The following is a 120000-nucleotide window of genomic DNA, read 5'->3' as shown; positions in this document are numbered from 1 at the left end:
TCTCCCTCCTGCTTTCCCTCTCTCCCTCCGCTCTCCCTCCCGCTCTCCCTCCTCCCTCCCGCTCTCCCTCCCTCCCCTCTCTCCTGCTCTCCCTCTCTCCCTCCCTCTCCCTCTCCCTCCCTCCCGCTCTCCTCCCCTCCTGCTCTCCCTCTCTCCCTCCCGCTCTCCCTCCCTCCTGCTCTCCCTCTCTCCCTCCCTCTCTCTCCCCTCCCTCCGCTCTCCCTCCCTCCCATTCTCCGTCTCTCTCTCCCTCTGCCACCCTCCGTCTCTCTCTCTCTCTCTCTCATTTTAACACAAGTCTTTACCAAAAAAACTTCCAAAGAACCAGCCTCCCTCCTGCTCTGTTTTGGTCGGCCATCAAGGGGTGTATCAGAAGGGAAGGATTTCTCACAACCTTTATTATCAGAAAAGGGTATTAGCAGGAGAGAGGTCGCTGACAGGCCCCTTTGTGGGGGGCACGAGAATGCCTGGAAGCTTATCCTGACGGTATGTATATCAACCTCGGCTCCTTTTGAAAGTACTTAATGAGAGAAGGACCTTGAGCATGGGGCTAGAGATGCCTGCATATCTTCCACCTTCCCTGCCTTCCCTTCTTCCTTCCTTCTACTTCCCCTCTTCCTGCCTTCCCTTCCCTTCCTTCCTTCTCTCCTTTTCCTAGCTTCACTCCCTCCTTCCCTCTCTCGCTTTTTTCTCCCTCCTTTTCTTCATTCCTTCTCCCTCGCTTCTTCCTCTTCTTCTGCCTTTGCTTCCATCCTTCCCCCTTTTCCTTTATTTTTCCCTTTCCTTTTTTCCTTCCTTCTTCCTCCTTCACTTCTTTCTCCCTCCCCTCCTCCTCCTCCTGCCCTTCCTTCCTTCTCCTTCTCCTTCTCCTTCCGTGCTTCATTCCCTGTCTCTGCCTTCCTTCCTTCCTTCCTTCCTTCCTTCCTTCCTTCCTTCCTTCCTTCCTTCCTTCCTTCTCCTTCTCTTTCCGTGCTTCATTCCCTGTCTCTGCCTTCCTTCCTTCCTTCCTTCCTTCCTTCCTTCCTTCCTTCCTTCCTTCCTTCCTACCTACCTACCTACCTACCTACCTACCTACCTACTTTCTTTATTCTCCTTTTCTTTCCTTCCTTCCTTCCCTATCCCATTTTCTTTCTTTCTTTCTTTCTTTCTTTCTTTCTTTCTTTCTTTCTTCCTTCTTTCTTTCTTTCTTTCTTTCTTTCTTTCTTTCTTCCTCTTCCTTCCTTCCTTCCTTCCTTCCTCCTTCCTTCCTTCTTCCTTCCTTCCTTCTCCTTTTCTTTCCCTTCCCTATCCCTTCTTCCTTCTTTCTTTCTTTCTTTCTTTCTTTCTTTCTTTCTTTCTTTCTTTCTTTCTTTCTTTCTTCCTTCCTTCCTTCCTTCCTTCCTTCCTTCCTTCCTTCCTTCCTTCCTTTCTTTTTCTCTCCCTGTCTTCCTCTTTTCCCTGAAACAGATTCCACTACTTTCCCACAACCAGTAAGTGAAGCTTCTTCAGGACTTCACATTTCAGGCGTTCCCCCTGAGAGCTTCCACAAGAGCAACGAAAGCAATCCTATCTACCATCCGTCCATCTTCAGTCCTTGCAGTTTTTTCCTCCTTCTGAAAATCGGGCGAGGCTAAGCAGCAGAGACTCTCCAAAAGAATCATCAGGATTTAGCCCACCTGCCCATCTTTCAGGTTTCAAGCCCAACCGAGTGGCACCTAACTAACGAACATTGTAATAACTCAGGCGTTCCCCAAACTCGGCCACTTGAAGACTTGTGGACTTCAACTCCCAGAACTGAAGAGAACTAAATTAAAATGGAGAGATTGCAGAGGAAGGGATCACAAGAGATAAAGCATAGCTGGCTGGAGAATTCTGGGAATTGAAGTCCACAAGTCTTCAAGTTGCCAAGTTTGGAGACCACTGTAATAACCCTTCATAAAATATATTCTCCGGAGAATGTTTGACGTTTGTGAATTGTCAAAAGTCCTTCCTTGGCCTTTTCCAAGGGTGGGTTGGTCCTGTCAGGAAACAGGGGGAGTCTTCCAACATGCACGATTCATCGTTTTTAATGCCTGAAAATCCGATTATTAATACGTCAAGCTCCCTTCTACCTGTCTGAGTTGCTAAATTCTGGACTAGCTTCATGGAATCTGTTTCCCTTCATACGAGGAGAAGCAACGGATGGAAAGTAATCGAGGAGAGAAGCAACTTGGAGAAGAAGGATAAATTTCCTTTCAATGAGAACAAAAACAAATGGAGGGGAGAATTTGGTATTTTCCTGCTTTTCTCCTCAAAACGTTCAGCCAGGGCCGGGCACCAAAAAGGCAAGAACCAAATCTCTAACTCAGGTGCCCATTTGCAATTAAATTCACCAGTATTGAATCCATAAAACCTCAGCGCTGAGCTAGCTCTGAAAAACGAGCCATTAGCAGCTTCCAGGAAATATAACAGATGAGGTTTTGGAGGGGGGTAGGTACCCATTTTTCTTTTCTTTTTCTTCCTTTTCCATTTGCACATGGAACTTTTTCGGGAGAGGTGGGGGAGAAATTCATTTGGAAGAAGGGAAGAAACAGCGATTTGTTGAAAGAAGACCAAACGCTGATGGGAATTGTTCCTAATTCTTCCTGGAAGCCATTAACACCTCGCGTGAAAAATTACAATGTTTGAAAGAAGTGTGTTGTGCAGCTGTGCTTTCTGCAGGAGGTTTTAGCAGTTCCACATCCATTTGCACTGCGCAGGTGACCCTGAGAACACAGGTATACCTCCATGTAGCCTCAAGGAGCCCCTAAAAGGATGCAAATGACCAGCTGTCTGCAAGGAGTATAAATCCTTCCATTCCCTATGGTCCAGTCATTGCTGAAGAAGCTTCTAGGATGAGAAGAGAAATGGCTTCAAAGAAAAACCAGAAAGTCCAGTTGCCTCTTGAAAAAGAAAAAAAAAACCTTGGTTAGAGGAACTAACAAAACAAAAGATCAAATTCAAACCAGACACTTTTCTGTTAGGCATGTTAGAACCTAACTTAAATAAAAATAATCAACATCTAATACTTCATATTATAACTGCTGCTAGAATTTTCTTCACCTAAAACTGGAAACAGGCTACGACCCCCCTCAGAAATCGCAGTAATTAATAAGATATTTGAATGTGCCTAAATGTGTTACTAAAAACTAAGGAAGAAGGAGAATATTATAAGATATGGGATGTTTGGTACAAAGGGCTAAGGAAAAGACGCAAAGACGTCAAATGATAATGAATGAGAAGTCACAAAATAATATTGTTTATGTGTAAATATATGTATAAGAATGCACAGAACAAGGAAAAATTTAATCTGGTTGTGGATAACAAAGTTGTGGATCTTATTAACCAATGTAAACACTGTTACAAATATCGTTGCAAAATGTGGAAATTTGTTTTTAATTGTTGAAACGTTGAATAAATAAATTTATTAAAAAAAGAAGAAAAAGAAAAAAAGCACCTTTGGGGCTACCTGTATGCCTTTTTTTCAGTGGTGGGATTCAGCCAGTTCGCACCAGTTCAGGAGAACCGGTTTGTTAACTTTCTGAGCAGTTTGGGGAACTGGTTGTTGGAAGAAATCATTAGGGCAGAGAACCGGTTGTTAAATTATTTGAATCCCACCACTGCCTTTTTTTAAAAAATTTATCACCGATAACTTCGGAAGGAATACCACTAGAAAAAGCTGAAAGGGTCACATACCTCGGTTCTAATTTTCACGAAAGCTGGGACACGACCCCTGAAGTAAAGACAAGGTTAGAGAAAACTCGGACAGCATTCTTCAAAATGAAAAAGGTCTTCTGCAGTCACGACATAAGCCTAAGATTGAAAACCAGGCTGGTCAGAAGTTGCACCGTTTCTCTCCTGCTCTATGGAGTAGAGAGTTGGTCTCGGACCGAAAGCCACTTCAAGAGACTAGAAGCATTTGAAATGTGGATTTACAGGCGGCTGTTAGCATAAGTTGGGTTGACAAAATCAGAAAGGAGGAGGTGAGAAGCCGCCTGAGAAAGACAAGGGGAATAATCAAACCATTAAAAAAAGCGAAAGTTAGAATATTTCGGAACTGTGATGCAACACCAGGAAAAATACGCCATATTTCGCTGAATCCTCCAGAGAAAAATTGAAGGCAAATGAGGTCCAGGTAAAACAAGAACATCAGGGCTTCAAAACCGAAGGGAGCATTTTGGACAAAATCCAGCGGCCTTTTTTTTTTTCTATGGCTATTGGTCAGAATGGGATCACCAACATGATCGCCAATGTCCAGTGATGGATATGGCAGAAGTAGGAGGAGGAGGGGGGGAGGGGGAGGAGAAAAAAGAAGGAGAAGAAGGAAAGGAGAAGGAGAAGGAGGAGGAGGAGGAGGAGGAGGAGGAGGAGGAGGAGGAAGGGGAGGAAAGGGACAAGGAAAAGAAGAAGGAGAAGAAGAAAAGAAGAAGGAAGAGGAGGAAGAGGAGGAAGAGGAGGAGGAGGAAGAAGAAGAAGAGAAGGAGGAGGAGGAGGAGGAGGAGGAGGAGGAGGAAAGGGGCAAGGAAAAGAAGAAGGAGAAGAAGAAAAGAAGAAGAAGAGGAAGAAAAGAAGAAGAAGAGGAAGAAGAAGAGGAGGAGGAGGAGAAGAAAAGGAAGAAGAGAAGGAGGAGGAGGAGAAGGAGAAGAAGAGGAGGAGGAGGAGGAGGGGAGGAGGGGGAGGAAAGGGACAAGGAAAAGAAGAAGGAGAAGAAGAAAAGAAGAAGGAAGAAAGAAGAAGAGGAGGAAGAAGAAGAGGAGGAGGAGAAGAAAAGAGAGAAAAGGAGCAGGAGGAGGAGGAGAGGAGGAGGGAGGAGGAGGAAAGGGGCAAGGAAAAGAAGAAGGAGAAGAAGAAAAGAAGAAGAGGAAGAAAAGAAAAAGAAGAGGAAGAAGAAGAGGAGGAGGAGGAGGAGAAAAGAGAGAAAAGGAGCAGGAGGAGGAGGAGAAGAAGAGGAGGAGGAGGAGGAGGAAGAGGAGGAGAAGAAGGAGAAGAGGGTGAAGGGAGAAGAAGAGGAGGAGGAGGAAGGAGAGGAAGAGGAAGAGGAAGGAGAAGGAGAAGGAGAAGGAGAAGGGGAGGAGTAGGAGTAGGAGGAAGAAGAGGAAGAGGAAGAGGAAGAGGAAGAGGAAGAGGAAGAGGAAGAAGAAGAAGAAGAAGAAGAAGAAGAAGAAGAAGAAGAAGAAGAAGAAGAAGAAGAAGAAGAACCCTGCCTTTTTTAAAAATGAAATGAAGAGGAAACAGGGTGGGGGAGAGAGAAGAATATACATTGAGAGGCACAGTAGAAGAAGCTATTTTTATTTCCGGAGAAATCAAACGTTCAGCTCCATCACATTTTTGCTGCTCAAGCTGGCGTCCAGATGCTGCAGCCCGACTCAAGATTCTGCCTTCTTGGGATGTTTTTATCAGAAGTGAAGCTGAGGGAAAAGTGGAATACAGGGCCACCCACGGAGAAAGCCGGACAGTGAAATCTTATTCATCTAGAGGCTAGTTCTTGACTTACGACCACAATGGTGTCCCAAAATTTCTATTGCTTAATGAGACAGTAATTAGGTGAGCTTGGGGCCCATCTTACGACCTTCATGGCCAGGTTCATTAAGTGAATCACCGCCGTGGTTAAGTTAGCAAGACGGTTGTTAAGCGAATCTGGATTTTCCCCATTGATGTCGCTTGTGCAACCCAGGGACACTGCGACCGTCATAAATATGAGTCAGTGGCTGCCATGCCCCTGTCGGAGTCTGAATCCGAGAAGACGAACAGCTGACAGGGAGTGGGAGTGTGGCTCCATTGGCTGTGGAGGAAACTGGGAAAGGGCAAAATCCGGCTGGGCAGAGCAGGGAAGGGGCAGAAGAAGGGAGAGTGTGTTCAGAGGAAGACCCAGGCCCACCCCCTCTTCATCCTAGGGCACGCAGGGAGGAATGGAGGAGAGAGCAATGTGGGTTGCATGGCTTACGGGGGAGGAAAGGGCCCTGATTCCCTTCATTAGGCACACCTGGGAAGACAGTTGATAAGAAAGGCAGGCTGCATGTGGCAGGCTGTTAGGAGCAAACGTGACTTTATCCTGTGTTGTCATGGCTTATCTGTGTTCCTGGCATCTTCCCAACCATGTGAGTTTTGCCCTGTTTTCAAGTCTGAAATTCCTGCTCTTGCCCTACCAAAATAGTTACTTCAGTTTGGCTTGTTTGGACATTAAGTTACAGTTTGTGTTGCTCATGTTTTGGACTTGATTCTCTGCAGCCCAAGGCTATTCCTGGGAGAGTTTTTCTCCAGCCCAGAAGGATATTGGGCTGATAATATGGGGACTCTTATTGCTTATCTGACTGTGTTGCCTTTGTGCCTTGCCCTGGGTCATCACAGCGGCCAAGCTTCTGAATTTTGATCAAGTGACCGTGTGGAGATGCAGCCACGGACATAAGAGTGAAAAACGATGTAAGATCTCATCCAACTCTGTTATGCTGTTATTTCAATAAGATCAGTGGTGGGATTCATTTTTTTTGCCACCGGTTCTGTGGGCGTGGCTTGGTGGGCGTGGCAGGGGAAGGATACTGCAAAATCCCCATTCCCTCCCCAACCCACTGACCTGCTTTCCAGCTCCGTTCTCCTGTGCAGGGCAACAAAAGGAGACCCAGTCAATCAGCTGGGACTCAATGGGAGGCAGAGGAGAGATGGGGTTGGCGGGGCCAGTCAGAGGTGGGATTTGCTGGTTCTCCGAACTACTTAACATTTCCGCTACTGGTTCTCCAGAACCAGTCAGAACCTGCTGAATATACCACCTCTGGATAAGATCTATGTTAAGGGAAGTTGTTTCTTTATTTTATTTTTAAACCAACTCATTCATATATAAAACCTGAACTCTCCTGCAATTTGCACAGATGTATTTGCCATCTGGTGCAAGACTAAAAGGCACGAGCGATGATTTAGAAATACGTTGCAGCCAAATTCCTTCTGTATTTTGTCCTTTCTCAGTTGCCTAACTGATAAGAGTCAGGCCTGAACTTCTGTTCAATCTTAAACCCCATTTTAAAAATCCTTAATACACAATCGGGACCCAACTCTCTCTCTCTCTCTCTCTCTCTCTCTCTCTATCTATCTATCTATCTATCTATCTATCTCTATCTATCTCTATCTCTATCTTTATCTCTATCTCTATCTCTATCTCTATCTCTTTTTAGATATATTTTGTGCTGTTTTTTATGATCATCACGACATATCCCATATCCCTTAAAACGGGCACAGGCTCCCTGACGGTCGTAGCTTGAGGACTAGCTGTACGTGGTTAAATCGGTGTAGAAACACCAACTCTGGGCATGGCCTCCATCAGGTCCTGAATGGTGGAGTGCCGACTAAGCAATTTGGCAGGATTCTCACCTGAAGCCTTTTGCGCCGAGGAGCAAAAGTAGAAAACAGGAGAGGCCTTAAAAATGGATGGAAGTTGCAGACTGCTTGGCCAGGGAGAGGAAAAAAAGATCGGAGAGAGAATTATTGCAAATAAATCCCCGAAGTTTTTCATCAGACAATGCAGGTGCATTAAAGGGGTATGCAGAGGGGAAGGGTCTATGCAGCCCCACTGGGTGTTATAAATCAGGGGCCATTTTATCAATGGTTAAATAATAAAAATGGAAGTTAGAAACAGGGAAACAAAATAAAGATGATGTGTTCAAGGAGATAAGTTAAGATGATAATTAATATGTTGAACATTACCGTCATGCCCGTTGGAGTCTGAATCCCAGGAGGAAGGCGAACAGCTGACAGGGAATGGGAGCGTGGCTCTGTTGGCTGTGGAGGAAACTGGACAAGGGCAAAGTCTGGCTGGGCGTAGCAGGAAAGAGGTAGAACAAGGGAGAGGGAGTTCAGAGGAAGACCCAGGCCCACTCCCTCTTCATCCTAGGGCACACAGGGAGGAACGGAGAAGAGAGCAATGTGGGTTGAGTGGCTTATGGGGGAGGAAAGGGCCCTGATTCCCTTTATTAGCCACACCTGGGAATGAGAGTTTAAAAGAGATGCAAGCTGAGTGCGACGTCTGCTGAGAACAAACGTGAGTTTTTCTTGTGTGTACTTTGGTTATCTGCATTCCTGGCATCTTCCCAACTGTGTTGAGTTATTGCCATGCCTTCATGCCTTGGAATTCCTTCTCCTGCCCTGCTGGACTAATTACCTCATTTTGCCTTGATTGGAGTTTAAGTTACAGTTTGTGTTGCTCATGTTTTGGACTTGATTCCCTGCAGCCTAAGGCTATTCCTGGGAGAGTTTTTCTCCAGCCAGAAGGTAACCAGGACATTGGGGCAAAGTTGGAGATAATAAAGGGACTCCTACTGATTATCTGACCGGGTTGCCTTTGTGCCACGCCCCTTTGGGTCATCAGAATTACTATGTTTTAATATTGTATAATCAATTAGTATAATTAATAGATGGACATGACTATGTTAAATACTGCAGAATTCAAACGTAATGAAGGATGTTGTCATTTTGAATATTGTTTAACAAAGACATTTGTACCCAGACAACACAGGGTTCAACTGAAGATGGAATGATTGTATTAAAAATTTTAAAAATGAACTTCTTTATATGAAATAATATAAAATATGATGCATCTATACCATACCCATGCAGCTCTTGCAACGTGGTAGAGAGAAGAAATAGCAAGTACAATCATTCTCAAGCAAAGACAAACAAAACTCTCTTATACACAGTGTCCTGGCTCCGACCATACACCCCCATTCAAATTATAAGTCTCTAGTCGCATCTCTCAGAGTAAAAAAAGATTTATTAGGAGTGACCATGTAGGCATATCCTGGGTGCAGCTGACTCTAAGACACGTCATCCATTTCACCCTTGACCCTGCTTGGTCTTTCCCCCACCTCCTGGATGTATATTCTCCAATGGGACACATCCATAGCCAAGAGTCACCAATCATGCTCTCCAGTAATAATCTTGCACGCCAACAGCTTCGGCTGCCTAGCAATTATCTGTGGCATTTAAGGAATGCACTACTTTCCCCCACTCCCTTTCTGCTGGCAACTAAAAAGAGCAAAGACGTATTTTTTTTCAGTTGAAAAAAACAAAACAGTTAAGCTAAGCCACACCCAGGCTCCAAGCTGTTTTACATGGCTCACCCAAGTTCTGTGTCTCAGTCACCAAACAGTCCCCCTTAGATGACTGGTTGCCATGGCTATTCCAGTTAATCAATCAATCAATCAGAATAGAGTTCATGAATTCTTGTACACTGACACTTTACACCAAAACTGTTCATTCTAACTTAATTCCTAACTTCACAATGCAGCAGGTCTCTTAACAAGAAAGGCCATAAAATGGAGGGGGGAGACTCAACAACTGTCTCGCTTAACAACAGTAATTTTGGGCTCAATTTGTGGTCATAAATCGAAGCATCTCTGTATATTTCAGGGCTGATTAAAAAAAAAAACCACAACGTGTAACAATACTTTGCAATGTGTTTTTAACCGGCTGGTTCTTTTGCAGCCAGACAGCTTTTCATCTGCTCTTTTCATAACGTGTGTCCCCTTCCGGTGACTTTTAACGGGATCCAGCTTTTGCCAAGTTTTGGGCCTATCTGAGCCAATCAAAAAGCGGGAACGGCTTTCTGGGCTGCAAATGGATTTGGCGTTGGAAAATCCCGAAAAGCCTGCTATTGCATTTAAAGCCACTAATAAAATAAGCACCTTTGATTTACGAGCGATTGCAGTCTTTGGGAAGATTTGAATGGCAGTGGGAATCCTTCAGCTGCCCTCGACCCTCCTTTTTTGCCTTTCTCCTCCGAGGAAGATATAGAAAGCTTTGAAAATGGGTGGAAACTCATCAAGGAGCGAACGAATCTGGAACTAAAGAAAAAAAATTCCTGTCAGGGAGAACAATTAACCACTGGAACTACTTGCCTCCAGAAGTTGTGGATGCTCCAACACTGGGAGTTTTTAAGAAGAGATTGGGCAACCATTTGTCTGAAGTGGTGTAGGGTTTCCTGCCTAAGTAAGGGGTTGGACTAGAAGACCTCCAAGGTCCCTTCCAATTCTGCTATGCTATGCAATTCTATTCTATTTATTCTGAATTCTATTCTATTCTATTCTATTCTATTCTATTCTTCTATTCTATTCTATTCATTCTGTATTCTATTCTATTTTCTTTTCATTCTGTATTCTGTATTCTGTATTCTGTATTCTGTATTCTGTATTCTGTATTCTATTCTATTCTATTCTATTCTATTCTATTCTATTCATTCTGTATTCTATTCTATTCTATCCTATTGTAACCCAATTTATTCTCATGTATGCTTTTCATTACAAAATCTTCTATTCGTTGGGCTTAGTTTTTGGGGAGGAAAATAAAGGGCTTAGTTTTGGGGGAGGAAAATAAGGGAGGGGGAAATTCTGCCTCTGCCTACCAGCATCCATCGGTATTCATCTGGGTAACGTCCTGTCAGTGTGTGAGAGAGTTGAGGGCTCTTTGGAAACTGAAACAATATTTGCTGTGTGAGCAAGGAGACAGCAAGGAGCCTGGGTGTGGCTTAGCTCAACTGTTCTGTACTAAAGCTGCTTGGTGCTCTGAAACTGAAATTGAAACTCCTCTCCTCTGCTTGTGTTTTGCATTAGGAGCAGATTTCTTCTCAGGTGAGGAGGGGGAGTAGAACTCCTTAGCATCAGAGCGTGTTAATAATAATAATATAGGAAATACTCTAAATGCTCTGATGGTCATTTTGAAAAATCCTTTCTTAGTGAGCCCCTAGAAGCCAAGAGGAACATACAGGCCAATTTTCAAGTGTGTAGGCTTTACGGTTCTGGAGATTTTGTGATGATGTGTGAGGGGTATTTCGCTTTTATATACTGAATATAGATGTATATAAGGAAGGGAGGGAGGAGAAATGGAAGGAAAATGTATGGAGTATGAGAGGAAGGGAAGGAAGGAGAAGGAAGGAAGGAGGGATGTACAGACAGAAGGAGAGAGAGGGAGGGAAGGAGAGAGGGAGGAGGGAGGGAGGGAGGAATTCTATATTCTATATTTCTATTCTATTCTATTCTATTCTATTCTATTCTATTCTATTCTATTCTATTCTATTCTATTCTATTCTATTCTATTCTATTCTATTCTATTCTCTATTCCTAATTCTCATTTCTATTCTATTCTCTATTCTTAATTCTTAATTCTCATTTCTATTCTATTCTATTCTCTATTCCTAATTCTTATTTCTATTCTATTCTATTCTATTCTATTCTATTCTATTCTATTCTATTCTATTCTATTCTATTCTATTCTATTCTATTCTATGAAAGGCCCGAGAAGAAGAAAACCAGCACTAGGATGGGCGGACTCAATTATAGCAACGATGGAGGCTGTCCGAAAAGAGCCTTTTCCAAGAGGCAACTGGACTTTCTGTTTTTTTTCCTTTGAAAACTTCCAGCGTTGGAGCAATTAGAGGAGGAAAGAAATAATCCATTCTTCTTTTAGAGAGTCGGGCTTTCCAGTGCAGGCTGGCACATCTCTTAAGGGAATCTCCTTTTTCGCTAATGAACGGCAGGCAGGGCCGTCTCCAACATCTGGCAAAAGAGGAATTGTTTCGGCTTATCAGCTCGGGGATCCGTGGAAGCCCAGATGTTACCAACCCACTCTGGCCAACTTGGAAAGAGATTCAAAGGCATTTCTTGGACAACGCTTGCTTAGGATCAGGGGTGGTCTTCAAAAATTTCAGCAACCAGGTCTATGCCTGGTTGCTGGGTGGCCATGATGGGCGTGGTCTAGTTGGCCTCCTGCACCACGGCGGTGGGGCGGGGGGGGGGGCTTTTCACTCTCCCCGTGATCCAGAGGCTTTCTTTGAGCCTCTGGGAGGCTGAGAAAATGGCCTCCCCGGAGGCCCTCCACACTTTTTGCCCTCCTCGAGACTTATCAAATGTTAGTAATAATTTTGTTTCTGGAACTCTGCACTTTGATGTGGCCCAAGGGCTAATCAATGAAATGAACGAACATGAATATGAAAGATATAGATAAGGACCCAAGGGAGAAGTATGGGAGGCAAGCTAAAAAGAGAATGGAATAGAGAATAGAATAGAGAATAGAATTCCATGGAATGGAATCGAATGGAATAGAGAATAGAATAGAATAGAATAGAATAGAATAGAATAGAATAGAATAGAATAGAATAGAATAGAAATGAGAATTAGGAATAGAGAATAGAATAGAATAGAATAGAATAATAGAATAGAATAGAATAGAATAGAAATAGAGAAATTAGGAATATAGAATAGAATAGAATAGAATAGAATAGAATAGAATAGAATAGAATAGAAATATAGAATATAGAATTCCTCCCTCCCTCCTCCCTCTCTCCTTCCCTCCCTCTCTCTCCTTCTGTCTGTACATCCCTCCTTCCTTCCTTCTCCTTCCTTCCCTTCCTCTCATACTCCATACATTTTCCTTCCATTTCTCCTCCCTCCCTTCCTTATATACATCTATATTCAGTATATAAAAGCGAAATACCCCTCATCAAATGTTAGTAATAATTTTGTTTCTGGAACTCTGCACTTTGATGTGGCCCAAGGGCTAATCAATGAAATGAACGAACATGAATATGAAAGATATAGATAAGGACCCAAGGGAGAAGTATGGGAGGCAAGCTAAAAAGAGAATGGAATAGAGAATAGAATTCCATGGAATGGAATCGAATGGAATAGAGAATAGAATAGAATAGAATAGAATAGAATAGAATAGAATAGAATAGAATAGAATAGAATAGAAATGAGAATTAGGAATAGAGAATAGAATAGAATAGAATAGAATAGAATAGAATAGAATAGAATAGAATAGAATAGAATAGAAATGAGAATTAGGAATATAGAATAGAATAGAATAGAATAGAATAGAATAGAATAGAATAGAATAGAATAGAAACGAGAATTAGGAATAGAGAATAGAATAGAATAGAATAGAATAGAATAGAATAGAATAGAATAGAATAGAATAGAAATGAGAATGTGCCCAAGGGCTAATCAATGAAATGAACGAACATGAATATGAAAGATATAGATAAGGACCCAAGGGAGAAGTATGGGAGGCAAGCTAAAAAGAGAATGGAATAGAGAATAGAATTCCATGGAATGGAATCGAATGGAATAGAGAATAGAATAGAATAGAATAGAATAGAATAGAATAGAATAGAATAGAATAGAATAGAATAGAAATGAGAATTAGGAATAGAGAATAGAATAGAATAGAATAGAATAGAATAGAATAGAATAGAATAGAATAGAATAGAATAGAATAGAAATGAGAATTAGGAATAGAATAGAATAGAATAGAATAGAATAGAATAGAATAGAATAGAATAGAAACGAGAATTAGGAATAGAGAATAGAATAGAATAGAATAGAATAGAATAGAATAGAATAGAATGAGAATTAGAATAGAGAATAGAATAGAATAGAATAGAATAGAATAGAATAGAATAGAATAGAATATAGAATTCCTCCCTCCCTCCCTCCTCCCTCTCTCCTTCCCTCCCTCTCTCTCCTTCTGTCTGTACATCCCTCCTTCCTTCCTTCTCCTTCCTTCCCTTCCTCTCATACTCCATACATTTTCCTTCCATTTCTCCTCCCTCCCTTCCTTATATACATCTATATTCAGTATATAAAAGCGAAATACCCCTCATCAAATGTTAGTAATAATTTTGTTTCTGGAACTCTGCACTTTGATGTGGCCCAAGGGCTAATCAATGAAATGAACGAACATGAATATGAAAGATATAGATAAGGACCCAAGGGAGAAGTATGGGAGGCAAGCTAAAAAGAGAAGAAGTGAAACTTCCAAGAGAATGAGAGATGATGGATAGAAAGGATCTTTCTTTTTAAAAAAAAGAGACAGTCTGGCCTAAAATTAGAATAGATAAAAAGTTTAGAAATAGGAGGAATATTGTATATATTATGCATATTATTTTACCTAACGCAACACTTAAAGTGACTGTTAGAAGTCAAGATTAGAGTTTGAAAAAGGACATTATTAGGTACGCTCAAAAATAACGTTATTACTATTAGAAGGATGTAGCAAATATTGAATAATAAAAAATGAAGGATCGTTTGCTGATATAATTATGTATAACAACAGTAGATTAATGTAGTCATTCTTAAGATTGGCCGTATTAAAACTTAGCACAGACAAAAAAAATTAGTAACGGGGGAATACTATTATACATACCTTTAGTTAATATATTTAAAGTGAATATCAGAAGTTAAGATGAGAGTTTGGAAAAGCATGTTATTAGGTACATTCAAAAATAATGTTAGAAGGATGTAGCAAAGATTAATAATTGAAAAAGGAAGGATTATGTGCTGATACAGTTATGTATCATAACATTAGATTACATAAATCAGACTAATTTAGTAATGCTCATTATATTATTATTGCTTTGGTATCAAAATGAATGACACTCAGACATCACCCTGTTCACGAAATGATATTGATTTATGCTTTAAAAATAAATAAAAAACTTTACCAAAAAAAGAGAAAGCCCAATAAAATTAATGAATGTATTTAAGGCAATCGTTTGGCTCAGGGTTTGTCTTCCCCAAAGCTCATTTTTCCCCAGAGTTTGTGGGGAAATGATTGAAGGACTTGTCAGCAAGCATGCACGAGACTTTCACATCCTGAAATTTTTCCAACTTGCAGACAAGTCGCTCGCCGAAGGGAAAACCGCTGTGAGGAGCATGGGAGAACGTGTGTTTATAATCATTAACGGCTTTGCCCTTTGCAAAGGACAAATGGAATATACATTGACATGCGTCCAGGGATCCCCGTGGCAGCTTTGCCGAGTTATTTATATGTGGCCTCACAGATGGCATTTCTTTCAACGGTCTCCCCACTCCACCGCCCCACCCGAGAAATTTTTATTTTACAAGGCTCGGCTGGTGCGGAGATGCCTCCAAAAATCTTTAGGTGATGTCTTCCAGGTGTCCCAGATGTTCTCACCTAGGCTTCCCAAAAGCATGAAGCCAACTCCTCGTCCCGATAAAAACCCTTTTTATTTAGGTTAAAGTGAATTCCTCTCCAGCGAAGTCCCGGCCAACAGTCTGTCAAGAGATTTCACAACTACAGATCTTCATCAGGTTTAGAGAGTTGCCAGGCCGACAGCTTCCAAACGCCACTCTGTAGCAGCAATTACTTGGCTAGGAGTCCGGAACAGATCTTCACCCTAATGAATTGAGCTAATTGTCTCCTGCAAACCCCACTCCCCTTTCGCTCCTCTTTATTCCTTCTGGGAGGGGCCATTCACCATCCACCTGAGCTTTTACTCCAAAGTCGACCCTTGTTCCTTAGCTGTTCCCTTCCTCTGGCAGCTCTGTGCACACGCACACTGGGAACAGGCTCCAGCCGTTCTTCTGCCCCACTGATCTCCGACTCCAAAGGCAGCTGATAACTGTCGGATGGCCCTTGCCCCATCTCTGCCTCCAACACAGAGCTCTCGTCCGAGCCTTCCCCAGACTCCAGGACTGGCCCATGTTCCTCCCCAACCTCCTCATTGTCTGAATCTGGTGGGCCACAACACCAGAGATGACTTTTAAAATTAAAAAAAAAATCTCTTCCGGGACCATCGAGGTGGTGAGGTGGACATTTTAAAGGGCCTCCAGGGTTTCGTCTTCTCTTTTAGAAAAGCTGGGAGTTTTTTTTAATGAAGTTGGCAAGAAAAGGGCTTCTCCAGATATCAGTACATACTGATACGTACGTGCATGAAGTCAGGTAGTCCCTTGATTTAACAAGCATTCATTTAATGGCCGTTCAAAGTTACAAGGCCATTTTAAAAAGGGACTATGACCAGGGGTGGGATTCAGCCGGTTCGTCCCGGTTCAAGTGAACCGGATGTTAAATTTACATCTGGTTCACCGAAGTGGTAGTTGAACCAACCGGCTGGCCCTGCTCACCCTGCCCCTCCCCTCCCAGGAGTCTCCATGCGGCCCGTTTTGGGTGCAGGTAAGTGCAGGGTCCCCGCGGAGGCTCTGGGAGGGTGAAAAACGGCCCACTTTGAACTTCCAGAAGTCCAGAAATGGGTCTGTTTCTGGCTTCCGGAGGACCTCCAAAGCCTGTGGAGGCCATTTTTGTCCTCCCAGAGGCCTGAGGGAAGCCTCCGGACCCTTGGGAAGGTGAAAAATGGCCGAACCGGAAGTTCCAGAGGCCCGAGGGAAGCCTCCGGACCCTTAGGAAGGTGAAAAATGGCCGAACCGGAAGTTCCAGAGGCCGAGGAAGCCTCCGGACCCTTGGGAAGGTGAAAATGGCCCGGAAGTTCCAGAGGCCCGAGGGAAGCCTCCGGACCCTTGGGAAGGTGAAAAATGGCCGAACCGGAAGTTCCAGAGGCCCGAGGAAGCCTCCGGACCCTTGGGAAGGTGAAAAATGGCCGAACCGGAAGTTCCAGAGGCCCGAGGAAGCCTCCGGACTCTGGGAAAGGTGAAAAATGGCTGAACCGGAAGTTCCAGAGGCCCGAGGAAGCCTCCGGACCCTTGGGAAGGTGAAAAATGGCCGAACCGGAAGTTCCAGAGGCCCGAGGAAGCCTCCGGACTCTGGGAAAGGTGAAAAATGGCTGAACCGGAAGTTCCAGAGGCCCGAGGGAAGCCTCCGGACTCTGGGAAAGGTGAAAAATGGCTGAACCGGAAGTTCCAGAGGCCCAAAGGAAGCCTCCGGACTCTGGGAAAGGTGAAAAATGGCTGAACCGGAAGTTCTGGTAGGCCACATCCACCATGGCCACGCCACCCAGCAACCGGGCAGAGAACCGGTTGCTGGGATTTTTGAATCCCACCACTGCTTACGATTGGTTTTTTTTCACACTTATGACTGTTGCAGCATCCCCATGCTCATGTGATTCAAAATTCTGACGCTTGGCCACTGACCCGTATTTATGATGGTCGCAGTGTCCCATGGTCACGTGATCCCCTTTTGCGACCTTCTGACAATCAACGGGGAAGCCAGATTCGCTTAACAACCGTGTTGCTAACTTCATGACTGTGGTGAGCCCCTTAACAAGAAAGGCAAGAAAGGTCACAGGATGGGGCAAAGCTTACTTAACAACTGTCTCGCTTGGCTCAATTGTGGTTGTATGTCGGGAACCAACTGTATTTCTGGAGGATCAGATTCCAAATCCCCTTTTTGGTCTAAAGAGGCAGGCAGCGTTGGCAAGCAACGTCATAAAATGGGGTGGAATTCACTTAACAACTGTCTCGTTTAGTCACACAAATGTTGGCTTCACATGTGGTCCTAGGCTGGCTGGGGAATTCTGAGAGTTGAAGTCCACTCGTTTGAATAACAGAAGAACATGAATAGCAGAGTTGGAAGGGACCTTGGAGGTCTTCCAGTCCAACCCCCTGCTCAGGCGGTGTGATGACCCGGAGTGTAATACAAACGTAACAAAATCCAAAACATAAATAAATGCTCTTTAATGCCTCCAACTTGGCCCCACTGTTCAATAATTCTCGGTTGGAGATAAAACGTATTCAAAAAGAGTCTTCAAAAGAAAGCAATACAGTCCGAACTTAATGAGCAGATAGAGGTGAAATAAAAAATTAAAACAAACTACAATGAAGTAATTTCCACAACAGACCAAGATAAGTAATTATCAACTTCAAGGAAATAACAAGGCACAGTCTGTTGGAAGGACGCCAATCAAGATAACCAGCCCAAAATAAAACACGGCTTTGGCAACGCTGTGTTGTAACCGTCTCTCTTATATATTATTCTCCCCAGCTGCAACCAATGAGGGGGATCATGGCCGCTTCCTCTCTCGTAAGCCAAGTTGTTGCCTTCTCCGTTCCTCCCTGCGTGTCCTAGGATGAAGAAGGGATGGGCCTGGTTCTTCCTCTGACTGCCCAGCCCGTCTCTGCCCTTCCCCAACCTCCTCCACAACCTCCGGAGCCACACCTCTACTCCCTGTCGGCTGTTCCTTCTCTCCCCCAGAGTCTGACTTTACCAAGGGCATGACAGGCAGGAAACCCTGTCATATTTCAGACAAAATGGCTGTCCAATCTCTTCTTCAAAACCTCCAGAAGTTGGAGCATCCCCAACTTAACAAGAAAGTTGGAGCATCCCCAACTTCTGGAGGCAACATTGATGAGAAAGATATGTTTTAAACTTCTATTTTATTTAATTTTAGTTTTGTTTTAAACAATTCTTCATTGAAATTCAAAATATTAAAAAGTTTACAACATTCCAAATATTTAAAAAGTTTACAAAAATTTCTATAATAGAAGATGTATCAATACCTTTCAACATTGTTTTCTTGACAGTACAATAAGTACAGTACATAAAATTAATACTTGACAGTTATTTATAGTATTAGTAATACTAATTCACAGCGCCTTAATAATATTAATAAAAAAAGTAATTCATATACGGTATATAGGTCGATGGTTCAAAGAAGAAAAAGAGTATCATATTAACACTAAGTACATCTATATATCTAAAAAAGGTCAGAGATAAATCTATATAATTATAGTCTATGTACTACGCTCTATATTCCATAGCCATGAGAGGAGATACGGTATACATTTTTAGCTATACAATATAAGTATAGCTACATAAATATTATAAATCTAAATATGAATACTTATATAAATCTCAATTTTCTGACAGTTTCTCAATTTCAACGTTTTTTTCCATTGATCCTACTTATATACCAATATGCCAATTTTATTCCTTCCTTTGACCTATACTTTTAAACTTTTAAATCCTCGTTAATTTGGGGGAGGGTTTTTTTTTCCTCCCCTTCTTCTCTTTTTCAGCCTAGCAAATGTTCCTGCAATTATTTGCTGATCTTTGCAAGCTTGGAACCTGGTTTTTCCCTCCCCTCCGCTCAACCCCCTCTTGCATAGTTTGGGCTTCTCGTATGATGGGAACTCAGCAAACGGAGAAGAAGAAGATGCTTTGGAAAGCTTTCAATGGGAGGCCACACAAATTCCTGAATTGCCTTAGATCTTCAGAGTGTCCCGTCAATGCCAGCGGGAGGACAGAGGACACAAAAGTTGTGACCTAACTTTGGCTTTCATGTCTACCCCGAGTCCCTTTCCATATTGCCTTTTTTTTGTTGCAGCTGGGCAGGGTAGTTTTTTTTTTTTTTGCAAGCTCAACAAACCACAGTTTGTTCATCCTTCGGGCATCAAAGTGGCTTTTGTCTTTCCTTCATCTTTTCTCTCTCTTTTTTAAATTTCTTCTGCTTTCCAAGGGGCCGGTATCAAAGGGACCGGGAGAGGTGTACCCTGTGTGTGTGTGTGTGTGTGTGTTTGCGTGAGTGTGTTTGTCTGTCTGTGTGTATGTGTGTGAGTGGAAGCCAAACAAAATTCATTTGAAGGCGATGCCAACCTCCCGGGCTGCTTGGCAAAATCGGCTGCCCTCCGTGCGATGAAACAGGGGCCGCTGTGGGGAGGAGGAGGAGGAGGAGGAGGAGGCCTTGGGTGGGCCTGAATGGGTTGAATCAGAACAGGCCTCTTTCATCTACCCACTAAATTTTTTTTAAAAGGGGGGGAGGCTGGAGCCAAATGTGAGCTGCAAGAAGAAAAGTGAAATGTTAAAAAGAGTTCCCGGGGAAGCTTGCATTGAAATTAGCATAGGCCTGTTTACTCTCAGCCTCCTTTCCTTGGATAAGTCTTTCCAGGAAGGGTGCTGGAGAGAGGAATGGAATGGAATGGAATGGAATGGAATGGAATGGAATGGAATGGAATAGAATAGAATAGAATAGAATAGAATAGAATAGAATAGAATAGAATAGAATAGAATAGAATATAGAGTACAGTAAAGTAAAATAGAATGGAATGGAATGGAATGGAATAGAATAGAATGGAATGGAATGGAATGGAATGGAATGGAATGGAATAGAATAGAATAGAATAGAATAGAATAGAATAGAATAGAATAGAATAGAATAGAATATAGAGTACAGTAAAGTAAAATAGAATGGAATGGAATAGAATGGAATAGAATAGAATGGAATGGAATAGAATGGAATAGAATAGAATAGAATAGAATAGAATAGAATAGAATAGAATAGAATAGAATAGAATAGAATAGAATAGAATAGGAAAGGAATATAGAATAGAATATAGAGTAGAGTAGAGTAGAGTAGAGTAGAAGAGAAGAGAAGAGAAGAATGGAATGAAGAAGAGAATAGAATAGAATAGAATATACAATAGAATATACAATAGAATGGAATAGAATAGAATAATTAGAATGGAATGGAATAGAATAGAACAGATTGTAGAATAGAATAGAATAGAATAGAATAGAATAGAATAGAATAGAATAGAATAGAATAGAATAGGAAAGGAATATAGAATAGAATATAGAGTAGAGTAGAAGAGAAGAGAAGAGAATAATGGAATGAAGAAGAGAATAGAATAGAATATACAATAGAATATACAATAGAATGGAATAGAATAGAATAGAATAATTAGAATGGAATGGAATAGAACAGAATGTAGAATAGAATAGAATAGAATAGAATAGAATAGAATAGAATAGAATAGAATAGAATAGAATAGAATATCATGTAGAATAGAATGGAATGGAATAGAATAGAACAGATTGTAGAATAGAATAGAAATAGAATAGAAATAGAGTAGAAATACGGAAGAATATCATGTAGAATAGAACAGAACAGAATAGAATGTAGTCCTCGACTTACGATCACAATTGAGCCCAAAATTTCTCTTATTAAGTGAAACATGGAGATGAGAGGAGTTGGAAGGGACCTTGGAGGTCTTCTAGTCCAACCCCCTGCTCAGACAGGAAGCCCTGGCTATAGACAAATGGCGGTGCAGTCTCTTCTTAAAAGCCTTCAGTGATGGAGCATCCAGAACTTCTGGAGGCAAGTCGTTCCAGCAATTTATACACGTATCCAACATGTGATGCTATGCCCATGGTGTTTGTACATCTGGGTGTATGCAATTGTCAATTGCAAAAGGCAGCTTGGCTTGGAATAGCTTACATCCTGCAGAGAGACCTCTAACACCATCAAACATCCACATCTGCCTCTCCTAGGCCCTTGGGAAGGACTCAGTAGGTGGGCAAAATAGTTAAATCCAGTGTAAACATCTGGTGGACTTTGCAACCAACCATAATAATAACCATTGGCATTGACAAATTCACCACCAGTCAATTGCAAAAGGCAGCTTGATTTGAAACAGCTTACATCAAACATTCACATCTGCCTCTCCCAGTTGCTTAGGATCAAATTGATAGGGGGATAAAAATGACAAATCCAAGTCTGAACATCTGGATGACGAACTATAATTTTTCTGGGGCTGCCTTTCCCCCCTTGCCCATTTCCAAAGTCCTTGCTAACACCTTGGAGTTCCTGTTTTCCCCACGGAAATATTTGCTTTTAATTGAGGGACACGGTGTGAGCTTTCCCAGAAACTCAATCTTGGAGCCCAGTAGAAAAACCAGACTTTTGAAGAGAAGATCTTGGCTTGTGATAACATTCATTTACTTGGTAATGATCTATAGCCCGGTAATCAAAGATGAGGAGGCAAGTTCTTTCTTCTTATGTCCGTGGTCACAAAGCTAAACAAAACCACTCTGTTCCCATCAGAGGTTGCTTTATTAATTGGCTTGAATTGAATTGAATACTTTATTTGGCCAAGTGGGATAACAAACACAAGGAATTTGTCTCCAGGACAGAAGACAACCTATTACCCAACCTATTTAACCTGGTTACTTAACCTTTTCAAAACCCTGGACAGTAAACTCACCTCTTAAATTAGGTTCCCACAGTGAGCTAAGCCACAGGTGGAAAAAGGATGAAAAAAGGACGTAAAAATGGGGCAAAACTTACTTAGCCAATGTCGCAGTTAGCAACAGAAATGTTGGATTAAATTGTGGTTATAACTCATGAATTATCCATCTATCCATCCATAATCTATCTATCTATCTATCTATCTATCTATCTATCTATCTATCTATCTATCTATCCATCCATCCATCCATCTATCTATCTATCTATCATCTACCTACCATCTATCTATATCATCTGTCTGTCTGTCTATCTATCTATCTATTTCTACCTACATCTATCTCAATCTACATCTATCTCTCTTTCTCTATTATTTCTCTCCGATCTGTTTGTTTCATCTATCCCTTTATCTACTCTTTCTATAATCTATTATCTATCATCAAGCTCTCTCTATCATCCATCCATATCTACCTATCTATCATCAACTACCTGTCTGTCTGTCTATCCCTAATCTATCTATCTCAATCTACATCTCTCTCTTTCTCTATTATTTCTCTCCTGTCTGCCTCTCTCTCATCTATCCATCTATTCCTCTATCTATCTATCTATCTATCTATCTATCTATCTATCTATCTATCTATCCATCTACCTACCTACCTACCTATAATCTATTATCTATCTATCATCTGTTATATATCTATCATCAATAACTCTATCTCTATCATTCATAGATATCTACCTATCTACCTATCATCTATTTCTTTCTCTCTCTCTCTCTCTCTCTCTCTGTCTATCTATCTATCTATCCCTAATCTATCTATCTCAATCTACATATCTCTCTTTCTCTATTATTTCTCTCCTGTCTGCCTCTCTCTCTCATCTATCCCTCTATCTATCTAATCTATCTATAATCTATTATCAATCTATAATTCTCTATCATCCATTCATATCTACTTATCTTCCTATCATCCATTCATCCATCTATCTATCTATCTATCTATCTATCTATCTATCCCTCTATCTATCTATCTATCCCTAATCTATCTATCTCAATCTACATCTCTCTTTTTCTCTATTATTTCTCTCCTGTCTGCCTGTCTCTCTCATCTAGCCCTCTATCTATCTATAATCTATTATCTATCTATCATCAATCTCTAACTCTCTATCTCTATCATCCATCCATATCTACCTATCTACCTATCTTCCTACCATCTCTCTCTCTCTCTCTCTCTCTCTCTCTCTGTGTGTGTGTGTGTGTGAAACAAATAGAATCTTGAAAATCATGTGTAAACGGTGGCAATCATATGTCAGTATGGGAAATTTTATTCAAAGCTGATCAGGGAAATGAAACACGGTTTGCCTAAGAGCCAAGTTTTTAGAAAATGCATTAATTAATTAGGGGATGAAGTTTACATTACAAGAGGTTGCCAATGACATAAATAACAATATTCTTTTTTTTTTTTTAAACCCAGCTCCTAGTGCAGAGAGCAAAACTGCAGTTTGCTTAGTGCCTCCCGCCCCAGATAGCCTTCTGCCTTGTCCCTGGCAAAGCATCAAAGGGGAGTGAAACTTTAAGAGCCGGGCTATGGGGAGCAGGGAGGGGGCTTCAAAGGAAATGACCTTGAGGCAGCCGGTACAGTTATGGCCTCCACCGTCCTTTGAAAGTATGCAGGACATCGGCTCTTACGGGGGAGCCAGCCAGCGGCTGTGGATCGTTGGCCTCGTTTCTGGAACAAGAGGGTGAAGAGGAAGGGAAAGAGAAAGGAGAGAAAGAGGAAGGAAAAGGAAAGGAAAAGCGGAAGAAGAGGAAAGGGAAAATAGAGGAAGGGGGAGAGGAGAGAGGGAGGAAAGAAGGAAGGGAGGAAGAGGGAGGAAGAGGGAGGTGGGAAGGAAGGGAGGAAGGAAAGAGGGAAGGAGGGAGGAGAAAGGAGGGAGGGAGAGAGGGAAGCGGCAGGGAGGGAGGAAAGAAGGGTGGAAGGAAGGAAAGAAAGAGGGAAGGGGGAGAGAGGGAGGAGAAAAAGCAAAGGGAGGAGGGAAGGAGGAGGGAGGGAGGAAAGCAAAGAAGATGAGGGAGAGATGGGATGGGATGGGGAGGAGAAAGGAAAGGGAGGGGAAAGGAGAAGAGAGGAGAGGAAAGGAAGAAGGGAAGGGAAGGAAGAAGGGAAAGGAAAGGCTGCATTGATTGAGAGAGAGGAGAGGGAAGGAAGGGAAAGGAAGGAAGGAAGGAAGGAAGGAAGGAAGGAAGGAAGGAAGAAGGAAGGAAGGAAGGAAGGAAGGAAGGAAGGAAGGAAGGAAGGAAGGAAGGAGGGGAGGGAGGAAGGAAGGGAGGGGAGGAAGGGAAGAAGGAAGAGGGAAGGAGGAAGGAGAAAGACACAGGGAGGGAGAGAGGGAAGCAGCAGGGAGGGAGGGAGGAAAGAAGGAAGGAAGGAAGAGAGGGAGGGAGGGAGGAGAAGGAAAGGGGGAGGGAGGGAGACAGGAAGGCAAAGAAGATGGGGGAGGGAGGGATGGGATGGGGGAGAAGAAAGGGAAGGGGAGAGGAAAGGAAAGAGGAAGGAAAGGAAAGGAAAGGAAGGAAAGGAAAGGAAAGGAAAAGAGGAAAGGAAAGGGAAAAAGGAAAGGAAAGAAAGGGAAGAAGGAAGAAGAAGGAAGAAAGGAAAGGAAAGATGGCTTGAAAGCCAAGGAAAGTAGAAGCGGTGTGGATGTGATTTCCACCCCCTTCCTTCATCCTCCCAAGGGAAGAGAGAGGGAAGGGCCATTTTCCTGTTCTATTTGAGACTGGCATTTGAGGACTTCAAGAGAAGGATTAGCAGGGAACCATACCAGGCCCAACTTCTATCTGGAGATAAAACGTTCTCTCCGCATCTAATTTTAAACAGCCTTTTACCCAACCCTCAGAATAACTTTCAGAGTGATTAGGATTACATTTGAGAGGGGTGGGTTGGGGAGGAGAGGCGGGGGGCAGGCGGACGTTGGGGACCATTGTTCAAAAGGGCAGGTGCCTGAACACTAGCAGGGGGTTGGACTAGAAGTCCTCCACGGTCCCTTCCAACTCAATTATCCCAAACGAATTTTCTCCTGAAGTTGTGGGTGCTCTAACACTGGAAGTTTGAGGCCTTTTTGGCCTCCCAGAGGCTTGAGGAAGGCTTCTGCAGGCTTTGCAGGCCAAAAACTAGGCCCGTTTGTCACTTCCAGTATTTTCGGAAAAACAGGAAGTGATGAAACGGGCCTAGTTTTCGGCCTGCAAAGCCTGCAGAAGCTTCCTCAAGCTCTGGGAGGCCGAAAAGGCCTCAAATCGGCCCAAAATCAGCTGCGAGGTGTGCATGCCCAGTGAGGTAAGTTTGCCTGCAGCTCGTGTGTCAGCACAAATGGCTCTGCATGCTGCCTGTGGCACGTGTGCCATAGGTTCGCCATCACGGGCATAGGATCTCCTGCCTGAGCAGGGGGGGGGGTCGGACTAGAAGACCTCTGAGGTCCCTTCCAACTCTGCTTATTTTATTACTCTACAGACAACATGTGGATAAGATGATCCAACCATTCTACAAGGCCGTTCTCTGGATATCCCAATAATAGGAACTCCATTTGCCTTCCTTCACGTGGACCCACACAGGGATGCAAATTTTTTCTTTCTCTTCTTCTTTCAAAAAATTTCCCTCAAAAAAATCTGTTGTCTCGTCTGTTTGTCAGGGCTCTGAAGTGTGAGGAGACCTGGCTGACCAGGATGACATCGCGCATGAAAGCCTGGGTGGGGGGGGCGCGACCACGATTTTCCGGTTCTCCGAACTGCCCAGAATCATAGCAACCAGTTCTATAGAACCGGTCCGAACCAATAGAATCCCACCCCTGGTTGTATGATCAAAATTTCGGGTGCATGGCAAGTGACTCATGTTTATGATGGTCGCAGTGTCCCTGGGGTGATGTGATCAAAGAAACGTTGGTGCATGCAAACGTGCAGCTTCTCTTGGTCTTTAAAGGGGAAGAGGATGATTTTTTCGGAGGGAAGGCTTCGTTGAGTAAAGCACAGCTGGCTTGCACACATAAACAAACACCCATCCCTTTTGTTGGGGAAGAATTATGGCTTACTGGGAGTGGATTTTTACAATTCTCTCTAAGCGGTTTACAGAGTCAACCTCTTGCCCCCAACAATCTGGGTCTTCATTTTACTGACCTCAGAAGGATGGAAGGCTGAGTCAACCTTGAGTCAGTCTGGATCAAACTGCTGACAGTGGGAAGAATTAGCCTGCAATACTGCATTCTAACCACTGGGCCACCACAGCTCGCTCCCTCCCTCCTTCCTTCCTTCCTTCCTTCCTTCCTTCCTTCCTTCCTCCCTCCCTCCCTCCCTTCCTCCCTTCCTTCCTTCCTTCCCAATAGCACATAGACTTATATACCGCTTCACAGTGCTTTTACACCCCTCTCTAAGTGGTTTACAGAGTCAGCCTTTTGCCCCCAACAATCTGGTTCCTCATTTTACCCACTTTGGAAGGATGGAAGGCTGAGGCAAACTTGTGCTGATCAGGATCAAGCTCCTGGCAATGAGCAGTGAGTTAACCTGCAATACGGCATTCTAACCACGGCCTCACTATAGCTCCTTCCTTCCCTCCCTCTCTCCCTCCCTCCCTCTCTAAGCGGTTTACAGAGTCAGCCTCTTGCCCCCAACAATCCAGGTCCTCATTTCACAGACTTCAGAAAGACGGGAGGCTGAGTCCACCTGGAGCCGGTTAGGATCGAACTTCTGGCTGCGGGAGAGTTAGTCTGAAATACTGCATTCTAAACACTACGCCACCATGGCTCGTTCCCTCCCTCCCTCCCTCCCTTCCTTCCTTCCTTCCTTCCTTCCTTCCTTCCTCCCTCCCTCCCTCCCTCCTCCCTCCCTCCCTTTGCAATAGCCCTTCGACTTATATACCGCTTCACAGTGCTTTCCAGTCCTCCCTAAGTGGTTTACAGAGTCAGCCTCTTGCCCCCAACAATCTGGATCCTCATTTTACCCACGTTGGAAGGACGGAAGGCTGAGTCAACTGTTTCACTTACCAACGGAAAGTTTGGGCCCAATTATGGCCATAAGTCGAGGATTGCCTGTACATGCTGATCGGTGAGTGCTTGAATTTCAAACCTGCAACCTAGTGCGACGGTGGTAAGGGTGAGGATCGGTCATCAGTTCCCCTTTTTTCAGTGCCACTGTAAACCATTGCTAGATGAATCGTTGTAAGACGAGGACTACCTCCAAAGAAAATGACCCCTCGCCTGTCACTGCTCTCAGGGCGCAAATATGTATACAACAACCACAAGGAACTGGAGCATCGAGGCAAAATCCAACTGTGCATTTCACTCCTTGGCCAGAGGAAGGAATTCAACAGGGTTAGAGGCATCTTGTCTTGGTGGGTTTTTAAATTTCAAATTCCATTAGGAATCTGGAAGAAATGTACGGGGAGATAAATAAGTTCAACAGGGCCGCGTAGTAGGACCCTCGGTGAAATTCTCTCACCTTCCAGCTCCTGAAAGGTCAGATTAGAGAAACCTAACAGGCCCTTTTCACCTTAAAAAAAATACTCTCCTATTTTGAGAACACTCTGGGAGTTTTCATACCTACTTGGAAACCTCTTCATCCAACACGTTTTCAGCCATCTTGCCGATAACCCCACATTTGCGAAGGTGTTTGGACAGTAGGTGATGGAAAAAGGAGGTTAAAGTTACTCATCATTCCTCCAGCAGATGACAACGTTGAAAACAACAAATGAAAATTTTCTAAATCCTTGTGGTGTGTTGCTTCAAAGAGCCAGCAGGTAGCGGCAAAATGTTAGCCTTTGGGGATCTCTACAGTGCCCCCTAATGGTTCTGTGGAATTTTGCAATGGAGTTAGTTTACTTTTTTGTGGATTCATGTCCTCTGCCTGGTTTGGGAAATACCCTGTTTTCCCAACAATACGACCTACCCTGAAAGTAAGTCCTAGCTTGATATATTTTTTTATACGTGAACCCAGTATAAGCCCTATCCCCAAAATAAGCCCTAATTAGCCCATTCCAGAGTGAACAGATAAAAATTATGCTAGGGTGGAGATGGGGGTGGTGCACCTGCCCTACTTACTTACCTTTGGACAGTTGTAGCGAGGCCTCGCACACCCCAACACCTACCTTGCCAGCCCATTTCTTCTGCAGCTGCCAAGGGTGGCCAGGCTTTCCTGAAGGCCTCTGGAGCTGGTAACAAAGCTCTGGATCGATCCAGAGGTCTGTTATCGGTTGCAGAGGCCTTCAGAAAAGCCTTGCCAGCCACAGAAGAAGAAGTTCCTGAAGGCCTCTGACAGCGAAAAGGAGGCCGGGAACAATGCACACAAGTGAGGTTAGTCAGTGGATGACCTCCCACGAAAATAAGACCTGGTGCCTTTTTTTTGGTAGCAGAAAACTATAAGGAAGGGTCTTATTTTTGGAGAAATGCTGTATCACATTTGTTGTCAACTCAATTGTAGGCCACATATATAGATGAACCATCGAGATCAAATTTTAATTTGCGGGAGCTTCATCACTGGAGGCTTTCAAGAAGAAACTGGCCTGCTATTTGTGAGAAATGGTGTAGGGTCCCCTGCTTGGGCAGGGTGGGTGGGTGTTGGACTAGATGACCTACAAGGTCCCTTCGAACTCTATTAATCTGTTCATTTAAAATTTTAAGATCAGTCCAGCGCAAAACGTTTGGCCCTTGCTCTTCGAAGCGAGGAGGGCTGGTGCCACCTCAACGCTTCCCATAACATGTCAGGTTTTCCACACTTCTCCGGAAATGAATTTAAAACAAATGTTTCACGGCAGATTTTCATCTCCCGTGACTCAAATTACCAGCCAGTCCAATTCAGCAAATGTTTTCTGCAACATTAATTGCACGTATATATATTTTTTCGCCCTGCAACGGTTCTGCTCCGTTTCCTTCTTTCAGATGAGTGCAGATGAGATTCCTTGTCCGATTAAAGTCTCATTCAATCGTCTCCCTGGTTGTTCTAAATATCTGTTTTTGTTCTGTCCGCTGGTAGATGCAGCCTTTGACTATCGATACGCTCTCATTCCCTTAACCCATTTTCCTTTGATTCCATGGAATAGTGTAATAGAGAGGCAGTCTGGCCTAGCTAGTAGTTAAGGCACCAGACTAGAAAGTGGGAGATTGTGGGTTTGTTATGATGACTTTTATTGTCAGAGTACAACATGTGTGTACAATGAGATTGGCTGAGCCTCCCTTCATGCACACACACACACACACACCCCAACACAACTCACAGCGAGGACAGAAGTCCGTAACCCCGTCCCAATCTTATTACACTATGTGACCTTGTTGCCCAACGCACCGGCCCTGCAAGTCAGTCATACTACGTTTGACGTGAGTTATTTGCCATCAGGAGTCTGACAGCCCACAGGTAGAAACCGTTCTTCAGCCTGTTGGTGCAGTTGGCTATGCTTCTATATCTCCTACCCGATGGTAGGAGAGTGAAGAAGTGCTGACCGGGATGTGAGTTGTCCCTGAGGATTTTCCTCACTCTTCTAAGGCAGCGAGTCCTAGCGAGGTCATCTAGTGGTATCAGGGAACAGCCCACAATGTTTTGTGCTGTGGTCACCACCAGTGGTGGGATTCAAATTTTTTTACTACCAGTTCTGTGGGCATGGCTTGGTGGTCGTGGCAAGGGAAGAATACTGTAAAATCTCCAGTCAGAGGTGGGATTTGCTGGTTCTCCAAACTACTCAAAATTTCTGCTACCGGTTCTCCAGAACGGGTCAGAACCTGCTGAATACCCACCTCTGGTCAACACCCTCTGTAATGTCTTTCTATCCACGGCTGTCAAGCCAGCATACCACACCGTCATGCAATATGTGAGGACGCTTTCTATTGTGGACCGGTAAAAGGAGGCCATCAGTCGTTGTTCTACTTTGACCAGGGCTGCAATGTGAGCACCCCCAGGTCAGGTCCTCTTTTATGGTAACACTCAGAAACTTTAAACTGGCCACTTGCTCCACTCGGTCTCCATTGATAAGCAAAGGCAGATGTCTGATTTGTTCCTTCCATGGAGGACCTGTATCCTGCACGAGTCAAAAAGAGGGCTGTGAAAATATCTACAGGCCCCTCACATCCTGGACACAAACTGTTTCAACTGCTTCCCTCAAAACGAGGCTGTAGAGCCCTGCACACCAGAACAACTAGACACAAGGGAAGCTTTTTTCCCCAATGCCATCACTCTGCTAAACAAATTAATTCCCTCAACACTGTCCAACTATTTACAAAGTCTGAACTACTATTAGTATTCATCTTCTCATCACTCCTTATCTCCCATCCCCTCCCACTTGTGACTGTATGACTGTGACTTTCTCGCTTGTATCCTTACGATTTATATTGACTGTTTCCTAATATGATTTGATTGCTTATTGTACCCTGTGACTATTATTAAGTGTTGTACTTGATGATTCTTGACTCTCAACAAATGTATCTTTTCTTTTATGTACACTGAGAGCATTTGCACCAAGACAAATTCCTTGTGTGTCCAATCACTTGGCCAATAAAGAATTCTATTCTATTCTATTCTATTCTATTCTATTCTATTCTAATTCTAATTCTAATTCTAATTCTATTCTATTCTATACTATTCTAATTCTAATTCTAATTCTAATTCTATTTAGTCTATTTCTATTCTCTTTCTCTTTCTATTCTCTTTCTATTCTATTCTATTCTATTCTATTCTATTCTAGTCTAGTCTAGTCTAGTCTAGTCTAGTCTAATTCTAATTCTATTCTATTCTATTCTATTTAATTCTAATTCTATTCTATTCTATTCTATTCTATTCTATTCTATACTATTTCTATTTCTATTTCTATTTCTATTCTATTCTCTTTCTCTTTCTATTCTCTTTCTATTTATATTCTTTCTCTTTCTATTCTCTTTCTATTTATATTCTCTTTCTATTCTATTCTATTCTATTCTATTCTATTCTATTCCTAATTCTAATTCTAATTCTAATTCTAATTCTAATCCGTCCCTGTCTTAATGTTCCCTTTTATTCATACCCATTTCATGTATTAATAATTGTGTTTATACTTATATATATTATCAAATGCATGCTTGACTAAATAATAAATAAATAAATAAGTTTTTCTTAATTACCCCTCACCTCTCCACTAGTCATGGGTCAGATCAGAACCGGCCCAAAGCTGAAGAGGGGGATCACCCCCCCACCCAAAAGTTCCTCTCTGCAGGCACCAACTACTAACCCTCCCCTGTTTTCTTTGGACGCCGGTTTTCCCGGCATGGGTAAGGCACAAGAATGAAGCAGAAAATCTGTAATCCTCATTAAAGTGAGTTTAGGATTATGGGCCCACGTTCTCCCCCCACTTTGGTCAAACAGTATGACCCCTCTGCTGAGAAAGGGGTTGGGAGGAAGTGGAAGGACCTTGATGGAGTTTTAATTTAAAAAGCCTGGAAATATGCCGGCTTTCTTGCAGGCAGACCTTACCAAAAGTTGGCAATGAGTCCTCAAAACGTGACAAGACATGGACCCGAGAATGGGTTTTGGGGAGGGGGAGTTGCCAACCTGGCAACCTCAGGAATTCTGGGAGTTGAAGTCCCCACACCTTTAAATTGCCAAGTTTGAGAGACCCAGGAATTCTGGGAATTAAAGTCCAAATAACTTAAAATGGCTCCACACCTCTTAAAATGGCTAAGTTTGAAAAAGCCAGGAATTCTGGGAGTTGAAGTCCCCACACCTTTAAATTGCCAAGTTTGAGAGACCCAGGAATTCTGGGAATTGAAGTCCAAATACCTTAAAATGGCTCCACACCTTTTAAAATGGCTAAGTTTGATAGACCCAGGAATTCTGGGAGTTGAAGTCCCCACACCTTTAAATTGCCAAGTTTGAGAGACCCAGGAATTCTCGGAATTAAAGTCCAAATACCTTAAAATGGCTCCACACCTCTTAAAATGGCTAAGTTTGAAAAAGCCAGGAATTCTGGGAGTTGCAGTCCCCACACCTTTAAATTGCCAAGTTTGAGAGACCCAGGAATTCTGGGAATTGAAGTCCAAATACCTTAAATGGCTCCACGCCTTTTAAAATGGCTAAGTTTGAGAGACCCAGGAATTCTGGGAGTTGAAGTCCACACACCTTTAAATTGCCAAGCTTTCAGAAAACCAGGAATTCTGGGAGTTGAAGTCTGCACCTCTTAAAGTTGCCAAGTTTGAAACACGGCACTAGAACACCGCAGCCCATGATCCCCAGCCTCCATTTAAAGACCTCTTTTGCTGTAGTCACCACTTTGGGTCAGCAGATTCCAAAGGCCTGTAGTTTGTAGACATTCTTGGCTTGAATTCTCCTCGGCCTAAATCACCTCCAAGGTCCCTTCCAACTCTATTAAGAATGTTAAACCTCTATAGGGTCTCCTGCTTGAGCGGGGGGGTTGGACTAGATGACCTCCAAGGTCCCTTCCGACTCTTGTTATTCTGTATTCTGCACTTCCTTGTTCCAACTTTCATTCTCCACAAGGAAGAGTAAAGGCAAAATGCGCCAACACCCCATGTCCATTTTACTAGGAGGGGCTTCCACGTCTACTAACCCCATTTTCACGTGGCTTTCCTACCAGGCTGAACGCCAAGACGCTCCGCGGAGGACCAGCGAACCGAGTCCAAGCCACTCCACATTGAAGCCATTAACCAACAATGAGAGTTTGGCATCTCGGCCGGCCGTCATGTCAGAGAATCCATGTGCTCGGAAGCCCAGGGCTAAGAAGGGGGATTCCTGCCTCATTGACAGAGCACACCTGTCTGAGGCAGGCCTTTGCAATCCATTTACTCCAGGTTGAAAGGCAGGGGAAAAGCTAGAGCACGGGTGACAGGGGTTGGGGCCGAGAATCCTGGGATGTGGAATGCACAACAGAATAAAATAGAATAGAATAGAATAGAATAGAATAGAATAGAATAGAATAGAATAGAATAGAATAGAATAGAATAGAATAGAAATAGAGTAGAATAGAATAGAATGTAGAATAGAATGGAATGAAATGGAATGGAATAGAATAGAACATATTGTAGAATAGAATAGAATAGAATAGAATAGAATAGAATAGAATAGAATAGAATAGAACAGATTATAGAATAGAATAGAATAGAACAGAATAGAATAGAATAGAATATAGTATAGAATATAGAATAGAATATAGAATAGGACAGGACAGGACAGGACAGGAGAATGGTGTCCAATGATGTCAAAGGCTGGATTGCTCCATTCGGTGGAACGGCATTTGGCTCCATGAAAAGCTGGATCGGTTTAGACTACTGACCGGTGCAGCTTTCCAGTTCTTTGGCTGAAATTGAGCCGTTCAAACTCTCTGTCCGAATCAGGGGGAGTTGTTCATGAAAATCCCCCAGCGGATGGTCAGAAAATTGAAGTTTTTCTTCACCCAGACGCCCGCCAAGTTCCAAAGTCTGCTTGCAAGACAGAAGAAGGAGAGAGAGAAAAAAACGAGCCTTCACACCCAACAGAAAAGATTATTCTGGCTAATGCTGTTCTTGTCTGCTCCCTTCCAGCCCCTGCGTTCTTCCATCTGGTTTTATCATATGATTATAATTTGTGTGCAGATTAACCGAGTTGGAAGGGACCTTGTAGGTGCAACTTGTAGGTGTCTAGTCCAACTCTCCGCCCAAGCAGGAGACCCTACACCCATTTCTGACAGATGTCAGTCCAGTCTCTTCTTGAAAGCTTCCAGTGCGGAAGCTTTCAAGTGATGGACCTGAACAACTTAGAACAACGCTGCCTACGGTCTGACCTAAGCTTAGTGCACAAAAGTGTCTGCTTCAACCTCCTACCTGTCAATGACTACTTCACCTTCAACCGCCATCACACACAGGCAAACAATAGGTACAAACTCAAAGTAAACCGCTCCAAACTCGATTGCAAGAAAGTACGACTTCAGCAACAGAGTGGTCAAGGCCTGGAATGCACTGCCTGACTCTGTAGTTACATCCTCAAACGCTCCCACTCCTTTAACCTCAAACTATCCACTATTGACCTCACCCCATTCCTAAGAGGTCTGTAAGGGGGGCGTGCATAAGCGCACCAGCGTGCCTACCGTCCCTGTCCTATTGTTTCCATTTATTCGTACTCATTTATTATGTAAACCACTCGGTGGTGCAGTGGTTAGAGTGCGGTACTGCGAGGTAGTCCTACTGCAATTTGGCAGATCGAATTTCACCAGGCTCAAGGTTGACTCAACCTTTCGTCCTTCCGAGGTGGGTAAAATGAGGACCCAGATTGTTGGGGGCAAGAGGCTGGCTCTGTAAACTGCTTAGAGAGGGTTGTAAAAGCACCATGAAGCGGTATATAAGTCTAAGTGCTATTGCCCTTCCTTCCTTCCTTCCTTCCTTCCTTCCTTCCTTCCTTCCTTCCTTCCTTCCTTCCTTCCTTCCTTCCATGGTGGAGCAGTGGTTAGAATGCACTATTGCAAGCAAACTCTGCCTATGGTCTGGAGTTTGATCCTGATCGATCCAAGGTTGACTCAGCCTTCCATCCTTTTCGAGGTGGGTAAAATGAGGACCCAGATTGTTGGGAAGACAAGAGGCTGACTCTGTAAACCGCTTTGAGAGGGCTGTAAAGCACTGTGAAGCGGTATATAAGTCTAAGGGCTATTGCTATACCTGTTTATATGTTATTCATACCTATACTTGTTCATACCTATACTTGTTTTCTCATACATGCCTGACAAACTAAACTAAATAAATAAAAATAAACCCATCTCAAACTTTCGGGAATCGAAGTCCTCACATCTTTTGAGAGTTAAAGTCCACCCATCTTCAAATTCTGGGAGGTCAAATCCACACGCATCCTAAGTCCACCCATCTTCCAACCTGCCAAAGTTTGAAAAACTCTTTGACTTGAGAAGCCAAAGTCCGACATTAAGATCGATTGGACAGAGAAACCCTGTGCCAAGGGATGGAAGGCATCTTCCCTCATTGGAGGTGCTCAAGCAGAGGCTAAACAGCCATCTATCCGGGATAGATTGCATTGGGATTCCTGCTCTTGAGACTAGGGGTCAGACTGGATGGCCTCAAGGGCTGCTTCCTGCATTTCTAGGCTCCCACCGTCCTTTCCAAAAATCAAGCTTAGCACACCACCAAGGTATCTCTCCGTGCAGCCAAGAAGCAGCCTTGACTGAATGACTGGACAGCCTCCCGTTGGTGGGTTGTTGTCTCCCTCCACACAACCACACATAAACACACACACATATTTAAAGCCAAGCATTTGGAAATAACTCCCTCCCTACCCAGATGGAATTCACAGAGCAAGCAGCCCAGAAGTTTAACATTACTGAGAATATTTCTTAAATCCCTTCGCAACAGCCCAGCTCGTTTGATTCGATCCATAAATTTTTATCTCTCCTGACCCTTAATTTCCAGTTCTGTTTTCAGGCGCTTTCCTTTTTTTTTTAAAAAATAATTCACCCCCAAAAATAAAAATACAATCCCAGCCCCCTCTACCTCCCTTTACATCTGGGAGATATCTAGGGGCTGGGCTCCCAGCTGCTGCACTGTCATCCAAAATGACGCTGAGAAAATCGTGTGTCGAGTTCAATTTTGGGTTAGTAGCGGTTATGGAAGCTGTGCAACCCCAAGGATGAGAATTAAGAGAATTGAAGGGTCTTTAGAGGTCATCCAACCCAGCCTCAGGACAGGATCTGCTGAAGCACCTCTAACAGAGGAGCCTCCAGCCTCTGTCTGAAAAACCTAGAGTTCAAAAAAGTTAAGAGTCATAATACAGTTGAAGCTCTGCCTGGTTTTTTTTTTTTTTTTAATGTGTGTTGCATAATAATGACACACACCATGCCACCTTAGTCATGAAAGCTGACTGGGTGACCTTGGGCCAATCACCAGGAGACGGTGATGTTCTGTCCTAGGCCTCCCCAAAAAAGCACTGAGTCAGTTTTGAGTCCTGGCAAAACCCTCTTTCATTACGTGAATGTGAATTTATTTCATTCACAGACGGCTAACGGCTTGGCAAACGGTCTTGCTAAGGTAGACTAAGGAGCTCAGGCCTTTACCAATCCTGGAATGCTGCCTGATGAATAATTCCACGCTCAGTATTGACACGGAAGGGCTGGGTTATACAGACAAATCTTCACGAGGCTGGAACGAACAGACGCACGAACGAGTTGTTTCTTGCAAAAGTCCCCTCCTCCTTTTGCTTCTCTTTTAATCCTTATGGGAGCGGGCATTCATCGTCCACCTGTGGCCTCGCTCCCACATCGACCCCGAGTTCTTAATTGTGCCTTCCTTTTGGCAGCTCTGAGCATGCGCAGGCTAGGATCTGGTTCCAGAAGCTCCCCCGCCTCACTGCTATCCAAGCCTGAAGGCAGCTGATGACTGCCAGCCTGGCCTGGCCCCACCTCTGCCTCTTACACAGAGCCCTCGTCCGAGCCTTCCTCAGCCTTCAAAACGATAGGTGTGCGATTTGCACCCCTGGATTGTAAGTCTCGCTTCTTCGCTCTCCTTTTTTAGACATGGATTTTCCCAGACTTTAATGCTAGATTTCCTATCGTGCAAAAGATGGCTGAAACGGAAACCCTGGACTCACTCAGGAATTGGCAGAGGAATTCTTATTATTATTATAGCGGGCTACCATGCAATGAATTGGCCAGCAAAACAAGACTCCGAAATGCCCTTTCTGTGCCTCTACACACCATCCGTGAACGTCATGGATGTACTCCATATAGAACATCATCCATCCATGCTTCCATAACGCTTCACTCTTCTTGGTTACGTCAACATTGCTCCGTAATATCATCTGGTCCCATCTGGATTCGACTCTGAAATTTTCAGCATCCAAACAGCCATAACCAGAGAGAAACAAAAGTTGCTATCCACTAAGGAGAAATTTTTCCTGGCTGCGAGAACAATTAATCAAATGGAACAACTTGCCTCCAGAAGTTGTGAATGCTCCAACACTGGAGGTTTTTAAAAAGATGTTGGATAACCATTTGCCTGAAGTGGTGCAGGGTTTTTTGCCTAGGCAGGAGGTTGGACTAGAAGACCTCCAAGGTCCCTTCCAACTCTTTCTCATGCTGTCATGTCTCCCCTGGTCCTTCTCTTCACACAACTAGAAATCATTGGGACAGAGGAGGCTGGCTAGAAGCTGGATATTAAGTGCCTTGCAGATGATGTGGGATGGTAACATATGGCATCTCCCAGGAGAGGCTGGGGCCTTGCTGGAATTCCTACTTTCACTTTGGTTTTTCAGTTGATCCAGAATGTTCCTCAACCTCTTCATTTCCCAAAAGGCCACAGAGAAAAATTCATTTAGTCCTGTTTCTCAACATATTTTAAATCTCAACCTTGGCCCCTTTAAGAAAGGGTGGACTTCAACTCCCAGAATTCCATACAGCCAGCCATGGTCATGCTGACTGGGGAATTCTGGGAGTTGAAGTCCATACCTCTTAAAGCGGGTAGGTTGAGAAATTCTGATCTAGAAAGTAAAAAGTTCAAGAGTAGTCATAATTAAAACCCCGGGAGGAATGAAAAGGACTGAGCAAAGGAGATTCTTTCAGATATTGGTTAAGTCCTCCATCGATGGAGACTTGAAAAGAGGTCTGCGCATTTGAGGGGTGGACTAGATGATCTTGGTGGCCCCTTCCAACTTCACCAACCTATAATTCAACCGTAAGATAATAGCAAAGGGGAAGAAGCTGCAATAACTAATATAAAAGAGAAGGGTTGTGGACATGACCCGTTCCTTGGGATAGCAGATGGTTTTTGAGCTAAAAATCCCCTTGGAAGTTTTATATCTTCCTTGGAACTTTCCAAGTAGATCCATTTTATTTTACTTGTTTGGAATTTCCACCTGTTATTATGCAATGTCCCCAAATACGGGGAATGTAGGCAGCAGAAACCTAGAGGAGGGGGAGAAGGAAAAAATTTTTTTTTATTTAAAACAGATTTTTTTAAAATAGAAATTTGCAAATGCTGATTGTGAGTTGAGAGATAGGACTTCGGCGCCATCTAGTGGTTCATTTGATAAAATCAGAATAACAAGAAGTTGGAAGGGGACCGTGGAGGTCTTCTAGTCCAGAGGTCACCAACCTTTTGGACATCGGGGACCACCAAACTCATAATTTTAAATCCTGCGGACCAGAGACCCTGGGAAAATCCCCCAAAAAGTATGCAGGAAAATTCCTCACCCCCGTTTTCCTACCAATCAATCATTCTTTATTTGGGATCGCAGGATACCGTCTCCAGCTCCGTTCTCAGGGGGAGAAAGAGAGACTTTGGGCTCCATGCAAGGAAAGCAGCAGGAGCAGCAGAAGTCTTTCTCTCTCCCAAACTCCGCCAGAAAGGAGTCTTCGCAGCCTCTTGGAGCAGGAGGCCTTGCAGGGTCCCAAAGACTCATTTCTGGCGGAGTTGGGGAGAGAAAGACTTCTGCTGCTTTCCTTGCGTGCAGCCAAAAGCAGAAGAGTGGAAAGAAGCAGCCCGGTGGCCAGGCCAGGCGTGTGGGGCGAATGGGACAAGTTCCCCTCATCTGCACTTTCACCTTCCTCTCACTGCCTCATGTTTTTTGCAATACAAGCGACGCAAGCCTTGTGTTCCCACGGGCCATGTGGGCAGCGCTGCCTTGTGTTCCTGCACAGCTTGGATTAATTGCTTTGGGGGGGGGGGACATTTCTCTGCGGACCACCAAAATTTTCTCACGGACCACCAGTGGTCCCTGGCCCACTGGCTGGCGGCCACTGATTTAGTCCAACCCCCCCACCGCCACCCAAGCAGGAGACCCTAATCAATTGTGGACAAATGGCTGTCCAATTTTTTTTTCTTAAAAACTTCCGATGATGGATTGATTTAATTGTTCTCACTGTGAGGAAATTTCTCATTTCTAGGTTGGATCTGTTTTTAATGATCTTCCCCACCTGTTACTTCTTGTCCTGCCCTCAGGTGCTTTGCAGAATAGGTTGACCCCCTCCCCCAAACTCTTTGTGACGGCCCTCAAATATTGGAAGGATGGCTGGCTGGGGAATACCGGGAATTGAAGTCCCCATGTCTTGAAATAGCTTAGGTTGAGAATGCAGGATGCCCAGATTGAAGAAAAAGGCTTCACAATTATTACCAAAAAAAAAAAAAAAAATCCTCTTGGGGTTGAATGCAACTTCTTACTGATTTTATGACATCTTTGTTGTTTTGGGGGCAACATTACAAGGGGTTCTTGACTAACGACAAGTTTCTCAGCAACTCTTCAAAATTAAGACGGACTCAATACAAGCCAGATTTGACGTTCCGTGGCTGAGCCAAACCCCCAGGTCCTATAACCATAGTTTGGTGAGCCACCTAATTAACGACCGACAACTTATGACCACAATTCCGGGCTCCATAATGGTCGTACGTTGAGGATTGATTTCACCGGTTAGGAAATTTTACTTCGAGATGAACCATGGCCTTCCATATCCAGGTGTTAAGCAAGCCACACCCCAGTTTAGCTTCCAAGCCCAATTAGAAAGGCAGCGAACCTTTTACTGCTACAACCAACGGCTCAGACCAAAATAGCAAATTCACATTTTATTTCTGCATGGAAAGAAACTATACCAAAAAATTCATTCCCCTCCCCTTCCTTTTGTTTCGGCCCAAAAATATTTCCAAAAAGTTTCTGTAGGACTTCTACATTAAAAAAAACAACAAGTTCCCACATTTCAGAACCCGTTATTTTGCTTGTTTGCCAAGTTTTCGTGTTAAGTCACTGGTCATTCATCAGGATCTAAACAGTAAAACTAGCTGGCCATCAGTTTTAGCGGTTTGCAAAGTCTCGTTTTGAGAAGAGAGATGAATTCACTTATGGAAGGGAGGGAAAACCCCCACATCTCTATGGGACAAAATCGGTGGGAAAAAGGACCCGAGAAGAACAAGTCAACCAAACCTTGATTAATAAAGTGGGCTGCAATTCTGAAAACAGTGCTGGATTCACGAAATTCCTTTCCCCACCCCACCCCCCGAAATAACTTTAGAAGCCTAGTTAGAAACGATAACTTAGTTCAGCTAATTGGGGCGGTCCCCAGGTTTAAAACCCTTGGTGCAGACCAGGGTTATCCAACCTTTAAGTCACTTCGAGACTTTTGGACTTCCAACTCCCAGAATTCCTCAGCCGTAGCCAGCTGGAGAATTCTGGGAGTTGAAGTCCACAAGTCTTCAAGTGGCTAAGATTGGACATTCCTGGTCTCTAGAAGAACCTCAAGATACCTTTTCCCCTAAACCTCCTAGCAAAGGGTTCAAGAGATGGAAAAGTACATCTCTACAGCATAGCTTAGGTCAAAATTGCATCCTTCTTTCTTGGGCCTGGAATTTGGGGACAAGAGGAAAGAAATTCAACAAGGAGTAACACACTCTCTTCTTTATGAACTGGCTTTTCTTGGCCATAAACCAAGGAGGAACTTGAGTGCGTTATGCTCAGAGAACAAGGCCTCAGCTGCAAAAACAGAGCTGGGTAAATTATCTGCGGCTCCTTTTCAAGACAACGTAAGGGGCTCTACTCTTGACATTTTACTTCAAGTGGGGGTGCCGAATGGACCCTTATTATTGTTTTCTGTTTTTTTTTTAAGAAGGCCAAATGATGTATCTCAACCGCTCCTGGTGGTCCGTTTTCCCTCGTTCGGCTAAGTCTCTTGGACCTCTTCGGAATTGTGCGAAGGGAGAAACCCCTCTTGAAATTCCACTTTCTCTGGATAGAACTTCATGTACGTGTCCACCATTAAGTCCAGGTCGTGCTTGATATCAAAGTTTATGTTCAACAGGGCGAGGTTATTGGAGCGCTGCTCGGTGACCGTGTTCTTGAGGTAGGCCTTCAAACGCCGCCTGCCGATTTCGAACTTCTCGTTCTCCACCTTCATGATGGGCAGGATGCAAAGGACCTTGAGCAAGGAGTAGACGTTGGGGAAAAACTTGATGTCCGGCAGGTGGAGGGTCTCGTAGATGGTGGTGGGAAGTTCAATGTCCTTTCCGCGGTGCTTCCACTTGATCCGCCAGCAGTGAAGCTCCGCGGAGAGGGTATCCGGGTTTGTGAGGTCGTTCTTGTACATGTCGGCGTGGTGTTCCTCGGAGGTGTTGAATTTGAGCTGCCCCATGACCGAAGGCACGAGAGACAAGCACTTGAGGGCCTTCAGGTGCTGTTCTGAGAAGATATCCTTCAACTCCTGGATGATGTGTTCCACCGTGGGGATGCTGAGGGCTTCCTTGTAGTAATTCTCCGGAGTGATCTCTGAATCCACATTTCCCTGTTGGGCGCGGCAGTACTTCCCAGGCAATTTAATGGGGATATCCAGCTTGGAGGCCAAATTGGTGGCTTCCTCAAACCAGAACTCGTGATACACCTCGATGTTCTCCATCACCTCGTTGAGGGAATGCAGGACGGCGGTCAAGCTGCTGGCCGCAAAGAAGACGTCGGATGTTTGGCCCTGGAGATTCTTCCCAAAAGCTCTGGTGAACGAGAGGACGTTCTTAATGATGACCACAGTCACCACGAAGTCAAAATTCGCCAGGGCCATGGAGAGAATGCTCGCCTGCCCCACCAGGGAGCTGTTCCATGCCGCGGAAGCATCGTTGATGCCGTCCAAGCAGAGCACCAGAGCCTGGAGAAGGTCAACCACAATCTCAAAGCTGTTGTGGCGTCCCGTCCAGTGAGAACGGGCGAACTCCTTCAGCAAATTCCCTTTCTCCTCGTTGCTGTGGAAGAGGGCGGAGAGGGTGTTGTCTAGCCCGGCCGACATCTGAGGGGACTGTAGGAAGAACAAGCAGGTCTCCTCCATGGTTCCCAGCGCCACTGAAATGCCAAGAACGGGGACTGATTTGGCCAGCCAGAGGTTCAAGGCACACGAAGAAGACAACGTGTATATGGCCTGAGGATACTTCTCCAAGATCCTCGTGGCCACGGTCTTCATTTTAGAAGCGAACCCGCTGGAGAGGACGTAGGCCTGACCTCGACAATACTCCATGTTTAAGCCCCATTTTTCGGTAATGGTGGTGTGGAATTTCACCGCTAAGATTTCCGGGTCGGCTTCGTAAGGTAAGAAACCGACGAATTCCTCTCGCAAATTGTGAGCGTCGTCCACAAATCTCACCAGGATGGGTAAGTGTTCCTCGCCGGCTAAGTCCACCACTTCGTCGGTGACGATGGAGAAAAACTGAGAGTCCCTCACCTCCCTCAGCATTTCTTCGCGCACACAATTCTCACAAATCTCCAGCATTTGCTTCTGTTGGGTTTTGGAGCAATAGGCCAGGTTCACAGCCGTGGTTTCAAACTGTTTCCTCAGAACTTCGTCGCCGGAATTGATCCGGAATTCCAAGAGGGCTTGGAAATTATCCGGGGTGAAAATTCCTTCGGGAAGCTCGTCGGCGTTGTGGCCGTCCAAGGAGATGTTTTGTTTGCCCATGAGAATTAAAATCTCGAATAATGATTTGAGGTAATCCTTGTTTTCCCGCTCTTCTTGGGTTAACGGGAGGTCGTCATCGATCGGCTCTCCTTGGCCTTCTTCCGAGGCTGGGTTCTGGACGTCGTTCTTGGATTCGGAGTTGGTCTTTTCTTGTTCGAAAGTTTCGTCAACTAGGGAAAGGGGGAAAAGTTTATTTAATACTGACCCATTTGGGATACCAAAACATTCCCTTCAAATGACTGAGATGTTAAAACGCCTCAGTTATGTTGTTTATTTGGTTTTATCCCACCTTATTACTATACAAGTAACTTGAGGTGGCTGTGACGTACTGTGCCTACTATACCTTTCTCTTTTTCCACACAACAACCTTGTGAGGTGGGCTAGGCAGAGAGAGGGGGGAGGGAGGGAGAGAGAGAGAGAGATTGGCTCAAAGTCACTCAGCTAGCTTTTGTGCCGAAGGTGGGACTAGAAGTCACCATCTCCTGGGGTTAGGCCAAGAGTCAACCAGGTAGGGTAAGGAAGGAAAGGAGGGAGGGAGGAAAGTGAATGAGAGAGAAAAGAGGGAGAGGAAGATAGGAAGTGAAAGAGAAAAGAGGGGAAGGAAGTGAAAGAGAAAATAGGGGAGGGAAGGAAAGAAGGAAGAAGGGAGGGGGAGGGAAGGGAGGATGGAAGTGAAAGAGAAAGAAAAAGGAAAGGAAGGAAGGTAGTGTAAGAGAAGAAGGGAAGGAAGGAAAGAAGGAAGAAGGGAGGGAGGGAAAAGAGGGAGAGGAAAAAGGAAGATAGCAAGGAAGTGAAAGAGAAAAAGAGGGGAAGGAAAATAGGAAGAGAGGGAAGTGAAAGAGAAAAAGGAAAGGAAGGCAGGAAGGAAGTGAAAGAGAAAAGGAGAAGAAAGGAAAGAAGGAAGCAAGGAAGAAGGGGGGGAAGAGGGAGAGGAAAAAGGAAGATAGCAAGGAAGTGAAAGAGAAAAGAGGGGAAGGAAAATAGGAAGAGAGGGAAGGAAAGAGAAAGAAAAGGGAAAGGAAGGAAGGTAGGAAGGAAGTGTAAGAGAAGAGGGGAAGGAAGGAAAGAAGGAAGGGAGGGAGGGAAAAGAGGGAGAGGAAAAAGGAAGATAGCAAGGAAGTGAAAGAGAAAAGAGGGGAAGGAAAATAGGAAGAGAGGGAAGTGAAAGAGAAAAAGGGAAAGGAAGGCAGGAAGGAAGTGAAAGAGAAAAGGAGAAGGAAGGAAAGAAGGAAGCAAGGAAGAAGGGAGGGAGGGAGGGAAAAGAGGAAGAGGAAAAAAGAAGATAGCAAGGAAGTGAAAGAGAAAAGAGGGGAAGGAAAATAGGAAGAGAGGGAAGTGAAAGAAAGAGAAAAAGGGAAAGGAAGGAAGGAAGGCAGGAAGGAAGTGAAAGAGAAAAGGGGAATGAAGGTAGGAAGGACGAGCGGGAAGGAGGGCAGAAGGAAGGAAGGAAAGGAGGAAGGAAGTGAAAGGAGGGAGACACACACACACACACTTTCTAAATAATTCCAAGGAGCACAGACAGCAGTGGGAAAGATAGGGGACAACAGGACGCCGTCACCAAATCCTACCTAATTTGGTCTGGTGGAGAATAAGGAAGATGACTTTGATGGACATATTCAAATAATCTTACCCATACAAAGGTGGTGGTGGTGGGGTGTTGAAACCATAAGTCCTGGGAAGCAATATAAAGTTTGGAAGACACCTCCCTGATTCCCTGGGAGTATAAGAAGGAACGGTAGGGAGATGTCCCGCACCGACTTGCAAGATTCGGTTATTAAGGGCCATCTCCAGAAAAGTGGTTTTAGCTTTCTCGAAAGGCTAAATCTCTGATCCGGCCTACCCTGTGAGGCTCAACTCCACAGGAAAGCTAAAACTATTTTTAAAGATCGCTTGGAGGCAGGAGATACCCTGTTTCCCCGACAATACGGCCTACCCTGAAAGTAAGTCCTAGCTTGACTTTGACATGTGTGCCCAATATAAGCTCTACCCCCAAAATAAGCCCTAATTAAGATCCCGCCCACTCCAGAGTGGACGGGTAAAAATTAAGCTAGGGTGGGGATGAGGGGTGGGTGGAGCTGCCCTACTACTTACCTTTGGACAGGTGTAGCCAGGCCTCGCACACCTGGACACCTGCCTTGCCGGCCCATTTCTTCTGCAGCCGGCAAGGCTGGTCAGGCTTTCCTGAAGGCCTCTGTAGCTGAGAACAAAGCTCTGGATCGATCCAGAGGTCTGTTATACCGCTTGCAGAGGCCTTCAGGAAAGCCTTGCCGGCCGCAGAAGAAGAAGTTCCTGAAGGCTTCTGACAGCGAAAAGGAGGCCGGGGGTGATGCGCGCAAGTGAGGTTAGTCAGTGGATGACCTCCCCCGAAAATAAGACCTGGTTGCCTTTTTTTTGGTGGCAAAAAACTATGACCCAGGGCTTATTTTCGGGGAAATACGGTACTCCTAATGTAATCTACTGGATCCCCTGCGTGGATTGCTCCTATGACTTATGTTAGGACAGACAAGCTAACCACCAGACTGCAGGAACACAAGTGAGCTATCAGACAAGAAGATCTGAACTCATCGGTAGCCTCACGTTGCAATGAACATTCAATTCCGCAGCTACTAAGATTGTTGGCCGAGCAGGTACAATAACAGCCAGGGAAGTGGTTGAGGCCTGGGAACCAGGTTCGAAAGATAAAAAAAAAGGACTAAACCTCTGGCTCCGGTGACCGACCCCCGATCGTATCCTAAAACCATTTTACTGCCCAATGTTACTGATGTACTACCCAATTCTAAAAAATAAGTAGTTCAACTTACTCTTTTGCTGTTTCAATGTTCGTATTTCCTCTTCGCTCTGGGGGAACGAAAAGGGAGAGGTTTTTAAATTTACACATTTGAGAAGCCTTTCTTGAGTGATCCAAAGAAATCCTGTATTTCTGCATTTTCTGAACACCCACCGTTTTGAATCTTGCCAGGGTTAAACCTTCAAAACAACAAACCCAGTTCCTCTAGAACAGGGGGGCAAACACGGCCCGCGGGCCACATCCGCCCGTGTCGTCCAATCCGCCCGCCCTGAAAAAAACGCTGTGGCGTGCCCTGCGCGTGGCCCCAAAGCTGCAAAACAGGGGGGCTCCGGGTAAAAAAAGAAGACTTTGCAAAGGCCTCGGGGGGTTGAAATCGCGTAAAAGGAAAAGCCGGGAAGCGTTGCTCGGGTTTCAGCTTCAGGCTTAAACTTTGCAAAGGCAAAGTTTGCAGGGCGGCGCCTTCCCGCCGAGGAGCCGGAAGGGTTCCGCCCGGTGGGCTGCTTGGAGGAAGCGACCTGGTGGCGCTCCGGGCTTCCCTCCGCCGCGGCTCGGGACCAGGCGCGCCCCGCGAAGTTAAAGGAAGCCAAGAAAGTTGCTGGGAAGTTGCTCTGGTGCTGGAAGCAGTCTTTTAAAGTGCCAGCCGAGCAGGACCGCGAGCCGGAAACAGGGCACCAAGGCAGGGCGAGGCTCCACCAGCAACAGCCTAGCTTTAGGTGGGCTTGGATGCCCCTGGCGCATGGTTTGCTGTTTGTTCTCTCCTGGGACTCGCGTTTTGAAAGCGTGGAAAGTAGTAGTAGGAGCAGCCGGTGTTACTTTTTCTTATATATATTATATATATATTATATATATATTATATATATATATAATATATATATATATATATTATAAAGGGCCCATTATAAATGCAGCAAATTATATATAAGAATATTATATATATATATATATATATATATATATATATATATATATATATGTATGCATGTATGTATGTATGTATGGCCTTGGCTTTGTTGTTATTTCCCACGTCATGCATAGTTGTTCTTTTAAAGTTGTAGCGTTTCAGCAGAATCTCATCTGCCATCATCAGGCTTCATTGTGTCCGTCTGTCCAGAGTCAGACTTTACAGTGGTTTGAAAACCACTGCAAAGTCTGACTCCTGACAGACGGACAATACAGAAGCCTGATGATGGCAGATGAGATTCTGCTGAAACGTTGCTACAACTTTAAAGAACAACTACAATGACGTGGGAAAATACCCAACAAAGCTTCAAGGCCATACATGTAAGTACCATGAAACTTAAGAATATATATATATATATATATATATATATATATATATATATTCATTCATTCATTCATTCATTCATTCATTCATTCATTCTTATATATAATTTGCTGCATTTATAATGGGCCCTTTATAATGGCCTTTTATAAAATTGGTTCGGCCCTCAAAACGCAGATCTGATTTTTTCCATGTGGCCCCCGACAGAAATTAATTGCCCACCCCTGCTCTAGAAAAAGGAGCTGATATTATTTTAGAGCACTACACAAACTTTCTGCACAGGTCAGTTTTAATTTCTGCCATTAAATGAATCGCACAAGATGGTGGCAAAATTCAAACTGGCGCTATTCAAAATGATATTTCAATGGAAAAACAGGATAATGGGTTCCAGCCTGATGGGAATAAGACAGCGAAACATTTTAAACATAGATTTTTCTATGTATGTTAATGAAATATTACCAAAAGGAAGGAAAAATAGAAGGAAAATGTATGTACATATATATGTACTAGCTCGATACCCATTCTTCGCTAAGAAACTATGTGGTCAGGCTTAGTTTTTGGGGAGGAAAATAAGGGGGAGAAAAATTCTGCATCTGCCTACCAGCATCCATAGGTATTCATCTGGCTAGCGTCCTGTCAGTGTGTGAGAGTTGAGGGCTGTTTGGAAACTGAAACAATATTTGCTGTGTGAGCAAGGAGACAGCAAGGAGCATGGCTTAGCTCAACTGTTCTGTACTAAAGCTGCTTGGTGCTGTGAAACTGAAACTCCTCTGCTTGTGTTTTGCATTTGGAAGACATTTCTTTCCAGTTGGGGAGGGGGATTAGAACTCCTTGGTATCAGAGAATAATAATAATAATAAAATAATAATAATAATAATAATAATAATAATATAGGAAATACGAATGCTCTGATGGTCATTTAGAAAAATCCTTTCTTAGTGGGCCCCTAGAAGCCAAGAGGAACCTACGTGCCAAATTTCAAGTTTGTAGGCTTTATGGTGTTAGGAATATAAGTCACCTAACAGGTATTTGGGTTAGAAATATATAAACCAGGATAAACATTTTAAAACTGTATCTTTAAGAAAATGCAAAACTGTAATTAGGTGTGGTTTCTCAAACAGCCATAAGATGGAGCCGGAAACCTGGTTTGTCTTAGTCTTAGTCTCAGAAGAGAGTGTGAGTGTATCTGTTTCCTTCTGTTGGAAAGTGTTGCCTTCCTCCATTTTTCCTAATTGACTGATATTACTGGATTTGATGTAAGTCTGATACTGAAATGTTTTTGACACTGGAATTTGTTATTGGATTATCCCTGGATTGAAAAACTGACTGATTTACCTGTGAATGACTTTGGACTGCTTATCTTGAACTTTGCTTAAACCTTTCTGGAAGTAAAAACCTACATTTATTGTACAGTGTATCTGTGTTGTGTGTGTGTGTATTATTCAAACACTTCTCTCAAATATGTCTCCCTGTATGCGCTCATTCTCCTAACGGGGAATTACCTCAACATATGGTTCTGGAGATTTTGTGATGATGTGTGAGGGGTATTTCACTTTTGTATATATAGATGTATATAAAGAAGGGAGGGAGGAGAAATGGAAGGAAAATGTATGGATGTATGGGACGGAGGGAAGGAAGGAGAAGAAAGGAGGGAGGGATGTACAGACAGAAGGAGAGGGAGGGAGGGAGGGAGGGAGGGAGGAAGGAAGGAAGGAAGGAAGGGGAAAGGACTGATTCTTTGAGTCCTTTTAGTCAGAATGAAGAGCTCAGCTCGGGGAATTGAAGTCCACACATCTTAAAATCGCCACGTTGGGGGAAATAACCAGATTTAGAAGCTAGATGTCATTTTGAATTTATCGCCAACAACCTCTATAGCCTGAGCCAAACCTACCAGCTCTTTAATCCTTTTGCGGTGCCTGCTGTGAGGGTTGTTTAAATGGCTGGTCAAGTCAAATATGGTGGGCACGGCGTTGTCTCGTAAAACTGTCCTGTAGGGGCTCTGGAAAAGAAAATAAAGAAAAAAGGGGAAGAAAGGAGAGGAGAAGGATAATGAAGGGAAGAGAAGAGGGAAGGAGGAATAGAAGAAGGGGAAAAGAAGGGAAAGGGAGGGGAGGGGAGAGGAGAGAGAGAATGAAGGGAAGGGAGGGAAGGGAAGGAGGGAAAAAGGGAAGGAGGAAGGAGGAAGGGAAGAGAGAAGGGAAGGAGGAAGAGAAGGGGAAAGGAGAGGGGAAAAGAAGGGAAGGGGGAAGGAGAGGGATAATGAAGGAAAGGAAAGTGAGGGAAGGAAAAGAGGGAAAAAAGAAAGGGAAGGAGGAAGAGAATGGGAAAGGGGAAAAGGGAAAGGAAAGAAGGGAAAGGGAAAGGAGAGGAGAGGGATAATGAAAGGAAGGAGAGAGAGGGAAGGAAGAGAAAAAAGGAGGAAGAGGAAAAGAAGGGAAAGGGAAAGAAGAGGAGAGGGATAATGAAAGGAAGGAAAGGGAGGGAAAAGAAAAGAGGAGGAACAGAAAAAAGGAAGGGAAGGGAAGGGGAAAGGAGGTTTTGGTAAGCTGTTGCTTTTATTTGCTCTCCCAATTTCCCCTCCCATTCTCCTTACACCGTCCACCGCTTCCCTTCCACTTACGCTCCGACATATCATGGAGGTCTCAAAATGCTCAGCGCACAGCCTGTAATGCTTGTTTAGCTGATCCGGGGTTTTATCCTCCAGATCGACCCTTCGGCAGTTCTCCACCCATCGCTGGCATCTGCCAAAAAGAGAGAGAGAGAGAGAAAGAGAGAGGGAGAAAGAGAGAGAAGAGAGAGAGAGAGAGAGAGAGAAAGAGAGAGGGGAGGGAGAGAGAGAGAAAGAGAGAGGGAGGGAGAGAGAAAAAGAGAGAAAGAGAGAGGGAGAAGATCATATATATATATATATATATGTATGTATGTATGTATGTATGTATGTATGTATGTATGTATGTATGTTTTCTGAGGTTCTCATGGTATTTGTATGTGGATCTTTGGTTATTCGAGTTTCTCCCGCGCAAGATTGGAAGTATCTAGGCAACGTTTCGATGAAGTCTCATTCATCATCTTCAGGCTTGTGTCTTCAGCTTTGTGCTTCTCAGAGTGATGTGAGCTTGCAGCTGCTTCTTCCTTTTAACTGCTGGTGGGGTGTGACTTGATTGGGTGGGGGCTTGGCTGTGTTCTGATTGGGTGGGGAGTATGTTCTCATTGGTTGGGGAGAACACAGAACACAGCCAAACCCCCAACCAATGAGAACACACCCCCACCCAATCAGAACACAGCCAAGCCCCCACCCAATCAAGTCACACCCCCACCAGCAGTTAAAAGGAAGAAGCAGCTGCAAGCTCACATCACTCTGAGAAGCACAAAGCTGAAGACACAAGCCTGAAGATGATGAATGAGACTTCATCGAAACGCGTTGCCTAGATACTTCCAATCTTACGCGGAGAAAACCCGAATAACCAAAGATCCATATATATATATATATATATATATATATATATATATGTATGTATGTATGTATGTATGTATGTATGTATATGTATATGTATATATGTATATATGTATATATGTATATATGTATATATATGTGTATGTATATATATATATATATATATATATATATATATATATATATATATATATATAATATAAATATAAATATAAATATATAAATATAATAAATATATTATACATAAATATAAATATATTATACATATATACGTACATACATACATACATATATATATCAGCTTCCTTGGAAGTCTTGCAGACCAACAGCTCCCCAAGCTGGACGCCAAAGCAGGAGGGTTTAATTTTCTATGGGTTAGTCCTTCACTTACAACTGTTTATTTAGTGACCTTTCAAAGTACAACGGCACCGAAAAAAGGGGCTTATGACAATTTTTCACGCATAACGACCGTTGCAGCATCCCCACGACCGCGGGTTCAAAATTCAGATGCTTGGCCACTGACTCCTATTTATAACAGTCGTAGTATCCCCGGGGCCAGGCGATCAACTTTTGCGACTTCCAACGGGGAAGCCAGGTTTCACTTAACAACCGTTGTCGCTAGCGGAACTGCAATGCTTCACTTAGCAACCGCGGCAAGAAAGGTTGCAAAAATGGGGCTAAGTTCACTTAATAACTGTCACAACATCCCATTAAGCATAAAACCAGGCCGTAAGTCACTTTTTTTTAAGTGCTGCCGTTAAGTGTGAATGATGGTTAGACAAAGTTGAACACTATTTAAAATACAGTAACTGCTACCAGTTTGTTTCCTAAACCAGCATGCTGATTTGTCTCCAGTTCTCCAACCTGGTTTTCAGATAAATAAATATATATTTATTTACTAGCTCGATACTTGTGCGAAACTATGTGGTCCGAGTTAGGTTTTTGGGAGGAAAATAAGGGGGAGAAAAATTCTGCCTCTGCCTACCAGCATCCATCGGTATTCATCTGGCTTGCATCCTGTCAGTGTGTGAGAGAGTTGAGGGCTGTTTGGAAACTGAAGCAGTATTTGCTGTGAGCAAGGAGCCTGGGCGTGGCTTAGCTCAACTGTTCTGTACTAAAGCTGCTTGGTGCTGCTGTGAAACTGAAACTTCTCTGCTTGCATTTTTTGCATTTGGAACAGGTTTCTTTTCAGGTGGGGAGGGGGAGTAGAACTCCTTAGCATCAGAGTGTGTTAATAATAATAATAATAATAATATATGAAATAGTAATGCTCTGAGGGTCATTTCGAAAAATCCTTTCTTAGTAAGCACCTAGAAGCCAAGAGGAACATGCGGGCCAAATTTCAAGTTTGTAGGCTTTATGGTTCTGGAGATTTTGTGATGACGGTATTCCGCTTTTATATATATAGATGACGTGTCTTAAGTCGGGGTGTCAAACTGGCGGCCCGCGGGCTGAATGTGTCACATGCAGGCCACGCCTACTCCAGCTCCGTGAATGGGGGAAACGCCATGAAACGTCACATGACGGCCACGTGACATGGCGAGTTTGACACCCATGCTCTGAGAGGGAGGGTACTCATCTCCGGTTTTTAGCCGAAGGGGACATCGTTGTCCGAAGGCATTTTCCGTGTGGTCAAGTGGCCAGCCAAAGGATATAACTGTGACCTTCCCACCGAAGTGGTACCTATTGATCTACTTGCATTTGCGTGCTTTCGAACTGCTAGATGGGCGGGAGATGAACCAAGGGATAGGAGCTCACCCCGTCGTGCAGCACTCGGGTCTCGAACCTCAACTGTCGGCTTTACAGCTGGCAAAATCAGGGTCTTTTAACCACTGAGCCAGGGACGTGGTGGCTCAGTGGCTAAGACGCTGAGCTTGTCGATCAGAAAGGTTGGCAGTTCGGCGGTTCGAATCCCTAGTGCCGCGTCACGGAGTGAGCTCCCGTTACTGATCCCAACTTCTGCCAACCTAGCGGTTCAAAAGCACGTAAAAAATGCAAGTAGAAAAATAGGGACCACCTTTGGTGGGAAGGTAACAGCGTTCGATGCGCCTTCGGCATTTAGTCGTGCCGGCCACGTGACCACAGAGACGTCTTCGGACATCGCTGGCTCTTCTTCGGCTTTGTAACGGAGATGAGCACCGCCCCGTAGAGCCAGAAACGACTAGCATGTATGTGCAAGGGAAACCTTTATCTAACCACTGAGTCATCTCTCACCTCCTTTACTTTCAAACTGCGAGTTGGGCAGGAGCTGGGGTAAGTAAATCAAGTAGTCCTTGATTTACAATGCTTTGTTTAGTGACCGTTCAAAGTTACAACAGCACTGAATAAAAGTGACTTATGGCCGTTTTTCCACACTTGCAACCGTTGTTGACACCCCCATGCTCATTCAGACGCTTGGCAATTGACTCGTATTTACGACGGTTGCAGTGTCCTAGGTCATGCCCTTTCAACGGGGAAGCCCGATTCACTTAACAACCATGTCCCTAATTTAAGAACTGCCACGATTCACTTAATAACCATGGCAAGAAAACTTGCAAAAGGGGGCAGAACTCTAATGCCTCACTTTGCAACTTAAATTTCGGGCTCAATTGCAGTTGTTAAGTCGAGGAATTACCTGTCACGGGAGCTCATCCCGTCCTGCAGCACGTGGGACTCAAACATGTGGTTAAAGCTCAGTGTCTTTAACCACTGAGCTATCTTTGCTGCCTTTGGTTTTCAGATATGTATAAAATAAAAGTAATAATTAAAAAGAAAATATATAAATTAAAAAGAAAAAAACTCAAAGGAAAGACCCATGGACCACTAGATCTTTTTCTAATGTCAGGTTTTTACGTTGGACTACAATACCCATTCCCAGCCTGTCAATATGCACCTGTGCACCATGTTATTGCACATTTAACTCCACCTGTGAAAAGGGGGAGCGGGGCTTGCACCCCATAGCTGTTCCCCTCATTTCCAGGTATTTCCCCCTTACGACCACCCCTGATTTGACTCCAATGCATCCTGGCCATCGCTGGACTACAGTACCCATTCTCCAGCCTCTGGGACCACGATCTGTGCCATCTGGGTGAGAAGCTGTTCTGGGGATAGGTCAGGAAATGGGCACAGTAATTCTGGAAAATACCAGGGTAAGGAACAGGGGGAATGGGTTATGTAGTCCAGCAGCTCCGGGAAATGTGAATGGGCACTGGAGTCCAACAGATCGGGAAATCGCCAGGAAATGGGCATTGTAGTCCGATTTGTGTAGTGATCGAGGTAGGCAACGGGCAGTGTATTTTGAAAGTTCTGGAAATCTGCAGGGTGGGGGGAACAGGAGGAATGGACTATGTAGTCCAACAGGTGTGGGAGATGGGAATGGGCACGGTAGTCCAGCAGATCTGGAAATCTCCAAAGTGGGAAATGGGCTTTGTAGTCTGATATGTCCAGAAATCAGGGTGGCAAATGTACTCTGAAAAGTTTTAGAAACCAGCAGGGTGGGGGAACAGGAGGCATGGGCTATGTAGTCCAACAGCTCTGGGAAATGAGAATGGGCACTGTAGTCCAACAGATCTGCAAACTCGTCAGGCACCATCACCAGCAGTGAGCAATGGGCATGGTAGTCAGCCAGGTCTGGAAATCATCAGGGTGAAGAACAGGAGGAATGGGCTTTGTAGTGCAACAGCTCTGGGAAATGGACATAGACACTGTAGTCCCACAGATCCGGAAATTCCCAGGGCGGATAGAACCAAGCAGCGTATGAGACCGGGAATCCAAACTGGGGCACGTGCAAACGTGGGGGGGGCAACCCTTTGCAAAAAATGACTCCGGGCGCGCTCCGCAGCCCGATGGGCTTTGTAATCCAACCCTTTTTTCCCCCACCCACCCCCACCCTGCCGGGCTCCCCGCCACACCCTCCCCCAGCCCTCGGGGGTCCCCCGTGGGCAGCCTTCCCCCGCGTTGCACGCGTGGCGGAGCTCGAGACCCGGGTTTGCAAGCGCGTCACGTGGGAACGCAACCCCGCTTATTCCTCCGGCCCCTCCTCCCAACACACACGCGCCTGCACACTTGCACACGCGTGTGCGTGTTGTACTAACCGGGCGGGGTCCCGCGGGAAACGGAAGAAAGCCAGGTCGCTCTGGGTGCTCTTGCGGGTGCAATTCGGGGCGGCGCAGAAGTTCGGCATCCTCGGGCGCGGCGGCGGCGGCCCCTTTAAGAGCCCGCGAAGCAGCAGCGGCGGCGGCAGGAGGACTCGCCGCCGCCACCGCCTCCTTCCCATCAGGCACCGCTTCCTCGGCCGTTCCGCCCACCACCATCGAGGCGCAGGCGCGCATGCGCTTATCTCCCCCGCCGCCCGCCCCAACCGGGCGCCCGCGGGCGCCTGGACTTACGACCCCAGCGTTTCCATCGCTAAGCGAGACGCTTAAGGGAATGTTGGACCCGTTGGACGAACTTCCTTGCCACGGATGTCCAATGAATCGCTGCCGTTGTTAAATAACTAAGAGTAGTCCTCGACGTACAGCCACAGTTCGGCCCCAAATTTAGGTCGTTAAGTGAGACACATGAGTTTCGTCCCCTTTGACGACTTTTCTTGCTACGGGTGTCAAATGAATCGTAGTTGTTAAGTAAGCCACGGGTAGTCCTCGATGTACGACCACAATTCGGCCCCAAATGCATGTCGTTAAGCAAGACGCTTGAGTGAATTTTGCCCTATCTAACGATCTTCCTCGCCATGGATGTCCAATGAATCCCCACAGTTGATAAATAAGCCATGGGTAGATCTGGATGTATGACCACAATTGAGCCCAAAAATTGTGTCGTTAAGTGAGACGCTTGAGTGAGTTTTGGCCCGTTTGCCGACCTTTCTTGCCTCAGCTAGTAAATCAGTCAGTGCAGTTGATAAGTTAATAACCCGGTTGTTAAGTGAATCATTCCAACTGTTAACAACCTGGTTGTTAAATGAATCACTGTGGCTGTTAAGTGAGTCACATGGTTGTTAAGTGAATCTGGCTTCCCCACTGACTTTGCTTGTCGGAAGATCACAAAAGGGGAACACTGCGACCGTCATAAATATGAGTCAGTTGCCAAGCCTCTGAATTTTGATCACAGGATCATGGGGAATGCTGCAAAGGTCGTAACTGTGAAGCACGGTCATAAGTCACATTTTTCCATGCCATCCTAACTTTGAATGGTCACTAAATGAACTGTTTGTAAGTCGAGAACTACCCATACTACCACTGCCACCAGCTGCATCACCAGAGTCTCAATAGGAGAGGGCGCTCTCCACACAGGTGCTACGGGCTTGCTGTGGAGTATGGGACTTGGAATCTACCCTTTTAAGGACCCGAGGGGCATTTGCAAATCGGGGCTTTGTTTGAAGGAGCAATGCAAATTTTGGAATAACGAGCAGGTTTCCTACAGAGATGCATGGAAAGCAGGGCAGCGTAATTCTTTATTTTATTTTATGTTATTTATCTTGTCAAGCAAGTATTAGATAACAGGTATATCCGCATACAGACAGGAGGTTGTTCAACTTGCCTCGTGGTATAACCGGAACTATCTGGAACTGAACACACTCAAAACTGTAGAAATGGTGGTAGACTTTAGGAGAAACCCTCCTCCCATTACTACCACCTCTTACAATACTAGACAACACAGTATCGAGAGACCTTCCAATTTCTAGGTTGTATCATATCACAAGACCTAAAATGGACACCTCACATCAAAAACGTCATCAAAAAAGCACAACAAAGAATGTTCTTTCTGCGCCAACTCAGGAAGCTCAAACTGCCCAAGGAGCTGCTGATCCAGTTCTACAGAGGAATTATTGAGTCTGTCATCTGCACCTCTATAACTGTCTGGTTTGGTTCTGCAACCCAACAGGACAGACACAGACTTCAGAGGATTATTAGAACTGCAGAAAAAAACAATTACTACCCACCTCCCTTCAATCAAGGACTTGTATCCTGCACGAGTCAAAAAGAGGCCTATGAAAATATTTACAGACCTCTCACATCCCTGACATAAACTGTTTCAATTCCTTCCTTCAAAACGACGCTATAGAGCACTGCACACTGGAACAACTAGACAGAAGGACTGAACGCCATCACTCTGCTAAACAAATAATTCCCTCAACACTGTCCAACTCTTTACAAAGTCTGTACTACTATCACTATTAATCTTCTCATCATTCCTTATCACCCCTCCCCTCCCACTTGTGACTGTATGACTGTAACTTTGTCGCTTGTATCCTTACGATTTATATTGACTGTTTCCTAGTAGGATTTGATTGCTTATTATTATTATTATTATTATTATTATTAAGTGATGCACTTTATGATTCTTGACTCTTGATGAATGTATCTTTTCTTTTATATACACTGAGAGCATTTGCACTAAGACAAATTCCTTGTGCGTCCAATCACACTTGGCCAATAAAGAATTCTATTCTATTCTATTCTATTCTATTCTATTCTATTCTATTCTATTCTTATTGTACCTTATAACTAAGTGTTGCACCTTATGATTCTTTACTCTTGACGAATGTATCTTCTCTTTTATGTACACTGAGAGCATTTGCACCAAGACAAATTACTTGTGTGTCCAATCACACACGGCCAATAAAGAATTCTTTCTTTCTTTCTTTCTTTCTTTCTTTCTTTCTTTCTTTCTTTCTTTCTATCTATCTATCTATCTATCTATCTATCTATCTATCTATCTATCTATCTATCTATCAGTATAAACATGAAATGGATACGAATAAAAAGGAACATTAGGACAGTGACGGTAGGATCATTGGTGCACTTATGCATGCTTCCTTGCACATTTCCTTGCACGGAAACACCATATATATATATATGGTATTCAGCTTTGTTCGGGTATTTTCCCACGTCATTATAGTTGTGCTTTTAAAGTTGTAGCAACGTTTCGGCCGAATCTCATCTGCCATCATCAGGCTTCTATAGATAGATAGATAGATAGATAGATAGATAGATAGATAGATATAGATATAGATATAGATATAGATATAGATATAGATATAGATATAGATATAGATATAGATAGATGAGATTCTGTCAAAACGTCGCTACAACTTTAAAAGCACAACTATAAATACCCGAACAAAGCTGAATATCATACATATAAATACCCACGAAAACATAAGAAAACATAGATAGATAGATAGATAGATAGATAGATAGATAGATGGATAGATAATAATAATAATAATAATAATAATAATAATAATAATAATAATAATAATAATAATAATAATCCTGATTCTACAAAAAATCACCCTACTTGGAACAGCTTATATCCTCCGACGCTACCTGAACAGTTCCTAGGTCCTTGGTTAGGACTCGAGCTGTTGAGCTATCAACCAGCCCCAAAGGCTGTGAATCTCACTAAAGATTAAATAACAACAACAACAACAATAATACAAAGCGCCATAAAATTAATAATTGTATTCAAGCCTCTAGACTTGTTCTCTCTTTTTAATTAATTGCCAGGGGGAACAAAATCACCCTCCCCAATCCAGTGGGTGGGGTAAATGTTTTTTTTTTCTCTCTTTCTCTCCCTCGGAGGATTTGCCCATAAGGTACGTTTTAATTAATTTCCAGGTTGAATAACTGCTTAAGAAGCTTGGGCATTTTAATCAGGCCATGACACTCCAAAAAATAATAATAATAATAATTAACTCTTCTTAATACACTCCTGATCCTAATCGGGAGGCTTTGAGAATATGGTTTAAAACGGAAGTATAAAACAAAAATTGGCCTTAAGTACTAAACTTGGCATTGTAAGTAAAAATTCTCTCAAATTGAATTCTCGTATAATCCCTTAAAGCCAGGTTCCAACTAAATAATGACAGTGTTTAAACAAATCATAACGCAGGTAGTGCTTGACTTACAATAGTTCATTTAGTGACCATTTGGAGTTTCAATGGCTCTGAAAAAAAGGGACATGACCGTTTTTCACACTTACAACCGTTGCAGCATCCCTGTAGTCACGTAATTAAAATTCAGACGCTTGGCAACTGACTCATATTTATAACGGTTGCAATGTCCTGGGGTTGCGCGATCCCCTTTTGCGACCTTCTGACATGCAGTGTCATGCCCCTGATTGGAGTCTGACTCAGAGGGAGAGATGAAACAGCTGACAGGGAGTGGGAGTGTGGCTCCGGTGGTTGTGGAGGAAACTGGGGAAGGGCACAGGGCGGATTGGCATTTAGAGGAAGACCCAGGCCCATCATCCTAGGGCACGCAGGGAGGAGTGGATAAGGGAGCAACGTGAGTGGCGTGGTCTACGGGGGAGGAAGGGGCCCTGATCCCCTTCATGGTCTGCAGCTACTCTTTCTGGGGATCGTTGAGGCCTCTTGGAGGTTTGTTTGCATCCTCAGGGTCATTTGAGTAGTGCAAATGGGTGTGGAGCCTTCTTGGGACTGCAGAAAGGACCGTGTTATAGTCCTTTCAGTATAAATCCTTCCCTTCCGCACCATTTAGTCAGAACTGAGGAAGCTTCTTGGATGAGAAGCAAAACGTCTTCAAGGGATAACAAAGCATGTCCAGTAGTTGCCTCTTGGGGGGAAAAAAGCACCCTTTGGGACATGTTAAATGACCAAGTTTGAAAAATTCCTTGCTCAGCACATAGTTAGAAATCTCGATTTATTTAGGGCTGTTGGCTCTGCGCTGCAATGCGCCACAGGGCCACTAGATGGCAGGAAAGACCTGCATTTCCCACCCCCACCCCCTTGCAAAGCCCACAATTCTAATTTGGCTTCTACACGTGTTAACTCTTCCGATTGAACAAAGAAATCCTTTATATTCACTCAAATCTTCTGTTTTCTGCTGGGAATTTTTGCAGCAGAGCTTCTTCCTTCCTCTCCTCCTCCTCGTTTAAAACAGCGGCCGGAAAAATAAGAAAAAATATTATAGTTCATCATCTCTTTCTTCTGGCAATTGCCATTCACTTTCCAACGAAATATTTCAGGGGGGTGGGAAATGTTGTTTTTCCCCTTTAAATTAAGCAAATAGCTTGCATTGCAAAGAACAAAGAGCTGAATTTACACACACGCGGTTCACTCATTTTTGATTTGGCTGATTATTATTATTTTTTAAAAACCCTGGGTTTTGCAAAAAATAAAAAAAAGCAAAAAGTGCTCCTAGGAAACTAGTTTAACTCCATCAGGTTTATTTATGCCATTAAAAACAAACGGATCTTCCCAGGAGTTGGAATTCCATCCAATTTCCTCCTGGCTTCTTTTGTCTTAAAGCGCCTCTTTAAACCCCTGGACCCAGAATTCCAAACGCGAAGAGAAGCCCCGTGTCCCACTTCGCTAGCAGTACCTCGCGTTTTTCTCCCGATCTGATCCCCAAAGGGGTAAAGTCTTGCAGGTTCTCGCCCTTGATTTCCGATGGCGGAGTTTTCTAACCTGCAGCTGGTGGGTGGGGGAAATAAGGAGGCCAAACCGGGTTGCTTTTAGAGTGGCTTGAAGATCTAACTGGGTTGGTGCACATTATTCATAGAATCACAAAAATCATTGGATCAGAGAAAGCCCACATAATCCATGGGTTGTTTTTTTGCAGAACCCCCTTTATTTTTCACGTTTGGATGCTCAGCGACTAAAACCACTCAGCGCGGATGAGGATTCGCTGGCTCCCTTTCAGTTAATTTTGACATCTAAAGCTTTAGTGTGCATTTTCGTTCGGTGGGCCCCCATTTCCTTCCTTCCCGCCCCGCAAGCCGGAGCTGCGACAGGGAACCGGAAGTGTACAGCGTTTCCCATGCGATCGCGTCTCTATACGCCCTCCCGCCCCGCCCTGCCCTGCTTTTGGGGACGAGGCTCCTCCTCCTTCTCCTCCTTCCTCCCTCCCAACCGAGAAGGCCACGGAGGCGGGACTACATCCCCAGCATGCCACGGGCGCCGCCGCGCAGGCGTACTGGGCGCGCTCCCCTGCCATCTTGGCTGCTTCCGCGGGAGCCGCCAAACAAACCGCGAAGGTGCCCCGAAGCCCATCGGCCGCCGCGGGGCGGAGGGGTCGATGGTGGCGCCGGGGAGGGCTGGCAGGTGGGTCCGCGGGGGCCTGGCGGGGGGCGGGCCGGCGTGCGTGCGGGCGAGGGGTGGATGATGGGGAGGGAGGGTGTTGGTAGTGCCAGGAGGGACTGCAAAGCCCATCATCCCCAACGGGGGGGAGGAGGGGGATGCCTCTCCCTCAGCCTTGCCGCCACTCTCATTCCCAGCAGCCACGGCCGTCTCCCGTCCTCTTACGCGCAACACACACACACACACACACTCCTCTGTTTTGCATCCCGACCGGTCCCATCATCCCCGGCCGCCGCGACCCCCTCGCCAACCCTCTCGTGTCCCCTCCCCCCCATCATCCCCTGCCTCTGGCTGGGAGGGGAGGAATTCCTTGGAAAGTGTGTATAGGTGTGTGTTTGGGGGGGAGAATGGGAGGGAAGGGGCGACTACAACTCCCATCCTCCACAGCCAGCGGGTGGTGGGTACAAAGGGGGGAAATCGAAGCTGAATAACTTGGGGTGTGGGGGGTCCTTTGGATGAGATGGGTGGAAAAATAGGAAAGATGGATGTTTTCCTGCCCCCTCCCCCACTCTCAATTCTGCCCCCACACCCTTTTTGGGGGGCAGGGGGCTTCTTCACTCCCCCTTGATTTCTGCAAGACCCTGCTTGGTGTGTCCGCCCCCCACTCTAGGGGAGGGTTGCATCTCTTTCTCTAGCTTCCCCTTCCCCCTTTTATCCCATTGGTTTCACCTTCCCCCCTTTTTTGCATCCCTTCTTTTAATTTTCCCTCCGCCCTTTTTCCTTCCAGTTTGCTCCCCCCCCCTTTTTTTTTTGCATCTCTCCCTCTAGTTTTCCTTTCCCCCTTCTGGTTTCCCTTTCTCCCCTTTTTAGAAATCTCTTCCTCTAATTTCCCCTTCCCCCTTTTCCTTCCAGTTTCCCCTTCCTCCTTTTTATCCCTCTAGCTTCCCGTTCCTATTTTCTTTTCTATTCTTCTCTATTCTATTTCTATTCTATTCTATTTTCTATATTCTTCTATTCTTTTCTGTTCTATTCCGTTTTCTATATTCATCTATTCTATTCTATTTTCCTCTATTTTCTATTATCTTCTATTTTTCTCTATTTTCTCTTCTCTTCTATCTTCTATATTCTTCTATTCTATTCTATTCTTTCCTAGTCCATTCTATTCTCCATATTTTCTTCTCTATTTTCTTCTATTTTTCACTATTCTTTTCTATTCTATTCTATTTTCTATATTTATCTATTCTATTCTCTATTCTATTTTTTCCTCTATTTTCTATTATATTCTATTTTCCTCTATTTTCTATTCTATTCTATTTTCTATATTCATCTATTCTATTCTATTCCTATTCTATTCTTTCCTAGTCCATTCTATTCTCCATATTTTCTTTTCTATTTTCTTCTATTTTTCACTATTCTTTTCTATTCTATTCTATTTTCTATATCTATTCTGTTCTATTCTATTTTCCTCTATTTTCTATTCTATTTTCCTGTATTTTCTATTCTATTCTATTATTTATATTCATCTATTCTATTCTATTCCTATTCTATTCTTTCCTAGTCCATTCTATTCTCCATATTTTCTTCTATTCTATTCTATTCTATTTTTCACTATTCTTTTCTATTCTATTTTCTATATTCATCTATTCTATTCTTTTCTATTTTATTCTTCTCTATTTTCTATTTTATTCTCTTCTATTCTATTTTTCACTATTCTTTTTTATTATTTTCTGTTCTTTTCTGTCCTGTTCTATTCTTTTCTATTCTTTCATATTCTAATGTCCTCCTAGGAGATCTGAATGAGAATTTAGGGGATTCCCAAAGGATTCTGGGAATGAAATTGCCAGATAAACCCGGTATTTGTCTGTTGACCGATCATACATTTTAGCCAAGTCTATGTAGTTACCCATTGCAGCAGGACTGTGTGTGATGAATATTGAATGCAACCACAGGTGACCTTACAGATGTTGATGAGAATTTAGGGGATTCCCAAAAGGATTCTGGGAATGAAATTTCCACGGAAACCCAAATTCATCCTTGTTGGTTGACTGATCATAATTTTAGCCAAGTCGTGTCCGGTTACCCATTGGAGCAGGAGCGTTGTGTGATGAGTATTGAATGTAACCTGGGGGGATCTAATAGATCTTGATGAGAATTTGGGGGGTTTCCAAAGGATTCTGGGAATGAAATGGCCAGATAAATCAGCATTTCTCTATTGACCAGTCATAATTTTGCCCAAGTCGTGTCCGGTTACTCATTGGGGCAGGACTGTTGTGTGTTGGGTATTGAATGCAACATCAGGTGACATTCTGAGGAGGTGCAGGTAGTCCTCGACTTATGACCACAAGCAAGCCCAACATTTCTGTTGCTAAGTGAGCCATTTGTTGAGTTTTGCCCCCGTTTTTACGACCTTCCTTGCCATGGTGGTTAAGTGAATTGCTGCAGCTTGTACGTTTGTCACATGGTCGTTGAGTGAATCCCATTGACTCTGCTTGTTGGAAGGTTGCAAAAGGGGAATCAGGTGACCCCGGGGATGCTAAAACCGTCATAAGTATGAACCAAACCTCTGAATTTTGATGATGTGATCATTGGACGAGACCAAGGTCATAAGGGTGAAAAACGGTCATAAGTCCCTTTTTTGGGTGCCGTTGTAATGGTGGATGGTCGATCAATGAACAGTTGTAAGTCAAGGATTACTTGTGGTTTGGTTTTTTTGGGGGGGTCCCCACAAGAATTTTGGAAGGAAATCACCAGATCGACCAGAATTCATGCAAAAGGACCACAAGTTGCCTATTAGGAGGACAGCGAATAAACAGATTCTCAGATTTTGTGAACCAACATCTGCTTGCCTTTTTGTCTCTCACACCCACACACCGGTGCTCCCTTCGCACACCTTCAGCTAGGTGTGTGCAAAACGTAGCACTTGGGTCTAGTTTCTGGGAAATGAGGGATGGTGCTTGAATACACCGATCCAGCTATTATTCCAGGGTGGTCCTGAAATTTAAGTTGGATTTTCCAGAACAGGAAGTGGTTTGTGGTTTAGTGTTGAATGAAAGTCACATCATCCCTGGGAGCGGTGGATTGACATTCCTTCTCTGGAGCGTGCTTGCACTTGCTGAAGCTCGATGCTCAACCTCGAAGGAAGCCATTTATTTATTTATTTATTTATTTATTTGTTTGTTTGTTTGTTTATTTATCCATTTATATTTATTTGTATCCCACCTTTTATTATTTTTACAAATAACTCAAGGCAGCAAAGATATCCTTGCTCCTTCTATTTTCTGCACCAAAACAATCCTGTGAGGGGGCTTGGACTTTAGAGAGATAGATCGGTTCAAAATCCACCCAGCTGGCTTTCATGGCTAATGTAGAACTAGAACTCCCAGTCTCCTGGTCATTGGCCCAAAGTCAACCAGCTGGCTTTCATAGCTAAGGCGGGACTAGAACTCCCAGTCTCCTGGTCATTGGCCCAAAGTCGCCCAGCTGGCTTTCATGGCTAAGGCGGGGACTAGAACTCCCAGTCTCCTGGTGATTGGCTCAAAGCCGCCTAGCTGGCTTTCATAGCTAAGGCGGGACTAGAACTCCCAGTCTCCTGGTCATTGGCCCAAAGTCGCCCAGCTGGCTTTCATAGCTAAGGGGGACTAGAACTCCCAGTCTCCTGGTGATTGGCCCAAAGTCACCCAGCTGGCTTTCATAGCTAAGGCGGGACTAGAACTCCCAGTCTCCTGGTGATTGGCCCAAAGTCGCCCAGCTGGCTTTCATGGCTAAGGCGGGACTAGAACTCACCGTCTCCTGGTGATTGGCTCAAAGTCGCCCAGCTGGCTTTCATAGCTAAGGCGGGACTAGAACTCCCAGTCTCCTGGTGATTGGCTCAAAGCCGCCCAGCTGGCTTTCATAGCTAAGGCGGGGACTAGAACTCCCAGTCTCCTGGTGATTGGCTCAAAGTCGCCCAGCTGGCTTTCATAGCTAAGGCGGGACTAGAACTCCCAGTCTCCTGGTGATTGGCTCAAAGCCGCCCAGCTGGCTTTCATAGCTAAGGCGGGGGCTAGAACTCCCAGTCTCCTGGTGATTGGCTCAAAGCCGCCCAGCTGGCTTTCATAGCTAAGGCGGGACTAGAACTCCCAGTCTCCTGGTGATTGGCTCAAAGTCGCCCAGCTGGCTTTCATAGCTAAGGCGGGACTAGAACTCCCAGTCTCCTGGTGATTGGCTCAAAGTCACCCAGCTGGCTTTCATAGCTAAGGTGGGACTAGAACTCCCAGTCTCCTGGTGATTGGCTCAAAGTCGCCCAGCTGGCTTCCATAGCTAAGGCGGGACTAGAACTCCCAGTCTCCTGGTGATTGGCTCAAAGTCGCCCAGCTGGCTTTCATAGCTAAGGCGGGACTAGAACTCCCAGTCTCCTGGTAGTTGGCTCAAAGTCGCCCAGCTGGCTTTCATAGCTAAGGCGGGACTAGAACTCCCAGTCTCCTGGTGATTGGCTCAAAGTCGCCCAGCTGGCTTCCATAGCTAAGGCGGGACTAGAACTCCCAGTCTCCTGGTGATTGGCTCAAAGCCGCCCAGCTGGCTTTCATAGCTAAGGCGGGGCTAGAACTCCCAGTCTCCTGGTGATTGGCTCAAAGCCGCCCAGCTGGCTTTCATAGCTAAGGCGGGACTAGAACTCCCAGTTTCCTGGTGATTGGCCCAAAGTCGCTCAGCTGGCTTTCATGGCTAAGGTGGGACTAGAACTCCCAGTTTCCTGGTGATTGGCCCAAAGTCGCTCAGCTGGCTTTCATGGCTAAGGCGGGACTAGAACTCCCAGTCTCCTGGTAGTTGGCTCAAAGTCGCCCAGCTGGCTTTCATAGCTAAGGCGGGACTAGAACTCCCAGTCTCCTGGTGATTGGCTCAAAGTCGCCCAGCTGGCTTCCATAGCTAAGGCGGGACTAGAACTCCCAGTCTCCTGGTGATTGGCTCAAAGCCGCCCAGCTGGCTTTCATAGCTAAGGCGGGGCTAGAACTCCCAGTCTCCTGGTGATTGGCTCAAAGCCGCCCAGCTGGCTTTCATAGCTAAGGCGGGGACTAGAACTCCCAGTTTCCTGGTGATTGGCCCAAAGTCGCCAGCTGGCTTTCATGGCTAAGGTGGGACTAGAACTCCCAGTTTCCTGGTGATTGGCCCAAAGTCGCTCAGCTGGCTTTCATGGCTAAGGTGGGACTAGAACTCCCAGTTTCCTGGTGATTGGCTCAAAGTCGCCCAGCTGGCTTTCATAGCTAAGGCGGGACTAGAACTCCCAGTTTCCTGGTGATTGGCCCAAAGTCGCCCAGCTGGCTTTCATAGCTAAGGCGGGACTAGAACTCCCAGTCTCCTGGTGATTGGCTCAAAGCCGCCCAGCTGGCTTTCATAGCTAAGGCGGGGCTAGAACTCCCAGTCTCCTGGTGATTGGCTCAAAGCCGCCCAGCTGGCTTTCATAGCTAAGGCGGGACTAGAACTCCCAGTCTCCTGGTGATTGGCTCAAAGTCGCCCAGCTGGCTTTCATAGCTAAGGCGGGACTAGAACTCCCAGTCTCCTGGTGATTGGCTCAAAGTCACCCAGCTGGCTTTCATAGCTAAGGTGGGACTAGAACTCCCAGTCTCCTGGTGATTGGCTCAAAGTCGCCCAGCTGGCTTCCATAGCTAAGGCGGGACTAGAACTCCCAGTCTCCTGGTGATTGGCTCAAAGTCGCCCAGCTGGCTTTCATAGCTAAGGCGGGACTAGAACTCCCAGTCTCCTGGTAGTTGGCTCAAAGTCGCCCAGCTGGCTTTCATAGCTAAGGCGGGACTAGAACTCCCAGTCTCCTGGTGATTGGCTCAAAGTCGCCCGCTGGCTTCCATAGCTAAGGTGGGACTAGAACTCCCAGTTTCCTGGTGATTGGCCCAAAGTCGCTCAGCTGGCTTTCATGGCTAAGGTGGGACTAGAACTCCCAGTTTCCTGGTGATTGGCTCAAAGTCGCCCAGCTGGCTTTCATAGCTAAGGCGGGACTAGAACTCCCAGTTTCCTGGTGATTGGCCCAAAGTCGCCCAGCTGGCTTTCATAGCTAAGGCGGGACTAGAACTCCCAGTTTCCTGGTGATTGGCCCAAAGTCGCCCAGCTGGCTTTCATAGCTAAGGCGGGACTAGAACTCCCAGTCTCCTGGTGATTGGCTCAAAGCCGCCCAGCTGGCTTTCATAGCTAAGGCGGGGCTAGAACTCCCAGTCTCCTGGTGATTGGCTCAAAGCCGCCCAGCTGGCTTTCATAGCTAAGGCGGGGACTAGAACTCCCAGTCTCCTGGTGATTGGCTCAAAGTCGCCCAGCTGGCTTTCATAGCTAAGGCGGGACTAGAACTCCCAGTCTCCTGGTGATTGGCTCAAAGCCGCCCAGCTGGCTTTCATAGCTAAGGCGGGGCTAGAACTCCCAGTTTCCTGGTGATTGGCCCAAAGTCGCTCAGCTGGCTTTCATGGCTAAGGTGGGACTAGAACTCCCAGTTTCCTGGTGATTGGCTCAAAGTCGCCCAGCTGGCTTTCATAGCTAAGGCGGGGACTAGAACTCCCAGTTTCCTGGTGATTGGCCCAAAGTCGCCCAGCTGGCTTTCATAGCTAAGGCGGGACTAGAACTCCCAGTTTCCTGGTGATTGGCCCAAAGTCGCTCAGCTGGCTTTCATGGCTAAGGCGGGACTAGAACTCCCAGTTTCCTGGTGATTGGCCCAAAGTCGCCCAGCTGGTTTTCATGGCTAAGGTGGGACTAGAACTCCCAGTTTCCTGGTGATTGGCCCAAAGTCGCTCAGCTGGCTTTCATGGCTAAGGCGGACTAGAACTCCCAGTTTCCTGGTGATTGGCCCAAAGTCGCCCAGCTGGTTTTCATGGCTAAGGTGGGACTAGAACTCCCAGTTTCCTGGTGATTGGCCCAAAGTCGCTCAGCTGGCTTTCATAGCTAAGGCGGGACTAGAACTCCCAGTTTCCTGGTGATTGGCCCAAAGTCGCTCAGCTGGCTTTCATAGCTAAGGTGGGACTAGAACTCCCAGTTTCCTGGTGATTGGCCCAAAGTCGCCCAGCTGGTTTTCATAGCTAAGGCGGGACTAGAACTCCCAGTTTCCTGGTGATTGGCCCAAAGTCGCTCAGCTGGCTTTCATAGCTAAGGCGGGACTAGAACTCCCAGTTTCCTGGTGATTGGCCCAAAGTCGCCCAGCTGGTTTTCATAGCTAAGGCGGGACTAGAACTCCCAGTTTCCTGGTGATTGGCCCAAAGTCGCTCAGCTGGTTTTCATAGCTAAGGCGGGACTAGAACTCCCAGTTTCCTGGTGATTGGCCCAAAGTCGCTCAGCTGGTTTTCATAGCTAAGGCGGGACTAGAACTCCCAGTTTCCTGGTGATTGGCCCAAAGTCGCCCAGCTGGTTTTCATAGCTAAGGCGGGACTAGAACTCCCAGTTTCCTGGTGATTGGCCCAAAGTCGCTCAGCTGGCTTTCATAGCTAAGGCGGGACTAGAACTCACCGTCTCCTGGTGATTGGCCCAAAGTCGCCCAGCTGGTTTTCATAGCTAAGGCGGGACTAGAACTCCCAGTTTCCTGGTGATTGGCCCAAAGTCGCTCAGCTGGTTTTCATAGCTAAGGCGGGACTAGAACTCCCAGTTTCCTGGTGATTGGCCCAAAGTCGCTCAGCTGGTTTTCATAGCTAAGGCGGGACTAGAACTCCCAGTTTCCTGGTGATTGGCCCAAAGTCGCCCAGCTGGTTTTCATAGCTAAGGCGGGACTAGAACTCCCAGTTTCCTGGTGATTGGCCCAAAGTCGCTCAGCTGGCTTTCATAGCTAAGGCGGGACTAGAACTCCCAGTTTCCTGGTGATTGGCCCAAAGTCGCCCAGCTGGTTTTCATGGCTAAGGTGGGACTAGAACTCCCAGTTTCCTGGTGATTGGCCCAAAGTCGCTCAGCTGGCTTTCATGGCTAAGGCAGGGACTAGAACTAGTTTCTGGCCTGGTGCCTTCACCACCAGACCAAACAGGCTCTTTGCCGAACTCATCAGAGGGTAGGATCGACTCTCGTATCCCCATGGCTGCTGGTACTACCTCCGAGCCTTTGCAAGATCCATGTTTCTACCTTAACAACTGCAGTGATTCAACCATGGCGCCCAGAAAGGTTGTAAAATGGGGCAAAACTCATGTAACACCTGAAGAAATTTTCGGCTCAACCGTGGCTGTACGTTGAGGAACACCCGTACCTTCCATGTTGCTCTAATGCAAGGGTCTTCAAACTTGGCAAGTTTAAGACTTGTGGACTTCAACTCCCAGAATTCCTGAGCTAACATGACCGGAGGAGGAATTCTGGGAGTTGAAGTCCACAAGTCTTAAAGTTGCCAAGGTTGGAGACCCCTGTCTTAAAGCTCTCGAGCTTGAAGAGCTCTGCTCTTAACATAATTTGCAGGGGGCAAACACCCCTAAATCTCAAGAAGAGATTGGACCGCCATCTGTCAGAAATGGTGTAAGGTCTCCCGCTTGGGTGGGTGGGGGGTGGACTAGATGGCCTATAAGGTCCCTTCCAACTCTGATTATCTGTTAGACCTTCAAGAAGAAGAAGCTGACATTCCCTCCTTTGCTGGAAGAGTTTTGGGCCTCTTCCCCTCCTTCCATGTGCCGAAAAAGGACCCTCTGGAAACGGGCATGGTGTGTCTTGACTTGCAGTTAGTTGCCGCTCTGTGGATGGCAGCCGATTGCCTAAAACAACCACCGCCCCCTTTTATTGTTGTTGTTGTTGTGGGTGAAGGAGTGCGCTTGGAACCATGCCCATTCCCAAGCTCTTTCATTTCCTGCAATTACCGTGTTGGGCGGGTGCCAAATTCCTCTCCTTATATCCATGCCCTGTGGGGTTGTGTGTGCAATTCTGAGATTGCGGTGCTCTTGTAGGACGCAACCCGGATTGAGTCACACTTTTGGGCTCTCCGGAGGTGCGTGGCTGGGTGCCTTTTGGCACTGAGAGGGGCGGAATAGACAGTTTGCAGTACCTTCTTTCCCCGAAAATAAGACCCTGTGGTATGTGTGTGTGTGTGTGTGTGTGTGTATACATACATACATACATACATACATACATACATACATACACGTATGTATGTATGTATATATATGTTTTCTGAGGTTCTCGCGGGTATTTGTATGTGGATCTTTGGTTATTCGGGTTTTCTCCCGCGTAAGATTGGAAGTATCTAGGCAACGTTTCGATGAAGTCTCATTCATCTTCAGGCTTGTGTCTTCGGCCATGTGCTTCTCAGAGTGATGTGAGCTTGCAGCTGCTTCTTCCTTTTAACTGCTAGTGGGGGTGTGACTTGATTGGGTGGGGGCTTGGCTGTGTTCTGATTGGGTGGGGAGTGTTCTCATTGGTTGGGGGGTTGGCTGTGTTCTGATTGGTTGGGGGGTTGGCCATGTTCTGATTGGCTGGAGGTGTGTTCTACCTGAGAGCCTGACCTCTCAATATACGCTTTTTAAGTGGTCCTCCATTTACAATCTTAATGGAGCCCAGAATGTTGGCTGTTGGAATTCTGGGAGTTGAAGTCAGATCACCCAGGTAGAAAATACACGGCCTTAACAGCAACACCAAAGTGGCATCTCTGTGTATGCCCAGGCCCTTCTAAATAGCTGTTCTGACCCAAACTTCATTCCAAGGAAATGAACCCAAAACGGAGGTAACAGCAAAACCTTTTAATGATTCTTTACGAATTCTGTTCCTTCCCAGTTAAAAGGCTGTTTCAAACTAATCGCCTCTGATAACGAGCTGGTACAAGGCTGCCAAGAACTCTAGATAAAGTGACTAAGAAATATTTCAAACACAAAGAGACTCCAAACACAAACTAAGAGAGTCTGAATGTCCACAAGGCTTGAGTGCAGAAACTTCTTTGCTTCCTGCAAAGAATCCCGGTCTCTCAGGCTGGCTTTTATCCCTTAAGGGAGGGGCCATCACCTTGCAGCCTTAATGCTGAGTTGTCTGTGCTGCTGCAGCTGCTCTTTCCTTTGAGCAGTCCTGCACACTCACGCACTGAGCGCAGGCTCCTCGGGAACCTCCTCATCGTTGCTGACAGCCTCCACAATCTCCGAAGGCAGCACTCCACTCCCTGATGGTCCTGGCTCCATCCCTGCATCCCACGCGGGCCCCTCATCTGAGTGCTCGCTGGAAACTAATCAAGGAGAGAAGCAACCTGGAACTAAGGACAAACTTCCTAACAATGAGGATAATTAATCCAGGGAAACGACTTGCCACTAGAAGTTGTGGGTGCTCCAACACTGGAGGCTTTGAAGAAGAGATTGGACAGCCATTTTTTCTGAAATGGTATAGGGTCTGCTGCCTGAGCAAGGGGTTGGACTAGATCAACGGTCGCCAACCGGTGGGCCGTGATAAAATTTTGGTGGGCCACAGAGAAATCTCACCCCCAGAGCACCCCCCCCAAAGCAATTAATCCAGGCTGCGCCGCCCACATGGCCCGCGGGAACCCTCCCCGCCCAATCACTCCTTACGCGGCAAACTTGCCTGCTAAAATTGCTATATTTCCTTTTTCCGACCATCATCTGTTCTGCTGTGCCGGGAGATTTAGATTAGCTAGGAAGCAGGAAATGGTTGGATTTCTTGCTTTCTAGCTAGTCTTTAAATCTTCAGCTCTGCTTTTAAGCAGAGCCGAACCTCCCTTAGGACTGAAGCTTCTATTATTCAGTGCAGACTCATGGCAAGCACATTTTATGTGACAGACTCAGGTAGCCGATGGCAGATAGATAAATCACTGAATGATTCTGTGAGCAACTCAATCTGCCTGTCTGCTTTGCCTCATTTTGGGTAAAAGTTGCTCTTTTTTTAAATAAAAAATATCAATATTTACATGCATGGTGTGTTGTGAGTTAATTTTGTGAGTTTGCTTGCAAGCAAATTTTATGTGACAGACTGAACTAGCCAATTACAGATAGATCTCTGAACAAATCTGTGATTCTGTGAGTAACTCAATCTGCTTTGCCTGATTTTAGGTAAAAGTTGCTCTTTTTTATTAAAAAAAATGCAATATTTATATAAATATTTATAATATTTACACACAAGCCATGCTCAGCCAGTCACGTGGCCACCAAGCCACACCCACAAATTAGGCCACACCCACAGAGCCGGTTAGTGGTCCCTGGGATCTAAAATTATGAGTTTGGTGGTCCCCGAGGTCCAAAAGGTTGGCGACCCCTGGACTAGATGACCTCCGAGGTCCCTTGCCCCTCTTCCTTGTTCGTTTTTTGAAGGTCTAGTTCTGCTTCCACAGGGGATACACTCGGGACCCAGGATTGTTGGTGGGCCCAAAAGTTTGCGCAGGAGGTCATTCTTCCCCCTAACGCTCTCTGTGTCTTCACAGGGAGGCTGAGCTCTGCGGGAGCCGACTGACGGAGGAACAATGCCGGTGGTGTGGCCAACACTTCTGGACCTCAGCAGGGATGAATGCAAAAGAGTCCTCCGTAAATTGGGTAAGTAGAGCCTGGAAGGAGAAAAGTTGGTGCAAAGTAGGTATGAAGTAACCCATGCTAAAGGACCAAGGGGGGCGGGGGGAAGTATGGGAGATCTTATTGGCGGGGGCTTCAAGGGATTCTCCCCACCCAAAACCTGTCACAAGATTTTGTCGTGTCAGATAATCCCTCTCTGATTCCAGGGGTTTTATGCAATTCCAAATGGGGTTTCTTTGTTTATCTTAAGAATTGCCCTCCTAGGAACATTTTTTCATATGTGGTGACAATGCCCAGAAGCAAAAAAAAAAAATTCGATGAGGATACAAAGATGGCTACTAGAAATTACAGAACAACAATTAGAACTTAAACTGGAAATATTTTTATTAGGAATAATTAAGGGACAATTTAGCAAGTCTATCCATTACATCATTACACATATAAAGGCGGCGAGGATAGTCTTTGTTACAGGGCTGGAAAAGAGAAAAGATACCATCCAAAGAGAATCTGATACAAAAAATAATGGACTGTGCGGAAATGGATAAATTCACAGCGGAATTAAAAGGCAAGGACGAGTCGGACTATGATGCGGTTTGGGATAGGTGGTATAAATGGGTAGACTAGAGAAATAAGAATTGATGTATAGGTATAAAAGCAAATATATTAATGACACAACGCTGTTAATGTAAATAGAGATTTGTAATTTTGTTTTTTAAAAATAAAATAAAAAGAATTGCCCTCATAGAAGGAGCACAATAAAGAGGGATGTTGGTGAGCAGAGAGCGGAAGGGAGGGGGAATCTGCTGTTAATCTAGCAGCCCCCTCCAGAGTAGAACTACCCCATTGGTCGCCAGATCAATGTGCTGAGCCAGCTTCCCAAATATGACAAACCCTCTGAAGTGAACTCAAAAGATTCTTTTATTAGGACCGCCGGCAGCTCTGGCAAAAAGTTTCTCTCTCACCACAGGCTAACAAGTCCATCTGTCTGGGAGGTGAACAGTTGTCTACCGCATCCTTTATGGTGTCTCCACACAACCATGTTCTTCTGTTATGCTTGTGGCCGGTCGTGGTCTCCAAATTTGGCACTTCAAGACTTGTGGACTTCAACTCCCAAGAATCCCCCCCCAGCCAACCATGAGAATTCTGGGAGTCGAAGTTCACAAGTCTTAAAGTGGCTAAGTGTTCTGACCCGGCTCCCTAAACACGACAAACCCTCTTTACTTAATGTGTCAGTGCCCTTAATTAAAGCATGAGCCTCGAGCCAAGTTTCAAAAGAAATCCAGTTACTTATTAGGCATACCCAAATGAAGTCAGCTCTGCCTCATGTAATTTATGGCCCACCTATGACCCCATTTACCCCCTTCCCCTAGGGCTGTGAGGGCGAACCTGTGGCACGCGTACCACAGGTGGCACGCAGAGCCATTTGTGCTGGCATGCGAGCCGCAGGAAAATTTACTTCACTGCGCATGTGCTGATTTTCGACCTGTTTGAGGCCTTTTTCGGCCTCCCAGAGGCTTGAGGAAAGCTCTGCAGCCTTTGCAGGTCGAAAAATAGGCCTGTTTTGTCACTTCCTGTATTTCCGGAAATACCAGAAGTGACAAAACGGGCCCATTTTTCGGCCTGCAAAGGCTGCAGAAGCTGTCCTCAAGCCTCTGGGAGGCCGAAAAAAAGCCTCAAATGGCCCAAAAATCAGCTGGGAGGTGCAGTGCAGGTAAGGAGGGAGGATTTTGTGCACATGAGCAGGAGGCGTGGGGAGTGCACAGCCTTCTGGGTGCTGGCACGCAAGCACGTGCACAATTTTTGGCACAGGAGCCCAGAAAGGTTAGCCACCACTGCCCTAGGTTGTGTCATAAATAACATTCTCTCAACTGAGCACTTTCCTGGGCTGTAGAGATCACACCTCTCCAGTTGCTCCCGATAGCCTGGGATAGAGCTTTGAAGAAAGCATGCGTGGAATGTGCTTCTGGTTATTAGGAGTGCTACCAGCCCCTGCCAAAAGTTTTCTCTCTCACCCCAGGCTAACAAGTCCATCCATCCGGGAGATAAATAGTTGTCTGCCACATCTATTTGTCTCCGCCCCCTGCCTTTCATCCCCAGAGCTTGGGTGAGGCTTCGCTAGCAGCAGTGACTCTTCTGTCCCAAGGACCGGCCCATAGATTTTCACTGCTCTCCTCTCCTCTGCCTTCTGAGCATCCATGTGTCAGGCACTGGACCCAGCTGTTCCTCCTCTTCTTCATCAGCCACCTCCAGACTCTCCATCTGAGGGCTGATGGACGGCTCAGGCTCCGTCTCTGCCTCTGCCTCTGTCTCTCTCTCTCTCTCTCTGCCAGCTCCATTCTCTCTTCCCCATCACAGCTCTCTGGTTGCCTTGATGCTGACCCTGACTACCACGCAGCCGCCTCTTCCTCTGATTTGGCTGCTGGAGAGGCCGACAGGCCACAACAATCAATTTGCAGAACCTGGTTGTTAGGCTGTTATGGACGGATAGGAGGTTGGGGGGCAGATCTTACCCTGGAGATGTTCCAATGGGCGAGTGCTGCAGCATTGAAGGCTCTTCTGGGTCCTGACAGCCAGAGTTCTCTGACTGATGGGATCTGCGGTAGACCCCCTCGCTAATGGTGAGGAATAATTTGAAGTCAGAATACTTTGACTTAGTTTGTCTCTCACTTTCCTTGGCCAGAAATATTCCTATGATCTTTCCTTGTAGTATTGTGGCCCACCAGCGGAGCTGGAGGCAGACTTGGACAGTGAGGAGGTTGGGGAGGAACATGGGCCAGTCCTGGAGTCTGAGGAAGGCTCCGACGAGGGCTCTGCGTCGGAGGCAGAGATGGGGCCAGGGCCGTCCGACAGTTATCAGCTGCCTTCAGAGTCACAGATCAGTGAGGTAGAAGAACAGCTGGAGCCTGTTCCCGGTGTGCGCATGCGCAGAGCTGCCAGAAGAAGGGAATAGCTAAGGAACAAGGGTCGACTCGGGAGTAAGGGAAAAGGTGGACGGTGAATGGCCCCTCCCATAGGGAATAAAGAGGAGCGAAAGGGGGGTGGGGCTTGCAGGAGACAATGAGTTCAATTCATTAAGGTGAAGATCTGTTCCTGACTCCTTGCCAAGAAATTGCTGCTACAGAGTGGCGTTGGGAAGATACCAGCCTGGCAACTCTCCCAGCCTCTGATAAAGGTCTGGCATTGTGAACTCTCTTGAAAGACCGTTGGCCGGAACTTTGCTGGAGAGGAATTCCCCTTAGCCTAAATAAAAGGGGTTTTGTCGGGATGAGGAGGCTGCTTCGTGATTTTTTTGGAAAGCCTAGGTCAGAACAGGTGTTCTTAAAAGGGAGAGTCGACAAGACGTCCATTTGCACATCCCTCTGTCGTTCCCTGCGACATCCTGTGAATCTCAGCCTCTCTTCCCTCTTTCCTCCCCTGTGTAGAATTGGAAGCCTACGCCGGAGTGATCAGTGCCTTGAGGGCCCAGGGAGATCTGACCAAGGAGAAGCGAGACCTTCTGGGGGAACTTTCTAGAGTGCTGAGGTAAATCCCAGATTTAGCCTGGATCGAGTGGTTTTTTCTCTCTCTCTCTCTGCTAAGGAAGGCTGAGTCCACTCGGCAATTCGGAATTAAATGCGAAAATAAAATGGCAGGAAATGGACGGTTGGAGGGAGGAGAAGTCCTTTCATCATCAGAATAAAATTCTACTTTTAGAGCAGGGGTGTCAAACTTGAGACCTGGGGGGCCAGATGCGGCCCGTGGGGTGCTTAGATCTGGCCCTGGAAACGGCAAAGGACCAGCAAAAAACAGAGCTCGGAGTGGGGGGAATGTTTCCCCTTTTGCATTTGAGCCTGCGAGAAGGGACAGGAAAGGAGAAAGGGAAAGAGGAAAGACCAAGATAAAGAAGGGAAGATGGGAAGAGAGGAAGGAAGGGGAAAAAAGGAAAGAGGGGAAGGAAGAAGGAAGGAGAAGGAAGAGGAAAGGAAAAAGAAGAAAGGAAGGAAAGATGGGAAGAGAGCAAGGAAGGAAAAATAAAGAGGGGAAGGAAAAAAGGAATGAAGAGGGAAGAAAAGAGGAGGAAGAAAGGAAGAATGAGATGAAGGGAGGGACGGGAAGGAAGGAAGAATGAGATGAAGAGAGGGAGGGAGGAGGAAGGAAGGAAGAATGAGGTGAAGAGAGGGAGGGAGGGGGAAGGAAGGAAGAATGAGGTGAAGAGAGGGAGGGAGGAGGAAGGAAGGAAGGAAGAATGAGATGAAGAAAGGGAGGGAGGGGGAAGGAAGGAAGGATGAGATGAAGAGGGGAAAGGAAGGAAGGATGAGAGGGACGGAGGGGGAAGGAAGGAGGAAGGAAGGATGAGATGAAGAAAGGGAGGAGGAAGGAAGGAAGAATGAGATGAAGAAAGGGGGAAGGAAGGAAGGAAGAATGAGATGAAGAAAGGGAGGGAGGGGGAAGGAAGGAAGGAAGAATGAGATGAAGAAAGAGAGGGAGGGGGGGAAGGAAGGAAGAATGAGATGAAGAGAGGGAGGGAGGAGGAAGGAAGGAAGAATGAGATGAAGAGAGGGAGGGAGGAGGAAGGAAGGAAGAATGAGGTGAAGAGAGGGAGGGAGGGGGAAGGAAGGAAGGAAGAATGAGGTGAAGAGAGGGAGGGAGGGGGAAGGAAGGAAGGAAGAATGATATGAAGAAAGGGAGGGAGGGGGAAGTAAGGAAGAATGATATGAAGAAAGGGAGGGAGGGGGAAGTAAGGAAGAATGAGATGAAGAGGGGAAAGGAAGGAAGGATGAAGAGGGAGGGAGGGGAAGGAAGGATGAGATGAAGAAAGGAGGGAGGGGGAAGGAAGGAATAATGAGATGAAAGGGAGGGAGGGGGGAAGGAAGAAATAATGAGATGAAGGGAGAGGGAGGGGGAAGGAAGGAAGAAAAGAAAGGAAGGAGATGAAAGGGAGGGAGGGGAAGGAAGGAAGGGAAGAATGAGATGAAGAGAGAAGGAAGGAAGGATGAGAGGGAGGGTGGGTGAAGGAAGGAGGAAGGAAGAATGAGATGAAGGGAGCGAGCAGGAAGAAAGGAAGGATGAGATGAAGAGAGGGAGGGAGGAGGAAGGAAGATTATAATGAGAGGGAGGGAGGGTCTGAGGGAAGTCCTGCCTTAGCACTTGGCCACCACAGGTGCCCCCCGACATGAGTGATATCAAGCTGGCCAGGCCCACTCTGGCCACGTCTAACCTGGCCACGCCCCCAAAGTCTAACACAACCTTGATGCGGCCCTCAATGAGTTTGACATCCCTGCTGTAGACTGTGATGGTTGTAAGTGCGAGGACCAGTGGTCAGTCACTTTTGCCACTGCCGTTTTAACTTTGGTCAGCCCTCTGCCAGCGAAAACAGAGCTTGTACGTGGCCCCCCTCCCCCCAAACTCCATTTTCGCTGGCAGAGGGCTGCACGAGGACGTCGTGGCCGAAAACAGGGCACGGGTGGAATGTGTGCGGCCCCCCTTGAGTTCCATTTTCGCTGGCAGAGGGCTGCAGGAGTCTGTCGCAGCTCCCTCCCCCGACACAAGGGACATCGAGCTGGCCACGGGTGGGCTGGTGGGAGTTTGCAGAGGTTCAGGAGAGCCCCTAAGCACAGTTTGGAGAACCCCAAACCCCACTCCTGGCTGGCTCTGCCCACTCTGCCCCACCCCTCTTAGGAGTCCCCACACGGCCCGCTTTGGATGCAGGTAAGGGCACGGCGCACGGGGAGGCCGAAAACAGGCCTTCCGGAAGTTCGGGAAGGCTGGAAATGGGCCCTTTTCGACTTCCAGAGAGCCTCGGGTCCGGGGAGGCCATTTTCGCCTCCCGGAGCTCTTGACGAAAGCCTCCGGAGTCCGGGAGAGCAAAAATACCCCCCGCCATGGAGCAGGAGGCCGAATAGGCCACATCCACTGTGGCCACGCCCACCCAGCAACCGGGCAGAGAACCCGTTGCTAAAACCCGTTGCTATCCCAGCCCTGCCCCTCCCTACCCCCCCGGATTCCTGAGGTCCAACAACTCTGATGCGGCCCTCAATGAAATGGAGTTTGACACCCTTGCATTAAACCAGCTCCTCCAAATGTTAATCTTCCTTCTTAGCTGACCACTGGAGAGATAAACTGGGGAAGCGTCCGGGGCGCGCGGAGGGAGTCATCGCAAAAATCGACGTTAAAATTTAATCCCTGTCTTTTTTTTTTTTTTTTTCAACAGCATTTCAACGGAAAGACACCGGGCGGAAGTTCGGCGGGCGGTCAACGATGAACGCCTGACAACCATCGCACATAAGTAAGATGGCGGCCTTAGGAACATTCTCTAACCAGGCCTCACATAGGCGACATTTCTGAGTGTCTCTTTTGCCTTTAGGGCCCCCGTGTCCAGTACATGGTTGACGCTAAGTAATTTCTTTCTTTTGTTACATTTTTACCCTACCTCAAATCCAATAGACCTTTAACACTGTACAAATATGATTAGGGATGATGAGGGAACTGGAGACTAAAAGATACGAAGAACGGTTGCAGGAACTGGGCCTGGCTAATCTAGGGAAGAGAAGGACCAGGGGAGACATGAGAGCAGTCTTCCAATATTTGAGGGGCTGCCACAGACAAGGGGGGGGGGTTTCAAACTATTTTCCAAAGTGAAAGAAAGACAGAAAAGAAAGAGAAAGAAAGAAGAAAGAAAGAAAGAAAGAAAGAAAGAAAGAAAGAAAGAAAGAAAGAAAGAGAAAGAAAGCGAAAGAAAGCGAAAGAAAGAAAGAAAGAAAGAGAAAGCGAAAGAAAGAAAAAGACATCTGAGTGAATCATGGATGGACAGAGGACATGTCTAGTTTGAGGAAAAGAAGGATAGCAGGGACACGATAACAATCTTCCAATATTTCAGAGCTTGCCACAAAGAAGAGATGTAAAAAAGATGTTGAGGCTCTAGAAAAAGTACAGAGAAGAGCAACCAGGATGATGAGGGGACTGGAGACTAAAACATACGATGAACGGTTGCAGGAACTGGGCCTGGCTAGTCTAGGGAAGAGAAGGACCAGGGGAGACAGGAGAGCGGCCTTCCAATATTTGAGGGGCTGCCACAGAGAGGAGGAAGGGGTAAAGCTATTCTCCAAAGCACCTTTGAAGGCCAGACAAGGAACAATGGATGGAAACTGAACAAGGAGAGGTTCAGCATGGAAATAAGGAGAAACTCTCTGACAGTGAGAACAATCAACCCATGGAACAGAAGTTGCCTTCGGAAGTTGTGGGAACTTCATCCCTGTAAGCTTTCAAGAAGAGACTGGACTGCCCTCTGTCAGAAATGGTGTAGGGCCTCCTGCTTGGGCAGAGGGGTTGAGCTAGAGGACCTACAAGGTCCCTTCTAACTCCGATTATCTGTTTATCTGTAAATATGGTCAAACTAAAGATACCCAGAAGAGCTAAAATCCTAAAACCACACAAAACCATGTGAGGCCTTGCGATCCAAACATTTCCCAGGGTAGCTCATTCTCAGCATTTTTCGGAATGTGGCCGTTCCGAAGAGCAGATCTAACCTCAAACAAGAGATGGTGACGAGGCCGCCATTGGGAAGCGATACTTGAGTGTTGGCCCCCACCAAAAAAAGGTGGGGAGCGGCAGGCTGCTTCCCTTTTGTTGTAACAGTTGGGCAGCCCACAAGTAGTGGCAGCTTCGGAGTAGCAGTAGAACTTATATACTGCTTCACGGTGCTTTTACAGCCCTCTAAGCAGTTTTAAGAGCATATTGCCCCAAAGAATCTGGCTCCTCATTTTACCCACCTCGGAAGGATGGAAGGCTGAGTCAACCTTGAGCCCGTCAGGATCAAACACTGAGTCAGCCTGCAATACTGCCCCCCCAGACCCCTGAGGACCAGTCAGAGGTGGTATTTGCCAGTACTCAAAATTTCTGCTGCTGGTTCTCCAGAACTGGTCAGAACCTGCTGAATAATTACTTTAACTACGATGCCACCATGGCTCCTAAAATGTGTGCATTTTAGCTTCCCTCTGTTTTTTTAACACTGGTATTTAGAATAGAATAAGAATAAGAATAAGAATAAGAATAAGAATAAGAGAAGAGAAGAGAAGAGAAGAGAAGAGAATTCTTTATTGGCCAAGTGTGATTGGACACACAAGGAATTTGTCTTGATGCAAATGCTCTCTGTTCATAAAAGAAAAGATACATTCGTCAAGAGTCAAGGATCATCAGGTACAACATTTAATTATAGTCATGAGGGTACAATCAGCAATCAAATCCTACTAGGAAACATTCAATATAAATCTTAAGGATACAAGCGACAAAGTTAGAGTCATATAGTCACAAGTGGAAGGGGGTGGGTGATAAGGAGTGATGAGAAGATTAATAGGAATAGAAGGCAGAATTGAGAATAGCCAATAGGAATATTGAATAGAGAGTATTGGGATGGAAAGCTGAGGGGAGAATAGGGGGAGGGGGTTTTAAATAGAAGGTATCTGAATAGTGATGGGATTAGAATAGTAGGTGGCGGCTTGAAGGTTGGTGGGATAGGAATAGATCCCATTCCGTCTCCTCCCCACCCCACTAACCTGCTTTCCAGCTCCGTTCTCCTGCACAGGGCAACCAGAGAAGACCCAGACGATCAGCTGTGGACGTGGCATTCTGTGGGCATGGCTTGGTGGACATGGCAGGGGAAGGATACTGTAAAATCCCCATTCCCTCCTGATCCCCACCCTACTAACCTGCTCTCCAGCTCCGTTCTCCTGTGCAGGGCAACAAAAGCAGACCCAGCCGATCAGCTGGGACTCCATGGGAGGCAGAGAAGAGATGGGGTTGGCAAGGCCAGTCAGAGGTGGGATTTGCCGGTTCTCTGAACGACTCAAAATTTCCACTACCGGTTCTCCAGAACCGGTCAGAACCTGCTGAATATCACCTCTGCCTTAGAAATTTTCTAGTCCAACCCCCTGCTCCATTCCAGACCAAGGAGTGTCCAATCTCTTCTTACAAACCTCCAATGATAAGAGCGCTCACGACTTCTGGAGTCAAGTTGTGATTAGGGAAAGCGTTAAGTTTAATTCAGGTGGAAAGTGAAGAGGCTGTTTCTAAACTTGTGGGTTTCCCTTCAGCATGTCCGGGCCTAACAGCTCTTCAGAGTGGTCCATCGAAGGCCGCCGGTTGGTTCCTCTGATGCCTCGGTTGGTTCCTCAAACCGCCTTCACCGTCACGGCCAACGCTGTGGCCAACGCCGCTCTCCAGCACAATGCGTCTCTCCCTTCCCCTGCGGAAACAGGAAGCAAAGAAGGTGAGGGTAGGTGGCCCTTTACCTTCTTACAACATGGGGCTTAGGAAGAAGGGAGATAACGCCCGTGGTGGTCCTCTACCATCCCGATCACGGTCATCCCAGAGGTGTTTCTTTCAGGAGACAACTGGACTTCCTCCTGTTTTTGTTTTTCCTTGTAGACGTTTCGCTTCTCATCCAAGAAGCTCCTTCAGTTCTTCTTTTTTTTAAATATTTTTTTAATTTTCTTTTTAGATGCAATAAATCCGTTCCATTTCCAACCGTGTGTCGATTGGGTACATATTTCAATTGCTTAACAATTATTAATAATATTCTTCTTAACAACTTAACAATACAACAACCATCACATTCCCATCTATATAGAATAGATGAGATCCAATATATATCTATTCCGCTAGTTTCTCTTAATTGTTCTAGAAATACATCTAATCTCTTTTAATTTCTTCTATTTTCTAGCCGTTGATAAAACAAATCCCATACCATAGAACAGTGGTGGCTAGCCTTTTGGGGCTCCTGTGCCAAAAATTGTGCACACGCTTGCAGGCTTGCGCTTGCTTGCCAGCGCCCAGAAGGCAATGCACGCCCCTCCATGCCCCCTACACGTACGCACAATCCTCACTCACCCCACCGCCCCCTTACCTGCACTGCACCTCATCGCTGATTTTTGGCGAGGCTTGAGGAAGGCTTTTGTAGGCTTCTGCAGGCTTTGCAGGCCGAAAACTAGGCCCGTTTCCTCATTTCCGGTATTTTCGGAAAAACAGGAAGTGATGAAACGGGCCTAGTTTTCGGCCTACAAAGCTGCGAAGCCTACAACCTTCACTCAAGCCTTTAGGGGCCGGAAAGGCCTCAAACTGGCAGAAAATCAGCTGTGAGGCGTGCAGCATGCGCAGTGAGGTAAGTTTACCTGTAGCTCGGCGTGCCGGCACAAATGGCTCTACATGTGCCACCTGTACCCACGCCTGCCATAGGTTGCCATCACGGCCATATAATAGTCAGATTCTTCTTTCATTTCTAATATCAATCTATTCAATTCTGCACATTCAAATATTTTTTCAATTACTTTCCCCTCTATCGGTATCTTATCCCTCTTCCAATTTTGGGCAAATACAATTCTAGCTGCTGTTAAAACATGTATAATTAAGTAAATATTTTCTTTACTATAGCCTTCTGGTATTCCTAGTAGAAATATTTCAGGTTTCAAATCTATATGTTGTTTAATCACTTTTTCCCCAACTATGTGTATATTTTAGTCCAATATCTTTTAGCTTCTGTACAAGTCCACCACATATGGTAATACGTTCCTGGTATTGGATGGCATTTCCAACATTCGATTGATTTATCTTTTAAACATTTTCGCTAATTTTGCTGGCGCTAAGTGCCATCTATAAAACATACAAATTATCTTTATGTAAGCTTCTTCCGTTCTGACTCTCACCCATCACTTCACCAGAACTGATGAAGTCTCTTGGATGAGAAGCGAAAGGTCTACAAGGGGAAAAAAAACGAAGTCCGGTTGTCTCTTTCAAAAAGCAGGACCAGAAAGGAGAGAGTTTTCACATTCGGAAAGAAAAAGCCTTGATTTGGGGTTTAGCACATTTTGAAGGCACGGGGTGGTGGTGGATGCTCTTGTGTGACTCTGTGGGCTCCAAAAATGATTCAAGAAAGCAGAATTTAATTTGAAAACCCAACTTAAGTTTTGAAAACACAGCTAAAACTTGTGTTTTGTCGTCTTCTTCAGTAGTGGTTTGTTACTCCTACACAACTACCACCTCTACGCCGACGTCCACTCCCGTACCGAGCGGTAGTGTTGCCACGGTTAAGTCCCCCAGACCTGCCAGCCCAGCTTCCAACGTCGTCGTTCTCCCAAGTGGTAGTGCTGTTTACGTTAAAAGTAAGTGTGTTATCAGCCAAAGTGGAAGATTCTGGACTTGAAAAGAGTTTAGAGATGATCGTTACATGTTGGTTTATGACCTCAAAGCAGGCTGCTTGAATCCTGGCGCAGTTTGGAGTGGCAAATTCAAGTAGCTCATTTTGAAGTTTGACTATTTCTGGTACTCTCAGAAAAGATCATTTCAAGGTGGCAGGTTGGAACGTTTTGATTACACAGGTAGATAGTCCTCGTTTAGCAACCGCAATTGGAACTGGCAACTTGGTCACTTAAGTTGACAATTACAGGACCCAGAGTGTGCTTATAATTTTACTTCCAGCTTCCTGTTTTACTTCTTTCCCTCCCCCATCCTTTGGAAATGCACACTCCAGTGCTGGGATAATGAGTAAGAAAAGAATTGGATGTTTACATTCCTTGCAGAGGAAGGGATTATAAGAGAGCAAGCAGGACCACAGTGGTGAATACAGGTAGTATTTGACTTACAACAGTTCACTGAATGACCGTTCAAAGTTAGGATAGCACCGAAAAAAAAGTGACGTGTGACACTTTTTTTCACACTTACGACCATTGCAGTGTCCCCATGTGATCAAAATTATGATGCTTGACAATTTGTTCGTATTTATGACGGATGTAGTGTCCTGGGGTTATGTGATTTCGCTTTCGTGACCTTCTGACAAGCCAAATCAATGGGGAAAGCCAGATTTGCTTAACAACGATGTTACTTAACAACTGCAGTGTTTCACAAGAAAGTTTGTAAAAAGGGGCAAAGCTAACGTAACAAATGTCTCAATTAGTACTAGAAATGTTGGGCTCGATTGTTGGTCCTAAGCGAGCACTACCTATACCCATTGAAAGGAATGTAACCACACTAGCTGTTTTTCTAGTGTGCCGGCTGGAAAGCTAAGCTAAGGAAGCCAACAAAATCCACTGATTAAAGTCTTGTCAGTTACAGGCAGCAGCTTGGAGCTATCTAATTAAGGTGTAGGGTTGGGTTGGTTAACTTGTGATTGGCACACACTGTGGAAGTGCTGGGCTCTGGAAAAAAAATCAGCTAAAGAAGAGATCAGTTGTTTAAGCAATCTCTTTGCTTTTTCCATTAAGCCCCCCCAAAATGTCTGTGTTTTTCTTTCTATATTCACCTTAAGAATTTTTCTGTATTAAGATATGAATCCTATCCCAATATTTCTCTGCTTTATCACACCTCCACCCTAAATGATAAAAAGTCCCTTCTTTACGTTTACATTTCCAGCCTTCATTTGAAATACCTCTATACATTCTTGGCAACTTATCTGGAGTTGAATACCAACCATACATCACCTTATAGAAATTTTCTTTATAAATTCTAGTTTAATGTACATTTTAAACCTTGGTTCCACTCCCAAACTGTTCAAGCATTACATTCTATCCAAAGTTCCTTTGCCCACTGAAACATAGCAATGAATGCTTTACTGGTCGGATTTTTCCAGATTTAAATTCGGTCACACTTTATAGAGGGACATGGTGGTTCAGTGGCTAAGACGCTGAGCTTGTCGATCAGAAAGGTCGGCAGTTTGGCGGTTCGAATCCCCAGCGCTGCGTCACGGAGTGAGCTCCCATGACTTGTCCCAGCTTCTGCCAACCTGGCAGTTCAAAAGTACGTAAAAAAATGCAAGTAGAAAAATAGGAACCCCTTTGGTGGGAAGGTAACAGCGTTCTGTGTGCCTTCGGCGTTTAGTCCTGCCGGCCACATGACCACGGAGACGTCTTCGGACAGCGCTGGCTCTTCGGCTTTTTAACGGAGATGAGCACCGCCTTCAAGAGCCGGAAACAAGTAGCACGGATGTGCGAGGGGAACCTTTACTTTTACCTTTACTTTAACACTTTACAGGCTTTGGAAATAACCTGTTCATCTCTACCACACGGTAAAATTTCCAATTCATTCAACAGAACGAGAACCTCCCCCCACAAAATTTGTGCTCTTCGTTGCAGGTGTGAGTTGTTCGGATGAAGACGAGAAACCCCGCAAGAGGCGCCGTACCAACTCCTCCAGCTCCTCCCCGGTGCTCCTGAAAGAAGTCCCCAAGGCCATCCCGCCGGTCACCAAGACCATCACGGTGCCCGTGGGGGGGAGCCCCAAGATGAGCAGCATCATGCAGAGCATTGCCAACTCCCTCCCGCCCCACATGTCTCCTGTGAAGATCACGTTCACCAAGCCCTCCTCCACTCAGACCACCACCACCACCACCACGCAGAAGGTCCGAGGTGGGATCGGGGTGGTTTTCTTGGGGGGGGAAAGCTTTTTTCTATTCTGCCAAAGGGTTGGGTCAGGGGGTCGGCAACCCGTGGCTCTAGAGCCACATGTGGCTCTTTCGTCTGTCTGTTGAGGTTCCCTGTCGCCGGTAGGCACCACAAGTTTGAGAGGAGCTTCCAGTTGGGGTGGGGTGGGGTGAAGCAGCGGGCCAGGAGGAGACTCTATGGCTGTGATGGGGCACGCAGAGCCATTTGTGCGGGCACATGAGCCCCATCCAAACTTACCTGCACTGCGCATGCGCGCGTCTCCCAGCTGATTTTCGGCCCGCTTGAGGCCATTTTTGCCCTCCTGGGGGGCTTGAGGGAAGCCTCTGCAGCCTTTGGAGGCCGAAAAATGGACCTGTTTTGTATTTAACGGAAGTGATGAAACGGGCCTGTTTTTCGGCCTCCAAAGGCTGCAGAGGCTTCCCTCAAGCCCCCCAGGAGGGCAAAAATGGCCTCCCCCAGGCTCCAAAGGCCCTCCGGAGGCTGAAAACAGGCACTTCCGGTATTTCCGGAAGGGCCATTTTTTCGGCCGCCTGAGGCTGCAGAGGCTTCCCTCGAGCCTCTGGGAGGCCGAAAAAGGCCTCAAACGGTCCAAAAATCAACCGGGAGGCACTCGCATGCGCAGTGCAGGTAAGTGTGTGTGTGTGTGTTGCATGCACATGTGCAGGGGCGGGCGTATGTGGGTGCGGCACGCATGTGCCACACCACCACACAAGGTTCGCCATCACCGCTCTATGGCAAGAGGCGGGTTTTCCCGTTGGCTCCACAACTGATAGGACTTTCGGTTAGGACAGGTAGAGGAAGAAGCCTGCCGTGCTAGGAGGAGACTCTATGGTTGGGGGACTGGACTTCCAGTCAGCTCCAGAATTGAACGGGGGTGCTTCTGGTTAGGGCCTTTATGGCTCTTTTGAATGTTTAAGTTTGCCAGCAGTCAGCAGAAGTAGCCTGCAGTACTGCACTCTAACCACTGCGCCACCGTGGCTCGCTGTAGTTGTAGCTGCAAGTCTGGCGGCAAATCCCTTTCCCCTCCCCCCCCTAATTTCCAGCAGTCACTAAACGAACGGTTGTAAGTCCCGGACCACCTGTATTCCGCTTGTTTTTGAGCACTGTTCATAACGGGAAAATGATCGTATCCGACCCTTTGTCCAAAGTGTCTCGTGGTTCTCTTCCAGGTAATCATCGTGACCACCTCACCCAGCTCCACGTTCGTCCCCAACATCCTCTCCAAATCCCACAACTACGCAGCCGTCACCAAACTCATCCCAACGTCGGTGATAGCGTCCACCACCCAGAAGCAGCCCGTGGTCATTACGGCTTCCCAGTCCGCCCTGGTTAACAACAGCACCAGCACCACCAGCACCACCACCACTAGCCTCACTGCAGGGAGCTGTTCCACGCCTTCTTCCACGCCCAGCACCATTGGGGTGACCACCGTGGTGCCCTCTACCCCGTCCGTGGTTATGTCAACGGTGGCGCAGGGTAAGAGGCTGGTCTATTTGAGGAAGAAGGGAAAGTCCTGTAGCTTAATGACAGTGTGTGTGTGTGTGTGTGTGTGTGTGTGTGTGTTTAGTGTTAGAGTTTGCAGCAATCCAACCAGCAAACAAGTAAATAATTCAGCAGGACTCCTTTAGAGAAGAAACTTCTTTATATACAATAATATACAGCAGTGGTCACCAACCAGTGGTGCCACTGGTGGTCCGTGAAGAATTTTTTGGTGGTCTGCAGAGAAATGTCACCTACAAAGCAGTAACTGCCGGAATCCTGACACTGCCCTGGGATGGAAGCTGTTTTTCAGCCTATTTGTCCTTGTTTTTATTATCCTGTATTGTCCGCTAGATGATAATAATTCAAAAAAAGGGGGTGCCCAGGATGAGATGGATCTTTGAGGATGTTTTGAACATTCTTAAGTTGCAGCGGAGCTATAGTAGAAGCAAGCTCTTCCAACTGAGCTGCATGAGGGGGGGGGGGGGGGGGGAAAATCCTCTGGGAAGTTACAGCGGAGCTATAAAGCTCTTCCAAAGAGGGGAGTTAGAAGTTTTGCAGCCCATGATCCTCTGGGCAATGACGTTCACCCTCTGGAGGGTCAAGCTTTCTCCTTCTGCCCTGTGCAATTGGCAAGCGTGCAGAGGCGCAGTAAGTTAAGATACTCTCCATGGTGCAGCGGTAGAAGGTCACCAGCAGTTTTTCATTCCGTTGTTGTTTCCTGAGAAGCCTCAGGTAGTATCATCTCTGCTGGGCCCTTTTGACCAGGGCTGCCATGTGAGCCCCCCCCAGGTCAGGTCCTCTTTTAGGGTGACACCCAGAAACTCAAAACTGGCCACTAATAGACCCCAATGGAAGGCAGTTAGAAACCAGTGGGTGCTGTAGTGTCCAAAGACTGGGAATTGGGGGAAGGAATAGAAAGAGGAACTCTTGCAAATTGGCAAAAGACACAAAGGTGGCAGGAATAGCCAGCAGGCCAGAAGACAAGCTCGGGGTCTATGGTGCAGCGGTAGAAGGTCACCAGCAGTTTTGTTAATCCAGTTGTTTCCTGAGAAGCCTCAGGTAGCATAATCTCTGCTGGGCCCTTTTGGGGCTGCAATGTGAGCGGCCCAGGTCAGGTCCTCTTTTAGGATATAAAAAAACAAAAAACCCCACCGCCTTTGTGCTTTTCTCTTCTTTATCCTCTCAACTGATTGGCTCTGCAGGCCTCAGCTGGTGTGTAAAAAGCTGCACGTGTGTTAGGTGCCGTGCGCATCTGCACCATCACCGAATAGGTAGGAATCCCACTGCTTTAACCAAGGTGTCAGCCTTCAAGATCTTCTACTATTGCTTTGCATCTTTAGGGTGCCATAAGTAACGGGGAGGAGAAGGGGGTAAAGTCTGGGAAGCGAGCTGGAGGTGTTACATTCTTGTGTTGTGTAAATGAGGAGTGTGGGGGGAGTATAAATTCCTGTTTAGGTTTCTATTCCTCGCTTAGCTTTCTTTTCTCTGCGCAGCTGCAAACCTTTATCAAAATATGCCAAGGTCAACGGACAGAGGCCTCATCACCACCTGAAGATGCCCACATGATCATATTCACAACGTTTAATTGGAAGAATCATTTGAACTATGGGGGGTGGGAACATTTCCATCACTTTGTATGTGTGATTGGCGCGCCTAATTTTCTCAGATTCAGAATTCTACGGTTGCTACCACTTCATTTTCAGTCAAAGATATCTTTTCTCTAATCTATGGAGTCTTAAGTATTTCTTTCTTGGATTTTGAATGGAGCACCACCTGACAGAAGGATGGCGTTAGCTTCCTTGGCATGACTGAATTCGAGAACGTCACCCATCCTGACCCTCTGCCCTCCTCTCTTGCAGGCGTGTGCACTTCCGCGATCAAGATGGCCGCCGCCCGCCTACCGTCTCCGAAGAGCCTGGTGGGGACGCCCAGCCAGATCCTCGCCCAGTTCCCCAAGCAGCCGCTGACTTCGGCTTCGCTGGCCGCCCCGCCTCAATCCCAGCCAACCCCGGCACCCCAGCAGACCCCTCTGCCCCCCAACATTAAGCCCACCATCCAGATCAAGCAAGAATCAGGTATGGCAAAAACGGGGTTGTATCGTCCCGGTGATGGGTGGGTGAGGTTACGGCCACCCTTGAGCGCCAAAGTTTCCATGGCTGAGCCAAGACGGTGGTTCGGCGAGCTTTGTTCCCCGTGTTACGACCTTTTCCGCCACAGTCGGTAAAGGGTGTGCTGCGATTGAGGAAGTTAGGAATCTGGTGGTTAAGCAAATCTGGGCTTCCCTGTGGACTTGGCTCACCGGAAGGTCGACCGAGGGGACCCTGGGACCCTGCGGCCATCGAGAATACGAGTCAGTTGCCAAGCATCCGAATTTGGATCGCCTGGGGAGGCTACAACGGCCGTAAGTGTGAGAAACAGTCAGTTTTTTTCAGTCCCGTTGTAACTTTGAATGTTTGCTAAACAAAGGGTTGTAAGTCGAGGACTATCTGTACTTTAACCATCTCTGAATGTTAATGTTAACCTGCTTTAAGATACTAGCTGCGTCCTTAAACTTTCTCTAATTTTCTGTCCTCTCTCTCTTCCTCCCTTCCTTCCTTCCTCATTTCCTTCTTTGCTCCCTTCCCTCCTTCCTTCCTCTCCTTCCTTCTTCTCTTCCTCCTTCCTTCCTTCCCTCCCTCCCTTCTTTTCTTCTTTCCTTTCCTCCCTCCCTTCCCCTTCCTTCCTCTCTCTTCCTTCCTATTTCCTCCTTTCCTCTTCCTTCCCTCCCTCCTTCCTACCTTCTTTCCTCCTTCCTACCCTCCTCTCCTTCCTTCCTTCCTTCTTCCTCCTTCCTACCCTCCTTCCTTCTTTCTTCCTTCCTTTCCTCCCTCCCTTCCTTCCTTCCTTCTTCCCTCCCTTCCCCTTCCTTCCTCTCTCCTTCCTTCCCCTTCCTTCATCTCTCCTTCCTTCCTTCCTATTTCCCTCCTTTCCTCTTCCTTCCCTTCTTTCCTCCCTCCCCCCCCTTCCCTCCATCTCTCCTTTCCTCCCCCTTCCCTCCCTCCTTCCTTCCTTCCTTTCTCCCTTCCTTCCTTCCTCCTTCCCTCCTTTCTTCCTCCTTCCTTCCTCCCTCCCTCCCTCCCTCCGCCACCCTGTTCAACCTCTCTTCCCCAGGTGTCAAAATCATCACCCAGCAGGTGCAGCCCAGCAAAATCCTCCCCAAACCCGTCACGGCGACTCTGCCCAGCAGCAGCAATTCTCCCATCATGGTGGTGAGCAGCAATGGGACCATCATGACCACCAAGCTGGTCACGGCTCCGGCCGGTGAGTCCGTCCGTCCGTCCGTCCGTCCATTCACCCCGGCCAGTTTCCATGGCGGGCGGAGGAGGAGGAAGGGGAGGCAAGCGAGCGTTCCTACCGAAGGCGGTTCCTTCCACTGGGAGGGCAAGCGGGGCTGGTAGCACCAGGCTCCCAACTCGTGAACTGATCTTCACGGGGCCAAACAACAAGCGATATATTTCTGTGCCTTAAAAAACAAAACAAAAATGGGCCTGTTTGCAATCCTATTACAAGTGGTCCTTGACTTACGGCCACAATCAGGGACACAATTTCCATTGCTAAGCAAGGCGGTTGTTAAGTGAGCCTTCCCCAACCGGCTTTCGTACCTAAGGCAGGACTAGAACTCACTGTCTCCTGGTGATTCGCCCAGATTCCATGCCTAAGGCGGGACTAGAGCTCAAAGTCTCCTGGTGATTGGTCCAGATTTCCTTCAGTCCTATTAGCTCAGGAATTCTGGGAGTTCAAGTACACAAGTCTTAAACTTGCCAAGTTTGAAGACCCCTGATCTACAGTATCTATCTTCTATCTCTATCTCTATCTCCGTCTCTATCTATCTATCTATCTATCTATCTATCTATCTATCTATCTATTCCAGGGTCTTGACTTGGCAAGTTTAAGACTTGTGGACTTCAACTCCCAGAATTCCCGAGCTAACATGGCTGGAGGAGGAATTCTGGGAGTTCAGGTACACAAGTCTTAAACTTGCCAAGTTTGAAGACCCTTGCCATAAATGGATATCTTACTCTGGTTTCTCTCTCTCTCTCTCTTTCCCCCCCTTAAACTAGGCACTCAAGCGACTTACACCCGTCCGACCGTGAGCCCTTCCATAGGGGCCCGAGTGACGGGCACGCCTGGTGCAGCCACCTACGTGAAAACTACTAGCGGTAGCATCATCACCGTGGTCCCCAAATCGCTCGCCACGCTGGGAGGCAAGATTATCAGCAGCAACCTTGTTTCTGGTAGGTAGTCACGGGCCGCTGTTTAACTGGAAATGAATCAAGGGAGGAAAAACACCCCCTGAAATTTAGAGAGATGGTGGTTTCATGCACCCAGCTTATTTTGCTGCAAGTTTGCTATTTTAGCCATAATAGACCCCCAAAGGAAGGCAGTAGAAACCAGTGGGTGCTGTAGTGACCAAGGACTGGGAATAGGGGGAAGGGATAGTGTCACGCCCCTGTCGGAATCTGATTCGGAGAGGGAGGCCGAGCAGCTGACAGGGAGTAGGAGTGTGGCTCCATTGGCTGTGGAAGAAACCGGGGAAGGGCAAAGTCCGGCTGGGCAGAGCAGGGGAAAGGTAGAACAAGGGAGAGGGAGTTCAGAAGAAGACCCAGGCCCACCCCCTCTTCATCCTAGGGCACGCAGGGAGGAATAGAGAAGGGAGCAACGTGGGTTGCATGGCTTACGGGGAAGGAAAGGGCCCTGATTCCCTTCATTAGCTGCAGCTGGGAACACAGTGTTTAAAAAGGGAGTTTGCGCAGAGCAAATTGTTGAGATCAAACCATGAGTTATCTGGTATTGTCGAGGCTTATCTGGGTTCCTGGCATCTTCCCAACTGTGTGTGTTTTGCTGGCCTTTCAAATCTGCAATTCCTTCTCCTGCCCCGTCAAGTTTATTACTGCAGCATGGTTTGTGTGGATTTTTATCTACAGTTTGCATCTACTTTGTTTTTGGACTGAATTTCCTCCACTTAAAAGACTGTTCTTGGGAGAGGTTTTTTTTCCAGCCGAAGGTAACCTGGACATTGGGGGCAAAGTTGGAAGTATTAAAGGGACTCTTTTTACTTATATGACTGTGTTGCCTTTGTGCCACGGCCCTTTGGGTCATCACAGATAGAAAGAAGGAACCCTTGCAAATTTGCAAAAGACGCAAAGCTGTCAGGAATAGCCAACAGCCTCTTCTAGGCCCTAGAAGACAAGCTTGGGATCCAAAAAGATCCTGACAGACTTGAAATTTCGGGCCTATCCAGAAACATGAAACTCAACGTAGATAGAAGTAGTTTTACACTTAGGCAAGGAAATACTGTATATAGGTACAGACTAGGTGAAACTTGGCTTAATGCCGGTAACCGTGAGAGGGATCTTGGAATCCCAGTGGACAACCACTTAAATAGGAGCCAGCCCTGTGCTTGCAGCAGCCAAAAAAGCCAATGCAATCCTAAATTGCATTAACAGAGGGAGAGAATCAAGATCATGTCATGTGATGTGTTAATACCACTTTATAAGGCAGTGATGGCTAACCTTTTCAGTTTAGTGTGTCGAAAATTGGGAAAAAGTGTAGCCTTCCTCGGGTCGTGTGTCACTTCAGAAACATCAATAATTTGGTTTATGACGGACTGGGCTGGGGTGATCACACAGGGCTGTGAAACTCGCCTCCTGGTCTCAGGGCTGCAGGTGCAGGATGTGGGATCGGAAGGCCACCTTACAGGGCTGTGAACCTCATGGATCTCCTTTCCTCCTGTAGCGTTCCTGAGGTAATGAAACTGACAAACCTCAGTTTATGGCGGCTAAAACTGGTTCTCTGCTGCAAAGATCTCGCGGCAGCGGTGACACCACGCCTCCACGCAACAAGCAGGGAGCAGGGATTGGAGCAGAGCACAGGCAGCCTCTAAATGTGCAGGTTTTCCCCACACCAACAGGTGTGTCAGTCAAAGTGCCTCGGCGTGTCACGAGTGACACGCATGTCATAGGTTAGCCATCACTGTTATAAGGCCTTGGTAAGGCCACACGTGGAATGTGGCATCCAGTTTTGGTCGCCACGATAGAAGAAACGACGTTGAGACTCTAGAACAGGAATGTCAAACTCAATTTCATTGAGGGCTGCATCAGGTGTCAGGTTTCCAAGGGATGAAATCCATTTCAAAAAGAAAAGAGCAACGTCCATCTTCCAAAACAATTTCTTTCATTGAGGAAAGCATCCAATTGGCAAAGTCTGTTGTAATTCCGGATCTGACACAACCCGGAATTACGCCACATAATATTGGAAATTAGAAACAGCCCCCCAAAAGTCACATTCCCCAATAGAAGTAAATGAACGTTGGCCCTGTGTCAACAATCTCCACCTCCGGGTCTCAGGAGGATCAGCTTTTGTTCTCGCGAGAAGAAGAACCACCTAGCCTAAACAACTCTATCTCCACTCTTCTCACCTTAAGAATGTGGCAAGCCCGAAGCCCATCCCCCCCACATAACCAGCAAAGAGAAAGAAAGAAAAGGAATATATAATAAGGCTAAATAAAATGGCTACGCATAGGTCAATTTCGGGTTGTGTTTGACCTCGGCGGGGCTGTGGTGGTGGGGGGGCATAGCCAATTTGGGCACGGCCAGCTCGGCCACTGTTTTCGGCTGCGGCCGCCTCCTGCAGCCCTCTGCCAGTGAAAATAGTCGAGGAGTCTGCCTGCCCTGAAAATAAAACGGGCCAGATGTTGCAAGGCGTGCCAGATGTTTAACCAGCCTCTCAGAAACGCCTCACCCTAAGTTTCCCGTGTTAATGACACCAAGCTGTTTTATTTTCACTTTTCTTTCAGGTAACTCCCTGATGAAGACCTATTTCCAGCAAAAAGGTACCCAACTAGGCTCTTAGGACAGGGGGTCTCCAAACCTTGACAATTTGTGGACTTCAAATCCCAGAATTCCCCAGCCAGCAACTTTACGACTTGTGGACTTCCAACTCCCAGAATTCACGGGCGTTGAAGTCCGCAAGTCGTAAAGTTGCCAAGGTTGGAGGCCATTTGTCTCGACAACACTGAGAAGCTTTTTAATCTCCTTGGTACAGGTGGCCTTTGACTTACAGCACTTAGTTTAAGTATGCCAGAGTTGGCTTCATTTAGGTCAGTGGTGGCTAACCTTTTTGGGCTCCTGTTCCAAAAATTGTGTGCGCGTGCCAGCGCCCAGAAGGCAATGTGCGCACGCCACACACACACACACACACACACCTGCCATCGCCTTACCTACACTGTGCATCCCAGCTGATTTTTGGCCTGTTTGGGGTCTTTTTCGGCCTTCCAGGGGCTTGAGGAAAGCCTCTGCAGTCTTTGCAGGCCAAAAAAATGGGCCGATTTTGTCACTTCCGGTATTTCCGGAAATACAGGAAGTGATGAGACGGGCCTATTTTTCGACCTGCAAAGGCTGCAGAGGCTTTCCTCAAGCCTCTGGGAGACTGAAAAAGGCCTCAAACAGGCCGAAAATCAGCTGGGAGGGGCGCGCATACGCAGTGAGGTAAGTAGGCCAGCGGCTCGCATGCCGGCACAAATGGTTCTGCGTGCCACTGGTTCGCCATCACTGATCTAGGTTAATGCCGGCATGTTGCTCCTAATAAATCTTAGTTTTTTTGAAGCTTGGCTCGAGGCTCATGGTTTAATTGGGGCAATCTTCGGAACCCTGACACGTTCGAAGTGGCCACGGCACTGAGAAGCGACTTATAACTGTTTCTACAACGGTTGCAGTGTCCCCATGGTGGCGTGATCAAAATTCAAATGCTTTGGCCACCAATTCCTACTTATGACGGTTGTAGAGCCCCGGGATCCCCTTTTGCAACCTCCTGACAAGCAAAGTTAAGTGGGGTGCCCGATTCGTTGAACAACCGCGTTACTAATTGGACAGGCGTGGTGATTCGCTTAACAGCGAATGTGGCAAAGAAGGTCGTAAATTCACTTAACAAAGGTTTTACTTAGCCACAGAAATCTTGGGCTCAATTGTGCTCGTAAGGCGAGGACTACCTGTATTATTATTATTATTATGTATTAAATTTATTGGCTGTCCATCTTACCCCATTGTAATTCTGGGTGGTTTACAGTATTAAAAAGATAAAAAAATGTATAACACCTGTACACAGTAAGAAGGAAATGATAAAAAGATAAACACACAAAAGCAATAGCACTTAGACTTATATACCGCTTCATAATGCTTCCCAGCCCTCTCTAAGCGGTTTATAGAGTCAGCCTATTGCCCCTAAGAATCTGGCTCCTCATTTTACCGACCTCGGAAGGAGGGAAGGCTGAGTAAACCTTGAGCCCGTCAGGATCAAACTGCTGACAATCTGTGCAGTTAGTCTCCAATGCTGCATTCTGCCACCAGAAGGAGGAAGAGAAAGAAGAAGTGGAAGAGGAAGGAGAAGGGAGAGAGGGAGGGGAGAAGGAGGGCGGGGGAAAGAAGAGGACGAAGAAGGCAAAAGGAAAGGGAAAAGAAAAGAGAAGAAAGGAAGGGGAGAAGGAGGAAGGGGAAGAGAGAGAGAGAGAGAGGAAGACAAAGTGGAAGAGGAAGGAGAAAGGGGAGGAGAGGAAAGAACGGAGGGGAGGAGGAGGAAAGAAGAGCATGAATAAGCCAAAAGAAGGGAAAATAAAAGGGAAGGAAGGAAGGAGAAGTGAGAGAGAGGAAGAGGAAGGAGGAGGGAGGGGAGGAAGGAACGGAGGGGAGAAGGAGGAAGGTGGAAAGAAGAGGATGAATAAGTCAAAAGGGAAGGGAAAATAAAAGGGAAGGAAGGAAGTGGAGAAGGAGGAAGGAGGAGTGAGAGGAAGGGGAAGGAGAAAGGGAAGGAGGGGAGCAAGGAACGGAGGGAAGAAGGAGGAAAGAAGAGCATGAATAAGCCAAAAGAGAAGGGAAAATAAAAGGGAAGGAAGGAAAGGGGAAGAGAGAGCAAACGAAAGGAAGGAGAAGGAAAAAGCAAGAGGAAGGGAAGAGGAGAAGGGGAAAAGGAAGCAAGAAATAGCAACAGCGCTTAGACTTATATACCACTTCATAGTCCTTTCCAGCCCTCTCCAAGCAGTTTTGAGAGTCAGCCTATCATCCCCCCCCCAACAATCTTGGTCCGCATTTTACCAACCTCAGAAGGACGGAAGGATGAGTCAACCTTGAGCCTGGTGAGAATTGAACTGCTGGCAGTGAGCGGAGTTAGCCTGCAATACTGCACTCTTAACCACTGCACCACCACGGCTCCTACACACTCATGTTTTCTAGGGGCCCTTAGGCAGTTTGGATCCCTCCCTTACCCTGGATGGGGAGGGGGTTCTGGGGTCTCATTGATGATTTCCCCGTCCGCCACATTAAGGAAAGAAAATGGTTTTAGTCGGGGTTTTCCGATGTAATTGCCCCTCTACTTGTGGTCCTCAACTTCGACCTTTGTTTAAAGGGACCCTTCGAAGTTACAGCGGCATTGAACAAGAGTGACTTGGTGACCAGTTTTCACACTTAATGGCCGTTGTGGCACACACAACTCCATGGTCATGTGATCCAAATTCAGAGGCTGGATAATAGACTCGTATTTGCGACGGTCGCAGTGTCACGCCATCCCCTTGGGCGACCTTCCAACATGCCAGAGTCAAATGGGGAAGCCAGATTCGCTTAACCGTGTCACTAACTCAATCCCCGTGGCGATTCGCTTGAACGACAGTGGCGAGACAGGTTGTAAAACGGGGCAAAACTCACTCTCAACAACCGTCTGTCAGGGTTCTGGGTAATGCTCCCAACTAGTTCGACTAGTTCGTTTAGCAACAGAATTTTTTTTTGGGGGGGGCGCTAGGGTCGTAAGTTGAGGACTACATATAGTGTGACTACCTATAATGTGAGGCGTGGCTCCTCCTTCAAATCCGTGGCCTTTGTTGTTTTCCTTCCTCCTCAAGGAACGACCACCAAGATCACCACAATCCCGGTGACGTCGAAGCCCAACGTCATCGTTGTGCAGAAAACCGCGGGAAAGGGCACCACCATTCAAGGACTTCCCGGCAAAAATGTGGTCACGACCTTGTTGAACGCAGGGGTAAGTCCACATCCGCCCGAGAACAGCAACACTATCATGTCCCTGTCAGAGCCTGAATCAGCGGGGGAAGAGGAGCCGGAACTGGAGCCGACAGAGATTGAGGGGGGCAGGTTCCTTGACTTCGGAGGAAAATGGGGAAGAACAGGCCAGGGCCTTTCAGGATTGGGACGGCTTGTAGGCAGGGAGGAAGGAGGACAGGATAACCAAGAGAGGCTAGGCAGTGGGCATGAGAGACAAGAGCTCAGGTGATGAGCAAAGACTTCCCCCTCCTGATCCGAGAGCATGGAGAGCAGAGAGAAGGCGGGAACAGCTCAGGCTGACCCGTTATGGTTAGAATATAGTTACTGCTCTGGGATAGAAGCTGTTTTTCAGCCAACTTGTTGGTTTTATTGTCCTGAACCATCTGCCAGATGGTAATAGTTCAAAAAAAAAAAAAAAAAAAGGATGTCCAGCATGAGATGGATCTTTAAGGATGTTTTGAACTTTCTTAAGGCAGCCATAGGACATCAAAAGCCTGTAGGACAGGGATCGCCAACCTTTTCGACCTCAGGGACCACCAAATTCATAATTTTAAATCTCGCGGACCACTAGTGTGAATTTTGACTGACGGTGGCTTGCTGACGTTGGTGGGAGAGAGAGAGATCTGATCTAACTTCTCTCCCCCCCCCCTCTCTCTCACACACACCCACACACAGACACACAGAGAGAGGCTAGGCAGTGGACATGAGAGACAGAGCTCAGGTAGTGAGCAGGGACTTCCCCCTCCTGATCCGAGAGCATGGAGAGCAGAGAGAAGGCGGGAACAGCTCAGGCTGACCCGTTATGGTTAGAATATAGTTACTGCTCTGGGATAGAAGCTGTTTTTCAGCCAATTTGTTGGTTTTATTGTCCAGAGAGAGAGACAGAGGCAGGAGTGGGATTCAAATTTCTTAACTGGTTCTGTGGGTGTGGCCTAATTTGTGGGTGTGGCTTGGTGATCATGTGACTGGCTGGGCATGGTTTGTATGTAAATATTATAAATATTTATGTAAATAATTGAATTTTTTATTTAAAAAAAGAGGAACTTTTACCCAAAATCAGGCAAAGCAGGCAGGCAGATTAAGTTGCTCGCAGAATCACAGATTCACTCAGAGATCTACCTTTCTGCCATCGGCTACCTGAGTCTGCACGGAATAATAGAAGCTTCAGTCCTAAGGAAGGTTCGGCTCTGCTTAAAAGCAGAGCCGAAGATCTAAAGATTAGCTAGAAAGCAAGAAAGGCAACGATTTCCTGCTTTCTAGCTAATCTAAATCTCCCGGCACAGCAGAACAGCTGATGGTCGGGGGAGGGGGAAGGAAAATAGCAACTTAGCCGGCAAGTTTGCCGGGTAAGGAGTAAGTGGGTGGGGAGGGTTCCCGCGGGCCATGTGGGCGGCGCAGTCTTGTGTTCCTGCGCAACCTGGATTAATTGCTTTTGGAGGTGCTCTGGGGGTGACATTTCTCCGAGGACCACCAAAATTTTCTTGCGGACCACCGGTTGGCGACCACTGCTGTAGGACGTTAAATTGTTGTTGTTGTTTTCAGGGGGAGAAAACGATCCAAACCGTCCCAGCCGGTGCCAAACCAGCCATCATCACTGCCACCCGGCCCATTACGAAAATGATCGTCACGCAGCCGAAAGGAATTGGCTCCGGTGTCCAGCCGGCGACCAAAATTATCCCCACCAAAATTGTATACGGACAGCAAGGGAAAACTCAGGTACGCCTTATTTTTTTTAGTCTTCAGGTGAGCAGAGTCAACATCAGGGGTGGGCAATTAATTGTACCAAGGGGTCACACGAGAAATACGAAGAACGGCTGCAGGATTTGGGAATGGCCCGTCTAGAGAAAAGAAGGACTGGGAGTTGTGGGGCACAACACATGATAGCTGTCAACTCATAAAACATTTTATATACACGTTTTATAGATGTCAACAGAAAGGAGGGGGGAGTTTCAAGGCAGGCAGCAGTGTGGAATCGAAAGTACATTCCATTCATGTTTTCTTCAAAGACTGATTGGATGACTGAAGCTTCTGCCGTGCAAAAATCTAATTGGAGAGCATGATTGATGACTCTTGGCTATGGAGGTGTCCCATTGGAGAATATGAATTACGATACACCCAGAGGGTGGGGTGGGGGAAAACCAGGGTCAAAGGTGACAGTGAATTACGTATCTCAGAGTCGGCTACGCCCAGGCTAATGCCGGCATGTTAACTTCTAATAAATCCTTTTTAGTTTTGGGAGTGTGGCTCATGATTTAATTGGAGTAACTGCCAGAATCCTGACAGATAGCTGACTCTGAGATATGTACCGGAACAGCTTGGCTAACTGGCGGGCTGAGGGTAGTAACGGCCGGAATCCTGACAATATTCCGGTATTTGAGGGGCTGCCACAAAGAGGAAGAGGTCAACCCCTCCAAGATGGTGTAGGACAGTGATGGCTAACCTTTTTGTTGTCATGTGCTGAAAGTGTGCGCGCACACGTGCCTGCACCCATAATGCAATGTGCATGCAACAACACCCCCCCCCATTCCCCTGCACATGCGCGGCAGATATCCGACAATCGGCTGGTGGGAGGTACATGCGCAGTGGATCTGTTCCAGGCAAGGCTCGTGTGCCAGCAGAAATGGCTCTGCGTGCCACTTCCGGCACACGTGCCATAGGTTCACCATCATGGGTGTAGGGTCTCCTGTTTGGGCGGGAGTTGGACGATGGCCTATACCAGGGGGTCTTCAAACTTGACAGCTTTAAGACTTGTGGACTTCAACTCCCAGAATTCCTCCTCCAGTCATGTTAGCTCAGGAATCCTGGGAGCTGAAGTCCACAAGTCTTAAACCTGCCAAGGTGGAAGACCCTTGGATTAGAGAGAGACAGAGAGACAAGCTAGATAGATGATAGATAGGGAGATAGAAGATAGATGCTGTAGATCAGGGGTCTTCAAACTTGACGGCTTTAAGACTTGTGGACTTCAACTCCCAGAATTCCTCCTCCAGTTATGTTAGCTCAGGAATCCTGGGAGTTAAAGTCCACCAGTCTTAAGTTTGCCAAGTTTGAAGACCCTTGGATTAGAGAGAGAGACAGACAAGCTAGATAGATGATAGATAGGGAGATAGAAGATAGATGCTGTAGATCAGGAGTCTTCAAACTTGACGGCTTTAAGACTTGTGGACTTCAACTCCCAGAATTCCTCCTCCAGTCATGTTAGCTCAGGAATCCTGGGAGTTAAAGTCCGCAAGTCTTAAACTTGCCACATTTGAAGATTCTTGGCCTACACCGCTTCAGACAAATGGTTGTCCAACATCTTCTTAAAAAACTTCCAGTGTTGGAGCACTCACAACTTCTGGTGGCAAGTTGTTCCATGGATTAATTGTTCTCACTGTTAGGAAATTTCTCCTTGGTTCTAGCTTGCTTCTCTCCTTGCTTAGTTTCCATCCGTTGCTTCTTGTCTTGCCTTCCGGTGCTTTGGATAATAGCTTGACTCCCTCTTCTTTGGGGGGCAGCCCCTCAGATACTGGAACACTAAAATCTTTGGAATCCTATCAATTCATTTTTGACTGGATCCAGAGAGAAAATCTTCTTGGTCTTTTCCAGGAGAAATATCTTAAAAGACCAACAAAATTATGATGACTCTTTACAGTAATTTTCCCATTGGTTTACAGAATAACAGAGTTAAAAGGGACCTTGGAGGTCTTCTAGTCCAACCCTCTCTGTTCAAGCAGGAGACCCTGTCATGTTTCAAACAAATGGCTCTCCAATTTCTTCTCAAGAACCTCCAGTGATGGAACACCCACAATTTCTGGAGATAAATTGTTCCAGTGATTAATTGTTCTCACTGTTAGGAAATTGCTCCTTAATTCCAGGTTGCTTCTCTCCTTGATGAGTTTCCATCCGTCGCTTCTTGTCCTGCCTCTTCAGGGGCTTTGGAGAATAGCTTGACTCCCTCTTCTTGGTGACAACCCCCTGTTGTAAGCAAGGGAACTGCTAACGGAGCACAGCTTCTGGTGGCCCTATCTCCCTCCCTGTCATGCCCCTGTTGGAATCTGATTCCGAGGGAGAGGTGGAACAGCTGACGGGGAGTGGGAATGTGGCTCCAGTGGTTGTGGAGGAAACTGGGGAAGGGCATATACAAGCTAGGCATTCATAGGAAGACCCAGGCCCACCCCCTCTTCATCCTAGGGCACGTAGGGAGGAACGGATAAGGGAGCAACGTGGTTTACGGGGGGAGGAAAGGGCCCTGATCCCCTTCATGGGCTGCAGCTGGGAAGACTGTTTAAAAGGGCAAACTCTGCATGGCAAAGTTGCTGGAAGCAAAGTGTGCATTATCTTTGTCGAGGCTTATCTTGGTTTTGGCGTCCGCCCAACTGTGGGTGCTGCCTTATGTTTTGGAAGTCTGCAATTTATCATCCTGGCCTGCCGTGTTAATTACTTCATCGTGGTTTGTGTTGTTGTTTTTTTATTTCTAATTCCTTTGGGTTCGGACTGCGTTTCTTCCCTTCGTAGACTGTTTTTGGAAGAGTTTGACCTCCAGCCGAGGATAACTGGACATTGGGGGCCAAGTTGGAGGCATTAAAGGGAATTTATCTAGTTTGGTGACTTTGTTTGTTTTATGCCACACCCCGGGTCATCACAGTCCCCTTACCTTCCCCTCACTGGCTGCGGGAAAGATGTCCCTGTGGATCCTGACCCCTGAAGCCAGAACACTTTGCTTCCCTTGTAGGTCCTCATCAAACCCAAGCCAGTGACCTTCCAGGCCACGGTGGTCAGCGAGCAGGCGAGGCAGCTGGTGACGGAGACCCTTCAACAGGCCTCTCGTGTGGTAGAGACCAGCAACGCGTTCCTGCCAGAGGTGAAGGAAGAACCCCTGGTCTATACCGACAGCAGTTCCTCTTCGGTGGAGTCCATCCAAAGTTCCCAAGGTGAACGGCGTAGAGATTTGACTCAGGGGAAATCTACTGGGGTTGATGTTTGCTGGAGAAGGCCTTTTAGGTTCCCCTTGGAGTGTTTTTGTCAGTCTTTCTAGGGACAGAAAGCCCTAGCCCAGGCCAGGTTGTGGTCCATCAGCCACTGGGGTTCTGACCAAGGCTTCCTGAGACGCCAACAAACACACATAAAATCCCAAACTCTTTTATTTTAGTTCCGTGGCTGTGAATAATTGTCATTGGCAGCCCAGAATGAGCCTTAACCGGTTATAATTAGTCCCAGGGACCTCTGCCAAAGTTCTTGGAGAGAACTCTGATAAGAATGCATCTTATCTGACTTGAAGTGCTGCTAATGACTAAAGTCCCCAATTAGTCTTTTAAAACCAAAACGGAGAACAAATTAAACCCGGAGCTTTCAGAGTCCAAACTGATCAGAGCGAACGACGTTGCTTCCTGCAAAGGTTTTCCTACCTTTGCCTGTCCTTGATACCTTAGGGGAGGGGCAATCACTTCCCAGCCTTCCTCCCGAATCGCCCCTTTTGTCTTAGCTGCTCTTGCCTTCTGGCAGCTCTGCACATACGCGCACTGGGAACAGGCTCCCCTTGTTCCTCTGCCTCGCTGCTGCCAGATACTGGAGGCTCCGAAGTCAGCACATAACTCCCAGATAGTCCTCGCTCCATCTCTGAATCAGATGTAGGATCCTCGTCCGAGTCCTCCCCAGACTCCTGGACTGGTCCCTGTTCTTCCCCACTGTCCGACTCTGCTGCCGTCTCCACCGGCGAATCACAATGGGGAAAAACTGTCCTTGTGTCTAGTTGTTCCAGTGTGCAGTGCTCTACAGCGTCATTTTGAGGGTAGGAGTTGAAACAGTTTATGTCCGGGATGTGAGGGGTCTGTAGATATTTTCACAGCCTTCTTTTTGACTCGTGTAGTATGCAGGTCCTCCATGGAAGGCAGGTTGGTAGTCATTGTTTTTTCTGCAGTCCTAATTACTCTTTTGAAGTCTGTGTCTGTCTGTCTTTGTCTCAGATTCCCAGCCCGTGGTCCATGTCATTGCTTCCCGGAGCCAGGATTGGTCGGAACACGAAATCTCTGTGGATTCCAGTCCCACCATCATCTATCAAGATGTCTCAGGCGAAGCTCAGTCTGCGACGTCGACCATTAAAGCCTTACTGGAGCTCCAGCAGACGACAGGTGACTATCCGAAAACCTCGAGTTTTCCCCTAGTTGCCATGTGGAAACTCTTTGGAATTTGTCTTTTCCCTGTTACTAGCTCGATACCCGTGCTTCGCTACAGAATGATGTGGTCGGCCTTTGGAGATGGTGGAGGCTGGCAGCAGTGAGGAAGAGGTTCCCAAGGAACCTGTGCCCAGGGCACGTGCGCGCAGGGCTGCTCGAAGGAAAGAGCAGCTGCAGCAGCGCAGGTGACTCGGGAGTAAGGCTGCAAGGTGATGGCCCCTCCCTTAAGGGATAAAAGCCAGCCCTCAGAGGTGGGATTCTTTGCAGGAAGCAAGGAAGATTCTTGCACTTCAAGCCTTGTGGAAGTTCGGACTATCCTGGTTTGTGTTTGGAGACTTTTGGCTTTGATTATTCCCTTGCCATTTAATCTAGTGTTCTTAGCAGCCTTGCACCACCTTGGCAAGGCTCGTTCTTATCTGGGACAATTAGTTTTTAATAGCATTTTACTGTGAATGAACTGAATTCACAGAGAAGCATTAAAAAGGTTTTGCTTTTATCTCTGTTTGGTGTTTGCTTTGAACAAGGCTTGGGTCAGAAAAGCGTGTTGGGCCCGGTCTCTGGGTGTTATGTGAATCTCATTGCATGTATACTGTGTATATACGTACAATAAGAATAAAGAATTAAAATGAAAAATTTAAAAACGGCCTCCCCAGGCTGCGGAGGCCCTTCTGGAGCCGCTGGCAGGCCTGTTTTTTGCCCTCCAAAGGCCCCCGTGTAGGCCCTGCACTTACCTGGGCCGGGTGGAGACTCCTGGGAGGGGCGGGGTGGGAGGGGCGGAGCCAGCTGGTCAACTACCGGTTTGCTGAACCGCATGTAAAATTAACATCCGGTTCACCCAAACCGGTGTGAACTGTAGCAGCCCCCACCCACCCCTGGGACAACCCCTGTAGACCGTCAACCCCCCCAGGCCTGTCACTTCACACACACACCCCTTCGTTTTTGCTGCAATAGTCAAAGAGAAGTTGGAAGCCAAGCCTCGGCAGGCCACCATCGACCTCAGCCAAATGGCCGTCCCGATCCAGATGACCCAGGAGAAGCAGCATTCTCCCGAAAGTCCGTCAATTGCCGTGGTTGAATCCGAGCTTGTGGCAGAATACATCACCGCCGGTGAGTCCCTGTGGGAGATGGGTGGGCGAGAAGACAACCCCACCCCCCCCAAGCAGGTCTCTCTGCATGCAAGGAGAAAAGAAGGAGATCCGCTCACCTGGATCTACCGTGTTTCCCTGAAAATAAGACTCTGTCTTTTATATGTGTATATATTCACCAAAAAAAAGGGGGGGCACCAGGTCTTATTTTGGGGTGGGGGATGTCATCCACTGACTAACCTCACTTGTGCTGGTCACCCCCGGCCTCCTTTCCGCTGTCAGAGGCCTTCAGGATCTTCTGGCAAGGCTTCCCTGAAAAGCCTCCGCAGCCAAGAAGAGACCTCGGTCGATCCAGAGCTTTCTAATCAGCCATAGAGGCCTTCAGGAAAGCCTCATCTGCCATCATCAGGTTCGTGTGCCGGGTTCGTCTTCGTCGAACACGAGCCCTGATGATGGCAGATGAGATTCTGCCGAAAGGTCGCTACAACTTTGAAAGCACAACTATAAAGACGTGGGAAAATACCCGAACAAAGCTGAATACCATACATATAAATACCCGTGAAAACATAAGAAAACAAATATGTCTGTGTGTGTGTGTGTGTGTGTGTGTGTGTGTGTATGTACGGACTTTATTTGTACTGTACACCTCCACATTATTTTCTGAACAGTTTATTTATTTTTTAAATGAAGGTGCTAACAGACACCCACCTGACGGTTTAGTGATCGGTTTGTGTGTGTGTGTGTGTGTGTGTATGTATGGGGGTGGGTGGGTGGGTGGGGTGTTTGTGTGTTCCATTAAAATATGTGCACTGGATTTGAACATGGAGGTAAATTTCACTCTAAATCCATTTTTTTTTCATATGTCTCTTAGCAAACCGTGCGAGCATTACTGAGTTGGAGGGATTTTTTTATTAGATAGATAGAAGAAAGAGGTGGGGAGGGAGGAGGGAAAGAAGGAGGGTAAAAGAGAGAGAGAGAAAGGGAGGGGGAGGGAGAGAAAAAGAGAGAGAGAGGAAGAATGTCCATGATTTGAGTTGCAATGCTCTCCAACCCAGAAGGACACCTGGTTTGCAAACACCTGCTGGTGAGCTGCATCACTTGCTTCCTCTCTTAATTCTAATGCTTTTGTCAATCTGCAGACTCTGGAAGGCTTCACTGTGTCCCTTCGCACTCAGAGGAGTATCTTCAGAACCACATTGGTTAGATATTTTATTTTTATGGTACAGACAAGAGGGATTAAGAGAGGATGTGGGTGGTTGGGTTGGGTTGGCTTAGGTTGGGTTGGGTTGGGTTCGATTGAGTTAGGCTGGATTGGGTTCAATTGAGTGAAGTTGGGTTGGGTTGACTTAAGTAGTTGGATTGAATTAGCTTGGATTGAGTTGGGTTGGGTTGAGTTAAGTTGCCTTGCCTTGGCTTCACTTGGATTGGATTGGGTTGGCTTGAATTAGGTTGGGTTGAGTTGGATTGAGTTAGGTTGAGTTTAGTTAGGTTGGCTTGGGTTGGATTGGGTTGGTTGAATTAAATTGGCTTGAATTGGATTGCATTGGGTTGTCTTGGGTGGGATTGGGTTGGGTTGAGTTGGGTTAGGTTAGGTTGGATTGGTTTGAACTGGGTTGGGTTGAGTTGGGTTGGGTTGAGTTGGGTTGGTTGAGTTAAATTGGCTTGGATTGGATTGCATTGGGTTGGGTTGGGTTGGGTTGAGTTGGGTTGGCTTGGCAAAAATGCTGATATTGGCAACTCTGGGAGGCAGACTCATTCATTCATTGTGTGAAGGACCTCAGTGACAGTATTGCCGGTTGCTCCCGACAGTTGCTACTGTCACTTGAGAAAACTTTATGATAGAGGAGACCAGAAAGTTGCAGTCACTTTTTGTGTCTCTATGCCGATGAGTAACAAGGCTTGAAATTGGCCCAGTATAATAAACGATGAGAGCCAGGTGTGCCATAATCACAACACCAAAGTTGCTCTGTTATAGTATATTATACTGTAATACTTTTGTAACCAGGCTAAGCCTGTTGGCAGATGCGATCAGAGGCACTTCTAGATGGTTTTCTGCCCCCTCCCCTCCCCTTCCTTTATTGTTCCCTCTCTTGAACATCTGTTGCAGGCCTTCCTCCCCCTTTTCATCTGTGCTGTCTTTGATTTTTAGCCATTCAACCAGGCAGATGTCTACCTAGCAGTGACTTTCAACTTGGCCACTTTTAAGATGGATGGACTTCATCTCCCAGAATGCTGTCTCTCCCCATGCGGTCTGGGGAATTCTGGGAGTTGAAGTCCACCCATCTTTAAAGCAGTCAAGGTTGAGAAGCACCGCTTGAAGGTCTTCCTTAAAGGACTGGCCTCTGACTGCCTTTCATTCTCTTCCCCTCCTTCTCCTTCCAGTGAGCCACCGGTCCCAGTCCCACCAGCCATCGTCCGAGCCCCACCGGACCTTGCTTCAACACGTGGCCCAATCCCAGACGGCGACACAAACCTCAGTCGTGGTGAAATCCATTCCCACCTCTTCTGCAGGCGCCATCACGCACATCATGCAGCAGGTGAGCTATGTGTCCATGGAAAGGTGATGGACTTGCCAGCATTGTACAGGTGCCCGGGATACTATTCATGTGGGGTTGGTTGTTTCCTTGCAGACATTTCATTACCAAACTAGGTGACATCATCAGTGCTAGGAGGAGGGGTTTGCTCTTTTCATTACCAAACTAGGTAACATCACCAAGGCTAGAAGGGAACTGGGGTTTAATCCTCTGCAAGCAGTTGCAGATGGCAGTGGAGTCAGACAGTGAGGAAGAACGGGGACCAGTCAGGGAGTCTGGAGAGGACTTGGACGACGGTCCTGTGTCCGATGCAGAGATGGGGTCAGGACCATCTGGGAGTGGGGTGCTGAGTCCGGAGCCTTCGGAGTCTGGCAGCAGCGAGGCAGAGGAACAAAGGGAGCCTGTTCCTAGTGTGCTTATGCACAGAGCTGCCAGAAGAGAGCAGCTGAAACAAAAGGGGCGACTCGGGAGTAAGGCTGGGAGGTGATTGCCCCACCCCTAAGGGATAAAAAGTCAGACCTCAATGACGAGACCTTTGCAGGAAGCAACGTAGTTCGATCGGTTCTGAGTCACCTTTGAAGCTGTGTACTTTGGTTGGCTTTTTCTTGTACTTCGGTTGGTTTCTTTTAGAGTTAATTGGATCCTTCTGTTTTTGGCAGCATTCCATAGAACTGAAAGGTGGGTGCTTATCTTGGGGGGACTGTTTAAGATTAGCTCCGGCTGGGAATGAAAGCCATTCCCAGCGTTGCAATAAAACGGGTTTTGCTTTTAAAACCAGTTTGTGATTAATTAGGATTTGCGAAGCCTGGGTCAGAACGCTACCTGTATATAAACCAAAGGCTTAGACTTAAGAATGATTTTATTGTCACTTTGAATGTACGCTAATCCGCCATACCTTAAAACAGTGATGGCTAACCTTTTCAGCTTGGTGTGTCGAAAATCGGGAAAAAGTGTAGCTTTCCTCGGATCATGTGTCACTTCAAGAAATATCAATAATTTGGTTTATGACGGACTGGGCTGGGGTGATCACACAGGGCTGTGAAACTCGTCTCCCTGGTCTCAGGGCTGCAGGTGCAGGATGTGGGGATCGGAAAGCCACCTTACAGGGCTGTGAACCTCATGGATCTCCTTTCCTCCTGTAGCGTTCATGAGGTAATGAAACTGACAAACCTCAGTTTATGGCGGTTAAAACTGGTTCTCTGCTGCAAAGATCTTGCAGCAGCGGTGACACCACGCCTCCACGCAACAAGCAGGGAGCAGGGATTGGAGCAGAGCACAGGCAGCCTCTAAATGTGCAGGTTTTCCCCACACCAACAGGCGTGTCAGTCAAAGTGCCTCGGTGTGTCACGAGTGACACGCGTGTCATAGGTTAGCCATCACTGCCTTAAAATGTTTTGGATCACATTGGGCCCAAAGATTCCCCGCCAACTTTTGATTTACATTCATTTGTTAGCCCCACCAGTGAGGTTGTGGGGCAGGCATGCTGACTAAGGTCGATCCGGATGGTAATTTGAGCTGATTCTGAGGAGCCCAGGATTGTTCCTAACCCTACTTTTGATGCCTTCTCTCTCCTGCCTTCCAGGCCTTGAGCAGCCACACGGCTTTCACCAAACACAGCGAGCAGCTGGGCACCGAGGAAGGGGAAGTAGAAGACACCTTGGACCCCCAGACGGGTCTCTTCTACCGGTCGGCCCTGACTCAGGTGCAGAAGCAGCAGAAGCTAAGCCAAGCCCAACTGGAACAAACCCAGCTTCAGGTCAAGACCTTGCAGTGCTTCCAAGCCAAGCAGAAGCAGACCATCCACCTCCAGGCGGAGCAGCTGGCCGGCAAGCTGCCCCAGCTCCCTCAACTCTCCATCCGACACCAGAAACTCGCTCCCCTCCAGCAAGATCTGGGCACCGCCAAGCTGGACGCCCAGCAGGCCGTCGCCCGCGAGAGGCAGCTGCCCACCTTGGTCGCCCAACCCCAACAGACTGTGGTTCAGGTGCTGGCCGTCAAAGCCACCCAGCAGCTACCCAAACTTCAGCAGGCCCCCACGGCGCAGAAGATCTACGTCCAGCCCCAGAGCCAGCTGCAGCTCCCCGCCGCGCCCGAGAAGCAGCCCACCAGCCAGGTGAGACCCCCACGAGAGGACAGGGAGGGGGATGCGGGTCCACCCCCAGGGCTGGTGACCTGACCCTCGAAATCCCACCTCGGCTTATTAGGAAGTGTGCTACCCCCTGACTCGCCCACATATCAGGGTGTTCTGACGTCGGCTTCCCAAAATCACGAAGCAGAGTCCCCCGTCCCGACAAAACCCCTTTTTTATTAGGCTAATGTGAATTCCTAGCGTTCACGTCCAGCAAAGCCCCGGCAAACAGTCTTTCAAGGTTGAGTTATAACCACAGACCTTATCAGCCTTGGAGAGTTGCCAGGCCAATAGCTTCCGAACGCAATGCTGTACAAGGAAAATAGCTGGCAAGGAGTCTGTGAGAGGCACGAACAAATCTTCACACTAATTAAACGAACTAATTGTCTCCTGCAAACACCACTCCCCTTTTGCTCCTCTTTATTCCCTATGGGAGGGGCCATTCCCCGGTGTGCCTTTACTCCCGAGTCGACCCTTGTTCCTTAATGTTCCCTTCTCCTGGCAGCTCTGCACAGGCGCACACTGGGAACAGGCTCCAGCTGTTCTTCTTCCCCACTGATCTCCGAAGGCAGCTGATAACTGTCAGATGGCCCCGGCCCCATCTCTGCCTTCGATGCAGAGCCCTTGTCGGAGCCTTCCTCAGCCTCCAGGGCTGGCCCATGTTCCTCCCCAACCTCCTCACTGTCCGAACTTGCTGCCTGCTCTGCTGGCTGCTGGCGGGCCACAACAGGAGGCCAGATTCACTTAACAACTGCGTTACTGACTTTACAACTGCAGTGATTCCCTCTGCAATGGTGGCAAGGAGGGTCCTAAAATGGGCCAGAACTCACTAAATAACCATCTTGCTTAGCCATGGAAAATTCGGACTCAATTGCGGTCATACGCCGACGATCGCCTATGCTATGAATCTTTTGCCCAGAACAACTGAGTCAACTGGTTGAACTGCTGGCAGTCAGCAAAGTCAGCCTACAATACTGCATTCTAACCACTGGGCCACCATAGGTCCTCCTTCCTTCCTTCCTTCCTTCCTTCCTTCCTTCCTTCCTTCCTTCCTTCCTTCCTTCCTTTCCTTTCCTTTCCTTTCCTTTTCCTTCCTTCCTTTTCCTTCTTCCTTCCTTCCTTCCTTCCTTCCTTCCTTCCTTCCTTCCTTCCTTCCTTCCTTCCTTCCTTCCTTCCTTCCCTTCCTTCCTTCCTTCCTTCCTTCCTTCCTTCCTTCCTTCCTTCCTTCCTTCCTTCTTTCCTTCCTTCCTTCCTTCCTTCCTTCCTCCCTCCTCCCTCCCTCCCTCCCTCCCTCTCCTTCCTTCCTTCCTTCCTTCCTTCCTTCCTTCCTTCCTTCCTTCCTTCCTTCCTTCCTTCCTTCCTTCCTTCCTTCCTTCCTTCCTTCCTCTTTGTTTTTTGTTTTGTTTCTTTCTTTCTTTCCTTCCCTCCTTTCCTTCCTTCCTTCCTTCCTTCCTTCCTTCCTTCCTTCCTTCCTTCCTTCCTTCCTTCCTTCCTTCCTTCCTTCCTTCCTTCCTTCCTTCCTTCCTAAGTAGTTTACAATGTCAGCTTCTGACCCCCAACCATCTGGCTCCTCATTTCACTGACATCGGAAGGAGGGAAGTAAAGGATTATCTGGGTTCCTGGCATTTTCTCAACTGTCTGTGTTTCGCTGGCCTTTCAAGTCTGCAATTCCTTCTCCCGCCCTGTCAAGTTAATTGCTGCAGCGTGGTTTGTTTGGATTTTTTTTTTTAACTATAAAAGAATTTTTTTAATTTTTATACAAACCTACACAAACAAAACATAAAAGCATAAAGCCATCTTCCAGTTGGTTTGGATTTTTGGTTACCGTTTGTATGTACTTTGTTTTTGGACTAAATTTCCTCCACTTAAAGGCTATTCCTTTAAAAAACTTTTTTTTCTCCAGCCCAGAAGGTAACCTTGGACATTGGGGGCAAAGTTGGAGAGAATAAAGGGACTCTTCTTGCTTATTGGACTGTGTTGCCTTTGTGCCACGGCCCTTGGGGTCATCACATTTGGATTCCTTTGAAGCTTGGCTCGAGGCTCACGATTGAATTAGGGCAATCGCCGGAACCCTGACATCCACGAGGGCCGTATGTCAAGGACTACCTGTGATGTGAATTGACCCCGCCTGTAACAAGTGTGCCATCTCTCTTTGATTTTCAGGTGCACCAGCCCATCATCACCCAAGGATCTTCCGTTACAAAGATCACTTTTGAAGGGCATCAGCCCCCCATGGTCTCCAAGGTGACCCCTCCCCTCCCGACCTTGTTTCCCGGCCAGTTGGCCGCCAAGACGGCGGTGGCGGACATTTTGAAGATGTCCATGATGGAGGCCCAGATCGAGCCCAGTGCCGGAGGGGAGGTGGCGCGCAAGACCTGCCCCCCGGCCCACCCTCCGGGCGAGGTGGAGTCGAGCCCCACCTCCGTGCTGAAGGCAGCCCCGGGAGGGGCACCCGCCCTGGGAACGGCTTCCGTCTTGCAGCAGGTGAAAACCTTGGACTCGAATTCAAGCCCTCCTGGCACGGGGCTGCCTCTCCAGGAGAGGAAGCCGAACCCCCTGGCTCAACCCACCGCCAGCCAGTTCATCCGTATCCAGAACGTCGCTGCCCCCAAAGCCGAGGAACTGGCGGCCGAAATCCTGATCCAGGTAAGGCAAGAATGAAGCCCTTTGGGTCCTGAGTGTTCAGCTGATTTGATGCTATTATCATTGAGGGAAGCCTCTGCAGCCTTTGGAGGCCGAAAAAAAGGCCCATTTCATCACTTCCTGTATTTCCGGAAATACCAGAAGTGACAAAACGGGCCCATTTTTCGGCCTCCAAAGGCTGCAGAGGCTTCCCTTGAGCCTCTGGGAGGCCGAAAAAGGCCTCAAACAGGCCGAAAATCAGCTGAGAGGCGCAGTACAGGTAAGGGGGTGGGGGCAAATTGCATGCACAGGGGGCATGGGGGCCGCACACATTGCCTTCTGGGTGCTGGCACGCAAACGCAAATGCACACGCAAATTTTGGCACAGGAGCCCAAAAAGATTAGCCACCGCTGTTCTAGACTGTCCTTTGCCCAAAGACTTCCTAACCTATTTCCGTCCCCCTCTTTTCCAGACAATCCCTCAGTATTCGGTGGCCTGCCATTCCACCTCCAACGTGGTGGTCGAGCCCAGCGGTCTTCTGGAGATGAACAATTTCACCAGTCAACGCCTTGACGAGGAAGACACCGTCATGGAACAGGACATGGACAGCAGCAACGAAGACGGGACGGAGCCCAGCCCGATGCAGATTTCGGAACAGACCTAGCGGCATTTCGGAGGCTGCAATGCACTTTAAGGCAAACCCGCCAAAGGCCTGCCTGTGGCTGTTGGTATCCGGGAAGCTCTTATCTCAGTTGTAAGAAGCACTTTGGTCTATCCGAACAGGCTGACATCCAGCCTTGTTCGCGGCGACAGTATTGGCAAGTCCAGGATTGCAAAACAGTTTGGGCGAGCGAGGCCTCACATCCGGTCTGGGGGCAACCCGACGACACTAGAATGTATTTTCATTGAAGGCAAGAAAGCAAATAGGACACACAGTGATTTTTTAAAATTTTATTATTATTATTATTATTTTTTCCCATTATGGTATATTGAAGTTTCGTTTGCTACGACATTCTGGATTTTCTATTGAAATATTGTGGTGGTTTTTTTGTTTTTGTTTTGTTTTTTTAAAAAAAACAGCAACAGCCACCAAACTAACCTTCCCTATTCTCTCCTGAAGCCACAAACCAGAGTTTGCCGTTGAACACGTTTTTATTGCAAAGAGTGATTTTGTTTTAAAGGTTGAAGCCTGTTTCTCTTAAAACCAATCGCAGGGAGTGTTCAGACGTGCTCTTGTAAGCAGGGAGGGAGAAGCAGAGTAGGACGCTGCTTCTCCTTTTTGTTTGTTTCGAAGTAAATGTCAACGTATTAGCTTTTAAAATGAAACTGAAGTCAATTTCAGAATATTAGCCTTTAAAACAGAACGGAAGTCAATTTCAGAATATTAGCCTTTAAAACAGAATGGAAGTCAATTTCAAAATATCAGCCTTTAAAGCAGAATGGAAGTCAATTACAAAATATTAGCCTTTAAAACAGAACAGAAGTCAATTTCAAAATATCAGCCTTTAAAGCAGAATGGAAGTCAATTACAAAATATCAGCCTTTAAAACAGAATGGAAGTCAATTACAAAATATTAGCCTTTAAAACAAAACGCGTCAATTTCAAAATATTAGGCTTTAAAACACAATATAAGTCAATTTCAAAATATCAGCCTTTAAAACAACGGAAGTCAATTGCAAAATATCTTTTAAAACAAAACGGAAGTCAATTTCAAAATATTAGCCTTTAAAATAAAACGGAAGTGAATTTCAAAATATCATCCTTTAAAACAAAACGGAAGTCAATTTCAAAATGTTAGCCTTTAAAACAAAACAGAAGTGAATTTCAAAATATCATCCTTTAAAACAAAACGGAAGTCAATTTCAAAATGTTAGCCTTTAAAACAAAACAGAAGTGAATTTCAAAATATCATCCTTTAAAACAAAACGGAAGTCAATTTCAAAATATTAGCCTTTAAAATAAAACGGAAGTGAATTTCAAAATATCATCCTTTAAAACAAAACGGAAGTCAATTTCAAAATGTTAGCCTTTAAAACAAAACACACGGTCCGCAAAATCTCAAATTTTGGATGCCACACTCTGTTGTTGCTTCTCTTCCCTTATTTTTCACAGGTTATTATTATTTTCTTTTTATGAACCACAAATTGAACTTTTCACAAAGCCCCGTGTTAAACCTGCTTTTATTTATCTAGAATATTTCAATTTCCCCACTCCTGGTCTCGGCAACAGAGCCAGGACCTTGTTCAATACCTTTTCATATTTAAGCTGTGAAACGAGAATTGGTCTAACGTGGAGGACATCGGACGTCCGAGATTAGAATTCGGGTGCAAGTGTAAAGATTTGGACTCGTCTAATCCTTTAAAGGCATTTTTTTTAAAGAAAAAGAAAAAACAACCACACAATTTTTCGTATGATTATGCGGGAGACTTTAAAAATGTACATTTTGGCCTTTTAATAATTTCGTTTGGACTGTATTTAAAAGGGATCCTTCTTCTTCGAACGAATAGTTTTAGTTTGCACAGGAAATATATCGGGGTTTTTATCAAAAGTCCAGATTAAAAAGAAAACAAGGAAAAAAAAAATCTTAATAATGAAGACACCGCTTTTATACAGGTGTTGTGTGTGTGTGTGTGCGTGAGAGAGAGAGAGAGAATGTGTATCCACACACAAAAACTGTACATAGGAAGTTTTTATCGCTTTTGTATAGATTTCATTATAAATAAGCATTTTACGATTTTTGGAAGTATCTTGTATATAACGGCCCTTCAGTTGAACTGCTGTTTGTTTTTTGGTTCGGTTCTTGTTCTGTTTATTTTTTTTTCTTTTTCCGTTCCGTTTTGGTGTTTTGTTTTCGGTGCTGAAGTACTACTTTAAGTAGGCGCTCCTCAAAAAGCTCTAATACGATTTTGTGTCAATATTTTTATATTGTGATTTTAGTGTTTTGTATAATTAAACCACCAGTAGACAGAATTCGCCACTGGCTGAAGTTTGAAACCCCCCCAAAAACCAACAAATGTCTGTTTGAAGTGTCATGTCTTAGTTATCACTGCAGAGGGCGCCCTCGGATGGGCTTCGCCACCCATCAATCTCATAGGAATTCTGATATAAAACTTTGCGGAATATTCTTTTTTTTTTTTCCCCCTTTTAAAGCGATTTCTAGCCCAGTCCTTGAATCCTAAGGGATGAATTTGTGTCTCTTACAGATCACCAAGGCGCCTGTGTTGGTTGCTAAATTGCTAAATCTGGGTCCAATTCAAAGCCATTCATGGCACAGGACCAGGTTTATTTCTTTCTTTATTTAAGAAAAATGCAGGTAGAGCTCAACTTAACGGCCACAATAGAGCCCAGAGTTTTTGTTACTAAACGAGACAATCGTTATGTGAGTTTTGCCCCATTGCACCACTTTCCTTGCCCTGGTGTTAAAGTGAATCACCGCCGTTGTTTTACCCTGTTTCTCCGAAAATACGACCTGCCCTGAAAGTAAGTCCTAGCTTGATTTTTTTACACGAGCGCCCAATATAAGCCCTACCCCCCAAAATAAGCCCTAATTAACATCCTGCCCTCTCCAGAGTGGATGGTTGAAAATTAAGCTAGGGTGGGAATGGTGGGTGGAGCTGCCCTACTACTTACCTTTGGACAGGTATAGCCAGGCCTCGCATACCCTGATACCTGCCTTGCTGGTCCATTTCTTCTGCATCCGGCAAGGCTTTCCTGAAGGCCTCTGGAGCTGGTAACAAAGCTCTGGATCGATCCAGAGCTCTCTTATCGTCTGCAGAGGTCTTCAGGAAAGCCTTGCCAGCCACCGCCGAAGAAGATCTTGAAGGCCTCTGACAGCAAAAAGGAGGCCGGGAGCAACGCACACACGTGAGGTTAGTCAGTGGATGACATCCCCAGAAAATGAGACCTGGTGCCTTTTCTGGTAGCAGAAAACTATAAGGAAGGGTCTTATTTTTGGAGAAATGCTGTATCACATTTGTTGTCAACTCAACTGTAGGCCACATATATAGATGAACAATCGAGATCAATTTTAATTTGTGGGAGCTTCATCGCTGGAGGCTTTCAAGAAGAAACTGGCCTGCCATTTGTGAGAAATGGTGTAGGGTCCCCTGCTTGGGCAGTGTGGGTGGGTGTTGGACTAGATGACCTACAAGGTCCCTTCAAACTCTTATTAATCTGTTCATTTAAAATTTTAAGATCAGCCCGGCGCAAAACGTTTGGCCCTTGCTCTCCGAAGCGAGGAGGGCTGGTGCCACCTCAACGCTTCCCATAACATGTCAGGTTTTCCACACTTCTCCGGAAATGAATTTAAAACGAATGTTTCACGGCAGAATTTCATTTCCCGTGACTCAAATTACCAGCCAGTCCAATTCAGCAAATGTTTTCTGCAACATTAATGGCATTTTTCCCCCCGCCCTGCAACAATTCTGCTCTGTTTCCTTCTTTCAGATGAGTTTCCCTATCTTTGTCCGACAGGGTCTTATTTTCGGGGAAACATGGTACTAAGACCGTCGTTAAGTGAATCTGGCTGCCCCATCAATTTGGCTTGTCGGAAGTGCCAAAGGGGATCGTGTGACCCCGGGACTCTGCAGCAACAACCGTCATAAATACGAGTCTGTTGCCAAGCCCCTGAATTTCGATCACGTGACCAAGGAGGCTGCGATGGTTGCAAGTGTAGAAAAAAACGGGCATAAGTCACTTTTTTCAGCGCCATTATAACTTGGAATGGTCACTCAGTGAATTTGTAAGTCGGGAACTACCTAGGAACCGCAAAGGGCCTGCTCCACACAAATCCATTGCTCCCAGTCTCTACAGTAGTGGATAAAATCATTGGAAACCTTTTGGGAAAAGTGTCTTTTTGAGGTTTGATGGCTAATAACACCGAGTCGTGCCATAAAATTATATATCAATGGAAAGATAATTTCATCGAGAATGCAATGCAACGAAGTTTGCTCAATTATATGTTTTCTATGGAAAGCTACAGCCAAAGAACCAGAAAAAAAGGAAGTACAACTTGCTTAGGTTGATATCGGAGGAGCCTCGGTGGCGCAGTGGTTAGAGTGCAGTACTGTGAGCTACTCCTACTGCAATTTGGCAGATCAAATCCCACCAGGCTCAAAGGTTGACTCAGCCTTCATTCCTTCCGAGGTGGGTAAAATGAGGACCCACATGGTTGGGGTCAATATGCTAGCTCTGCAAACTGCTTAGAGAGGGCTGGAAAGCACCGTAAAGCGGTATATAAAACTAAGTGCTATTGCTATATCAGATAGCTTTCCTTCATCTGATTGTAGCCAATGAGCATGAGTGCTTAGAGAGCCAATCAGGTGTCATCTTGTTTCATGAGACAATCAGATCACAGTAGGATCCAGTTATCGATGTCATGGATTGAAGCCGAGAAGAGGACTTTTGTCAGTGTGTTTATTGGATCGCTATCAAGTTGGTTGGGGTTTTTTTTTCAGGTTCTTTCGTTTAGTGAGCTTGTGGAACACAATAAAATTAAAATAATGGTGCAAAGAGTGGACGGGTCTCCCAGAAAGCGATGTAAAAATAGCATCATTAAGTGAACAAGGCTACGAGTTATAAAGAAATTAGAAGAAAAATTGGTGGAAACTTCACCAAAGGTGGCGTTTCTAAGTTTTTGAAGAGGTATAAAGGAGACTCGGTCACTACAGAACCACACTGCTAAAGGCAGGAAAAGGTACACAAAAGCAAGTGATGATGGAAGAATTAAGAGACTGTGCCAACATGGCAGAAGAGAATCGTTTGGGGTGTATACAAGATGAAATGGCACAATGCAGTGTGAAGTTAAGTGCAAGGACTGATCGGTGCAGACTGCAGGAATTTGGCCTAAAATCTAGAATTCCACACACAAAAAAGCCACTTTTATCTCTCAAACAAAGACTAAACTGGGCTAAAACTCATGTTACCTGGACAGGGGAACAATGGGACAGTCATTTGGAGTGATGAGACCAAGACCTCCCTGTTTGGGAGCGATGGCATAAAAATACACTTTTCCCAAAAGGTTTCCACAATTTTGGCCGCCACGGTATATCACGTGGAACGACCGCAAAACAAACAGTTGTAACTCAAGGACTGCCCGTCATCCACTCTTACAAAAAGCTGGCGTTGTTTTGAGGCGTAGAATTCAGACGGGGTGAAGAGATTGTCCGGTCACGGACAGCAGCTGTCGACTTGTAAAACAATGTATTTATAAAATGCAAAACAAAAAACAAAAAAACCAGGGGCCCAACAGCTGGCTGGGTTCTGGAAACTTCTCTTCTGTCTTCTGTTTTAAGCCGAAGCACAAACTCTGGCACGAGCACAGATTAATAGTTTGCTAACTTCACGGTTAAGCCAAGAAGCTGAGAAGAGAACTCTTGCACGTCGGTAGTGTTCAGATTGTATCCAAACGGCTTCTTTTCTTTCCTCCCTCCGAAATGTACGACATTTTTTTCCCCAACCAGATGATCGGGCTGGCGGGATCAGCTGCCCAGAAAAAAACAGATCATATAAAAATTGAGTGGAAAGGGACCTTAGAGGTCTTCCAGTCCAACCCCCTGCTTCAAGCAAGATAAAAAGGAAAAGATTTCCTTGTCCGGTCTGTGTCTGACTTTAGGGAACAGCACTGATCTTCGTTTCTTGGCCGAAGGAGCCCGCGTTGTCCAATGGTATTTTCCGTGGTCAGGTGGCTGGCATGATTCTATGCCAAAGACGCATGGAATGCTGTGACCTTCCCACCAAAGTGGTATCTATTTATCTACTCGCATTTCCATGCTTTCGAACTGCCAGGTGGGCAGGAGCTGGAGCAAGGGACAGGAGCTCACCCATTGTGTTTTGCTCGGGTCTCAAACCTTGACTATCAGCTCTACAGCTAAGAAATATCAGGGTCTTTTAATTTTCTGAGCCATCTCACCTCCTTTAACTTTCAGACTGCAAGGTGGGTAGGAGCTGGAGCAAGGGACAGGAACTCACCCATTGTGTTGTGCTCGGGTCTCAAACCTCGACTGTCAGCTTTACAGCTAAGCAAAATCAGGCTCTTTAACCACTGAGCCATTTCGTCTCTTACTTTCAAACTGCTTAGGTGGGCAGGAGCTGGAGCAAGGGACAGGAAGTCACCCCATCGACGAGTGTTCGGGACTCAACCTTTGACTGTCAACTTTCCAACTGACAAGTTCAGCTGAGCCATCATGCCCCCATCCTGCTGAAGCAGGAGACCCTATAATGTTTCGGACAGATGGCTGTCCAATCCCTTCTTAAAATCCTCCAGTGATGGAGCACCCACAACTTCTGGTGGCAAGTAGTTCCACTGATTAATTGTCCTCACTTTCAGGGAATTCCTCCTTACTTCGAGGTTGCTTCTCTCCTTGATGAAGTTTCTATCCGTTGCTTCTTGTCCTGCCTTTGAGTGGATCGGAGAATAGGTTGACCCTTTTTTTTCTTTCTGTGACAGATCCACAAATATTGGAAGACTGCTATTACGTCTCCCTTCAATCTTTTCTTCATCAGGCTAAAACATACCTAGTTCACATAGCCATTCATCATACAATTAAGCCTCCAGACTCAGTATCATCTCTCTTGTTCTTAAATTGGAGACCCATCTTAACGCTGCAATATGGATCCACAAAGCTGCTCCTCCTCCTCCTGCTGTGTTTTTGATTATCCTGATTGATAGTTGTGTTTTTTGGCCATTCATTCAAAATGAGAAACATCAGAAGAACAAAACCAAACTCCAGCTGTCCCCCATTTATGGGTTTTTTTTAAAGGCATAATTGAAAAGGGGACTGACGTCTCATACAACGAAGCATTGGAACGACCAGCCAGGCACCAGATCATCAAAGGAGGAGCAGATGAAAGAATTTATAATTACATAGGTGGAAACACTTACGTAGAATTAGAATATATATAGAATAACAGAGTTGGAAGGGACCTTGAAGGTCTTCTAGTCCAACCCCTTGCTCAGGTGGCATGCAGAGCCATTTGTATGGGCATGTGAGCCCCAGCCAAACTTACCTGTGCTGCGCATGTGTGCCCCTCCCAGCTGATTTTTGGCCTGTTTGAGGCTGTTTTCGCCCTCCAGGAGGCCCGAGGGAAGCCTCTGTGGCCTTTGGAGGCCGAAAAACCGGCCCTATACCATTTCAGATAAAAAGTTGTCCAGTGTTTTCTTAAAAGCTTCCGGTGATGGAACATCCACAACTTCTGGAGGCAAGCTGTTCCACTGATTAATTGTTCTAACTGTCAGGAAATTCCTCCTTAGTTTTAGGTTGCTTCTCTCCTTGATTAGTTTCCATCTGTTGCTTCTTGTCCCGCTTTCTGTTACTTTGGAGAATAGCTTGACCCCGTCTTCTTTGGGGCAGCCCCTCCAATATTGGAATGCTGCTATCTTGTCACTCTTCATCAAGGGTCTTCCATCTTGGCAAGTTTAAGACTTGTGGACTTCACCTCCCAGAATTCCTGAGCTAACCTGACTGGAGGAAGAATTCTGGGAGTTGAAGCCCACAAGTCTTAAAGCTGTCAAGTTTGAAGACCCCTGATCTACAGTATCTATCTTCTATCTCCATCTCCATCTCTCTATCTCTCTATTTATCTATCTAGACTGTCTATATCTATATCTACTGTATATCTATCTATCTATCTATCTCTATCTATCTATCCATCCATCCATCCATCCATCCATCCATCTATCTATCTCTATTTATCTAATCTGTCTTTATCTATCTATCTATCTATCTATCTATCTATCTATCTATCTATCTATCTATCTATCTATCTATCTATCTATCTATCTATCTATCTACCTACCTATCTACCTATCTATCTATCTATCTATCTATCTATCTATCTATCTATCTATCTATCTATCTATCTATCTATCTATCTATCTATCTATCTCTAGTCTAGCTATCTATCTAATCCAAGGGTCTTCAAACTTGGCAAGTTTAAGACTTGTGGACTTCAACTCCCAGAATTCCTGAGCTAACATGACTGGAGGAAGAATTCTGGGAGTTGAAGCCCACAAGTCTTAAAGCTATTAAGTTTGAAGAGCCCCGCCCCTAGTCCAGTGATGGCTAACCTTTTGGAGCTCCTGTGCCAAAAATTGTGTGCACGCACTTGCATGTCGGCACCCAGAAGGCAATGCATGCACACACCCCACACACCCTGTGCATGTGTGCACAATCCCTCCCCCCGCAGCCCCCTTACCTGCACTGCGCCTCCCGGCGGATTTTTCAGCCGGTTTGAGGCCTTTTTCAGCCTCCCAGAGGCTTGAGGAAAGGTTTTGCAGGCCGAAAAATGGGTCCGTTTCATCACTTCTGGTATATCCGAAAATACAGGAAGTGATGAAACGCAGGATACCATCTCCAGCTCTGTTCTCGGGGGGAGAAAGAGAGACAGAGGGAGGGAGGGAGAGAGAGAGAGAGAAAGAGAGAGAGAGAAAGAGAGAGAGAAAGAGAGAGAAAG

At 46.2% G+C, this 120000-nt stretch overlaps 2 protein-coding genes across 5 annotated transcripts; one reads left to right on the top strand and one right to left on the bottom strand.

Annotated features, from left to right (window-relative positions):
- Window positions 1–39216: 39216 nt before the first annotated feature.
- On the bottom strand, window positions 39217–53859 carry THAP12 (THAP domain containing 12). Its single transcript, XM_087966014.1, has 5 exons — window positions 53685–53859; window positions 48781–48901; window positions 48052–48159; window positions 44892–44928; window positions 39217–42260 (listed from the first exon to the last, which is right to left on the bottom strand). Exons 1-5 carry the CDS (start codon window positions 53771–53773, stop codon window positions 40318–40320), a joined length of 2298 nt encoding a protein of 765 aa, XP_087822140.1. The 5' UTR covers window positions 53774–53859; the 3' UTR covers window positions 39217–40317.
- A 5652-nt stretch (window positions 53860–59511) lies between these two features.
- On the top strand, window positions 59512–113521 carry EMSY (EMSY transcriptional repressor, BRCA2 interacting). 4 transcript variants are annotated; one of them, XR_015749695.1, is made up of 23 exons: window positions 59520–59656; window positions 70971–71079; window positions 74478–74577; window positions 77246–77320; window positions 80124–80305; window positions 82035–82187; window positions 84153–84418; window positions 85631–85937; window positions 87803–88018; window positions 89094–89243; window positions 90044–90217; window positions 92779–92814; window positions 95869–96005; window positions 97568–97741; window positions 100737–100935; window positions 101968–102132; window positions 103129–103284; window positions 104402–104461; window positions 105645–105799; window positions 107379–107909; window positions 110088–110570; window positions 111019–112029; window positions 112107–113290. XR_015749695.1 is itself a non-coding variant. In XM_087966009.1 (22 exons), the coding sequence occupies exons 2-22, from the start codon at window positions 71010–71012 to the stop codon at window positions 111208–111210; spliced, it is 3975 nt and encodes a 1324-aa protein (XP_087822135.1). In that variant the 5' UTR covers window positions 59512–59656; window positions 70971–71009; the 3' UTR covers window positions 111211–113521. The 4 variants fall into 4 exon arrangements, 3 of the variants coding, with proteins under 3 accessions (XP_087822135.1, XP_087822133.1, XP_087822134.1); XM_087966009.1 differs by having other exon boundaries at window positions 59512–59656; window positions 80124–80299; window positions 111019–113521; XM_087966007.1 differs by having other exon boundaries at window positions 111019–113521.
- The last annotated feature ends 6479 nt before the right edge of the window (window positions 113522–120000 follow it).

The sequence above is a fragment of the Notechis scutatus genome, chromosome 5, assembly GCF_049901735.1.
Source record: "Notechis scutatus isolate UNSWTSFEM ecotype Mainland chromosome 5, rNotScu1.2, whole genome shotgun sequence".
In the NCBI taxonomy this organism is placed as follows: Eukaryota; Metazoa; Chordata; class Lepidosauria; order Squamata; family Elapidae; genus Notechis; species Notechis scutatus.
Note: the sequence above shows the minus strand (reverse complement) of the source record. Positions and strands in the feature narration are given on the sequence as shown.

Excerpts from the sequence above, each read along its gene's own strand:
- THAP12 (XM_087966014.1), bottom strand. The coding sequence starts at position 53,773 with ATGCCGAACTTCTGCGCCGCCCCGAATTGCACCCGCAAGAGCACCCAG. Across the intron at positions 48,902-53,684 it reads TTCCCGCGGGACCCCGCCCG|ATGCCAGCGATGGGTGGAGA; the intron begins GTTAGTACAACA and ends TCTTTTTGGCAG. Across the intron at positions 44,929-48,051 it reads GCAAAAGGATTAAAGAGCTG|AGCGAAGAGGAAATACGAAC; the intron begins GTAGGTTTGGCT and ends TCGTTCCCCCAG.
- EMSY (XM_087966007.1), top strand. The coding sequence starts at position 71,010 with ATGCCGGTGGTGTGGCCAACACTTCTGGACCTCAGCAGGGATGAATGC. Across the intron at positions 88,019-89,093 it reads CCAGATCAAGCAAGAATCAG|GTGTCAAAATCATCACCCAG; the intron begins GTATGGCAAAAA and ends TCTCTTCCCCAG. Across the intron at positions 92,815-95,868 it reads GACCTATTTCCAGCAAAAAG|GAACGACCACCAAGATCACC; the intron begins GTACCCAACTAG and ends TTCCTCCTCAAG.